Source organism: Crocuta crocuta, unplaced genomic scaffold (assembly GCF_008692635.1).
Source record: "Crocuta crocuta isolate KB4526 unplaced genomic scaffold, BGI_CrCroc_1.0 scaffold322, whole genome shotgun sequence".
Taxonomy (NCBI): Eukaryota; Metazoa; Chordata; class Mammalia; order Carnivora; family Hyaenidae; genus Crocuta; species Crocuta crocuta.
In genome coordinates, this window is record NW_027532592.1 from 5,070,485 (window position 1) to 5,214,663 (window position 144,179).

General features: G+C 38.5%; 3 protein-coding genes and 1 long non-coding RNA gene across 7 annotated transcripts in view; 2 read left to right on the forward strand and 2 right to left on the reverse strand.

The window, feature by feature from the left end:
• The first annotated feature begins 4,442 nt into the window (after nt 1–4,442).
• FIRRM (FIGNL1 interacting regulator of recombination and mitosis) lies at nt 4,443–39,857 on the forward strand. Its single transcript, XM_077779843.1, has 20 exons — nt 4,443–4,583; nt 6,050–6,215; nt 7,859–7,943; nt 10,667–10,805; nt 13,776–13,856; nt 15,305–15,369; nt 17,637–17,785; nt 18,038–18,167; nt 19,893–20,079; nt 20,810–20,892; nt 21,244–21,295; nt 22,696–22,785; nt 27,884–28,069; nt 29,854–29,976; nt 31,052–31,147; nt 32,751–32,864; nt 34,950–35,054; nt 36,116–36,196; nt 37,299–37,415; nt 39,245–39,857. Exons 1-20 carry the CDS (start codon nt 4,446–4,448, stop codon nt 39,467–39,469), a joined length of 2,412 nt encoding a protein of 803 aa, XP_077635969.1. The 5' UTR covers nt 4,443–4,445; the 3' UTR covers nt 39,470–39,857.
• A 263-nt stretch (nt 39,858–40,120) lies between these two features.
• Nucleotides 40,121–87,936, reverse strand: SCYL3 (SCY1 like pseudokinase 3). Of its 2 annotated transcripts, none has more exons than XM_077779845.1 (13): nt 87,808–87,936; nt 82,872–83,086; nt 76,034–76,219; nt 74,100–74,213; nt 72,131–72,187; nt 70,654–70,756; nt 69,316–69,427; nt 66,880–66,957; nt 64,988–65,127; nt 63,022–63,206; nt 45,706–45,877; nt 40,753–41,444; nt 40,121–40,238 (listed from the first exon to the last, which is right to left on the reverse strand). In XM_077779845.1, the coding sequence occupies exons 2-13, from the start codon at nt 83,034–83,036 to the stop codon at nt 40,179–40,181; spliced, it is 2,064 nt and encodes a 687-aa protein (XP_077635971.1). In that variant the 5' UTR covers nt 83,037–83,086; nt 87,808–87,936; the 3' UTR covers nt 40,121–40,178. The 2 variants fall into 2 exon arrangements, with proteins under 2 accessions (XP_077635971.1, XP_077635970.1); XM_077779844.1 differs by lacking the exon at nt 87,808–87,936 and adding an exon at nt 87,140–87,155.
• Nucleotides 87,785–89,904, forward strand: LOC144244514 (uncharacterized). Its single transcript, XR_013338968.1, has 2 exons — nt 87,785–88,329; nt 89,024–89,904. It is a non-coding gene; the product is annotated as an uncharacterized LOC144244514 (long non-coding RNA).
• Nucleotides 89,905–97,059: 7,155 nt separating this feature from the next.
• The window catches only part of KIFAP3 (kinesin associated protein 3), a 160,376-nt gene continuing 113,256 nt past the window's right edge, over nt 97,060–144,179 (reverse strand). For 2 of the 3 annotated variants that reach the window (XM_077779883.1, XM_077779884.1), the window contains exons 17-20: nt 143,699–143,784; nt 130,006–130,195; nt 124,067–124,166; nt 97,060–97,524 (exon numbers count right to left, since the gene is read on the reverse strand). In XM_077779883.1, the coding sequence (XP_077636009.1) occupies nt 97,416–97,524; nt 124,067–124,166; nt 130,006–130,195; nt 143,699–143,784 (485 nt within the window). In that variant the 3' untranslated portion in view covers nt 97,060–97,415. Of the gene's footprint in view, nt 97,525–101,846; nt 101,925–108,785; nt 108,949–124,066; nt 124,167–130,005; nt 130,196–143,698; nt 143,785–144,179 lie in introns of those variants that run through there. The other variant, XR_013338972.1, reaches the window with a different exon arrangement.

Sequence of the window (144,179 nt, forward strand, 5' to 3'; positions counted from 1 at the left end):
CTGTTCTTCCTTCAATTTTCAGTACTTTTCAGCAAATGAAAGTTGTTTTTAATCTATAGTCCCATCACCCATACCTAATTATTTTCATGTTTTGCATTTTACATTATTATTTTCCAGTGTTTACCTGCATGTCCAGGTAATCCTAACTTATGGTTAATTTTGGAAGAGGCTAGAACTTTCTGACCTTTGCTGAAATTTTTCCATAAAACAGATTCAACCCTACTGAGCTAAAATGAGTTAGAGAGCGCTTGGGGTGGGGGGTGGGGGCTCAGTTAGTTGAGCATCTGACTCTTGGTTTCAGCTCAGGTCATGATCTCGTGGTTTGTGAATTTGAGCCCCACGTCAGGCTCTGCGCTGACAGTGCCTGCTTGGATTCTCTGTCTCCCTCTCTCTCTGTCCCTCCCCTGCTTGCTCTCTTTCAAAACAAATAGATTAAAGAAAGATTTAAAATGAGTTATGCCTCATTTTGATTGCAGCTGTAAAATTCATATACGCCAAGTAAGATGTCAGAAGGATCCATTCTGGTATTAGTGTGATGGGATTATAGTTTATTCCTTTTTCTTGCTGACACATTCTTTAATTTTTATTATGCAGTGAAACATTTCTGACGATTCTTGATGGTAGACAAGTGTACAGTTTACGATTACTGTTAACTTTTATAATGAACATAGGATAATTTTTGGTCACATATTTTGTAAGCATCTGCTATGTGCTAAAGAATCTCAGTCTGATAAGATTGGTAAGACAGGTCCATAATAATGTGAAAAGAAGATAGAAGGTGTTGAGTGGCTTTAGACAGGTGTAAATAAAGTACTGGAGAGGTGCTCAGGAGGAAGAAACTTCTTTCCTGTGTTGGAAACCAGAAACCCCTGGATTATAATAGTACTGTTCCTCATCTGTCAAAAGTATGTTGACTACACATAGTTGGAAAAGACAGTTTTATCCCTGAGCAATTTTGAAAATATTTCCTTGGGTATTTTCATTATATTATAGTTTGTTTACCTGATAACATTACATTTTTAAAAGCAAAGGTAAGCCAGTAGTTTGAGTCTAATTTCAGTTTCTTACTGATCATTGTTTAAACTTCAAGATTGTTTAGATTGATCTTAGTAGTGAGTATTCTATTACTGTGATACAGCATCTTCCTTAATATTTTACTCTATGTATCAGCATTCTGAGAGTTGGATCGAGCATATTCGTAAGTAAAATCATCTTGTTTGATTTACCTTGATGTCATTAAGGTCTGGGTCCTATATATCTCTAACAATTTTAGATTCCCTTCAAATGTATTCTTGTAGTGCTTACAGCCTCTGTAAATTTCAGTTACTTAAAATGACCAAATTCCTTCCAATTATTTAAATTCTTTTTGGGTGGATACCAAATCTGTTGGTAATGCACATATAAGCACATTGTAAAATTTAAGTGTTAGTTGTTACACTGGTTAGACTTACACAAAACATAATTTGCAGTCTGCTTTCAGGGTGACTTTCTCATCTTCTTCTCTGTTCTTCATCTTAACTTGGCTTATTTACTTATTTAGTTGGGAGAAGGAATGAATAACTTCACAGTTTACTCATAAATTTTGAGTTTATTTACATTTCACTTGGTTGTGGAATATTTATAATTTTCAATCTGTGTTGTCTGTTGGGTTTAAGTTTTTTAAGTAATAATTATTTTTTATCCTGAATGTAAGAGCTCTACATATTCATTGTAGAAAATTTGAAACGTACAGAAAAACGGAAAAGATAATGGAACACCCATTAATTTGAAATGATTAATAAGATTTTGGCATAGAACATTCTCATCTTGATTCTGTATATTCTTCCCAGGCTATCTGTTATTCATGTTTATATGTATTAGGGTTAGAATTATAATATTTGGGAAACTTTTCACCTACCCTTAAAGTATTGTGAATTTTTTTATGGTTTTAAATGATCTCTAATAATAGTTTTGTTTTATCTATTTATTTATTATAATTTAATGATAGCAAATCCCATTCAGAAGATGTACCCACATCTATTAAGTGGTCCTCAATGACTGGATATACAGGTTTTTATTTTCCTGAGTTTTTGTTTCTGTTTTATTATTTCGATACTTAATAGTTTCCTACATAGAATGTGACATTCTGAAACTGTACAGAGTTCCAGGTTAGTACATATTCTTGGATTTGGGGAAGGGGCAGTGATCTTTGTTGGCTGATATGACTTAGTTTTCTTACAATTATGTTACTGTTTTGCTTTATAGAAATTCTAAAAATTATTGTGGAAATGTTTTTACCTCATATGAACCACCTGACTTTGGAACAGACTTTCTTCTCACAAGTGTTGCCAAAGGTATAGTACTATTATTATTTTAATCAATGTTTACATGTTATAAAGGCTATTTAAATCGAGTCTCAGTTTTAGATAATTTATTCTTAACTGTGGTTCCTTTTTTCCAAATGTGTCACACATATTTAAAATACACATAAGGTAGTAAGAAATAGATTTCACGTGAGAACATGATGGTGTTAGTGTGATCATTAGGTGATAAAAAGCGATTACATTTTCAAATAGTATAGATCTTTTATTAATTGAATTTATATTATTTGTAGCTAGTTTAAATGCTCGTGTATTTGAAAGCTACTCAGTGAAAATTTGAGATGAGTGATGAAGTTAACGAAGTATCTTCTCTATAGAGTTTATTAATAATTGTTAAGTTTTATTGTCTAGAAAAATGGAGCCCAGTTTTATTAAGGAAGGCTTAGAATAACCAAGAATGAACACTAAGCTCACCATCTACATTATTACCTTTTAGATATGCATATAGTATACTTTTTCTTTGAAAAGCACAGGCAATTTTCTTTTTTTTTAAATTTAGGGAACTAAAGGTATTTTGCTGCCAAAATGAAACATTTTTTGAATGGTACCTTATCTCTTACTGGAATGAATTTCTAAATTTAGCTTTGAAGCACATTATCATCAAAATTCCTGTTATTCATATTCACTTGATTGTTCTCTATCTAAAAGTTTCTTAGAATTTGTTCTTGGTCACAGAAGAAGATCCAGCTGTTATATAGATTAAAATAACGATGTTGGATGTTAACTTGCCTTTAGGAAATAATATCCTCTTTAATTTCATTGTGTTGTTGTTATTGCAATGTTTAGGCCATTTAAACTGTTTAGAAAAATCTGAGTATTAAGATCTTAGGGTAGCTGACTTTTCACAGACAAAAACACTTAGTTCTGAGGTCATGTACCATAGTCCTAACCCAGGAATGGTATTTTGAGTTGATCAAAAAGGAGAACTGGTTAGAATACAAGTGAATAGGTAATTCAGCACAAATTCATCATCACTACCAGAAAATAAAGAAAATAACCCTTGTAAATACCCTATGAGTGTTGATTGGTTAAGACCATCAAGTTTTACTGTGTAGAGGAGTACTTACCTTTGTTAATAACCAAAAACTGAACTTTGAGTGGGTTTTTTTTTTTTTNCAGAAATGGAAAATAAACCAATTTGTCTGAGGCTTTTTTAAAGAGATTGTATTATTTGAATACTTTATATATATATGTATATAAACATATTTTTACTTTAGTAAGTACAGTTGGTAAGCTAGATCATATCCCATGGCTATTAGTAGTGAAAATTGTGTTTTATTTTTTTAACTTTTAAAATGTCTTTCCGTTTCTTGTGTTTTCTGTTACTCCTGTTTATAATGTGCTTTGTTTTCACAGACTACAAGTATGTCAAATATATTAGAAAGGGTATCAAGGAAGAGCTTAAAGAGTGTAAGAATTTTTATGCTGATATTAATTAGCGATATATCCTTTGTGTAGTGGTCCAATGCTGGAATTAAATTTATAGAATTAAAGATATGAATGCAAAAAATTTTTTTGAATTTTTTAATAGTTTCATGATGAGTAAACATCAAACTTGTATAAGATGACAAATAAGATCACATGCCCTACCTGTAATTTCAGAGTATATATGGAGGACACCTGTCATATGCTTGGATGTGTGGGTTAGGTTCCAACTTATTTATTTATTTATTTATTTTTTTAATGTTTTATTTATTTCTAGGAGAGAGAGAGAGAGACAGCGTGAGCAGGGGAGGGTCAGAGAGAGAGGGAGTCACAGACTGAAACAGGCTCCAGGCCCTGAGCTGGCAGTCAGCACAGAGCCCGACGCGGGGCTCGAACCCACGAACTGCGAGATCATGACCTAAGCGAAAGTCGGACGCTTAACCGACTAAGCCACCCAGGCGCCCCTAACTTTTTTTTTTTTTAACCAAATGGCTAGCCAGTTGTCCCAGTATTCATAGACTGAAGTTCAGCAAAAGGAGGAGCAGAGTGTTCATTGTGTTCACTGCTGTATTCCTAGTACCCAACATATTGTCTGATACCTTTATATGTTTGTGCACAAAAACATACTGTGAATGAAACCTCTTTCCATATTTCCAGACAATGGTGCAGCTCTTAGCAGCTCTTACAGGATGTGTTCAGCATGTTTGTGCCACACAGGAGTCCATCATTCTAGATAATATTCATAGTCTTCCTTCCTCAGTCCTACATGTAATCAAAAGTACATTTGTACATTGTAAGGTGAGTAATGAGTCTAAGTATACTTTAAATGGCCTAGAATCCACAGGCAAAAGGGCTAAGGAAAACAGTGTTTGTAAATAGGATTTTACATGTTAGCCTATATTATTGGGATAAACTCCATAGAACAAAGAACCACGAACAGACACACTTCATTTTATTGCACTTTGCTGATAGTGTGTGTTTTCGCAAATTGAAGGCTTGTGATGACCCTATGTCCAGCAAGTCTGTTGGTACCATTTTTCTAACATTTGCTTGCTTCGTGTCTCTGTGTCACATTCTGGTAATTTTTGCAATATTATTACAAATGTTTTCATTATATATGTTGATGTGTGATTAGTGATTATGACTTGCTGAAAGCTCAGATGATGGTTGGCATTTTTTAGTGATAAATATATATATTTTAAAAATATTTTTATTTATTTCTAGGAGAGAGAGAGAGACNTTTTTAGACATAATGCTATTGCACACTTAATAGACTAGAATGTAGTGTAAACATAACTTTTATATCCACTGGGAAACCAAAAACTCATTTTATTGCAGTGGTCTGGAATTGAACCTGCAATATTTCTGAAATATGCCTGTATGTAAATATTTGTTTCAAAATAAGTGGTTATAAGGAAGTGAGATTAAAAATTGGCTTTTGTGCTTTTATGTTTGTTGTTTTATTCTATTTCCTTACTATAAAGAAAGAATAGATGCAGATTTGTGTTGAATCACAGGAATCCTGAAATTATACTGTCATGGCATTGGTGGATTAGATGAATTCCTTAATGATTGGGTACCTAATAAAGGACACCAGCCCTTTTTCAGTCCATCACTACATTCCTCAGGCAGCTTTAAAGCACAAAAGCTGGCCTAGGATTTGTGGGTTTCCGACAGTTTTGATACTGGTATCGTTGGGTGAATATTGGTAACATTGGGTGAATAAAAATCACTAGTTTAACTAATGCTTCTATTTGGTGACAGGGTGCTAAAAGTCTGCATCTGACTGAATGTCGTGTATCTCCCTTTTATTATTATTTTTTTATTTGCAAGGTCTTGGAAATCAGAAATCCTATTTTAGGGGTACCTGGTGGCTCAGTTGGTTCAGTGTCCAACATCAGCTCAGATCATGATCTCGCGGTCCATGAGTTTGAGCCCTGCGTTGGGGTCTGTGCTGACGGCTCAGAGCTTGAAGTCTGCTTCAGATTCTGTGTCTCCCTCTCTCTCTGCCCCTCCTCTGCTTGCACTCCCTCAAAAGTGAATAAATGTTTAGAAAAAAAAAAAAGAAATCCTATTTTATACATGTCTGTATCTCATGAAGCACACTATTTATAATGGATGGTCACTAAACATTTGTTTAATGAATAAATGTATGATTCAATAAAAAGCACTAAAATTATGAGCTGTGATAAAATGCATTAAAGTAAATTTGGCTCTTGAGCTTTTTATGATTTGCTGTTTCTTTTATTTTTATTTGTGATCAGGATAGTGAATCTGTCTATTCTGGGCATTTACACCTAGTTTCAGACCTTCTCCAGGCTCTTTTCAAGGAGGCCTATTCTCTTCAAAAGCAGCTAATGGAACTACTGGATATGGTTTGCATGGACCCTTTATTAGATGAAAATGATGATATTTTGAATATGGTGATAGGTAAGTGAAGAAAACTTCCTACTTACTATATGATATATATTGACTATACTGTATATCCATTCAGTTATTGAACCTAATTTGTTTCAAATGATTCATGGTGTCTTATTCATAAAAAAAGCTAAATACTACCAGATAAGTGTTTAATCTTCTAACTTTTAGAACTTATAAGATTGGTATGTGATGCCTTAACATAGATTTGTACATTTTGTCAGTGTTTGCCATACATGATTTTTCCACAGCGAGTAACAAAGTTGTACAACGTTATACCTTCTAACGTAGTTTAGATTTTGAGGCAGTAGCTTTTAGAGTTTTTAAAGCATTAACTCCGTAGGAAATGAAGTTTGCATTTCTTCCCAGAACACCTCTAGTTACATAAGTATGTGTATGTTTGTAAATATGTATGTGTGCACATTATTTATTATACGTAAAATAATTCCTGTTTTACGTGTTTCATTTACAAAATTTTTTAAAAATGTTTTATTTATTTCTGAGAGAGAGAGACAGCGTGAGCAGGGGAGGGTCAGAGAGAGAGGTAGACACAGAATCTGAAACAGGCTCCAGGCTCTGAGCTGTCAGCACAGAGCCTGACGCGGGCTCGAACCGATGAACTGTGAGATCATGACCTGAGCTGAAGTTGGACGCTTAACCGACTGAGCCACCCAGGCGTCCCTACATGTTTCATTTTTAAAGAATTGCTGATTGCTACCTCATAATTCTGTCACTAACCCAGAGTTTGAAAAACAGTAATATAAGGGCAAAGATTGCATGTATAGCTTCAATATAAAGATAAGTTGGTTTTGTGCAGTATATCAGAAGGACCTCTTGGTCTATAACAGACCGCCCCCAAATGTAGTGGATTAAAGCAGCTACTGCTTTATTTATTCACGGTTCTGTGAGTCAAGAGTTTAGGCTGAGTTCAGCTGGGACAGCTTTCTTTGCTCCATGTAGCGCACCTGGCTCACCTGTGTTTTTGTGGTCAGAGACCTCACACACATCTGACTTTTGGCAGAGGTGGAAGTACCGTGCCATCATCTAGGAGGACAGCCCAGGCTTGGTCATCAAGAGGGAACAAGCCCCAGTGTGCAAGCATTTTTTGTCTTTGCTGTCCTTATAGTTATTTTCCTATTGAACAAAGCAAGTCACGTGGCTAGGCCCCAGATCAGTGTAGAAAGAAACTGCCCAAGAGTGTTTCCTTCCCAGAAAGGGAAGTCACTGGCCATTTTTACAAATAAAATGCAAGAGTAGAAGCTTTCCTTAAATACTGTGCAGATTTGCTTTCCTTCTTCCCTGTTTGGTGTTCTTTCCTTTGCAGCTTATTTTGTCATTTTGGATTAAAATACCTAGAGAATATTTCAATTATAATAGGGCACAACTTTTATTCCACTGAACATTTTAGTTTTATTGAGATTATTTCGTTTTATTTAGGTAGGTATAAAGGTCAAAAATTAATTTTCCATAATTTATAAAAACCATAAATTAGATGTGTGATACTTATTTTTATAAGTATTTTGAAACAGGTTTTTCTAACTGCATTACCTAATTTAAAAATGTCAGAATTGTTCAGTGGATGCATTTAAATATAGGAGAAACTCACCCTATATGACATTTGAATGTCCTAAGAGTTCTGTTATCTTTTTTTGTAGTTATTCATTCATTGTTGGATATCTGCTCTGTTATTTCCAGTATGGACCATGCATTTCATGCTAATACTTGGAAATTTATAATTAAGTAAGTTTTCTTTGCTTTTACTTTTTGTAATATATTTTCCATATCCCAAATCTTAATTATTCATAAATTTTTTTAGATTGCATTTTAAAACATTTTTGTATGAGTATGTATAAATAATGTTTACTGACACAGCTGTCTGATAATTCACATATTGTACATGCAGCTCCCAAACCAAACTGGACTTCTCTGTTCTGCTGCTTCTAAAATTAAAAAAATATTTAGACTTTGTTACTAGTACTTATGAAATAATGGGCCATGGGCCTTAACCACTTGACTACTGCTACTGTTATTTAACCCATCAAGTGTTTTATTTCCAGGCTTAGATAAATAGTCTTTTTTTTTTTTTTTTAATTTTTTTTTTTATTTATTTCTAGGACAGAGAGAGAGAGAGACAGCGCGAGTAGGGGAGGGNCGATGTGGGGCTCGAACCCACGAACCGTGAGATCATGACCTAAGTGAAAGTCGGACACTTAACCAACTAAGCCACCCAGGCGCCCCTTAGATAAATAGTCTTAATAAGAGCTAAATATAATTCCTTTGTTATATGCCTTTGATTTGTTGATGTTTAATTCCACTTATAAAGTAATTTTAGGGGGTGCCTGGGTGGCTCAGTCGGTTAAGCATCTGACATCAGCTCAGGTCATCGTCTTGCGGTTCATGGGTTCGAGCCCTGCATCAGGCTCTGTGCTGACAGCTCAGAGCCTGGAGCCTGTCTTCGGATTCTGTATCTCCCTCTCTCTCTGATCCTCCCCTGCTCACGCTGTCTCTCTCTGATTCAAAAAAAAAAATAAAAAACATAAACAATTTTTTTTTAAATGTTTTATTTATTTCTAGGAGAGAGAGAGAGACAGCGTGAGCAGGGGAGGGTCAGAGAGAGAGGGAGTCACAGACTGAAATAGGCTCCAGGCTCTGAGCTGGCAGTCAGCACAGAGCCCGATGCGGGGCTCAAACCCACGAACCGCGAGATCATGACCTAAGCAAAAGTCGGACGCTTAACCGACTAAGCCACCCAGGCGCCCCAACATAAACAATTTTTAAAAGTAATTTTAGTTAGAGTGTTACGAAGGGTTACCAGGGAGAGTACCCATCAGATTCTCGGGGGATGGAGGCGGAGGGGGGTGGCGGAGGAGATAGAATTGAGATGTAAAAGTGGCTAAGAATCTCTACTTTATACACATGCATAAAACATGAAACGTCATTGTAGAATTTTTAGGTCTTGGATGCTTCTCTTGTACCACCAGGAGGTTACTGATTTGCCAACAATTAAAGGTACAGTGGTTAAAGTGTCAACCCAGAGCCATACTGCCTGTGTTTGAATCCATTCTGAAATCATTTCCTCTTCCTGAACACTTGGGCACCATAGTTAACTTCTCTGAGCCTTACTTTGCTCATATGAAAATGGGAGTAATAACAATAGCACCTTCTTGGTGGGTTTACAGTGAGAATTAATTTGAGTTTATTGATACGAAATGCTTACAACTCTGCATGACACATAGTGAGTGCCCAGTGAATTACCACATCACCATCATTATCATCAAATATTTTCTGCTCTTGTACCCTTCCAGTTCATTTGCTAGCCAGTGTTTGGTGTGATCTTTTGAAAATGTAAATTTGATATCATATGTTTGCACGTATAGGAGGATTAGGAGGAAATTGACGGAGGAACAAGGGGGAGAAGAAGGGCAGAAATGGTGGGGGAAAGGGAGAGAAGCAAACCATGAGAGACTCTTGAATGCTGACAAAAACTGAGGACTGATGGATGTGGGGGGAGGGGGGATGGGCATGGAGGAGGACACTTGTGGGGATGAGCACTGAGTGTTATGTGGAAACTAACTTGACAATAAACTATTAAAAAAAAAAAAAGAAAATGTAAATTTGATCATGTCACTCTACTGCTTTAAATCCATCCCATTTTACTAAGAGATAGAACTTAATCCTCTCTGGCCTCTGCCTTCTTCACCAGCTCATTTCTGCTGCTCTCTCTCTGCTCTTAGTCCCTCATAACAAACTCTCCCATCCCAAGGCCTCCTCATACCCTTCCTTCTGCCTGGGATGCTCCTCTCCCATACTGCACACCTAGCTGACTCCTGCTTATCTTTTATTTAGTTTATTGTCAAGTTGGTTTCCATATAACACCCAGTGCTCATCCCCACAAGTGCCCTCCTCCATGCCCATCACCCCCCTAAACCNATTTCTCTACGTTGATTTTGTATCCTACAACTTTGCTGAATTAATGGACCAGTTCTAGTAGGCTTCTGGTTGATTCCTGCTTATCTTTCAGTTCTTGGCTTAAGTGTTACATCCTTATGATAGCTTTGATATTCTCCTCCTAAGAATAAGTTATTTCAGGTCTCTGTTGTAGCACCCTGACTTCTCTATCTAAGGATTTATCACCACTGTAATTACTCTTGAAATTATGTAATGTCCTGTCTTTTGTTAGACCAGAAGTTCCATGTGCCTCCATTTACTTCTCCACTCCCAGAGCCTCGCAGAATACCTGGAACATTAGTTAGAGTTCAATTAACATTTTATAAGGAGCCATAAAAAATTATCCACTTACTAAGCTAACACAACAGCTTCAGAGGTAGCATCAGCACATCTTAATTATGCCATGTCTAACATATATGATCCATTGTGATTTTTACATGTTACTTCAAGTCCTATTTCTTTTGTCCTATGTTACTTGATGTATAACTTGTGATTGTTTCTTTTTACTCATTTAGGCAGAGCCTTAAGCACCAGTCGGTTATAAAGAATCAGCTGAAACACAAAGTTATAATTACCAGCTTGTGTGATGACATCCTTTTCTCCTTCCATTCGTGTTTACAGTTAGCTGAGCAGATGACGCAGTCAGATGCACAGGTAAAATGCAGTCTAACAGCACATTGAGCAGTAGCTCTTTTCCTTTGGCAGTTACTAAATCTCATTTGAATCTATGGATCAGTTTACCTTAAGGATTTTCATTTATTTTGTTTTTGTTTTTTTCAATCTAGGATTATTTACAGCCCATGATTACTTTTTGCCTCAAACGTTGCATTAGACTCCTGCCTGCTCTTTTCCCTCTAGAGACTAATCGTTCCCTTTATACATAATGACGGGTTGGTTGAGGCACTCTCCTCAGAATCCTTTCTTTCTTTTCTTCCCTAGGACAAAAACCTAACTCCTTAGTCCTATATTTATTTAAGGTTATCTTGATACAGTCACAGTCGGCCTTTTCTTCACCAATCCATTGCAACCTACAATGATGTGATATATAACTTTCCTGTGCGTATGTGTGTTTTAGTGTTCTCAAATTGATGTGTGCTTACATTTATTTTGATTTCAGAAAGTTACAGCGTTGAATGGGCATCCCATTCATGAAACATACTGTACTCTAAAAATTTGTAATAAGCTTATTGGGAATCATAGTTCATTTTCCTAAAACGATTTTATACATAGTGCCTGTTGTTCTCAGACTAGCCCTTTAAATTTTATTTAACTCATAATGACCCTAAATTATAGGATTGATAGTAGTCAGGACCTAACAGTTCTGTGTAATAATTTCAGTGGGAAAATGAGTTAAGTATTTCTTCCCTAAAGTGACCGTAACCTCCTTTCCTGTTGTAGCCTTGCTAACTGATACAGGCATTTCCTTTGTACTTATGTTGTTTCCTGCACAACCTTCAGACAGGTGGGCGTGTGAGGATTCATCCCTTTCCTTTGCACTGGTTGCAGTTCCTGGGGCAGAAATGATCTGGGTAGACAGACCCTAGGGGAGGGATGGACGTTTGAAAAGGAGTTCTGAGGTTGGGAAGAAAGAACTGAGGAGTGGCTTTAGGAGGGGGCTGACCTTTTCCTTCTTGCTTCTCTTTCTCTTAACCATTCTCCCCTTACATCTGCTTTCCCCTTTTCTTTTCTGTCCTTCCTTCTGTCCTTCTAGTGCCCTTGCCAGTTCCCCTCACCTTTCTCTGAGGAGGAGACATTTGGTTGGGTGTCCTGTGTCAGTGGCAGGAAGGTTGTTCTCTTCTCCACCTTTAATCCTCAGCCCCTACCTCCTCTTTTCCCAGTCTCCTACTTGATTAACTTGACCCCACAGATTCTACAGCTAGTGCTGGGAAAGTAAGATGAGGCAGAGATTCCAGGACAGGGGAGAGACCGGGAAAGCCTGAGCAGCAGTATAGTGAAAGAGAAAAGTCCTGAGTTATTTTGGTGTTGAGTTGTAGAAGTTCTTTATGTATTTTAGATATTAACCACTTATTGGTAATATCACTTGCAACTATCTTCTCCCATTCAGTAGGTTGCTTTTCATTTTGTTGATAATAAACATGTACTTTTATATCTATAGCCCAGCGTTTACCTTTATTGTGTGCTGCATGTAGTATTTTTGTTTATTTAAAGAAAGGATGCTCAGTATTTTGAAACACTGAAAATGACCTTCCTTGCTTATATTTTCACCCCTTCTTTGTGACATTGGGATGCAAACTTTTTGATTTAATCTATTCAGTAAATCAAGATGAGATAAGCAGTTGTGCACTTCTGAAAATGTCTAAGTAAAAGCTCTAGATTTAATTAGTATGCTTAGTAATGAAGGAAAACTAGATCCTTCAACCAAACCTGCACAATTTCCCCTTGAATGAGAAAGAAAAACTGAAAGTAGGCAAACGTAATAAGTAGTGTGTTACTGGCCATTCATTTCATAAGCATTTCCAGAGTGCTTATTCTGTGTAAGTTAGACTTTCTGCCTTCAAGAATTTATAGTCTAAGTCGGGAGAAAAATAAATAGTTAATTATAGAATAGTGTTCTCTTTGGAGAACTGTGTGTTGGCTCATGGGACTAAAGGTAGGAACCCGATCATGAAGTCAGGGAAGATTTCTTGCTATATAACATCAAAGGTTAACATTTCTTTTTATTTTTTAATGTTTATTTTGAGAGAGAGAGAGAGCAAGTTGGGATGAGGGGCAGAGAGAAAGGGGGAGAGAATCCCAAGCAGGCTCCACACTCAGTGTTGGGGGGGGTGAGGGGGAGAGAGATGGAGATGGAGAATCTTAAGCAGGCTCCATACTCATCGTGGAGCCTGGCAACGGGGCTCCATCCAACGACTCTGGGATCATGACCTGAACCGAAACTGAGAGTTGGACACTCAACTGACTGAGCTGCACAGACACCCCTATGCAAGCTAGTATTTCTATAGGATCTATTTCTAGAAGTGGAACTGCTACTGTGTCAAGGAAATTCAACACTTTAGCTTTTAATAATAACGCAAAGACTGTATTTTATGCTCCCATGAATGGTAAAACAAAGTGCGTATTATCCCACTTCTTCAGCAACTTTGGGATATTATCAGTCTTTTTCATATTTGCTAGTAGCCCTCCCCCTTTGCCTTTAAAAGATATGTAATAAGTTGTAAATTGAATTTTTTCAGTATTAGTTTATTGGCAACTTGTATTTTCTTCGAACTGACAAGAGAAGTCTTTTACCTGTTTTCTTATATCATTCTTTTATTGTTTTGAGACTTTTTTTCTTTTGATCATCTGTTGCTCTCCATATCGCAAAGAATAATAAGTTATTTAAATTTCTTTTACTTTCAGATCAACCAGGAATGATCTATTATAAATTAAAATTTTTTGCTATTATAAATTAAAATTTATTTTCAATAGAGTTTAATTTTTTGAAGTATCTCTATCATTTAATGTTTATGTTGTTCCTAACAATTCAGAGAAAAATTATATTTACTTGGAAAATGTTTATGCTCTCTTTAAGAAATCTTAGAAAAGATGGTCTCATTTACTAGTTTAGCTAATTTCTTATTCTTTTCTTATTTACTATGCTTCTTTTTTCCTTTTTTGGAACAGGATAATGCTGACTATAGATTATTTCAAAAAACACTCAAATTGTGTCGTTTCTTTGCCAACTCCCTTTTGCACTATACTAAGGTAAGGCTTATTTTTTTTAATGTGTAAATGTGAAATCTACAATAAATTACAAATTGTCCTGTTTTTATCATTCCTACCCAAAAAAACCAATCTGTTGAAGTTATTTTGTGAAGAATATTTTTATAGGTTTTTAAAAAATATTGTTATTAAATGTTGAGTACCTGTTATATTAAGTTGCTACCATTATCATGTTATTATTTTTATTCAGTTATCTAGAAAAGTTATTTCTTTAAGCATAAATGCTAATAAAATTATTTCTATAAACACAAGTCAATTTTCAGAAGATAATTCAATTTGGCTTTAAATATTGTTTATAAATAACTTCATTTCTAAATTTTTAAATTATTAAATTTGAACTGTTTAAAGCTGTATAATAATTTTAAGATGACTTGCATATTTGGGAGTCCTCAGGATAGCAGTGATAGTTGAAGATATTTGGATCGAGTAGGTAAGTTATCAAGGCAGATTATTTGGAGAGAAGAATAAAGAATGCTTATAGCACCCGGTCCAGGAATCTTCACTAATAATAAATACTGGTGATTAAAAAAAAAACAAAACCTGTTATCCATGTTGAATTTGTCTTTAACTTTGTCTTCCTCTCTTTGGAGGAAAAGATGAGGGTCTTCAGTGACTTGATTATAGTTGGGGCTCCACGGCAGGCACCCGGACCACCAGCGCGTCGCCCTCCTGTTGGGTGCGCTGCGCTGCCCGAGCTGGTCCTCTGGGCATGTGCCACTTCCTGGTTGGCTGCTCGAGCGCTGGGTTCCCTGCAGCTGGCAGGCTGTGCACTAAAGTGGCAGGAGCCCGTGGTGGGACAGCCCTGGTACCAATGGCACTTGATGGGTTGTTACCATCTGGTAATTTGCTTGGTGTGTAGGAGGCAAAATTACACCTAATCATGCCATTTTTAATCATTTCTTTTCTATTGAGAATTTTTAATTTTTAAAAATTAATCATCAGCCTTTTTCTTTATCCTATGATATACCAGGAAGTATTTATTTTACTTCCTGAGAGGTAGCCTAGCCATAGTGGGGCCATCACAACTGGACTTGAATCCTAGCCATGCCGGTTTTTAGCTGTGTGACTTGATCAAGTTACTTGATACTTTAGCTTTAACTTTCTGTTCTGTGAAATGGGGATAATGATATATCATAAGATTTTTGAGAAGACTGAATTAAAGTGATATACACAAAGTCACTTGCTACATGTCTTCTGAGCACTTAGTAGGTTCTCAGTAAGTGATCGCTGCTAATTGTGGTTGTAGTGAATGTCTTAATGGTAAGTCAGGTGCTTATTAGCCTCATCCTCCTTGTCCTTATGCAAGACTGTTTTTTTTTCTTTAATGCAGCACATCCAGGATTTTATTTTACTTTGCATGTCTTTGTGAGGGGATATGTATTAGAAAAGCACAGTGCATACAGAGAATGAATAGCATTGTTTTATTTTAGGAATTTCTTCCTTTACTCTCTGATTCTTGCTGTACATTGCACCAGCTTTACCTTCAGATACACAGGTAAGAGTGCTCTGTGATCATAAAAATGTAACTGTCATTTGAACCATGCAGAGGTCAAGCATATGCCATTTAAAAGAAAACATTCAGTAAATTTTTAACTGCTTGCTTAAAATAATTGGATGTGGACACTTTTAAAGAATATATTCCGTGTGAGTTTTACTTTTAACCAGTACCTTATCCATACCCGAGTGATGGATAATTGGTATGGTGATAAATACTAAAGGCAAAAAAACAAAAACAAAACCCCAAAATCTGTTTATACATGGATATATTGTTTTTCATCTTTGTAAATTTTTATTTTAACTTCTGTGAGATTTAAGAGGAGTTAACTCCATCTGAGGGAAAACACTGAATTATAGAAAAGTATCTTAATTTAGATAGGGGCTCAGTGATGTGTGAAAGTGACAGAACCTCTGAGGAGCCCTCAGTTTGACACTACAATACTCTGTCATCTTGTTTGTCCCACCATCCTCTCTAGTCTCCTGGACAGCTTTTTCATACGTCTCCCTTGAATTCCCCACGTCTCAGACACTTCCTCCCCACTCCCCGTTGCCAGGTACCATCCTCACTGCATATGTCACTGAGAAGGCATGGCTTCTTGCGCATGGCCCGTGTGGCTGCTGTCCCCGTGCGTGAGTGTCCAGCCTGCCTGAAGCTGGCCTCTGCATGCTGGTCCCCCGCACTCAAGTGCTCAGGGACCTCTCTCTAGCAGCTGTTGCCTTCCTCCTTGCATCACCAGTCTTCCCTCCTACTAGGTCTTTCTCATCCGGATACCAGCACACTGTTACTTTCCCCGTGGCTGTCATCGTTAGAATACAGAACAACACCTCTCAGCTCCACAGCCCCCTCCAAATACCTTCCCATTTCTCTGCCTTGTTTACAGCAAAAGTCTCAGGAGTTGTCTGTCTATACCACTGTCTCTACTTTTTTTCTTGAGGATGTTCTAGTCAGGCTGTCCGTGCCACCACTTTACCAGAACAGCTCTTGTCGAGCTCTTCAGTGATGTCCATGTTGCTACCTATGGTGGTCAGCTTTAAGCCTCCTCTTATGTAACCTGTCTGCAGTACTCGACCCTTCCTTTTGCACTTCCTTCCATTGGGTTCTAGGCTACCTCTCCCTCTTGTTCTCTTCTAACCTCACTGGCTGCTCCTTCTCAGCAGGTCCTTTTCTCCCCAGCTTCAGCCGGTGTACCTGAGTGGCTAGTCCTCAGGCCTCTTCTCTCCCTGTGGTCATTTCATCTCAAGATACTAAATTTGTCATCCCCTTTACTGTCTAACTGCCATTCAGGGCATCTACACTTAAATTCACCCAAACTGATTCCTACCCATTCCATCTCTACCCCCCACAAGATCAGCTTCCCTTGTAGCTTCCTCATTTCAGTTTAAATGGCAACTTTGTTCTTCAAACTGATGAGGCCAAAAAACCTTGTCATCTCTGACACTTTTCCTTGTTTTCATATCCACATCTCACTCAATAGCAAATTGTCAGTATCAACTTCATTATAACTAGATATATTCAGTATGTGTTCAGTACGTATGTATACAGAACCCAGCCATTTCTCACCACCAGAACTGCTCACATCTGACGCCACCCATTATTGTTTCTTCCCTGGGTTTCCACAGAGAGCATCCCACCCACTGTCTGCCTCCTCCCTTGCCTCTCTCTAGTCTGTCGTCCACACCGTAGTCAAAGTGAGTGATAAGACATAAAGGAGATCATGACACTTCTCTGTATAAACCTTCCAATGATTAACATTTGTTATATTATGGATTTACTTGCTTGCTTGTTTGCTAACTGCCCTCCTTCATTAGCATAGGAACTTTGTAAAGGCAGTGATCTTGTACATTCAGTTTACCATTGTATTACCTGCTCCTGGAACAGTGCATGGCATGTATACACAGGCATGTAATAAACAGTTTTCACATAAATCAATTTAATAATACACCATTTGATTGAAAAGCAAGTACTTGCTTTGATGCTTAGTAGCTATAGTTCAAGTCTGTGGAGTTTCACTATTTGTTTTTTATTTATATATGTCTTTTACGTTACTTATAATTTAATCCTCACAGCCACTCTGCATCAGCACCACAAATGAAGAAACTGAGGTTCAGGGAGGTCAAATGAATGAACCAAACAGGCAACTAATAATTAACAGATTGTTGCTTTTTCCATCACACTACAGAGGCCTCAAATGTTTGCAGTACTTATGTCTACCTAAAATTAGAAGAGACCTATTAATGAATGAATTGTTTTCCCTGCCTTTCCAGCAAGTTTCCTCCAAGCCTGTATGCTGCCAAGATTTCTAAAGCCCAGCAGGAGGAAGTAGTGGGGACTTTCCTGGTTACACTGGATCCACTCATCAGCCAGCTTCTCACCTTCCAGCCTTTTGTGCAGGCGGTTTTGGACAGTCAATTAGGTAAGCTTCAAAACAGATTTAATTTTAAACCCTTTAATAACTATGATGTTAGAGATAGGGTTATTTCTCTTACATAATCAATCATCCCTTTTAAAAATTTTGTTTAAAATTCCTTGTTTTTTTAAATGAAAAATACATTCCAACAGTTCTGCCTCTAACTTCTTTATGCATCGCAATCAGATTCTGTTGAAATTTTGTAAGGTGTATTTTTACCAATTTGTTGTAACTTAATGTGTTTTTATTATGTGTGAGAGCTGCCATGCGAACTGCAGTTCCCACAGTGCCTCCTGCTGGTTGTTGTCATGGACAAGCTGCCCTCTCAGCCCGAGGATGTGCAGGCCCTGTGGTGCACGGAACGCCAGCTCCTGGGAGCGAAGCCCAGGTAGCTGACACGGTGGTGGTTACATTCAGTCACTGCAGATGGTTCCGAATGTTCTGTTGTTTGGAATGATATTGAAATTAAGATCTTCTAGTTAATAATTCTTGTGTAGACCTCATATATATTGCTACTTATAAATCTAGATTCAAAATATATAAATCTGGGATGCCTGGGTGGCTCATTCAGTTGAGCGTCCGACTTTGGCTCAGGTCATGATCTCACAGTTCGTGGGTTCAAGCCCCATGTCGGGCTCTGTGCTGACTGCCAGCTCAGAGCCTGGAGCCTGCTTCGGATTCAGTGTCTCCCTCTCTCTCTGACCCTCTCCTGCTTACGCTGTCTCTCTCTCTCTCTCTCAGAAATAAATAAAAACATTAAAAATATAAATCTGTAACAGATGCTAAACATATTTTCAGTGCTTTAGAAGATTATGCCTAATACTCAGTGTTATAAATGTTGAGTGTAATAGGCAGATGTGTTTACTAACATTTAAAACTGAGCTCTGATAAACAGAATGCTAGGTGCCCGCAAGTTCTCTCCTGGGAGATTTCACTCGTTTTTATCTTCCTTGCCACTGCCAGGCGGTAGTCTCCTACTCCACGTGTTATACCTACTGTATGTCCACCCTCTTCTCTAGCCTGTGCCATGTGCCACCTACCAGGTTCGTCCACCTGAAGCTCAATTGTGAACCTTCTGTTCTCAAAAACAAGCGTGATGGCAGAACTGCTCAGCTTTGCATCTAAAATCCATCCGAGTCTGCCTCCATCACCCATTTTTGCTGCTCATCCTGTCGCTTGCTCTGGTCATACTGGTCACTCACACCTGCCTTTCCTCATGCTTTGTCTTCTCTACCTGTTTACATTTTGCCATTTCTAATTTGTTATTTAAATCCTCTATGAAGATGTCTTAAGCCATTTCAATCTTAAAATGACCCCTCTCTCTTTTTATTTTAATGTTTGTTTATTTTTGAGAGAGCGAGAGACAGAGTGTGAGTGAGGAAGGGGCAGAGAGAGAGACACACACACACAGAATCTGAAGCAGGCTCGAAGATCTGGGCTCAAACTCATGAACTGTGAGATCATGACCTGAGCCTAAGTTAGACACTTAATTGACTGAGCTATCCAGATGCTCCAAAATGACTCCTCTCTTATACATATTTTCTATTTTATATAGAGTATCTAATATATATTTAAATTTAAGGTTCCTTGGTAAATTTTGTCTGTGAGTTTGTATAGTTCAATACTATGATAAACACTTGATTTAAAAAAAAGGAAAAAAAGGTACAGAAAATTCTTCTCCATTAAGAAGTTTGTCAAACAATGATTAAAAATTTTTTTTTTTTTAATGTTTTATTTATTTCTAGGAGAGAGAGAGAGACAGCGTGAGCAGGGGAGGGTCAGAGAGAGAGGGAGTCACAGGCTGAAACCGGCTCCAGGCTCCGAGCTGGCAGCCAGCACAGGGCCCGACGCGGGGCTCGAACCTACGAACCGCGAGATCATGACCTAAGCGAAAGTCAGACGCTTAACCGACTAAGCCACCCAGGCGCCCCTGTCAAACAATGATTATATTTTATTTTTATGGTTACATATTCACACATATTGGAAACTGTTGATATATACCTCTTGAGACATTTTGCTTTGCTAAAAGAACCCCCCCATGTTATTATATTATTATTATATCTGCTAATTATTAAAATGTTAATAATGTTCCGTGTTCTCAATATCCCTGCAGGGTATCTCTGCTCAAAGCCATTTTCTACAGTTTTGAGCAGTGTTCTGGTGAACTCTCTCTCCCTGTTCATCTACAAGGAGTAAAGAGTAAAGGGCAAGCGGAGGTTGCTGTCACCTTGTATCAGCATGTTTGTGTTCATTTGTGCACATTTGTCGCTTCCTTTCATCCCTCACTGTTTCCTGGACTGGTAAGTTTGCTATCTGCTGGGCTAAATTGAGACCACACTTCTACTTTCTTTTCACTGAAGTTTTGATTTATATACAGAAGACAGGAATAGTTATGTATATTCTTTTCAAATGTCATTCTCTGAGTTTGCACATTTCACCCTATAATTCAGTTGTGTCTTAGGAAATGGTAATCCTGGAGTCCTGTAATATTCAGATGTAGTGGTCAGCCAGAACATTTTAGGTGGCAAGATATGGAAAGATCAAGTGAAAAGGGGAAAAATGTTTGGATTTTACCTAATTCAGTTCCATAAAGAGAAGAAGAAGCAAATAGCAGATTGTAGTACCAAGTCTGTAGATCTTAGGCAAAATGTTGATTTTCTTTAATGGAATTAAATTAGAAAAGATTTTGACAATTGTGGGGAAGAAATTCTTAGAATTTACATAGGGATCAGTATTCTTTAAGATGTTTTACAGAGGTTAATATCTAGCACTAGAATCTTTGTGGATCCTAATGATTGAGTAACCACATTTAAAATCACTTTTGAGTCTCCATAGCTCAGTATAATGCTTAGTATACAGTAAGTGGTCAGGAAATGTTGAGGGAATGATATTTTAGGTTCTTTCAGATACTAGAGAGTTGAGCCTTCCCATTGAGTTTCTGTTATTTAGATTGTGATGGTGTTTTGTTGTTTTATTTTGGGAAATGTAATGCTAATAATAATTTATCATGAACTTTCTGTTTTTCATTAGGATGTTGCTCTGTTGAATGCTGTGCTTAGTGCTAATCTGATCACCTCTTTGTTAGCTATGGATGTATGGTGCTTCCTTTCCCGGTACAGTGTACTTTTTTGGTTTTTGTATTGATGTATAGTAGTAACTGAGAGAAAATGATGTTCTAATGTAAGTTTGAAGAAAAATTCTGTCTCAATAACCCTTTACTGGCTCCCTGAAATGGTTTGGTTTCGTATCCTAGCATTAAATTAGGAACTAGGTTCCCTTTTTCGTTTCTGGGGTTCAAGCTGATAGGTACCTGTTGCTTAGGTAGTTTTGTATATCGTGATGTTCCTTGACCATGGATAAAATTGCAGTTTAGAATACTTAGTGCTTTTCAGAAGTTCATCTCATTGCTTTTTTGAATAATTGGATAAATTATTTCATAAAGACTGTTTTCTCTTAAATCACAGATATGGGACTGCTGAACTCTGTGCACACCATGTCACCATAGTGGCGCATCTGGTGAGGAGAATTACAAGGCCTAAAACATGCAGTTTTTTAAGGATATGATAATCTTAAAGAATGTGAATATCAAAAGGAGAAATAGTTTGGTTGCTAAATTGTTTTGACAGTTTCTTTGCTGTGCTTTAATTTTGATATTATTGAGAAAGATGTACCAGAAACAGTGTAAAACTGGGGAAATTGTCTCATATTTTCAAAATCTTACAGAATTTCATTAATTGTACTGGGGAACAAAGACTAGGTTAACTGAGAATAAATTTAAAATTGGATGCAAAGTAGAAAATAAAAAGGTGGTAATATTGCTTACTGAGAGTTCTTTTTTCTTTCTCCCTTGAATATGACTTAGACAAGGTGCCTCTTAATTTTATTGTCTCTCAGAATGATTTGAGAGGAACTGATGTGACAGGGATTTATGCCTTTTGGGAAAGAAATCATGCTTTGTGAGTGGATATAAAGAGAAAATGATGTAGTGATGATTTAACCTTGTCAGTGTTGATCTTTTCTGTTTCCAGGTTTTGAGATGTTTGATATATTCCATATGATATGGTCATGACTTGTTTTTGTTTTCAGGTTTTTGTCCCTGGCATGTGATAAAGATCTTATGTGGGTCCATGTGTCTTTCATTTCTTAGTAGCTATTATGTCATATATTTCTTAGTTTACGGTTGAAAGATGTTGTAGATGAAATGCAGTGAGATGTCTGATGACCTGGACAGCTGGTCTGCATGTCTCCATGGCTAGCGGTCCGGAGTGCTTACCCACTTCCGAATCCTTAACACATCTTGCATAAGACAGAGCCAAAGTAATTTTTATGTTATACGTATTATTTTTCAAATAAAATAAAAGCTCTCCTAGTATATTATGATAGGAATTGGTTGCCAGAAAATGGAGCTTATAAAATCTTTTAATGGAGCTTCTATCTTAGAGTTATATTTACCCCTGCACTGTTGTGCTTTAGATCTTACAAACTTCCATGAATTGTCTTTGAGTAGAAGATTGACATACAAAGTTATCATCAAAATAGTGATATGAAATAGAAATCCCAAAGGGTTGGTTTTATTTTTCTTTATTTTTCCTTCAGATTTTTGTGTATATTCTAGTTAGTTAGCATATGGTGTAATACTGTTTTTAGGAATAGAATTTAGTGATTCATCACTTACATATAACACCCAGTGATCAACACCAAAGAGTTTCTTTTTAAATACAATGTCAAAATCCTTTTCTCATAAAAATAATCTAGGTTAATGGAAGAAAAACAACTTATTTAAGAAAAGCTCTAAATAAAAAATCTGAATTATTTATAATCTTATTTTCCAAAAGAGCTGCTGTTAATATTTTGGCATATGACAGCTTGTAAAAGCTATGATTTTAAGTCGACTCTCCTCTTCTGTCTTTTCCCAGATAAAATCTTGTACTGGAGAATGTTACCAGCTCACCAACCTGTCAATACTATTAAGGCGACTCTTCTTCTTCATGGCCCCAACCCAGCAGGCAAGGATATCATCTTAGTCACTGTCTTTGGGTAGCTGCTGAGAATTGGATTTCAGACTCTCTGAAAGCTTCCCATTGCCCCATTTATTGTACATTTAAATGTTGACGTAATCTGAGTATAAATTTTTAATGTATTGATTGTTTTGTTTATTGCTTTTAGATAGGTTTAGACTTTGATGTTGTAAAAGAAAAATCAGAGCCACACAGTATGGTTAGTGATAAAATGGATAAAAGTGGATTGTTGCTATAAGGGGAAAGAGGTGTCAGTGTAGAACTGGGCTCGAGTCTGAATATAGCACAGACTGGTAGGGATTCACATTCAGGGAGCAAGGTGTCGGTCAATGGGTGAAAACTACTAGGTGGAAGTGGTGGTTCTTGCTTAAGTGACTGGGTAAGATTCTTGCTAAACACAGACCAAGGTGATCAAATAGCAAGACTGAGGATGCTTTCTAAGTGGACTTAGCAGAATTCTTGCTAAAACAGGATGCTGCAAGCCCAGGGATGGACACAATTCCAGACGGAAGACAAGTTGAGAAGGGGCATGGAAGAAGAACCAGACTTCAGTTTGGTCAGGACAGAGTCTTTGTCACTGTCTTTGCTGCAAGTTACAGACAGTCATTGTCTTCCTGAAGTATATCTTTCCCCTTGTTTCTCAGACATTTAAGATACTTGACATGAGAAGGTTCTGTATGCCCTTCCCCTTAGACCTATTGTGAAGACCTAGAATATCATTTATGCCCTTAATGGTGTCTCTTATTTTTTACAGTAAATAAGTTGAACTTTTTGGGAAAATGCAAAGTACGATGAACCTTAGTTGTTTGCTCTTGTGAGGGAAAACTAGCTCTGCCATGATAAAGGAGACTCTCCAGTTATGGAAACCTGTGTAGGCCAGTGCAGTCCCTTGGACTGGTCACTTTGCAGCTGTTTCAGGAGCTGCTTTAGGAGCTTTTTTAAAAATATAGGCTCCTGGACCTTCTCCTGTGAATGGTGTGGGTGCAGAGTAGAGGCAGTGCAGCGAGGCCCAGTCATTTGTGTTGTTATTGCTGTTGGAATTTGTACGTGATTCTGACACGGATACAAGCTTGGGAACCAGTAGGTTAGTGAAGGGGGTTTGAATCCTGTCTAGCTGTGACCTTGGGCACAGCATCCTTTCCAAACCTCTTTCCCTGTCTGTAGAATGGCAGATATGTGTTAATCCTTTTTGAAAAATTTTGTAAGGAGCCAGATGTAATATATGCAAAACACTTAGCATAGTGCCATGCTTAGAAGGGTGCTCAATAAATATTGTTAGTCGTTTCTGAATAGAGTATTTGCCCCAAGCGTATTCTGCTTTCCTGCCCGAGAGAAGTTGGCTAGGCACCAGAGGAGCCCTTCCGACCTCCTCGCCATCTTCCTTGCAGGTGGTGCCGAGGCCGAAAGTGCACCGGGCCCACCTGCTGGCCTTTTAGGAGACACGTAAGCATTGCTGTTTTCCCTGTCGGAACCCCGGGAGAGTCATCTGTTCCAAGTCCCTTCGGATTTTAGTCCCTGTATTCCCCTCTCAGGGGTCTTTTCCTCGGTTTCTGGTACACTGTTCTTCATAGAGGCCCCATGAACTGGGAAGCCCTTCCTGAGGGTCCTTTTAACCTCAGTTTTCCCATTTGTTAAATGGGAATAATAAAATTATCCTTTTCCTAGGGTTGTTGTGAAATTTTAACTTGTAGAATAATTCCACTCAGGACGAATGATCTCTAAGTGAGGTCTAGAAACATGGTTGTAAGTGAACTCTAGTTAGTGTTTAGATATTTCTTAGATACTCCTCAATTTTGTAAGTTTTTCCAAATAATTGAGGCTATCAGATTTGGAAGTTATGGATATTTGAATACTTACTCTTAACTTTTTCCTTCAATTATCAAATACTGGTTTCCTGGTCAGATTACCGTGCTTAAATTTAAAGGGATGTGTCTGAATTTGAATTCTTGTCTGAGAGTCCGTGGGAGTTAGTTAATCCTAAAACTGAGGTACTAACCTTCTCTAGACATAGCTGGGACTTGAAATGAGGAATGTAAGCTTCTCCAAAGGATCATTTAGCAAGTGTTCCTTCTGCCAGGCTCTGCTCTTTCTCCTTTCCCCCCCATGATGTGATCCCTCCTCCTGAGGGAAGAAGGGCGGGAATGGGCCTTCGCTGAGATGGATGGGGCTGCATTCTGGACACTCCATTTCTTGGAGTTCCCGCATCAGCCTGTGGTGGGGTACTTTGGGGTGTGTTCATTCTGCACACGAGTAAACAGTAGTTCAGGGAGACTCACTGTGACAGACAGCAGGGCGGGGGGCGGGGCTCCACGCCACGTTTGTCTGACTCCTCCCAAAAGCTGTGCTTCCCTCGCTCCCGGCTCGTCCCCCAGCTCTTCTCTGGGCAGCTGCTCTGGGGCTTCTTGTTTCCTGGCTGCCAGGCTGCCTCCTTGTTCCTATAGCTATGAAATCTGCTTTCCTTGTTGAGGTGTGTAGAGCTTGCTCATGAATTTTAAATAGTGTTTTGTTTAAAAAAAAAAACAACCTGGAAACCGCTGTGCTATGTCACAGTACCGGAAAGAACATATAATCTAGTAGAAACTACAATTTATTAAAGTGAAAGGTGCTACAAAAAGAGTACCAAAAGTGGCACAAATCAGGTTTTGTTAGGTGTTCATAGCTTAGAAGATCACTTGTGGGGGGTGGGGGGTAGGGGGAAGCACAGAGGAGAATAGGGGAAGCTGTTGGAGATGGAGACATTTGTGATACAGGCTAAAGGATGGGGGGAGGAGGGGCAGCTGGGGCAGGGGTGAAGGCGGGAGAGCATGTGCTGGGGAAAAGGAGAGATAAGCAGCAAAGCTGGAAATAATTACTTGTTTGCATGCAGGATGTTCTCTTTTTAAAAGGTGAAATAAAAACCCAGATTCTCTATCAGTGATGCAGCATTAACATAATTGAAAATAGTTAATCCCAGTACAGTGATGTTTTACTTTAAAAAAAAAAAAAAAGTGTGGCAATAATTTGGGGGGAACTACCAGTAAAAAGAAGATTAAAATGGGTTTCTGTTTCAATATAGAGAGTAATAATTGATATCCAGTTTCTTTCAGTGTGAAACTGTTAATATTTCCGTTTTGTAGAAACAAGCAAAAGTACAAGGTTACTGAGAAGAAAAGATTTAGCATACCTGGTTTAAGTATGCTGATAGTTGTGCTGCCATTTTTATGTAAAATAAAAAGTACTGTCAAAAGAAAAAAAGTACAAAAAGTATTTGAGCCCACTGTTGTATTTTTCCTCTTTCCTCAATTTTAATAAGGGAAGTCCTAAGTCTCTACAAATTATTCACTTCTGTCTCACTAATTATGAACTGTTATTAGCACTGGCAGTTTTAAATATATTTTTTTAAGTTTTATTTATTTATTTTGGGAAAGAGAGTGCGTGGGGGAGGAGCAGAGAAAGGGGGAGAGAGAGAGAAAACCAAGCAGGTTCCACACTGTCAGTGCTCAAACCCATGAACCAGGAGATCATGACCTGAGCTGAAATCAGGAGTTAGACACTTAACCAGCTGAGTCACCCCAGTGCCCCTAAATATTTAAAATTGTATTGAGACCAGGGTTTTCAAACTCAGAATAGTAAATAAATCACTTTCTCTGTAACAAAATTTGTCAGCATCTACCCTTTTATGTTGTCCAGGGCTTTCTTATTTATGATTTCCATTTGGGGAAGGGAATTAGTTCATTCACTCATTGGATTTTATTATAAAGTAAGGTCATGTTCGATGTTTATCAGTTGGCACAATTCTCTTGGCTCTCTTGGTGCAGTTTGGTGTCATGAATAAAGCCACTTATTATAATAGACACATAGCTCATCAGAGGATGAATTTTTCTGGCTTTATCAGCTATCCCAGAAGATAACCACACAATTTCTCTCTTGTTTTGATAGCTAAATATTATCTGCAGACAAAATCCAAATATAAATATAACATATAATGTAAGGGAATTACTCTGTAAAATTTAATATGGTTTTTTTTAACATAGAAAGTTTTCATTCAAGTAGATTTGAGATCTTAAAAACTGAATTATTTTTCTTAAAAAATTATACTCCTAGGTTATACTTTAGAAACTCATTGCACATTATTTTTGATGTTTTTCCACCAGAAACTTGTATTTTAACTTTTTCTTTTTGAAGATTTGTGTTCTGTTTTTAGCTACTCTGCTGATGCTTCATTTTTAACAAACCAATGCTATTTTTCTGTTAACTTGGCAAAGTCTTTGAATTATTTCAGTGGGAGAATGGATTTGCTAGGCACATGGCTTTGAACTGGTGGCTTGCATTTGTGAAACAAATTCCATGTGTCCTCTGAGAGCCAGCTAGCCCAGTGGAAAATTGAACCGATGACCTTTGGTTCTTTTTGTAGGTCCTCTGTTCTAGTCAGCTGGAATAACAATAAGCCGCCAAGGTTGGCCGAATTGGTCTTTTGGCGTACCTTGGAATATTACTGTTGTTTTTTTTTAATTGTTTTTAATGTCTTTGTTTTATTTTGAGAGACAGAGACAGCAAGCGGGGGAGGGGCAGAGAGAGAGGGAGACATAGAATCTGAAGCAGGCTCCAGGCTCTGAACTGCCAACACAGAGCCTGACATGGGCTCGAACCCACGGACTGTGAGATCATGACCTGAGCCGAAGTCGGACGCTTAAGTGACTTAGCCACCCAGGTGCCCCAATTACTTCTGACTTAACTGAACAAGGTCATGAGCACACATGTTCTTAGGAAAATAATAGACTTACTGGGTAGGATAATATATGTGCTGCTGAGGCCAGCACTTACTGAATAGGATAACATAGCTATCTGACTTATAATAAAATGTATTATTTTTAACATCTCTCAGTGTCTTCATATCATGTTCCACTTAAGTGGTGTTTTGCATTTGCAAACAAATGCAGCAACAGCAAATATAATAATGAATGTTCATGTAGGTTACCTTGGTCTGGTCCTTGTGATATTACTACTCAGTTAAAAACTTTTTAAAATTATAAAACACGGAGCCAGTTCTCAGCTTTTTTGCATCCATTCATCAGATCATCTTATGTTACTCTTCAATTTATTTCAGGTGGAATTTATCCAGGAATTTTCCCCAAAAGAAGCAGAAAATCTGTCTCTGTGGCAATATATTTCCTTCCAGGCATTACCTGCCGAGCTTAGGAAACAGACTGCACAAGAGGTCATCAGAGTAGGCATTGGACAGTGTAAGGAGTGGCTAAGCAATAGTCGAACTTTGGGAGAACTTGAGTCTCTGGTAAGAAAAGAATTTTGATTGGTTTGATTCATTTGGTAGCTGTTTATTGAGCACTATTGAAGATACTAGTGATGTGTTAGGTACTAGTGATGGGTTGTTAATGAGAAGGATGCAGTCTCTCCCCTCAGGTTAGAAACTAGCAAGCTTTTCAGATTCTACATTGTAAAGGGGTCTGTGAGAAACTTACTATTATCTTGATGTAAATTATATTGGGGGCCGAGGTTCAAGACACATTGGCCCAAGATGCAACTCAGTATAAAAATATTTTATCTGCAGTATTTTTGCTGACACATCATCAGATTAGGCAGACATTCTTCTGACAAAATGCAACCCTCATTTTATACACACCAATTCTGAGTCTTTATGTAGCTTTCTATTGTTCTCTCTTAAAATAATGAAATGTAAAAGAAATTAATCTATAAGAAGAAATACATGATTTTTAAAAATTGACTGAAAAATTGACTACTACATGTGATTTAGTTGTCCAGTTTAGTATCATTTCCTCCTTTGTTCATTCATTCATCCAGCAAACATATTTTGAACGTTCTTATGTGCCAAGCACTGTTCTAGGCTTTGGGGATAGATCAGGGAACAAAACAAAAATTCCTCTTCTCATGAACTAACGTTCTAGCTCAGCTGTGGACAGTAAAATAGGTAATAAATATATATGTAAATGTATATTTACATTTGGGATCAGTTTGGGATAAGTAGAAATCAAGCAGGGATGGGGACTGGGCATTCAAGGGATTAGGGGACTATTTGCAATTTTAAATTATGAGGTCAGGGTTTTCTCAAGGCTTCGATCTCCACACAGTGTAAATGTTCTGACACTGTTATATTCATGGCGCTTGGTGATAATTATCAGGATAATTTAAAACATATACATATATTCAAAGGAAATACAAGTTTTATTTGCATTTATTTTGAGAAAAATTTGAAATACACAGGAGTAGCTTAGATTGTTCAGGTTTTGCATTTATTGTGCACTGATTTTTGTAGTTAAAAATAGAAAGTCTTTTGTATTAGGTAAAATAATGCACCGGTTTTCTAAAATTGAATATATCTTTGCCCTGATCAAAACTTTTATTTCAGCAGGTTAGTTTACATGCTTATTTGTAGAAGGAAATAGGTAAATCTTCACTAAAAAGCTGTGTGGTAATCCTTCAAACTTAAGCGTTGTTGAAGTATAATGGATTAAAGATGTTGTTACTAATCATTGTGTGCTCAGTCCACTACACTCCTGGCGAGTCAGAGACTGAGATTCCAGATATAGATAAGAGTGAATCCATAAAAGATAGTTTTAGTTTCAAATTCTAGATAGTGGACTTCTCAAGTATTGTATTTACTTATTGAATGCAGAGTGTTGCTGAGGAGTTTTAAAGATTAATTATGAAACCACAACAATACAAATCTAGTAATGTTAAAAGATTTCTGGGTACATCTTGTGAAAAAAATAGTATTTTTAGTTGATGAATATTATAAAATTAGCTTGGTTACACTGATAGTCTATATCATTATATTAAAATACAGTACTCTTTCTATTTTGATATTAAATTTTAACCTAAAAGGAAAAATATGTAGAAAATGAAGTAGATATTTCTATATATAAGGAAAATTATTTTAAATAAAATGTATTAATGAAGTAGGTGAAAAGATGGCATTGGGTCTTAGAATATAAATTTGACACTGGGTTTTATGCAGAGTTATGTTAGTCATAACCTCTGGGGCCTCAGCTCCCTTAGACTGGGATCTAACTCAGTTCTTTCCCTCTGTCTTCCCTGTAGAACACACAGCTCTCTGCTTTGCTTGCTGTATGTAACTCTGCTAGTGAAGCTCTGGATACTGCACAGCAGACTGCAGTTATAGAGATTGGGAGTCAGCTTTGGGCGTTTTTAAACGCTAAACTGGTAAGGAAAGCAGCTGATCGTTTCCTTGAAGAACAAATAAAATATTGAAAAAAGAGAATAGCACCTAAATTTTCCTGTTGAGTGAAATGTATGTAACTTCTTTAGGTGCTTGTGGCACTTGCAATTAGAACTTAAAATACCTATTTGTGCTCTGTCAACCAGTTCTTTTTGAGTGTGACAGGATTCCATTAGTAAAACTAGAGTCCAGTAGAGTGACCATGACCATCTAACTATTTTCATGACCATTTGGACTAAAAAAAAAATCAAACTCTTCTTGTATTTTTCTCTTCCCTGTTGGGTTAGTATAGCCTGTTTCTGTGAAATCTTTAGGGCAGTGGAGAGTGACCTGGAGTAAAGGCGGCAGGGATGAGTGGATGGCTCTGGCTGTGTCGGGTTCTTATTCCCAGCGATGGCGGAGGCCGGGTGATGGTCAGGCTAGGATTGGGATCGGTGCCCCACAGATTATTGTGGTTTACACATGACATTTAGTTTAAAAATATAAGCATGACATTTGTTTTCTTTGGGTGAGTAGTGCCAGCCACTGGAAGCTCAAGGCACCTTCACACTTTTGGTAAATAATAGAAATGGTTTTGCAGATGATGTTTTATCATTAAAGTTTACGTATGATTAAATTTACCTTCTGTAGTATTTTAACTTCAGGAAGTGCATTCCCCTGGTCCTCACAACTCAGTCAGTAAATACTCACTGAGGATGTCTCTCCTGGTGATACAGCTTACCGTATCATGATACAAACAACAGTTACGGAGAAGAGGAATGGAATTTTTAAGAACATAAAGGCATATGCAGGTTTTTCAGTGGCAAGCAAAAGCAATTAGATCTCCATCTGAATTCAATTCCTGGTCATGTGATCTTGAGCAAATTATTTAACCTCTCTGCTCCTTTTTCTTAATTATTAGTAAATTGAGGGTAATAAGAGCTACTTCATAGAGTTATAAGGTGTATGTGAGGTAGTAGCAAGCATATTGCTTGGTGTATAATAAATGCTCATCTAAAAGGTGGTTATTTTCATGTAATTGAAAATTTTCACCATAATTATTTTGTGCTTTTATTTAAGGTAACAGGTCAACCTTATGTTCAGCAGACACTTAGCCTTTTACTGTCACTGTTGGGATTTTTTGTTCAAACTCTAGATCCTCATCTGATAAGTCAGGTAAGAACAGTGAACAAATTGATACTTTGCTGAGGAAATTGTTGAACTGGTATGACTTAAAATAGCTTCTAGAAAACCATCCTTTTTAGCAATTTGTTGCTCAGTTTGCTTCTTACCCCTTTCCTGTTGAACTGAATGTAAATGTCACAAATTTTCTTTTACTCGTCCAGTAGACCATGGTTAGGATACAGGGCTGTTGATTTCAGCCTGTATCTGTTCTTCTTTATCTTCCTGATATCAAATAGTCCAAACTTTAACTGCCCTAGAGCATCCCTGAGGCCAGGAGGCATAGTTCATGTGTGAACTCTGTGTGCATGCCATGTTCAAAAGTATTTCAGCAGCTGTGGGAATGCGGACTGTAACCAATGTGGAATTAAAGATAATCTTCATGGTTTCTTTGAAAAAAATGATTTTGAAGTAAAGGACTACTGAATTTTCTCTCTGGCCCCCAGCTTGCATGGCTGGGGCAGGCAGAATGAGGTCACTGTTGGGGTGATCCTTTTGATGTTGCCTAGATGTAGCCTGCTTTTGGACTGTCTAAGCTGATACAGAGAGGAAAAGGCAAAAGGCCTTCGTCTTCTCTGAAATGACTTAGAGGCTTTGGAATTAGTCCATCCTGGACAGAACTGATCCCCTAATAAAGAGCTGGCTTAAGTTAATAGGTACGTTAAGAAATAAACAGTTGTGAGTTAAAACTAATTATTCCTGTTTAGGAGGAGGATGGAAAAAATAATACCCTGTCACAGGACCGTATATGCTGGAAAGCAGAACTATTAACGCTTGGTTTTAGTAGCCTGGTTAGGGATTGTGCACATTCACAACTGAGTTTTAACAAATATGTACTAATTAGCTGTAGTTTTAAATTACGATAATGTGTGTAACATGGATTAACAAAATTACACAGAATGAGAATACAGTAAGATCATTGACTCAGACTTTGTGGATTCTGAAGGTTTTTATAGTCTTTTGAAAAATCAAATATGGATAATTTTGATAGAATTGTGTTCACGTGAAAAAACCCAAATAACTAAAGTTCTAAAATTTCAACATAAGTAAATTGTTCATTTAGGTGTTACTTCTTTTATAGGACACTTTATCTCTGTGTTCCTTTAAATTAGGGGCTGGCAAACTATGGCTTCCTGGCGAGGTTCTCTCCTGTTATAGGACAAGAGCTAAGGATGATTTTTACATTGTTAAAGGTTTGCAAAATAAAAACTAAAAAATAAAAAACAAAGAATATGCAGCAGGGAACATATTACCTACAAAGCCTACAAAAAAGCCTACGTACAAAAAAATACTTTTACCACTTGGCCCTTCATAGAAAGTTTGCCAATCCCTGCTTTAAATAATGAAGTTGCCTCACTAGAATTTAAAATACAGAACAACTTTTTTTCTTACAGCAGTTGGTAGGATGAATCCTGTAATAATTGGGTCAGCCATTTGTTTGTTTTATTCAAATTGCACTTGTGAATTTGTAGAGTGTTCAGCTGTTCTGGGTTTTGTTGTGTTTTCCCTCCTACACACCCATCAAAATTTTACTCATCAGGCCTCTACAAACTATTTGTTTTCATTTATAACTGTTCTTTGGTCTTTGCCACTTTAGGTAGTAACCTTGCAGAGCTCACTGCTTAAATTAGAGCCTCCTGACCATGTTTGTTTGGCAGTGCTTGATTTTGTATCTTCTCTGGGAAAATGTTTTATACCTCAAGGTCTCCAGGTAATACTCTTCACTCTTTTGTCCCCCCAAATTCCTTTAATTCTTTTGTTCATAAAATCTCTGTCAGAATTACTAAAATCTTCAGGCTTCTGATTTCTGTCTGAAATTCTGTGGACTGTTGACAGTGAAAGTTGCGGGGGGGAATGTATTTTGTGAAGAGAGGGTGACTTTGTCAGAATGGAACTCATTTTAAGTTTTTTTCTTTTTAAAAAAACATATTTTGACATGCAGATTACTTAGAGTTGGCAGTAGTCTGAGAGCTTCGTTCCAGTGGAGCTTTAGCACACGATGCCCCCGAGGAAGGAAGACATTTATGTCTAATAGGGAACAGTATATAATGAGGAATTTGGGTAATTTATCAAAGCTATATATACTCTCCATTTTATATCCGTGAAAAAGAACTTGTTTTTTAACATACTATTTTTGAAAATGTTGCCAAGTACATATAATTGACAAATGGATATTTACTTATAAATTACACTGAACAGGCCTGGCAATACACTACTTAATTTCCAAATACAGCTCACAGCGAAAGATTATCCTCCTAAACTGAATTTTGCCTTCCTTATTACTGTGGTCAATCTGGATAGTTGGCTTTTTTCTTTTTCACCTCCATGGGAGAGATTATAAAAAGCTCACTGATGAGAACCTTGTCATGTAATTAGAGCAAAAATATGATGGATGTTATCTCAATAGCTACTAAAATCTTTAAAATGAAAACATTTAACTGGCTAGTTTCTAAAGGACTCTTATTTGGTCATAGGTAAATGATATCATAGTGTTTTCATCATACAAGGTTATGTTTCATGAGAGAAATGTAGATGTTGACAGCTTCTTTTAAACTCTGGACAAAAGTATACAAAGGTGCTTGCATTTGAGCTGTCTTCTTTTTAGCCTAAAATAAATTCCGAAACACTGTTTCATTCATGCATAGCTGTGGACCCTGATGGGCCCAGACCCTGTAGAACAAATGATTTTATTAGCAGAAGTTATATATTCCCCAGAGCGAAGGCCTGAAAAATTTGGTGGATTCATCAGCATATAAGAACCTTTAAAGCCAGGAGATGAGATTTTTTTTTTAATTCTTTTTTTTGGTTTAATGTTTATATTTTTTGAGAGAGGAGAGAGAGACAGAGCATGAGCACGGGAGGGGCCGAGAGAGGAGACACAGAATCCGAAGCAGGCTCCAGGCTCTGAGCTGTCAGCACAGAACCCGACGCAGGACTCGAACTCACAAGCTGTGAGATCATGACCTGAGCCAAAGTTGGACTTTTTAACTGACTGAGCCATCCAGGTACCCCTGGGATTTTATTCAAGAAAAAAATTGCTGAGTTTTGCTGTGTGTCAGGTGCTGTTTTAATCACTGGGGATTCATTAATGAACCATACTAATAAATATGTACCCTCAGCCTGTTGGAAGGCAATTAAGAAGGAGTGATGTAGCATATGAAATATTGTAGGTGCTCTGGAGAGAAAGCAAGGATAGGGAAGAGAGAATGTATGTGGGGGTACATTTTTAACTGGGTTATTGTCAATGGCATCCTCACCGAAGTGAGCTGTGAATAAAATCTTGAAGCTGAGAGAGCAAGCCATGCAGGTATCTGGGGGAAGCGTCCTGCAGGCAGGGGAAATAGTCAAGCCTGATCCTTCTTGAGAGCATGTCTGATATATTGAGGGAAGCCAGTAGAGCTAACACACGGGTAGTGGGGCTTTCATTGTAAGGACTTTGACTTTTACTCTGAAGGAAAGGAGAAGCTCTTGGAAGCATTTGAGCAAAAGAGTGACAAGACCTAATGCAGATTAATATGTACTCACTGGGACAGAATTATGGAAACCTCACAACCTTAAGAATAATGAACGTTGGAGCACCTGGATGGCGCAGTTGATTTCGGCTCAGGTCATGATCTCACAGCTTGGTGATTTCACGGTTTATCGAGCTCCGTGCTGACGGTCAGGAGCCTGCTTGGGATTCTCTCTCCACCCTCCCTGCCCTTCCCCTGCTCGCTCACTCATGTTCTCTCTCAAAATAATGAATGTACTCTATTGAGATTTTCCTCTATTTAATAATATTTGGTTCTCTTTTTAGGACAAAATTCTGCCCAACCTGTCTTCTATTTTTACCTCACTGCTAGCTGACAGGAATTGGATACTAGAACAACATACCTTAGAGGCATTTACTCAGTTTGCCGAGGTAATTATAAGACCAGCCTATCACAGTGACCTCCAAAACAGTTTAGTATTTGTGGTATTCCAAAACATTCCAGAAACATTGATCTACTTTTGATCTTAGTCATTAAAATTTTCTACTGGAGGAGATACTGCTAACGATCTATTTTGCAGGATCTAAAAATGAAGCATAGAGAAATAAAGGGACTTTCCTAAGGTCAGGGGCAGTAACCAACAGAACCGAGCATTCAGACCAGGTCTGCTAACTCGGACACTGTCATCCAGACAGTATTTTCAGTTTGAAATGAGTAACACATTTCATCTCAAATTTTTGTAGGAGTTAGGGAGACGAACACAGACCTGTGAGCTCAGGTCCATGGAGAAGGTGAGCCTGCTGCTCTCTTGCCTGTCACTGTACAGTCAAGCCTGGGCCCAGAGATGGGGCAGAGGTGACTGACGCTCACAGTGCTGTGCTTGTGCAGAACCTGCATTGTCCTGAGGTGCCCTGAAAGGACTGTGAGCTGACGGCCTTCTGAGTGTCCTCTGACAGTTTTCTTTTAAAATGTATTACTGATGGACACTTAGGCTCTTTCCATGAATGGATCAAGAAGATGTGGTTTACCTATACGATGGAATACTACATGGCAATGAGAAAGAATGAAATCTGGCCATGGGTAGCAACATGGATGGAACTTGAGGGTGTTATGCTGAGTGAAATAAGTCAGGCAGAGGACAGATACCATATATTTGCATGTATAGGAGGATTAGGAGGAACTTAATGGAAGACCGTGGGGGAGGAGAAGGGGAAAAATACTTGGGGAGAGGGAGGAAGGCAAACCATGAGAGACTCTTGAATACTGAGAACAAACTGAGGGCTGATGGGGGGGATGGGGTTGATGGGCATGGAGGAGGGCACTTGTTGGAATGAGCACTGGGTGTTCTGTGAAACCAACTTGACAATAAACTATGAAAGAAAAAATATAAAAAATGTATTCTTGATTAAAGTAGCTTTTGAAACTCACGTATTTGTCTTTGCTAGTTGTTGACATATTTTAAAATTGATCTCATTTATCAATCTTTTAATAGGGAACAAATCATGAAGACATAGTTCCACAGTGTCTCAGTTCTGAAGAAACCAAGAACAAAGTTGTATCCTTTCTGGAGAAGGTATTTATATAGATCAGAATAGGGTATCACATATTTCGTCATCTTTAAAAATTTTGATTGTAACCATGTTAAGTACCTTCTTAAATTGTTCATAGTGCTCAGTGCAGAGGTGACACAGGTTAAACAGGTAGGGCAGGTCGCAGACCAGGCTGAGTCACTGTGCTCACAGTGGGGATGGGGGGGCGCTGTGAGTTCAGGCAGTGAGGGGACTGAAGGGCCCTGAATGTTATCCTAGATTCATGTGGAGAACTGCCTGAGAGGCCATGTTTATCCCTCTCATTTACACAGAACTTTACATGGCTTTCCTGCACCAACAAAGACTTTGTTTTCTAAACTGTGGCATTTTTAAAGCTGTTTTTAATAATTAGAACCCCACTGTTGAGTCATTTTGGCTCCCGTGTCTATGCTCACCTTGGAACTTATATGGGGGAAGTTCTAGGGCATAAGGGGCTAATTGCAGCACTAATAGAATAGTTAAACCACAGATTTAGAAGACCAGAGAAAGTGAATTATGCTCAACTACTGATTTTTTAATACCATGCCCATTATTTAACTGGCCATATGTGGATGTTTATATGCACGTATACATATAAGTATATATACCTTATATATAAGCTGGTGAGGTATGTGTGTGTACGTTCTTGCCAGTTTTTCACCTTGTACAATGAAGGTTCAGCTTTTCTGTAGGGGGAAGGAGAACACTGGACAGTGACTTTATCCAAATTACATGAAGATGGTACATTTACAGACGAATCCAGCTTCCANTTAAGCTGGTGAGGTATGTGTGTGTACGTTGTTCTTGCCAGTTTTTCACCTTGTACAATGAAGGTTCAGCTTTTCTGTAGGGGGAAGGAGAACACTGGACAGTGACTTTATCCAAATTACATGAAGATGGTACATTTACAGACGAATCCAGCTTCCAAAACTTGCCTAGCTCACAGGCTAAGCCTGAATAGTTTGATACTAGGTGCTTGTACACACAAACACACACACCACATACACACACATACACACGCACGGCGTCTTCTCATTTTCTGAATATCACTCCATTTTCTGTCAGAGAATGCTTGGTGTTTACTTGATTTTTCACGATTTGTGGCAGACTGGGTTTGCAGATGAAACCGCGACTGCCAGGGTTGAACGTGTGAAACAGGAAAAAGTTATTTTCTGGGAACGCTTTGCTAACGTTGCTGTAGAAGCAAAGTGGTCATCTTTACAGGTATGGACTTTATAGTATGAGTCAAGCTTTAAGAGAAATTCTTACTGATAAAAGTAGAAAAAAACCTAGATGGTTCCTGTCCTATTGAATATCAAAATGTAATCAAATCAGGGTGCCTGGGTGGCTTAGTCGGTTAAGTGACCAGCTTTGGCTCAAGTCATGATCTCACAGTTCGTGGGTTTGAGCCTCACATCAGCTCTGTGCTGACAGCTCAGAGCTTGGAGCCTGCTTCAGATCCTGTGTCTCCCTTTCTCTCTGTCCCTCTCCCACTTGCACTCTCTCTCTCAAAAACAAAAATTGTAATAATCAAATCTAGAAATGTAAAATTCTGTTTTACAGTAGCTGCTCTCTTAAAAATCATATTTCCTCTTTTTGAAAGGTTATCAGTACATAGAACAGAGGTGAGACCACACAGAAACAACAAGGTTTTTTTGTTTTGTTTTTTTAAATTTTACTTACTTTGAGAGAGAACAGAGGTCACACAAGCAGGGGAGGGGCAGAGAGGGAGGGGGAGAGGGAGAATTCCTAGCAGGCTCCACACTGTCCGCACAGAGCCTCATGTGGGGTTTGAACCCATGAACCGTGAAATCATAACCTGAGCTGAAACCAAGAGTCAGATGCATAACCAACTGAGCCACCCAGGTGCCCCTACAAATAGGTTTTAAACATCATAATATCACTACTCTTTCAATAGGACTTTCAATTGTTTATAGTAACTTTTGGGAAAGTTCTGTATTTGTATCAGTGAAGCAACAAATGTAGTAGCTTCTGAACCACAGAAAACCAATGAACTGACCTTCCAAAATGCTTAGGCTAATCCCTTGCCTAATTCATCAGTCCAGCCTGATAATTTTTGGCAGTGTCTAGAAAGCATATCTACCTATAAAAAGGCAGAAATCTGATACCACTAAGGATATTCAAAATACTGTTTTGAGCACTGACGTACATGTGTATATAGAATTGCAATCCATATAAGAAATAGCACTCTGGTGAGTTTAGTTATAACTTTTATAAAGAAGCAAGTTTGTTAATAACTTGTTTTCAAGAAAGACTTTTACAGATTTTACACCTAACAGTTACATATCGGTGTAAATAAACCCTCAATAATTTATTCTGACCATGGGGCACCTGGGTGGCTCAGCCGAGTGTCTGACTCTTGATTTCGGCTCAGGTCATGAACGACCTCATGGTTCAGGAATTCAGGCCCCACATTGGGCTCCACACTGACTTACGGAGCCTGCTTGGGGTTCTCTCTTTGTCTTTCCTCTGCATGTGTGTTCTCTCTCTCTCTCTCTCTCAAAATAATTAAAACTAAAAAATTTAAGAATCATAATTTATTATGACTTTCCTTAGGAAGGCCGTGATTACAAAAGGTGTCTTGGCCCCAGTCCACACCCCAGTGCGGTGATGTCAAAAGCCTGACAGTTTCTTGAAGTGGCTTTAAAAGCTTCTGAAAGACCACAGCTCTCATTTATAAACTTCGCAGTAAAAATTAAACTGGGACCATTTAGAAAATTCATACTTGGGGCTTTTTTGTCAGGACAGATTGTAAGATATTTCCATAGATGCCTACTGGAAATTACTGGATGAGGCAGGCGTTTCTCTTGGTTTCCTTGGGCCCTAATGTTAGCGGGACTCATGGGAATTCCTTCCCATATTTTTCTAGATTGCAGGGGTGGTGGTTCCCTCTTCCCCTTGTGAATCAATGACTAAATAAAGTTTGCACATAACACTTCGTCACAGGTTTAGAACTCCAGAACGAAAGTTCTTTATCATCTTTGGGATGGGTATCGCTGCATCACTTATCACAGGTTTTTCTCATTTGCCAGCCTTGTGCAAAAAGAGCCCGTTGTGAGCTCCCTGCGGCAGACGCGTGCGAGTCAGCACTGCAGGCAGCATCAGGGGCCTTGGAGGCAGTGGAGCTGCTACTCCAGACGTCTCCTGCTCCAGACTGGCTTCCAGTGAGACTGGAGATGCTCCAAAAGAGGATGGACAGGCTAAGACGACGTGTACTCTCCGGTGGCCTCGGAACGGACTGGACCCCCTCCCACTAGGTAGCACTGAGTATCACCTTTGTCCGCCTGCTCTCTGGTTTGTAAATGAATGCATTGATGGAACTGTGCATTTCCTAACACATATAAAACAACTTTTGTAAAGTTGAATCTAGTGAAAATAGTCTTTATTGGACAGAGAACAGGTCGAGGGGGGAATATTTCTCATGAAGAACTTTGGTACAACGTGATACATGTGGAACAGTCCGGAACTGCCCAGGTCCCCACGGGGCCCCTCAGATGGTACATCTGTAAACAAATAAATAAGCTGCCTAAGGAAACCTCAGCGATCTAAAATCATTTATATACTTTAGCTAAAACTTTTTCAGTAAGTTGTATTTCATAATAAAGCTTACTCTTCTGTTAAAGAAATGGCACAAAATTAAGCTAATCAGCTTGAATTTTTGTATTTATTTTCTTTACTTCTGGAATTGTCCTGGAAAAAAATCAGTCAATTCAACCTTTCCACGGCGACTTGCTCTTCACAGAAACTGGCCTCAGGCAGATGCACACAGGCCCCTCCACAAACCAGCGTGGAGCCTCCTCACCGCCAGGGCCCGCCGCCACTCGGGGGCTCACACTTCAGTTGGCACAGACGGGAAAAACGGTGCTTTTGGGTCTTCTGGTCTGCAGAGCCCACTTTTGAGGTATTAGTTTGATTTTTTTTTTTTTTTTTTTTAAGAAATCCTTTGCCCTAAAGTTTCACCTGTTGTCACCAGTTATGATCTTCCCAGTTCAGCTCCCCTTCGTCTCCCCAGCCTTCGGCCTCTCCCTGTAGCGAGATAAAGCAAACCAAGGGCAGCCTGCTGAAACCAGTCATTTCTGAATTCAAAGGAGCCTGACGCTTGCCTTTTGATGCCAGAATAGATTTCCTCGTGCTAAACTCGCCTACTTACTGTGACAGGAAGCTGAAGGGAGGAGGATTACTTTGGTTCCAGAATTACAAAACCGCAGCATTGTAAAGATAACTAACTTCCCAAGGACCGTATCGATCGAAAATCAATCTGATGACATCCTGTTCTTGGCTTAATCCCTCTCTAAATAAGTTATCCTGGTAATAACCAGTGGCCCATTAAACACTTAACTAAGCATGGGACATTCTTCTGGGGAAGGAAAGATCTCATGTGTAGGAACTGAGCGTCTCCTCCTCTTAAGCAGCTGTGTGCATTAGTCTCTTCCCTCACTGGGAAAACAGCAGGTTTGTTATAAATGAGACCAGGCAACCCGTATGTACAAGGGCACCCTTACACTAGCAGCACCTAGCAGCACGATTTACTAATCCTCACCTCGGTAAGTTCTGCTGCAGCGAATTTTGAGGAAAACTGCATCACTGATGAGACGTCATCCTTGCTGGAAACCATCATTTCTGTCCTCAGTTCAGGCAAAATGAGAATAGCAGCTGAAGGCTTAATTTCTGGGATCATATCTGCAAACCAGTCCAACTCTGGATCTTGTACCGGCTTCTTTTTTACTTGAATGGTAAACTCCTCTCCTAAACCCAGTTCTGATGGAGCCTTAAGGCGTCTTTCTTGTGACACTTTTGGTGGCTTGGTTTGGTCTGGGTCATCCCCACTTGGTGCAAGACCTGTCTTCTGGTGCAGGCAGGGTTTCAAAGGCTTGGACTCTTCAGTGAGTGAAAACAAGGCAGGAGTGGCCTCATGTCCCCCTGCGGTCCCAGGCCTCACAGTGGGGACTCCTCCTGCATCTGTTTCAGTATCTAAGCTGCTGGGCTCAAAGTCAACCCATGCCACATCCTCCGCGTTCAAGTTAGAGAGCGGGGACGTGGAGGCATCGTGAGGTTCTGCAGGACAAATCTGTATGCTGACAGCTTTGTTTTCAGGCTCCTCTGGCTCGCTCCAGTCAGGCCACTCCTCGGACTTTTTAGAACTTGATGGGAAGTTTTCACTATCTCCTGAGGTATTTTTCACATTGGAGAGTCCATTCATGTGAAATTTAATAGGCTGAGAATATTGATCACCTGTGGGGATATGTACAAAAATTATCCTCATAAAATGTTAGGAGTAAGCAATATATTTAGGAAAAGGTTAACACACACACACACAGTATGGCTTTCATTTCTTAGAAATATCCAGGTTACTAAATTGTAGCTACAAGAGAATCCCCGCAGAACATGACAAAGATGTAAGTTACTCAAATGCCTAAACTGAACTTTGAAGGCAGCACACCAGGCAGCAACTGGAGCATCTGATCCTTTCCCAAATATTGAAGCATGTTTACTGATATGATTGTCTATAAACAGAGAAATGTTCTAAGCCAGGCAGCGTCACCCCCAAACAGTGGTGTGTGCTCAACTGGACATACCCTCATTTTAAACAGATTTCCTTAAATGTGGGCAAGGCTGTGGAGTCTTGTGCAGTGTGGCTGGACGCGACTCCTGACACTTCCCGATTTAACCACATGACTCTCTCTCGTGGCAAACCTACTGCCATCTAACAAAACTGTCCTCCCAGGATACAATTTGGAAAATGCACCAAAGTCACATCAGTGACTGACATGTCCGCCAGCTCTCCTCACCAGTCACAAAGAAATGGTAAGTATGTGCCCTGTAGTCCAGGAAAAGCAATGAGACCCCAGCTGACTACAAAGTCCTAAGTGATAAGAGAAATCAGCCTCATTATTTCCAAAGTGCCTTTAATTTTCAGAATTTAAAACTTCATACTCAGGAAAACATTCACCCAAACAGTGGAAAAGCTACTGTAAGGGTACTGTAGCAATCTCTCTGTATATGCTTCTTGCTGCTGGGCATGTCGCCAGAAAAGAAACATTTAGGGACTGTGGGGGGGTGGGGGGGGACGGTTCTCCAAGACTGGTGCATCTGACTCTGCTGGCTATAGACGAAGTGTGTGGGACAATCTGAAGATACATAAAAACTCCCCAAATAAAAGGGATAATAAATTGCTTCTTGCTCTAACAGGGGAGGTGAGCAACAGTTAAGGGAAATGGATATATTTAACACAGATAACAGAGATGTTGTATACAGGGAGAGCATCTTCAAATATCTGCAGAAACACCTGCTGCAGAAGGGATGGCCTGTCCTCTGGGTGTTTATGGGCGGGCTAAGTATGTGGTGGTAAGGGACTCGAAAGGATTCACGCACTGGCTGAGAAGCTGGATTAGACAGAACCTTTAGGACCTAATTACAAAACCATAATTGATTCTAAGAATAAAAGTCTAAAAGTACAAGCACACCAATGTGAATGTGCTTGATGCTACAAAACTATACAGTTAAAATTGTTAAATTTTATGCTATAGAATTAACTTCCAACTGGGAAAAAAACGGTTTCAAGAAAATGTTGTCGTTAACAGTTTACCTGAAAGTTCATACTCCAAAGTGGACACTGGTCAAAAGGATTCTAGCACAATTTTTGGCTTAGTACTTCCGTTTTCTAGGAGGGTCTGGGGTAAGTCACCACTCTGAGGCTTGCCCAGCCCCACAGGGTCTGACCTCTACAAGCCCAGCACCTTCTTGCTTGCTTCTGCCACCACCCTCCCTGCGAGGGCCTACCAGGGTCTCCTGCCCAGTGTCCCCTTCTCCAGTTCTCTTTCCTTTTCATAAACCTCACTAGTATCCCATATTCTTAAGTCTGACCATATAGCAAACTGCAAAGGAATAGAAGGAGAAAGAAAAAGTCGGGGGTGCCCCATGTGTACGTGCCCTTCCCCAGCATTCCCCCATGTCTTTCAGAAGAAGGTCCACTCTTTTACCTATAAACTTGAAATGCAGGAAACAATGAAAAGAAATGCAGGCTGCCTCCAGGGCTCAGCAGCCATCTTGGATGAAGAGCTTAACTAATTTGGAAGTCACTAGGATTAGACCTTGAACTATCTCAGAAAGTTTTCAGAAAAATCTATTTAATAAAAGTTCAACTGTTACTTCTGATTTGGTGCCTTTTTGGTTTCTAAGATTATAGGTCAACAGTAAATAAAATGTCCAGGACTAGGAAAGTGCATCTAATAAAACAGATTTGAGTGGGGACTCTTGCTAACTCAACATGCAACAAAGTTGCCCTTCAGAGACTGACGCCCCCACCCTTATCTCAAAACTGTGTGTACCCTCCCTCCCCCAACAAATTCCTCTGCTACGAATTATAAATAAATCTCTCATTTGCTGTTTGGTGTACTCTGCTAACACACACACACACACACACACACACAAACTGGTAACACAAAGACTCCATTCACTCGATATAGTATGAACATATCCTGGTCAGAGGGAGCAGCTTCATCTTCACCCTCTTCAAGCTCCTGACTGACCATGATTTCATTAGCACCAAGAAAAGTAAGACCTGTCGAAACTTCAGGAAGCCAGCGTTGCTTTAAAAATTCTCCTGGAACCATAATGAGATACCACCTCACACCTGTCAAAATGGCAAAAATTAACAACTCAGGGAAACAACAGATGCTGGCAAGAATGTGGAGAAAGGGGAAACCCTCCTGCCCCACTGGTGGGAATGCAAACTGGTGCAGCCGTTCTGGAAAACAGTGTGGAATTTCCTCAAAAAATTAAAAGTAGGACTTTTATTTTGTATGTATGACCCAGCAATTATACTACTAGGTAATTTATCCAAAGGAAACAAAACTGCTGATTTGAAGGGGCATGTGCATCCCAATGTTTATATAAGCAGCATTATCGACAACAGTCAAAATATGGAAAAAGCCCAAATGTCCACTGCCTGATGAAAGCATCAAGAAGATGTGGTACGGGGCACCGGGGTGGCTCAGTCGCTTAAGCGTCCCACTTCGGCTCAGGTCATGATCTCATGGTTCGTGGGTTTGAGCCCCGCGTCAGGCTCTGTGCTGACAGCTCAGAGCCCGGAGCCTGTTTCAAATTCTGTATCTCCCTCTCTCTCTGATCCTCCCCTGCTCATGCTCGCTCGCTCTCTCGCTCGCTTGCTCTCTCTCTCTCTCAGAAAAAAATAAAAAGAAAAAAGAACTAGAGTATATTATGCTAAGTGAAATATGTCAGAGAAAGACAAATATATGATTCCACTTGTGGAATTTAAGAATCAAAACAGATGAACATAGCGGAAGGGAAGGAAAAATAAAAACAGAGGGAGACACACCGTAAGAGATTTTAAATATAGAGAACTGAGAGTTGCTGATGGGGTGTTGGGTGGTGAGATGAGGTACATGGGTGATGGGCATTAGGGAGCGGACTTGCTGGGATCACTGGGTGTTATATATAAGTGATGAATCATTAAATTCTAATCCTGAAATCATTATTACACTATAGGTTAACTAACTTGGATTTAAATTAAAAAATAAACTTGAAAATATAAAATAATTTTCCTGGCATGAGAATTAGAGAAAAGTCTATCTCAGAGTTCTTTTCTACTGTAACTGTTTCCATGCTATCTAATTCACTATCCATGAGAACTGAATCAGAGATTCACGTTTTCTAACGAGGTCACCATCCTATTTGGGGTTATACCAAGGAACAAAGGAGCAATGACATTGATATAACATTTTTATTCTTGACTTTTTACATTCTATAAAAACCAGCAATTATTGCTATGTGCCAATGGGAATATACCAGAAATAAGGATTTTTTAAAAGTACTTAATTTACCTAAGAGGTCATCAAAATCAAAAGAACTTAAACATCTAGTGTTGTCAAGAGCTGCTACAACCGTTTTAGAAGCTGACAGACAGTATCCATTAAAATTTTAAATATATTCTTTGATCCAGTAAGTCTACTTCTGGGACTTTATCCTCTAGCCATAAAAGGCAAACTACATAAAGTTACAGGTACAAGGATATCTACTGCAGCAATGTAGTGGTTAAAAATCCAGAAATGAAAGCAATATCCATCAATAGGGAAATCATTAAATGAATTATATTCAATAAAATATTAGGCAAAACTGTCAAAAAAAGGTGACATTTCTGTGTACTGACCTGGAGGCCAGTCCCTGAAAAGACACTACACGAAAAAAACAATTTTCTCATTGTTTTGTTTAAAAATCCTCTTTATGGGTGTGTGTGTGTATATACACAGACATCTGTGTATCTTTGTGGGCCTAAAAAAAGGGAAGAAAACATTTCCACTAAACTATTAAAATTGACTACCCTGTACACCCGGAAGGAATTGGGAGAGGGAAAGTACACTTTCTTTAGTTGTCTGTACCATCACACTGACGACAACCTACCTGCACTATTTGTATAATGTTAAAAATCTCATTAAAACAACAATAAAAAGCTATACCTTTTAATCATTCTTACCTTCTGGGGAAAGATCCACCATTTTTGTAAAGCTTGGGGCAGTACGTTTGAAGATTTTGGTTCTTTCACCTCCCACAACCACCTCTGGTCCAAGTAAAGACACCAGCACTGCTAGGCTATGAAGAGTAATTGCCACAATGGAATCACTCGTATCACGGAGGCCCAGTAACACCTAGGAGTAAATCAGGTAATAAGTGTTCACAACCACATTGCCTGTCTTTTTTTCCCCATAAACAAGCAGCTGGGCTGCAATCAGACTGGTTGTTCAGATGATTTCATTTCTTACATACATGTTCTAAGTCAGCGGTTCTCAACTACTGGTGGTCAAGGACCAGTAGTTTCCCCACCCAATCACAGACTGATACACTGTTAAAAACAATAAAAGCAAAAATAAATATATTGGAAATAACATAAAATTACTGTGTTAAACTGCTATAAAAGGTTCCAGACTTGCCTGTCAGTTCCCACCCCAGGACCAAAGGCAGCTGAGTGCTCTGGAGATCTATACCCCTTTAAGATGGCAGCACCCAGTATTCCCAGGAGGCCTCCCAGCAAATACCAACCAGCCCTGACCCTGCTTAGTGTCAGATCAGCTAAGACAGAGTGTTCAGGGTAGTATTGCTGTAGAGGATTTTCCAAATTCTTGGGAGAATCTAAATACTCCAATCAAAAGACACCAAGTCTTTTGGTTAGGACAAGAGCCCATAACTGTGGCAGAGGGGCTAACTGCAGACATCTAGACTAATCGCTGGCCCTACTCACTGACAAGTAGGATGAACTCAGAATTTCAGCAAAGAGATGAAAAATATAAAAAAAGAACCAGTCAGAGATAAAGAATTCAATAGCTGAAATAAAAATACACTAGAAGTAATTAACAGCCATTAGTGGAGGCAGAAGAATGGATCAGTGATCTGGAAGACAAAATTATGGAAAGCACCCAAACTGAACTGCAAAAAGAAAAAAAACTTTAAATGAGAATAAAGGAATTCAGTGATATCATCAAGCATAATGACACTGACATTACAGGGATTCCAGAGAGGAGAAAAGGAAGCAGAAAACTTATCTGAAGAAGTAAATAGCTGAAGACATCCCTAATCTGGGGAAGGAAACAGACATTTAGGTCCAACCAGCAAAGAGAACCCCTAAAAAGATTAACCCAAGGAGGTCTACACCAAGACACATAATAATTAAAATGGCAAAAAGTAGCAATCAAGAGAATTTTAAAAGCAGCAAAAGTAAACAGTTACATATAAGTAAAATCCCATAAGGCTGTCAAGCTGATTTTTTAGGAGAAACTTTGCAGACTGTAAAGGGCTGAAAGGAAAAAAATCTGTTGCCAAGAATGATCTACCCTACAATTATCTTTCAGAGCATAAGGAGAGATAAAGAGTTTTCCAGAAAAAAGTTAAAAGAGATCATCACTACTAAACCAGCCTTATAAGAAATGTTAAAAGGAATTCTTTGAATGGAAAGAGTCAGGAGTAAGAATATTATGAAAGGAAAAAATTTCACAGGTTAAAGCAAACATATAGTAAAGACAGTAAATTAATGATTTATAGAGACAATATGGAGGTTAAAACACAAAAGTAGCACAAACCAACTATATCCACAAAAAATCAGCCAAGGAATACACACAATAAAAGATGTAAAATATGACTTCATATACACCAAAGTTTGAGGGGAGGCGTAAAAATTAAGTTCAAATATCTTCTGAAAAAGCACTGAAGTGACTATCAATATAGACTGCTATACACTTAAGATTTTATATATAAACCTAATGGCAATCACAAATCAAACACCTGTGATACACAAAAAGTAAGAGAAAGGAGAAAACCATCAAACCACAACAAAAGAGAGCAAGAGAAGGAAGGAACTGAGGAGAACTACAAAAATAACCAAAAAACAATTTTAAAAATGGCAGTAAGTACACAGCTATCAATAATTACTTTAAATATAAATGGATAAAATGCTCCAATAAAAGGCCCAGGATGACTGAATGTATAAAAAAACAAGACCCATCCATATGCTACCTATAAGAGACTCACTCAGACCTAGAGCCACATACAAACCAAAAGGGAAGGGACTGGAAAAGATATTCCATGCAAATGGAAGTGAAAAAAAGACGAGGTAGCAATACTTTATATCAGACAAAATAGACTTTAAAACAAGACTGTAGCAGAAGACAAAGGGCATTGTCTATGCACCCAACATAGGAGCACCTAAATACACCAGGCAAATATTAATAAACATAGAGAAATTGATAGTAACAGTAATTGTAGGTGACTTAAACACCCTACCTACATTAATGAATAAGTCAGGCATAAAATCAACAAGGAAACACACATTAGACAGATGGGCCTAACAGATACATAGAGAACATTCCATCCAAAGCCAGCAGAATAGATTTATTTCAAGAGCACATGGAACATTTTCCAGGGTAGATAACATGTTAAGCTACGAAGCAAGTCTCAATAAATTTAAGAAGACTGGAATCATATTAAGCACCTTTTCTAACCACAATGGTATAAAACTAGAAATCAATTGAAGAAAACTGCAACATTCATAAATACAGAGAGGTTAAATGACATGCCAATACATGTTGCCATAGAGATTAAACTGAACAACCAATGGGTCAAAGAAGAAATCAAAGGAGAAAATAAAAAACTTTATGAGATAAATGAAAATGGAAAAAGAACATACCAGAATATGTGGGAAGCAGCAAAAGCAGTTCTAAGAGGAGAATTCACTGTGATAAATACCTACCTCAGGAAACAAACAAAAAACCCTCAAACATTAACTTTATACCTCAAAGAATAAAGGAATAAATAAAATAGAAACTAAAAAGACAACAGAAAACAAAACAAAACTAAGAGCTGGTTCTTTGAAAAGATGAACAATATTGACAAACCTTTAGCTAGATACATCAAGAAAAAAGGAGGACTCAAAATCAGAAATCAGAGATATATATTACAACTGATACCACAGAAATACAATGGATTATAAAACACTACTATGAACAATTACATGCCAACAAATTAGACAAACCAGAAGAAATGGATACATTCCTACAAACATACAACCTACTAAGACTGAATCATAAAGGAACAAAATCCAAACTGGCTGACTACTAGTAAGGAGATAAAATAATCTAGGAACTCTCAATGAACTAAGTCCAGGACCAGATGGTTTCACTAGTGAATCACACCAAACATTCAAAGAAGAATTAATACCAGTCCTCAAACTGCTCCAAAAATTGGAGAGGAGAGGACTCCTTTTATAAGGCCAGCATTACCTGTTATCAAAACCAAAGACACTATTAAAAAAATTACAAGTCAATATCCATGATAAGCACTGATGCAAAATTCTTCAAAAAATATCAGCAAACTGAATTCAGCAATACATTAAAAGGATCATACATCAGGATCAAGTGAGATTTATTCCAGAGATGTAGGGATGGTTCAACTTTTGCAAATCAGTATAACCACATTAACACAATGAAGGATGATAATCATACAATCATCTCACCAGATGCAGTGAAAGCATTTGGCAAAATTCAACATATATGATACAAATTCTCCACAAAGTGGCTACATAGAGAAGATACCTCCACATATTAAAGGCCACCAATGACAGCCCACAGCTAATAATCATACTCAACAATGAAAAGTTGAAAGCTTTTCCTCTAAGATGAGGAACAGTACAATGATGTCACCATTTTTTATTTCACAAAGTACTAGAAATCCTAGCCATGACAATTAAGCAAGAGAAAAGAAAAGAAAGGCATTCAAATCACAAAATAATAAGTAAAAACTGTCACTATTTGTAGCTGACATATATACATGACAACATATATACACATATAGTCAAACTCTAAAGATACTATCAAAACACTGCTGGAATAAACAAATTCAGTAAAGTTACAGCATACAAAATTAATATGCAGAAATCTGTTACATTTCCATACACTAATAACAAACTATCAGAAAGATAAATTAAGAAAACAATCCCATTTACAGTTTCATCAAGAAGAAAAATTAATACCTAGGAATAAATTTAATTAAGGATGTAGAAGACCTGTACCCTGAAAATTGCAAGTATTTAATGAAAGAAACTGAACACACAAATAAATGGAAAGATATTCTGTGGTCATGGATTAGAATAAACAATACTGTTAAAATTCTCATATTACCCAAAGCAATCCATAGATTCAGTGCAATCCTCATCAAAATACCAATGACGTTTTTACAGAATTAGATGAAATAATCCTAAGATTTCTATGGAACCATCAAAGACCTCGAATAGCCAAAGCGATCTTGAAAAAGAAGAACAAGGGGCACCTGGGTAGTTCAGTCGGTTAAGTGTCCGACTTCGGCTCAGGTCATGATCTCACGGTTCATGGGTTCGAGCCCCATGTTGGGCTCTGTGCTGACAGCTAGGTCAGAGCCTGGAGCCTGTTTCAGATTCTGTATCTCCCTCTCTCTCTGACCCTCCCCTGCTCATGCTATCTCTCCCTCTCTCATAAATAAATAAAACATTAAAATTTTTTTTAAATTAAAAAAAAAGAAAAAGAAGAACAAAGCTGGAGGTATCATACTCCGTGATTTCAAAGTATATTATACAAAATGGTAGTAATACAGTACAGTATTTGCATAAATCAGACAAATACATTGGTAGAACAGAATCAAGAACCCAGAAATAAACCCACACAATGCAAATCAAAGACACAATGAGATATCACCTTAAATCTGTTAGAATGGTTAAAACCAAAGATAAGAAATAATGAGACAAGAGATAATAGCAAGGGTGTGGAAAAAAAGGAACCCTCATGCACTGCTTGTGAGAATGTAAACTGGTGCAGGTACGGTGGAAAACTGTACGGAAGTGCCTGAAAAAATTAAAAATAGAAATACCATATGATCCAATAATCCCACTACTGGATATTTACCCAAAGAAAATGAAAACATTAATTTGAAAAGATATATACATACCTACGTTTATTGCAACATTATTTACAACAGCCAAGATATGGAAGCAACCTAAGTGTCCATCAACAGACAAATGGTAAGAAAGATACAGTGTATACACACAATGCAATACAACTCAGCCATAACAAAAAAGGAGGTCATGCCATTTGAGACGACACGGATGGACTAGAAGATGTTACGCTAAGTGAAGTAAGTCAGACTAAGAACACAGCTACCATATGATTCCACTAATGAGTGGAATCTAACAAACAAACACAGAAATGAATAAACAAACAAAACAAAAAGCAGAATCAGACGTGTAAATTACAGAGAAGAAACTGATGGTTTTGGATGAAGGGGAACAAGGTTGCACAAACTGGGTGAAGGGGAGAGGGAGGCACACAGGAGTTTCGAAAGGAGTAAGTCACAGGGATAAAAGGCACAGCATGAGGAGTGTGGTCAATGATACTGTGTGTAACAGTGATGCATCAGGGCACACGAGATCTCACCTCACACCTCTTAGAATGGCAAGTATCAAGTGTTGGTGAGGATGTGAAGAAAATGAAATCTTTGTGCACTGTTAGAGGAAATGTAAAACAACAGGGAGGCTCCTCAGTAAGTTAAAAAAGAATTACCATAAAATCCAGAAATACCATTTCTGAGTATTTATCCAAAGAAAACAAAAACATTAACTTATACTTAATTTGCACATTACACACTCTCATATTCACTGCAGCATTATTTACAACAACCAAGATATGGAAACTTAAGTGTCCATCAATGGATGAAGGAATAAAGAAGATGTGATTTTAAACACACACACACACACACACACACACACACACGAATATCATCGAGCCATATAAAAAATGAAATCTTGCCATCTGCAGCAACATGGATGGACTTTGAGGGCATTATGCTAAGTGAAATAAGTCCAAGAGAGACAAATACCATATGATCTTACTTATATGTGGAATCTAAAAAAAATTTTTAAATAAAAACAGGGGCACCTGGCTAGCTCAGTGGGTAGAGTTTGCGACTCTTGATCTCAAGGTCATGAGTTCAAGTCCCACGCTGGGTGGAGAGGCTTATGTTAAAAAGCAAACAAACAAAAAAACCCAAAAACTCTAAAAGGGGTACCTGGCTGGCTCAGTCAGTGGAGCAAGTGACTCTTTATCTTGAGATTGTAGATATGAGCTACATATCTACAGTGTGTGGAGGTTACTTTAAAAAAAATTCAGTCTTTAAAACAGCAACAATAACAACAAAAACAAACTCATAGAACAGTCTGGTGGCGCCAGAGGTGGGAAACAGGATGGTGAGGAGGGAGAAAAATGGATAAAGAGGTCAAAAGATACAAATTTCCAGTCATAAACAAGAAAGTCAAGGGGAATGTAACAGACAGCATGGTGACTGCAGCTAGTAATACCGTACTGCATAAAGTTGCTAAGAACATAAAAGTTCTCATCACAAGGAAAAAGAATTTTGTGAACTATGTACGGTAACAGGTAGTAACAAGACTTGCTGTGGCGATCATTTCACAACATATACAAACACTGAATCATTACGTTGTTCACCAGAAACTAATATAATGCTACATGTCAATTATATCTCAATTTAAAAAAACGTTTTCAGTGTTAATTCTCATGTGCACTCACGTCATGGCAGAACCATAACCTCGGTTCACGGACTGGCATTGTCCCGCAGAACACACTGGGCACCACTCATCTCGGCCCCGGATGCTCACGATCCCAGCCCTGCCTGCTTCCCAGATTTGTACGCACACAAGGATAGGACTTCGAAAACTATCTTTCTAGCTCATGTATACACCTGTCCCAAATGGAGCCAATTATGATCCTTTCCCAGCATAACCGGAATGGAGAAAACTTAGTTACTTCTGCGGATGCTAAAATGAGGACACTGAACTTGGAAGCTATGAGGACAACCGTGTTGGGCCATGTGTACATCAAACAATGAAAGCTGATCTTCAGAGTCAAAAGTGGGAGAAGATGCAAAGAGAAAGGAAAGGATTGAGGACCACATGGCTGAGCCCCAGCTGCACCTGATTTCTATGTAAAGTAGTTTTTGCTTTACCTCGTTTAAGTAGGTTTCAATTATTTAAGACAGTCACAGGCAGATCTCAGGAGAAGATTTACTCTGAACTGGCAAAGACATGTATGGGGAAGAAGGCATGCAGGGCCTTTGCACCAGCTGGATATACAGCCAGGGACTGGCCTGCTTGGTGGCGGCAGGCAGGGCATCTTGGGTACCAGGAATCCTGATCCCAGCTCCTCTAGGAGTTCTCAATATGACTTGACCAATCGCCTAATTTTTCTGCTCTAATTTCCTCATTTATCTAAGATCAAGATTTCCACCAAGACTAAGATCCAAATCTAACAAACCAGCCATGTTCTCAGAACAAAGCTGTACAAATAACATGTTTCTTTCACAAATGATGAGAATTCCATCAACTAGGGAAATCATATAACACACCACTGAGACACAAACGAAGTCATCCTCTCTCATAAGCAGCTGGGTCCTGCCCTTCTGCCCTTTATATGTCCGTCTCCCATAACCACTGCCGCCACATGTCCCCCAGACGTTGCCATCTCTTAGCTGGACTCGTCTAATAGCCTCCCTACGTCATCTCCCTTCCTTTAGTCCATCTTCCACACTGCTACCAGAGTCAACTTTCTAGCACATAAAAATCGGCCAAGTTATTCCCCTACAGAGGAAGGAGCTCCAGTGAGAGCCTTCATGGTCTTTCACGCACTGAATCGCAGCTCAGGGCCAGCTCTGAGACACAGGAGGACTCCTCTCAGAGGGAAAATGCTTCGTCCCTTGTCTACACGTTCAGAGACAACTACAGTAGGGTAACAGTTACTGCTGCAAATGTAAACACAAAGCGCTATGCTGTGCTCGTTTGGCCCTAAAGCCAACCAGCCCCCCGTGGTCCCCCAGGATCCATGCCCTATGCAATCCCACACTTAATGAAACTCAATGGACTTCAGTGACTCACTTGAACCAGGAGGATGCAACGGAAGTCACAGCCCATTCCTAACCCATGCCTCCAGAAGGCTGCTCTGGCACATCCCTGCTGGAGATGGGATGAAGGTGAGTAGAGGCCCTGAGACATTCCGAGCTAAGCCCAGCCAACCCCTTCAAGGTGCCAAGGGACCATTTTGCTGCTTCAGTCCCAGGGGGCCCCAGGGGACTTCTCATCAGCTGACAACATGTGGAGCAACAGAATTCCCAAACTGAGCTCAGTCAATCCAAAGAATTCTGAGAAAAAAATGATGCTTGGGGCACGTGGGTGGCTCATGCGATTTCAGCTCAGGTCATGATCACTGGTCCAGGAGTTCCAGCCCCACGTCAGACTGTGCTGACAGCTTGGAGCCTAGGGCCTGCTTCATGTTCTGTGTGTGTGGCTCTCTCTCTGCCTTTCCTCTGCTCATGCTCTGTCTCTCTCTCTCTCTCAAAAATGAATAAACGTTAAAAAAATTTTTTAATAAAAAAATGTTTTAAGGCACTAAGTTTTGGGATGGTTGCACAGCAACAGGTGACAAACACCTATCTTTCCCTCCTACCAGCTCCTTGAAAGCAAGATGTATAATATACCTTTATGGCCCCAGGACCTATGCACAAGATCTGACATAAAATCAGGCCTTACAGGGGCACCTGGGTGGCTCAGTCAGTTAAGCCTCTGACTTTAGCTCAGGTCATAATCTCGTGGTTTGGGAGGTCAAGCNTCAGATTCTGTGTCTCCCACTCTCTCTCTCTGCCCTCCCTCCCTTGCTTGCACTCTCTCTCTCTCTCTCTCTGTCTCTCAAATAAATAAAAACATTTAAAAACTTAAAAAACCAGGCCTTACAAATAATTTGTAAATAAATTAATCTCACAGGAAAACAAATTATTTGAAAGATACCACATGGCTGACAAAATCTTTTAAAAACTCAGACTGAGGGGAGGGGCCAAGATGGCAGAACAGCATGAAAGTGCAGCCAGATCAACACTAAACCATCTTGCACACCTAGAAAACTGGTTTGAGGATTAACACAACAATCTGCACGACCTGAAACACAGAACCCAGCAGTATGTGGCATGGAGAGGTGAACTGGGGGAGAGAGAAGCCACAGAGGGCAGGAAGGTGTTTCTGCTTGCAGAGAGAGGATGGAGACGGGGTGCAGGGGAAGGGGAATACAGGAAAGCATCCCCACTCACCCACCGAAAGCAGCTGGAGAGAAAAGGAAGAGTACACAAGGGACTGAACAAAAAAAGGGAGAAAGGAGAAAGGAGAGGGTACAAATTCTATTAAGACTCCATAAATAGGGGGCGTGCAGAGTCTGAAACTCCACAGCTCGATACCTGGCAGTGCTCTGGTGGGAAGGTCGAATCCCCAGGAGCAGAGAGTGAGGTCCACGGGCTCCGAGGGCCACTTGGGGAGAGGCGGATCCCCTGCTGGGAGGACAGTCGGTAGAGGCTGTGCAGCCTTCCCTCAGGCCAAGGTCCCAGTGGACCCTGGAGATCAAGCACATCTGCTGGTGCTAGAACAAGGACATTAAGGGGGAAGCCTGGCGCCAGATGTGTGTTGTGATTTACTATAATTCCTGAAACAATGCTGCTACATGATTGTGTGAACTTTTTCTGGGGTGCAGTCAATGGGCACTGGCAGCAGCATGGTCTTGCAAACATTCCTGGGGTTGGGTGGACACCCCGCCATTGCTTGGTGAGACTGTCCTCCAGAGGGTCAGAATGGATCAAAGCCGTAGTCCCTCAGAAGTGAAGGGTTGGGAAACACAGCTGCATCTGAGATAAAACTCAGGAGGGAGGTGCCACCTGGCTGCCCGATGTCTTGGTCACAGAGTATAAAAGTGGGGAGTGGATGAAGCCAGAGACTAAGGAGGGATGGTTGATTGCGGGTTGGGGAGAGCACAGAGTTCTGACACTAGAGACTGCGTAGCTGGGTGACGCCGCATCTGCCCCACACCAATAAACCCCAGTAAGCTAAGCAGCGCCATCTAGTGGAGAATGGAGCACTACACTAAGCTCTGCCCAACTGGGCCAACCTCACTCCTGAGGACCACCACAAGTCTCTCTGCTTGCTTAGTGTATGGACTACAAAGTGTTTCAGAGTTTGACTTCTAGGGGAAACCAATGTAATTTCAATCATGTTTCAGTCTGTTCGCTGATCCATATATTCAATTTTTTTCTTATTCTTGAATACAGAAAGAAAAAAATGTTTATTTTTCATTTTTATTAAAATGACTTTTAGTTTTTTTCTACTATATTTTTTATTTTTGGTAATTTTTTAAAATTCTATTTTACTTCCATCATTTCATTTTAGTCTATTTTATTCATTTTTTCAAATTTTCAAACATGTACCTTTTTTCTTTTTTCCTTTTCTTATTTTTATATTTTTCCTCTAATCTACCAAGCTCTTTTCAACAACCAGATCAAAACACACCTAGGATCTAGCATCCTTTATTTGATTTTTTTGTGTTGTTTTAAGTTTTTAAATTTTTATTTATGTATTTTTGCTTTATTAATTCTTTTCCTTTCTTCAAAATGATGAAAGAAAGAAATTCACCCCAAAAGAAAGAACAGGAAGAAATGATAGCCAGGGACTTAAGATACAAGATACAGATACAAGCAAGATGTCTGAACCAGAATTTAGAATCATAATAATAAGAATACTAGCTGGGGTTGAAAACAGATTAGAATCCCTTTCTGCAGAGATAAAAGAAGTAAAAGCAAGTCAGGATGAAATTTAAAAAATGATAAAACTGAGCTGCAATCTCAGGTGGATGCCACAGTCGCAAGGATGGATGAAACAGAGCAGTGGATCAGCAGCATAGAGAACAAACTCATGGAAAACAGTGAAGCAGGAAAAAAGAGGGAGACTAAGGCAAAAGAGCATGAATAAAGAATTAGAGAACTCAGTGACTCATTAAAAGGAAATAGCAACAGAATCATAGGGGTCTCAGAAGATGAAGCGAGAGAAAAATGGGTAGAAGGTTTATGTGAACAAATCATAGTGGAAAACTTTCCTAACCGGAGGAACAGACACCGACATCAAAATCCAGAAAACATAGGGGATTCCCATTAGATTCAACAAAAGCCAACCATAAACAAGGCATATCATAGTCAAATTCACAAAATACTCAGGCAAGGAAAGAATCATGAAAGCAACAAGGAAAAAAAAAAGTCCTTAACCTACAAGGGAAGACAGATCAGGTTTGCAGCAGACCTGTCCACACAAACTTGGCAGGCCAGAAAGAAGTAGCAGGATATATTCAATGTGCTGAACGGGAAAAATATGCAGCCAAGAATTCTTTATCCAGGAAGGCTGTCATTCAAAACAGAAGAAGAGATAAAAAGTTTCCCAAAGAAAAATTAATGGAGTTTGTGACCACTAAACCAGCCCTATTAGAAATTCTGAGGGGGACTCGCTGAAGGAAAAAAAGACCAACACAAACAAACAAACAAACAAACAAACAAGACCAAAAGCAACAAAGACTAGAAAGGACCACAGAACACCACCAGAAACTCCAACTCTACAGGCAACATAATGGCAAGAAATTCATATCTTTCAGTACTCACTCGAAACATCAATGGAATAAATGCTCTAATCAAAAGACATAGGGTAACAGAATGGATAAGAAAACAAAATCCAGGGGCACCTGGGTGGCTCAGTCAGTTGAGCGTCTGACTTCAGCTCAGGTCATAATCTCACAGTTTGTGGGTTTGAGCCCCGCATCAGGCTCTGTGCTGACAGCTTAGTTCAGAGCCTGGAGTCTGTTTCAGATACTGTGTCTCCTTCTCTCTCCGACCCTCCCCTGCTCACATTCTCTCTATTCATTTAATAAATAAAACATTAAAAAAAAAAAGAAAACAAGATCCATCTATATGCTGTTTACAAGAGACCCATTTTAGACCTCAAGACACCTTCAGACCAAAAGTAAGGGGATGGAGAACCATCTATTATACTAATAGTCATCAAAAGAAAGCTGGAGTAGCCATATTTATAGCAGACAATCTAGGCTTTAAAATAAAGACTGTGACAAGAGATGAAGAAGGTCATTATATTATAATTGAGGGGTCTATCCCCCAAGAAATCTAATGATTGTAAATATTTATGCTCCAAATGTGGAACATCCAAATTTATAACTCAATCACAAACACAAAGAAACTCATTGATAATAATACCATAATAGTAGAGGACTTCAACACTCCACTTACAGCAATAGATAGATCATCTAAACAGAAACTAACAAGGAAACAATGGTTTTGAATGACACACTGGACCGAATGGACTTAACAGATATATTCAGAACATTTCATCCTAAAGCAATGGAATATACATTCTTCTCCAGTGCACATGGAACATTCTCCAGAATAGATCACATACTGGAACACAAATCAGCCCTCAACAAGTACAAAAAAGACTGATATCATACCATGCATATTTTCAGACCACATGCTATGAAACTCAAAATCAACCACAAGAAAAAATGTGGAAAGATAACAAGTACTTGAAGACTAAAGAACATCCTACTGAAGAATGAATGGGCTAACCAAGAAGTTAAAGAGGAGATGAAAAAGTACATGGAAGCCAATGAAAAAGATAACACCATAGCCCAAAACGTATGGGACGCAGCAAAGGCAGTCATAAGAGGGAAGTACATAGCAATCCAGTCCTTCCTAAAGAAGGAAGAAAGGTCTCAGATATATGACCTAGCCTTACACCTTAAAGAGCTGGAAAAAGAACAGCAAATAAAACCCAAAACGAGCAGAAGACAGGAAATAATAAAGATTAGAGCAGAAATCAGTGTTATCAAAACAAAAAAACAACAAAAAAAAACAATAAAACAAAACAAAACAAAACAAAACACCCTGTAGAACAGATCAATGAAACCAGAAGCTGGTTCTCTCTCTCTTTTTTCTTTTTAAATTTTAACATTTATTTATTTACTTATTTTATTTTATATTAAAACAATTTTTAATGTTTTTATTCATTTCTGAGAGAGAGAGAGAGACAGCGTGAGCAGGGGAGGGTCAGAGAGGGAGACACAGAATCCAAAGCAGACTCTAGGCTCTGAGCTAGCTGTCAGCACAGAGCCCGACACGGGGCTCGAACCCATGAACCGTGAGATCATGACCTGCGCCAGAGTCAGACTCTCAACCGACTGAGCCACCCAGGCCCCCCGACATTTATTTATTTTTTGAGAGACAGAGATGGAGCGTGATCAGGACAGGGGCAGAGAGAGAGGAAGACACAGAATCTGAAGCTTTCTGTGCTGAAAGCTCAGAGCCAGACATGGGGCTCCAACTCATGAACCATGAAATCATGACCTGAGCTGCAGTTTGATGCTTAACCAACTGGGCCACACAAGCGCCCCTGAAGCTGATTCTTTGAAAGAATTAACAAAATTGATAAGCTCCTAGCCAGTTTGGTCAAAAAGAAAAAGGATCCAAATAAATAAAATCAAGAATGAAGGAGAAGAAATCACAATTCGGCAGAAATACAAAAAGTATTAAAAGAATATTATGAGCAATTATACACCAATAAAATAGGCAATCTGTAAGAAATCAAATTCATAAAAATATATAAACTACCAAAATTGAAACAGGAAGAAATAGAAAATTTGAAAAGACCTATAACCAGTAAAGAAATACAATTAGTAATCAAAAATCTCCCAAAAAACAAGAGTCCAGGGCCAGATGGCTTTCCAGGGGAACTCTACCAAACATTTAAAGAAGAGTTAACACCTATTCTCTTGCAGCTGTTCCAAAAAAAAATGGAAATGAAAGGAACTTCCAAACTCTTTCTATGAAGCCAGCATTACTTTGATTCCAAAACCAGACAAAGACTCTACTAAAACGGAGAACTACAGACCTATAGAATTACATTTCCTAATGAATATGGATGCCAAACTCCTCAACAAGATACTAGCCAACCAGATCCAATAATACATTAAAAGAATTATTCACCACGACCAAGTGGGATATATTCCTGGGATGCAGGGCTGGTTCCATATCCACAAAATAATCAATGTGATATATCATATCAATAGAAGAAAGGACAAGAACCACATGATCCTCTCAACAGACGCAGAGAAAGCATTTGACAAAATATAGCATTCTTTCTTGATAAAACCCTCAAGAAAGTAGGGATAGAAGGATCATACCTCAAGATCTTAAAGCCATATATGAAAGACCCATCGCTAATATCATCCTCAGTGGAGAAAAACTGAGAGCTTTCCCCCTAAGGTCAGGAACAAGACATGGATGGTCACTCTCACCACCGTTATTCAACATATATCGGAAGTCTTAGCCTCAGCTATCAGACAACACAAAGAAATAAAAGGCATCCAAATTGGCCAGGACAAAATCAAACTTTTACTCTTCATAGATGACATGATACTCTATGTGGAAAACCCAAAAGATTCCACCAAAAAACTGCTAGAACTGATCCATGAATTCAAGAAAGTCACAGGACATAAAATCAATGCACAGAAATCGGTTGCATTCCTATACACTAACAATGAAGCAACAGAAAGAGAAATCAAGGAATCAATGCCATTTACAACTGCACCAAAAACCATAAAATACCTAGGAATAAATCTCACCAAAGAGGTGAAAAATCTATACACTGAAAACTATAGAAGGCTTATGAAAGAAATTGAAGAAGACACAAAAAATGGAAACATATTCCATGCTCTTGGATGGAAAGAACAAGTATTATTAAAATGTCAATACTACCCAAAGCAATCTACATATTCAATACAATCCATATCAAAATAATACCGGCATTTTTCACAGAGCTAGAACAAACAATCCTAAAATTGTATGGAACCAGAAAAGACCCTGAATAGCCAAAGCAACCTTGAAAACCAATGCTCGAGGCATCACGATCCCAGACTTCAAGATGTATTACAAAGCTGTAATCATCAAGACAGTACGATACTGGCACAAAAACAGACACTCAGATCAATGGAACAGAATAGAGAACCCAGAAATGGACCTACAAACGTATGGCCAATTAATCTTTGACAAAGCAGGAAAGAATATCCAATGGAATAAAGACAGTCTCTCCAGCAAACAGTGCTGGGAAAACTGGACAGCGACATGCAGAAAAATGAACCTGAACCCCTTTCTTACACCATACACAAAAAGAAACTCAAAATGAATGAAGGACCTAAAAGTAAAACAGGAAGCCATCAAAATCCTAGAGAAGAAAGCAGGCAAAAACCTCTTTGATCTTGGCCTTAGCAACTTCTTACTCAACACGTCTCCAGAGGCAAGGGAAACAAAAGCAAAAATGAACTATTGGGACCTCATCAAAATAAAAACCTTCTGCACAGCAAAGGAAAACTATCAGCAAAACTAAGAGGCAACCAATGGAATGGGAGAAGATATTTGCAAGTAACATATCAGATAAAGGGTTAGTATCCAAAATCTATTAAACTTATCAAACTCAGCACCCAAAAAACAAACAATCCAGTGATGAAATGGGCAGAGACATGAATAGACATTAGTCCAAAGAAGACATCCCAATGGTCAACTGACACATGAAAAACTGCTCAAAATCACTCATCATCAGGAAAATGCAAATCAAAACCACAATGAGATACCACCTCACACCTGTCAGAATGGGTAACATAAACAACTCAGGCAACAGCAGATGTTGGCAAGGATACAGAGAAAGAGGGTCTCTTTTGCACTGCTGGTGGGAATGCACACTGGTGCAGCCACTCAAAAACGTATGGAGGTTCCTCAAAAAATTAAAAATAAAACTACCCTATGACCCAGCAATTGCACTACTAGGTGTTTATCCAAGGGATACAGGTGTGCTGTTTTGAAGGGGCAATGTTTATAGCAGCACTATTGACAACAGCCAAAGTATGGAAAGAGCTCAAATGTCCATTGACAGATGAATAGATAAAGAAGCTGTGAGTACTACATACAATGGAGTGTTATTTGGTGATCAAAAAGAATGCAGTCTTGCCATTTGCAACTACGTGGATGGAACTGGAGGGTATTATGTTAAGCGAAATTAGTCAGTCAGACAAATATCATATGACTTCACTCACATGAGGACTTTAAGATACAAAACAGATGAACATAAGGGAAGGGAAGCAAAAATAATATAAAAACAGGGAGGGGGACAAAACATAAGAGACCCTTAAATATAGAGAACAGAAGGTTTGGAGGAGTTGTGGGAAGGGGGATGGGCTAAATGGGTGAGGGGCATTAAGGAATCTACTTCTGAAATCACTGTTGCACTATATGCTAACTAATTTGGATGTAAATTAAAAATAAGTAAGTAAATGAATGAATGAATGAATGCATACTGAGTGGAATATTGTCTCCTAAAATTTCACAGCGACTCAGAATGTGACCTTCAAATGAGGTCACACTGGATTAGAGTGGCCCTAGGTCCCATGCAGCGGACTGGCATGACACAATTATGAGGCAAGACTCACAAGGACACCAGGAGCCACCGGAAAGCTGGGAAGAAGGTGCGGAGGGCTCCTCCACAGACCCCCTACGGAGAGCCTCCAGAGAGAGTGTGATTGGCTGACTCCTTGAGTTCAGGCTTCTGGCATCCAAAACCAGGAGAGAATTTCTACCGCTTTAAGCCATGCAGTTTGTGATCATCTGTTATGTCTGTGGCAAACTGACATAAACCGAAGCCCCCTGAGTGGGTGACTCATTACCAGGTTCCCCAGTGGCTGATAAACATTCTGAAAACCACTGATATGAATAATCTCATCTTCCTCCTGGTTATAATTTATTTGTAGTATTTAATTATGGACATGTATAGTTTCTGTCACAAACATCCACAAAGGATTCTTGTTCCTCTTCCCCAAGGAATTACGCCTGGGTGGCTCAGTTAAGTGTCTGACTCTTGATCTCAGCTCAGGTCATGATCTCACAGTTCGTGAGTTCAAACCCCAAATCAGGCTTTGCACTGATGGTGCACAGCCTGCTTAGGATTCTCTCTCCCTCTCTCTCTGCCCCTTCCCTGCTTGTGCTCTCTCTCAAAATTAAAAAGAAAAAAAAAAAAAAAAGAATTAGCAAACAGAATTACAGGTTTTCCCAGGTTAAGACCAAACACCTTAGTTTAATCTATTAGCCTACATGAATGATATGGAAACTCAGTCTGAATTGCAGCCCTTTGCATTCCAGGAGCTTTTCAACCTGACTTGCTGCCTCAAGACCCCCTAACTTATTATCTCAATGCTGCAAACCCTCCCCCGCCTTTCAGTCCCCAAATTAGCAGCGCCCGCTCCAGCCACCCCCTTGTGGCTGTCCTCTGGATGGCCTGGGCCCATCAGCCGCCTCTGACCTGTGGAAGGATGACTTTCTTCAGCTGCTCCTGAGTGAAGTGCTCCACGTAGGCCTCGAGGTGAGACAGCAGAACCATCCGCACGTGCTCCTCATGCACCTCAAACAGCTGGAGCAGCACAGGGATCACCCGCGACCTGAACAGGGCCGGTGACAGCAGGCAAGGCGCTTCTCCCCTCGCGCTGTCTACCCGGCGACCAGAGGTGGTTCCGCATGAGAAAGCAAAAGGTCATTTCGGCGAAAGGAGCATGAAGGGTAAGTTAGAAACTGAGCCCAGACCTTCACACACATTCTAAGAGCTCTTCTAAATTCTTAAGACCCAAAGCAAAGGAAACCTTTCTGGTTGACCCAAATTACTCAAGGCTCAATGATCTTAAATCATTGAGGCCTTGTGAAATAGTGTATCACGCTGAATCTGCAACAAAGAAAGCTTATATTTAAATAGACTCCTGAACCAGTAACTTTTTATATGCTTGTGTTTAATCAACGAAGAATTTCATATACTAGGTTAGTTCAATAACTTGTTATAATTTCATGTGCAAAACCAGGAGGTGTTAAATGTCACAATGGGATTTGACGCTGGGTGGTCCTCTCTTCCTGCTACTTACGGTAGTGGTGGTCAGGGATCCCCGTCACAATCATTTGGGGACCTTTATACACACACACACACACACGTATTATATATATGTATTACGTGTGTGTGTGTGTGTGTGTGTGTGTGTGTATAGTCCTGCCCTGGCTATCACACTATCAGTAGATCAACTATACAGGCAAATCTTTAAAAAGCTCCCCAGGTGATTCAGAAGCACACCCCCATCTAACATCTACTGAGTAAAGGGATGACAGAGCTGGAAAGAAAAATTCAGGGATTGTCCAATCAGCAATGTACACCTGAAACTATGTAACCTGTGTCAGCTACACTTCAACTGAAACAACAACAATAAAAACCTTTAGGCAATAACGAAGGATGTAAGGAAATTCTATGTTGTAAAATAGTTACCCATGATGCTGCTTTGTTGGATTGAGATCTTTTTAAGAAAATAAATTCTCTAACCTGGTATGTTACTATTTATATATTTATCAAGTTACAGAGTATCAGAATAATAAGCTTAATTTTACATTCAGAAAAAAACTGAAGCTCCAGGTAGGAAAGTGATCTCCTTGCTTTTCAGTCTTTCCACTGAAAATACAAAATAAATGGGTTGCTCTTGGGAAGTCAGGAGGCACAGGCCTAGGGGAGCCTGGGTGGCTCAGTTGGTTGAATGTCTACCTCTTGATTTTTAGCTCAGGTCATGATCATAGGGTCATGGATGGAGCCCTGTTCTGTACTGAGCATGAAGCCAGCTTAAGATTCTCTCTCTCCCTCGCCCCCTTCCCCACTCACACTGTCTAAAAAAAAATTAAAGGGGTACCTGGGTGGCTTAGCTGGTTAAGCTTCTGACTTCAGCACAGGTCATGATCTCACAGTTTGTGAGTTTAAACCCCACACTGGGCTCTCTGCTGTCAGCACAGAGCCTGCCTCGGATGCTCTATTCCCCTCTCTCTCTGTCCCTCCCCACTTGTATGTGTGCTTTCTCAAAAATAAACATTAAAAAAATAAATTAAGAAATAAAGAAGGCTCAGGCCTAACTGCAAATGCAAAAGTCCCGTGAAGACATATATGACTTATCTGAAAACTTCACACGCATTACACACTCTAATCCTACATGTTTATGTGTGTATATGTTTGTGTATGGTTTTTCCAATATGCCATCTTCTATAACAAATCTGACTCTCTAAGATGATCTTCCTTATTTACCCTGTGGGCTCTCGTACCCAAGTTTGAGTCCAAATAATCACTTCAGGGACTGATAATTGATTTTAGAGCCATAATCTAACTACACCATGCAGTAATCTCAGTCTGCTCAAATAAGGACTGAAAATGCCCGAACTCCTTAATTACTAATAATCCTTTGAAAAAAACTCACCTTTCTTGGGGCCAAGCAGATGAGGAAGAAAACTCTTCACAGCTACCGGCTCTGCAAACACCAACTGGTTAAGTAGAAGAGGCACCAACCGTGAGGCTATTAACTCCTCAGACAAGCAGCTGACTCTGTCCAGCAGGAATCTGAGGGGAAAGAAAAGCCTGGGAAGCCAGCTGTGCCACTGTATCCACTTCCTTGTCCAGTGTAGACACACGCAGCCCTCCCCAACTTCTGTCAGGGGGAGGCACCGGGAGATGTGGCCAGAGAAGGTGAACGGTCAGCACAGGGGATGTAAGAAAAATGCAGGGGGCACGAGACAAGGCCAGCAGCATGCACGCAAGGTCCCATCCACGCTATGGAAGATGCAGGATGTTAGATTATCTGAAGTTTCCACAGTAAACAAAATTCAGGCTTTTCTTACTAACTGTCACACGTGTCAAAGCGTTCTGTCAAGAGCACATGGGTACGAAGGGTGACAGTGGGAACCGCCCACTGCACAGACCCCTGAACAGACAGTCCTGCCCCTGCTGCGTGGAGAGGCCACTGTGAACAAACAGGGCCCCGCCCCCCCGGCCCCCGTGCTCATTCCGCCGCCTCTTACAGACGGCCGCCCCCACACAGCTGTCACCCCAGCATCCCGGCCCCTTCCAGACTCCCAGCAGGGCTCTCCTCCTCTGCAAGCCCAGGTCCTCCTGGCCCACAAATGTGCTCACAGCTCTTCTGCCCTCAAAAAACTCCTTCCTGACTCCATCCCCTTCTTCAGCTACTCTCTGTTCTCTCTTCTCCAACCTTTCCAGGAGGTCTTCCCCAGAGTCTTCTTTCTCATCTCATCTCAGTCCACTGCGACCGGGCTCCCACCCCCTCAAACAGCTCCTCAGACGGGGTGCTCTCCGGATGCCTAACTGAACTGTCATCCTCTGACCTTCCAGAACTTTACTCTGCCAGGAACATCAGCCTTTCCAGCTTTCCCGGAGCTTCCTCCAACCACTGCTGCTCTCATTCCTTAGCCACCCACCTTACAAGGCCAGGGTTAGTTTGGGTGCACCGTCCTACCCATGCTATCGCTTTCTCTGGGAAACTCACCAATGCAGGCCAGTGCAATACTCACCTCTGGCTCATGGGCTGCACGCGTCTCATGTGGGCTTCAAGCCCTCTGGTCAAAGGCCCGTGCACCTATCTGTCTATAGTCCCACGGCCCCTTCAGGCCGACACCCTGAATGCCCAGCTCCTCACATTCCCTACGCATGAGGCCCCTCCTCAGGTATTCCCTAGCGCTCTGGGTGATGACAGCTACAGTCTTGCCAGTGTTATAAGTGGTGCTTATCTGTGTCTTCCTCCTTGTACCATCGCTGCCTCACTTCAGGCCTCCACAGTCTACCAACTGATCTAAGTCCCAGAAAAAATAAATCTGTGCCTTCCATGGCAACACAGCGAGCCGTCCCCGGGGAGATTTGGCCATTTCACAGCCCATGTCCACTGCTTACAGACAGTGTCAATGCTCCTCACGGCCCCGTCCGAGGGTGTCCACCTCTCACATGTTGTGGTCTTAGAACCTGCAGGCAGGCAGGGCTGCAGGACTCACCTGCTGCCTGTTGTTCTGTGTACGAGACACGCATGTGGGGCCCCTGGGCCTTCATGTGCATTCCCTTCTCCCTGCAATACCGCTTCTCTAACTGCCTCCGCCCTCGACCTCTGGGTTGCTGGGACGCCCCCGATGCAAACCCGGTCACTGTTTAAGGACTATCCATCCCAAGGCCCAGCGGAAAGTCTGACATGCAGGAAACGTTCAAAAAACTGTCCAAGAAAGTAAATGTTGGACATCTCTCTGAAGATTAGTGACTACACAGGCTTAACCCAAGTTACTGAATGTTAAGGCCTTTACTCTCTGGACTTACTTGAAGAATTCAGTTTTTTCCTCTTCACTCTTCAATGTTAAACTTTTCAAGAAATTCACAACTTCTAGAAAATCATTCCTAAATGGCAAAAAGAAAAAAAAAACATGCAGGACAACAAATTAGAGAAGGTGTGTTCAATACTGAAGCCATAACCACAGGTCACGCTATACAAATATTCAAGGAAACATTCTCCTCTGCCAATTTGAAGACCCCATTAGAACTAGGGGCACCTGGGTGGTTCAGTCAGTTAAGCATCTGATTCTTGATTTCTGCTCAGGGTCACAATCTCATGGTTTGTGAGATCGAGCCCCGTATCGGGCTCTGTGCTGGCAGCCCAGAGCCGACTTGGGATTTTCTCTCCTTCACTGCCCCTCCCCACTGCGTGAACACTCTCTCTCCAAACAAATAAATAAACAGTAAAAAAGATAACTCTTAAAAAAAGAAGATTCTATTATAACTAAGTTGCTCATGAGACAAATACTATGAACAAGCCCATGGAGCACCCAGCATTTTAACAGCAAACAGATGTGTGAAGAGGATTCAGGCTTCAGCACACACGGTGTGCACACAGACGCCCACCACCTCGGCGGTTTTCATAACCAACATCATGGGAACTCGTGTTGCCACAGGACATGGTGAGCAGAGCCATCCTGGCAGAAATGGGGCCAATGTAGTGAAGTACTTCAAAACAGCCGCTGCCCCTCAATCCACTCCGCTGAGGTGAGAGCCGTGCAAGGGGCTGGGAAATAGGCATGTCTGGTGCCAGTCATGGGAGTCTCCCCATTTCTCCTGCCGGAAGCGGTGCGTCATCTCCTCAGTCAGGTAGGGAGGAGAGTCGGGGGCTGCGGCCCACATGGGGGGTAGTGTGGCTCATGTCCTCGAGTCCTGTGGGATGAGGCTGCCAGGCCGGGGGCCGACGCTTCATCATGCAGCCCCACCACACGGCCAGCCACTCAGGGCTCCACATCTTACACTTACACGCCTTTCCCTCTGGCTTTAATAGCAGAAACAAAGCACAAATGTCACAACGGAAGTCTAATCAGCTTGGTTCAGCTGCCTCAGCAAGGGATGCCCGCCTGGGTTCCCCTTATGTCTCCCCCTGGGCGGCTCCTCACACGCAACCATCAGATTTCAGGAAGGGGGAGGTGTGTGTCTTGCTTTGTGTTCCGGCTTTCTCTCCTGTCTCTGTTTAAAACACAGTTTTGAGGGGGGCACCTGGATAGCTTGGTTGGTTAAGCGCCTGACTTCGGCTCAGGTCATGATCTCACGGTTCATGGGTCTGATCCCTGCATCAGGTTCTGTGCTGTCTGTGCAGAGCCCACTTTGGATCCTCTGTCCCCCTCTCTCGGTCTCTCTCCCACTTGCATGTGCGTTCTCTCCCCTCTCTCAAAAATAAACATTAAAAAAAAAAATAAAAAAAGGACAATTCTTACTAAAGAACTCTTTATTACATAGTGGAGAGAATCTATTTGCTATAAAGGATTCTTTGTAGAGACTTTGTATCAAGGTAAATAAGATATTGCCATGAATCATTCAAAAAGACAGAGAAATACGTTGGTTAAAAGACTCTGTTAATGGGAAAGGTTTTGAACGGTTTCTTTGAAACAAAAATGACCAATAAAATCCTAATAATTGTAGTGAAACTACCCCTCTGTCCCATTTAGTAACACGGACCCTAGTCCCATGGCCCTGGGAGTTCACCCCCTCGAAGGAGAACACTGGCCTTCCCTTCGTTCTGCTGGTCTGCGGCTATCTGACCACAGACACATAAGGATCTTTACTTTCAAAAGGACATAACTTCAATTTTGCTACTAGAAGTTGCGAATGTGAAATTAACCCGTGCAGAAGTTCTGCGGTCATGGAAATGAGGAAAAGGAGGACACATAGTTAAAACTAACCTCAAAGAGAGGCTCAAAACCATCTCTGAATCCAGTGACAGTATTAACATTATATTGTGCCCCTCCCTCTAAATCAACTTCGGTGCTTTTCCATCACGTATTACTAAACAAAGACGACAATCTTCTGCCTGAAGAAAAATGAGCTCCTTCCCCCCCACCTCCCATCAAGAAAACATTTCAACAACAACAAACTCCTAGAACGCAATGGCAGCAGAAAGGAGAGGCCATGTTTATTAAGTCTCTAGATTACCTGACAAGTGCCACCCACTGGACACAGCCTGGCTTCCTCACTGTTATAGTTCCTAAAGGATCTGGCTTTAACTTCTAGACCCACGAGTTCACCACAGTTAAAAGATTTCTAGAACTTCCTGTGATAAGAACCTAAGACACAACCCACTTTCAACCCCTATCCTTCCATGTGGACATGACTTGACCTTTCCTAGGCCAACAGAAGGGATTGTGTGATCCGGGCCCCCAAGCCCCACCACCGGGACGCGGCACCCGCGAGCGGCCGGGGAGGCCCGCCGGGTGCCCTCACCTGAAGAAGTCATGGGACAGTAAGGTGTGGAGCGGCGGCCGACATGTGGGAATGGGACTCAGCAGGGTTGAGTGCAAGGTCTGTTGGAAGCTGGAGATAACGTCCGCTGAAACTGAAATCCAGAGGTACAGTTAGTTTCCAAGCTTCTCCCTCCTTTCAGGACCTCTATAGCTGGAGACTGACGAGGGCAAAAACCAACCTGTAAAAAGCCCAAACAAACAAAGCCCTGGCTGTTGCTAAACAGCTTCCAGCTCACCTGAAGCCACACTCCTTGGCAGGTGTGGAAAATTCATCTGCCAACACATCGGCCCCACCCCCACGAGCCTCACCTCTGTGCCCTCATTTCCCAACGGCTGGTGTAACTCGGCTCGGGCCTAATGGAGATTTAATGAGTGACTGATTGGAGGGTCTTATCAACCAGGGTTCCTCACCCACAGAACAAGAAAAGTTATCTGAATGACTGTATTTTCTATTTTCGACAGGATGGTACATAATTACCACCATCCTAGACACAGGGGAGTAGTGAGTTCATTCCCCACAGGGCATGCCTTATGGCCTTATGGGTTTAATTCTCAAGTATTTAGGCTGAGACAATTTAGAGCTAGCAGCTGAATGGTACTGTTAACTTCAGAATGCTGCAGAAGCTGATAAAAGAAGCTGCGTTAGAAGTGCACAAAGCTTCGGTAAAGTGTGACCCAGGCCAGTAAGGGGCCTAACGAAGCATGTACCCCCAGCCCCGTTAACGGGTAGACAAGTGAAGGCCTGGGGTGGCTGCAGAATGAAGCAGGCTGCCAGGCACGCCACCAGAGAACTCGACAGAGAGGAGAAACCAATGTACTCAGGAGCCTGGGCTCTCTGAGGCAACAAAAGAAAAAAGGTAATGAGTAAATTACATTAAGAAGAAAAAACTCAAAAGGACTTTGAAAGAATAAAGATAAGGAAATGTTAAGCTTGATTTAGATTATATAAAAAGTGTCAATTCCTCCTCAGTTCTTCAGATTATTACATATAAATCAATAACAGCATTCATTTACTTGGCTGACTCAATAAGGAATAGAATCTTTAGACTTATAAGTACCAATACCAATTAATCAGATAATAACAAGTGATATAAACAAAGTAGAAAGTGGTTCCTACTTAAAATTCTTTTAATGATGCAAAGGAAAGAAATCAAAGCTTCTTTCCTCAGTGCTGTCAAGATCTGCTGCAAACAAGCTATCTGGTAAGCAACAGGTTCCTTACTATGGTCAAAGACCGTGGTCCTCTGAATCCACACAGAACAGGCTGTGAATGGCCTTCCTACTTATTCTGTGGATGTAGCAGTGTAACTCCACTCACCCTGTTTACTTAAGATTCTGAGCAAACTTTCCACCAATGTCCCAAATGAAAAGGCATCCCGGGCATGTCCGTGTGACTCTGGCAGAGTTGTGAATTCTGAGGACTAAAAGCAGTAAAGATCATTAAACCTAGAGAACATGCCTTATAAACCTGATCTAAATTTTCTCTAAAGCACTCTCTCCCATTTTTGCATTTATTATACCTAAAGCCAACTATACAGTACCACACACTCACAGGCTCTTAAAGCCATGAGGGAATGCAATTTATTAAAGATTTAAAAACATCAAACAAGGGCAAAAAGAGAAAAAGAGCCTAAATATGATATATGCCTGTGGCTTTCAAAAGTATTTTGACTGCAACCCACATTTTAGAAATTATTATTACTGGGGCACCTGGGTGGCTCAGTTGGTGAAGCGTCCGACTTTGGCTCAGGTCATGATCTCACAGTTCGTGGGTTCTGGCCCTGCGTCGGGCTCTGTGCTGACTGCCAGCTCAGAGCCTGGAGCCTGTTTCAGTCTGTGACTCCCTCTCTCTCTGACCCTCCCCTGCTCACACTGCCTCTCTCTCTCTCAGAAATAAATAAAACATTTTAAAAAATTAGAAATTATTATTGTTGTTAGTGGTGGTAGTATACACGCACACACACACAAATACACATAATGGAAACTAAAATTTCATAAAACAATACTCAGCCTTACTGATATTTTCTATTTTATTCCCCCCCCCCTCAATTGTCAGGACCAGTAACCTGATTTAAAACTCACAAATCAGTCTGAAAAACACTAGTACATACACAAAGTACCAATCTGGAACAACTTGATTTATTTCAAGTCTTAGGTCTTTTTTCAAGTTTATAGTTGGATTGGCATTTCCTGTAAAGCACATTAAATACTGTCTTTGGGGGATTGCAGTGTGTTTACAGTAACTGTGAGAACAAATTTAGAGGGAGCTACTGCCTTCGCATTTCCTGGTAAATATAATCTTTCTTCACCAGCAGCCAGTGGTGAAGGTAAGAAACAAAAACAGAACTGAAAGGTTCATCAACCTAGGGGAGAAATGTGTAGATGGACCTTTGTCAGAAAAGATCATTAACGTCAATAAGCACTCTTGCATGCGCCCTGGAGCCCTAATGACCGATGGGTGCTCAGGGTGAGGCACAGGGAAGGCGAGGGCTGCTGCCCCCCCAGCTTGTAGGGCTTCCAGCAAAGTACGAAGACTGTGAAATGAGGATGAAGCACCAACCCTGCTCACACTGAGGTATTTACTGGTGACACAGGGGTCTGTACTACCCAAAAATGTATGCAGACTGTCCAGAAAAAGGCTCCCTGCTGTGGTGATAAGATTAAGCTCAGAAGCCATCATGGCCAAAGGAATTACAAGGCACCCACAATTTAGCCAAGAAAGAGGGAAACAGACAAAAGTTCTTTTCAGTTTCATACAAAGAAGCCGTCGTTACAGCTGCAGTATATCGCCTTACCATCTCTTCAGGAGGGATAGATGCTGGGTCTCTTACTGACTGAATACTCCTCAGAAACTAGACAGAGAAATAAATTAGGGAAAATAATTCATACACAAGTTTGGTGAACCAATCTTTCACACTAAAGTTACACAAGCAACCAGCAATGCAAAAAGTAGCAATGAAGCCTTCAAACCAATGCCACATTAAATACATAAACTTAAAATCTTGCTACTTAAACAATGTGAATACAGTACATGGCACAGCGCAAGGCTCAGTAGAAGATACCTGTTAAGTTCCCTTTCCTGTCCCCTGCAGCTGGTTAAAGCACCCTCTGCTGTTCAGAGGCGCCTCTGCATCTGCTTTCCTTACATTGATAATTAGGAAACTTCTTTGGCATCCTGCAGAGTTATTAACAAGTAGAAGGCTTTTCTAGCATAGAACAAATCTATCAATAATCTTCCTGCTGAATCAGGTCAATTTTAGGGCTTGCTGCCACGTGCGATATAAAAGTTGAGGACCTTATGAACTATAGAGAGAACATCCACAAACAAGTACTTTCATTCACGGATTCAAAGAGTATTTTTCAAGCACTTCTATGTCCTAAACACGACTCAGGGCACTAGGAGTACAAAAGGAATATGATACATTCCCTGCCGCCGGCCAGGTGCTCACAACCTAGAACGGAAACTAAGAAGTGCTGTGACATGTGCTCAGTGTAGAAGCACAGGAGAGACTAATTCCGTTGGGCAGGGAATACTGGGGGTGGGGGGTGGGGGAAGGTTCACAGACAGACTGAGCTGGAACACAGACTTCAGCTTCATCCTACATGCTGCAGAGAGCCTATGAGAAGAAAGCATCCCAAAGACAGAAAGGCACACAAAGGAAGAAGGGGGTGAAAGGCACCACCCGGCCTACAGCACAGCTGAGTGGGGTGAGCCAGAGTGGAGCCCAGTGACTGTAAGTGTAGGTCAAGTTGAAGGCAGGCTCGGGAAGAGACGTGAAGGGCCTTATATACCATGGTAAAGAATTGTGAAGAGAAACCAAAGAATGAATTACATGCTGTTACACTAATGAGATGTAAGGTAAGTTCTGAGACAAAAGGGACCAACTGGGGCAGACGTCATCAGAGGAACACCTCTGGGGGGGACGGGGGAAGTAGCATTTGGCCTCAGCGAGAGCCCATGACGGTGCACATACAACAAGGCCCCCTTGTGGCGGCCCCACAAGAGAACAGAGGGAACTGGACTGGGTCAGTACGCCAGGGGGCCAGCCCTGCAGGAGGGCTGTCATCATGGGGTTGGGGTTGTTGTTGTTGTTGTTGTTTTTAAGAAAGAGCAAGTCTAGTGGCAATGTGCAAAATGATGGAAACAAGAAACAAAACAGAATAGAAAGGTTCATCAACCTAGGAGGGCAATTTGTAGAACCCGGTCAGACAAAGCCATTCAGAGGTACTGGGTGCAGCAGCCACACAGCCCATAAGAAGAGTTAAGGTGCACATGTCCTAACTCCGGCTGTTAGACCACAGTGGGGGCCTTCAGATGACCTGGACAGTTGTAAATGAACTTTTCTTGACTACCTCATGCGTGCCACGCACTATTCCGGGTGGAGATGTAAAAATAAGTAAGAGAGACTCTCACACCCTCAAGAAGCTCAAACACAGGTAAAGAAATCAGACGCACAAAGGTAATTTCAGTATTAAACATTAAGTGGTGTAATTAAATAGAGGGTATTACAAGAATATAAGGGAGGAGCATTTAATTACAAATCAATCTGACCAAGCCATTTTACTCCCCAATCTCGAGTTCCTCAGCTACAAAACGAGGAGACAAGAATAAATGAAGCCTCTGAGGAATAAACTCCTACAGTTCTGTGACTATGGCATTGACAAAAAAGTCGAGTCTCCAAAGCTAGGATGACCGAGGCACGAACCACCCACTACAATGCTATCACGTTCCCTGTAACACAGAGGGCCTGTCCCCCGCCTTACCTCAGGTGTGGCCTGAGGAACTTTGCAGACGGTCTCCATTCCCCCCAGTTTCCAGTGGCCGTCCTCACTCACAAACACAGATGACAGGCAGACATTGTTGTGGGTCAGGTGTCCCTGGAAGAAAAGAACAGGAAGAGGCTGCCCCTAGAATTTGTGAAGCTGAAGTTTTAAAGAACTAGATGCTGACCACCCAGAGAAGGTATGGCAACTCCGCCCCCCTGTGGCACAATAAACGAAGTACAACTCTAAGGAGTGACAAACTGAGTAAGTCTGTGTCTGCGTACACATTACGAGGTTAGAGGAAAGGAAAAATGCGATGGAGAGGCTTCTGTTCTCTCCCCTGCCCGGTGAAGCAGGCTAATGAACTAGAGGCATGACAGCCGGGACACAGATTCTGCACATCCCACTTCCACACCCAGCAGGAGAGACGGCACCCCACACACACAGGTACGAGTCGTTACGGCCTGGGTCACTTGTCTCCAGCCCTTAAAGATAAAGTTCATCTTTGCACCCACAGGCTGTTGTACTAATTTTCTCCTCTAAATTCTTTCTCGCCTACATTCTAATGCGAACCCAGATCCATTTCACCTGAAATCTTGTCAGGAGGCATTCAACAATTCTGCCTGAAGAAGAGGAAAATGGAATGGTAAGGGCCACCAGGAATATCCCCCCGAGCACGGAAGTGACGGAATTGAGGACTATAAAACACAGTACAGGCAAATAAGTAAGAAGGAAGAAGAAGACAATGAGAACAGAATTCAAGTACGTGTGTGTTTTTAACCCCAAGCTGGAAATCATTTCAGTCGACCGTGCATTTTAAATATCCTACTCGCCAGGGCAAGTGTGTACATATTTTGATATGAAACATTCCAAGATACATATACATTTTAGAGGAAGGTTCAGAATAGCATGGATGGTATATTTTTGCATTTGAGAAATAAGGGAGACTAGGCTAGTAGGAACGTTTGCTTTAGGTGCACACAGAGCATGTCCGAACGACTGGGCTCATCACCATCACCGCGGTCGCTTCTGGAGGGAAGTAGGGCCCTGGACTCTGGGTGGGGGGCTTGCTCCTCCCTCTACGTGCTCACACGCTGTCCAAGCTTTCCACCACATGCACACACTTTTTCCAACAAAGAAAAGATTCCTCCACATGAAGCATGAACAATTTTTCTTTATATGCACCTTAGACAAGCTTTTAGGAGACAATAAATCCAAAGTGATATTTGGAATCTGTCTCCCATTAACAGGATAAGTTAACAAAAAAACAAACATACACTGAGATGAATCATATGCAAATGTTTCTAACCTGTGACTGGTCATTTTAATCTGGGAGGATGGCCACAGGCTTTCATAGTTCAGAATGCAAATTCCATTAAGAAATAGCTCTGTAACACCGTCCAGAAACAGACCAGAAGTAAACAGAGGAAGTACCCTTACCCCTGTGACAGTGAACCTGACCACAGTGTGAAGAGGCTGGCTCTCAGGGACATCACCTACTCAAAGGAGAAGGAATGTAAAACTGCCTCTTTCGAAGACATGGTCATTTCTTTCTTCAAAATCTAACATGGAACAAAACCCCTAGAAACAAATTGGAATTCGGCCCACAGCAGCATTATGTTAAGGCTTTATCCCTTTCTTAAGAAATGGAATACAACTGCTGCTATTTTTAGGTAAAGGCTTACCCCAAACTGGAGGGAGACCATCGTCAAGTGAATAAAGGCCTATGAAACACTGCCCAGGGTCAGAGGCCACAAACGATCCGTCTGTGGCACTGCCATGCCTTCCAATGTGTGCGTTTCCCTTGGGAAGCTTTTGAGTCAGAACAGTGCCTTATGCTTTCCACATATCCCATAACTACAGCATCAGCACACACACCAACACCCCCAGCCTGTACCAAAGTATGCGAGGCGCACTACGTGCGGGCTGCTTACTCTGTCGTGAAGGAAGACAAGGGCCAGCAATATGTCATAGATGCCAGCACAGACTTCCGCAGAAGACAGCACTTCCAAAGCCACTTCCAGAGGCTGCACTCGCTCAGTGACAAGATGAATCCCATCCGCCTCCACGGTGCAAGATAAAAATCTCAGCAGGCAAGGGTGGCGAAGTGTCTTCAAATGCTTTCAAAATACAAACAGAAGGGGTGATGAGGTTAATGACTCAAGACCAGATTACTGGCAGTTTCATGTACGGCAGGGTAAAAGTCAGAAACTGTATCCTTTGCATTCAAGGTCCTTTCCAGCTCCCTACCTTCCTCATCTTCCCCCGAAATTTCAAGTAAGGTGAAGACACATCTATGAGCTGTTGTGACTTTACCAATGTTTAAATCACTCTACAGAGAACTGCAGTTCCCTGAGGGCAGTGTGGGCCCCCCAGGAGCCCAGGCCTCCTGAAGATCACTCCTATTGACTCTGAACCAGGTGCCCAAAATAGTGACCGGAGACCTTAACAAAGCACTCAGGTTCTGAAGCCGGGTCAAAATGAGGAGAAGAGACAGCGTGGGGATACATGTCCTGGGTGAGGGATGTCCTTTCTCACAGCTGTGCACCAATGGCGATGGCGGGCCCCGCGCGCACAGCAGTGTAGCAAACGTGGCTAAAACTCCGACAGAGACCCTGCCACCTTTCTGGCCAGAAGAATGACAGGGAGGAACTGAGGCCAGCCTGAGTCTGAGGACATCCCAGAGGGGAAAGGACCGGAGAAGAAGATGCTCGGAGTATCTGTCTACCTACACAGGTCTCAGACTAACTCCTGAACCCACACAGACAGAGCAGACCCACACCAGCACAGCAAAGTTTTGAGAAATGACCGCGGTTTGAAGCAGCACACACAGGAAGAGTGGGCGGAGAGTAGTTAGAAAACTTGAAGCCTGAACCTAAGCGGATTGACTGCCTGCAGTCAAAACATCGAAACATCAAAAATGGAAAACATTAACAATCTCCCAAGGATTAAAACAGAAACAAGAGTCTATGCGACAGGACATTCAAAATGTCCAGTATTCAATCCAAAATGTTCTCACTTAACAGACAAACAAAACAAAAACAAAAAAGTGAAAAGACAAGCAACAAATATCGACCCCAAGATGAACCAGGTATTAGAATTATCACAAAGAATTTAAAACAGCTTAACTATTATATTATAACCATTCTCCCCTAGAGGTAAAGGAAAACAATTAGGAAATAAATAGAAAGAAGTTCTCAGCAGAGAAAGAACTTTTATTTAAAATAAGTAGAAGTTTATTATTATTTTTTTATATTTGTTTACTTTTGAGAGAGAAAAAGAACACAAGCAGGGGAGGGGCAGAGAGAGAAGGGGACAGAGAATCCAAAGCAGGCTCTGTGTGGACAGCCTGACGCGGGGCTCAAACTCACAAACCGTGAGATCATGACCTGAGCTGGAGTTGGACACTTAACTGACTGAGCCACCCAGGTGCCCCAAAATAAGTGGAAGTTTTAGAAAGGAAAAATAAAATATTAGAAACTAATTCAATGAACAGACTCAACAACAGAATGCAGATGGTCGAGGCAAGAGCCCACAAACCTAGCTGTGTTAACAACCTGAAGAACAAACAGAAAAAGTTTTAAAAAATTTTTAATGTTTATTTTTCTATTTTTGAGAGAGAAACAGAGCATGAACAGGGGAGGGGCAGAGAGAGAGACACTGAATCTGAAGCCGGTTCCAGGNTAAAAAATGTAATGAACTTTCCAAATTCAGCCTAATACTAAAGTTACAGATTTCAAAAGTTCAATAAACGTCAAACAGGAAAAATCAAAGAAAGCCACATTTATACACATTGTCATCAAACTGGTGAAAATCAGATAACTAAAAAACCTTCGGAGGCAGCTCTTAGAGAGAAAAGCCCGTGCAATCCGCTGGACACTGAGGAAGGCTTGTAAACCAATCATCGCACAGGAAGGAGGCCGACAGAAGATTCACTTGGAGAAAAACCCTGAATATAACGTTGGGTTTCATTTTCACAATTAAACACTCTGAATGGAATATTCCAAAATACCTTCTTGGAAGAATATGAGCTCGCATGAGAGTCTGTAACACAGCACTGGTTCAAGGTTTCTATCAGTCACTTCAAACTAGCCTATTAGGTGAAACCACAGGAGAATCATCTGAGGAAATGAATTCGTCCAGTTTCTTTTCCTCTCTTATAATGATCCCAAACTTTGACACCTCTAGGAATAGCTTCAGTAGGATTTTTTGTTTGGTTTTAAGAAGAAAGCTGTTATCCTCCAGAGGTCACTCTAATAAAAATTAAGAAAACTCTTGGGATGTCTGGGTGGCTCAGTCAGTTAAGCATCAACTCTTCATTTTAGCTCAGGTCATGATCGCGCCATTTGCGGGTTCGAGTCCCACACTGGGCTCTGAGCTGACAATGCAGAGCCTGCTCGGGATTCTCTCTCTCTCAAAAATAAATAAATAGATAATAAAAACTAAAAAAAAAAAAGAAAAAGAAAATGTTTTAGGTAGCAAATAAGAATTACTAATCTGTATGTATGCCTTTAATATAATCCATTCATATGCATATAAATACAGTAAATACCCAGAAGAGCCAAGAGCCATGCTAGCGAGCTGGCTCAATGCCTGAGCACAAGTGGATGGAACTTCTTGCACGGGTCTTTTAAGCTATGGTTTTGAGTAAAATTATGCAACCTCTTTCATATTTTTTCATTTTAAGAATCACCTCAAGTAATTTGCAAACCCAAAATGAAACACTTGACTTTGTACTTCTGCCTGTTCGGGAAAAATTATTCATGAAGCTCTTATTTCCTAGGACTCTAATTATTTTCCTTTGGTAGTATGTACCTTCTTTTATGCTTCTAGTACTCAGGGCAGACTAGTAAGTCAGAAGACATACTACCAGGCTGAGCACTGGCATTAAATACAGTCAGTAAATTTCACCTGATTAATAAATGAAATAATAAATTACATTCTGCGCTTTTTGTTTTCAACCCTACATTCCCAGCAAAATTCTTGGTCCAAAGTGTCTGGCTTGTTTAATAAAGGCAGAAAGGAGTAACTGATAGTATGATTCTGAACAAGGCACTTAACCGAGCAAGAACATCATGTGTCTCCCCCACTTCAGCACACACAATATTTTGCATAAATTATGCATACAGATTCACAGGAAGTCAGCAATTACAAATCAAATAGAAACATTTTTTGACTCAAGCTCCAAAGAACAGAGGGAGCGACGAGATGTACCTGCTAAGATTTTCTCAGTAAGCATTAACCAAAGAGAGTAATGACTCTTTGGTGGTGGAGAGGGCGGCTTTGTGGAAGGAGTGTCGAAAGTATCTGTCCCTGAGTCACCACAACCTTGTTCCACCTGTGTTCTGCTCCAGGTGAATACTCTCAGAAAGAAGAACCTGAGTAACCTTTATCGTTAAATATGAGCAGCACTGGCTAATCTGTCAATATCCGTACTTATCCAGACCCGCACAGAAATGTTAGGTGTGAGAGTCAAGTTGTGAATATAAACTTTCTACTTTTCAGGAACGGGTTAGGACTGAGTATCCAGAGAATTAATTAATTCAAGCCTTAGCGGCTTAACTTGTCATTACTGTAAGTTCTCCCTCTGGTTCTCTATTTCACTTTGAGAACTACACAAGATAGTAGTTATTAGCTCAAATCCACCTGCAAGTTTTTAGACAGGAAGCCAGCCACAGTTTCACCCAGTTAAAGAAACATCATCACCAAGATGCCTAAACTAGAGAGCAAGAAATACTCTTCCTTCTTCCACGGAGATGCAAATCTGAGACAAAGACGTAAGGACACTCTGTCTTTGAATGTCCAGGAGCTAGAGGTTAGATGAGAAACTAGGAATGAAATGCAGGAAGGGAAAGGGGTAAAGAATCCTGTGTTGGAAAGTCTGCGCCTGAGGTGCTGCTGGAGTAGCCAAGCGGAGATATTCCATCAGGCAGGTGGGAATGTGGATCTGGAGCTCAGCCCAGAGGGTTCAGCAGATACTGCATTGGGGGCGGAAGGCCAGATGTAAGCACCAGGGGAGAAAGGACGAGAACCTGAAGTCTGAAAATTGTTTTGGGGTGGGGGGAAAGGGGCCTGCGCCATCTGGAGGTGCACCTGAGGGATGGGGGTACTTCTGAAGTTCTTCTGAATGGATCATGATCAGGAGCCTCATAAGAGAATCAGCTCTTGATTATGAAGGAAACATTTTTTCAAAAGCTGAAAATGTAGGACAGCTGATTTATTAGAATAACAGTTTTAAATGACACAGAAAAGGGTGAAGAGGGAGAGGAACAGAAAGAGCAAGTCGGTATATAAGGACGAGCAGTGAAGCATTCCCCAAGTGGAAGGCAAGCGATATTCTCTTCTATTTCTTCCTCATGACCATGCATTGTGCATTCTCAAATATGTTGACCAACCCTTTCAGAAAGCGGCCTGAGTCATGGAGAAGAGCATAATGTCTCCCAAGGCATGTGCACAGCATCCGCACACGCATTCCTAGAGTCAGTGTGACTGCTGTGTGGTATGAAGAGAGTTGTTCATGAGCTTGTCCTTACCATGAGGCCCCCCCTAAGCACTGGGATTAGAGCAAGCCACAGGAACCACACTCTGATTTATGAGCTATCATTCCTTACTATTCATCAGAAATGAGTCCTTAACCACCAGTAAGAAAATTATACTATTATAGCTAATGGATTCAAGATAAAATGATAGGATCTGATGGACTTGAGGAATTTCTAGTATTATTTTGTAGCCAAAGGTTATACCATATTTCATCTTATTCACTGCACTGTGCCTGTAGTTTTTTATTTATAATACTAGAGGAACACTACACTTATGACCTGACAATATTTGCAAGGAAAACTCTGTCCATCTGCTTGAAGTGGTCATCAAACCACCAAAGGTGGTACTGGGAGCCTGAACTCTAGAGAAAGTGAGGTGAGCTGGCCACATTTAGTATTTCAGGAATCTAGGAAAATCAAGGTCCCAATGCAACATGATACATGTTTTCAAGAACTGTGACCTTAACTGAAACTCCCTGGGGCACCTGGGTGGCTCAGTCGGTTGAGTGTGTGACTTTGGCTCAGGTCATGATCTCACGGTTCGTGAGATCAAGCCCCACATGGGGCTCTCTGCTGTCAGCACAGAGCCTGCTTCAGATCCTCTGTTCCCCTCTCTCTCTTTGCTCCTCCCTGCTTGTCCATGTGGTCTCTCTCAAAAATAAATAAGCAAAACAGTGTTAAAAAATCTTATGAACTTATTTAAAAAAACCAACTAAGGAAGTTGATAAATCTCTAGTACTTCACTAGAAACAGTGATCCTATTTTTTACTTGAAAAACATGCTACGTTATGAAATGAAAATGACAAGAAGTATGTCAGATATTAACTGCATATAAGAATAGAACAGTGAGGCAAGGCATTTTATCTTTTGCAAAAATTACAATAAAAAAAGTATTAACAGGGCACCTGGGTGGCTCAGTTGGTTGCGTGTCTCACTCTTGATTTCAGCTAAGGTCATGATCTCGCAGTTCGTGGGTTCAAGCTCCACGTCAGGTTCTAGGCTGACAGTGTGGAGCCTGTCTGGGATCCTCTCTCACCCTCTCTCTTCTCTGCCTCTTCTCCACTCATGCACACTTGTGCTCTCTCTCTCTCAAAATAAAATAAATAAACTTAAAAAAAAATAAAGACACTTAGGGATGTTTTATTGAATTCTATTTATACTCCGAGGTACAATCACATTTTCTTCTAAGAGGCCGAGAGAGGGGGTGGGGGGGGCGCAGTGCACAAGCACCTGCTAATGCACTGGTCCCCTTCCAGGAGCAGCATCTGGAAGGTGTGAGCCAGGAGCAACTTCTCCCTGAAGAGGAAACTGAAGCCTCTAAAAGTCAATGATGTGACTAAGGTCCCTCAGTAAGAACCAGAACCCAGGCCACCATTCTTTCTGGGGCGTCCTGCTCAACATTCTTTCTGGGGACATGACAATACTGTGGGAAAAGAAAAAATAGTACCTGCAGTTTCTAAAATATTTTATTTTAGGCCCATCATCCATACACTAATGGTGAGCACAACATAAGGTATAGAGAAGGTGAATCGGTATGTTGTCCACCTGAAACTAACACTGTGTGTCAACTATATTCAAATTTAAAAGCAAAAATTAAAAAGTCAAAAATTTAAAAGTAAAATACGTAAAATACACAAAAATAAATAAAATTCACAAATTAAATAATATGCTTCCTAAAATGTCAATACGTACAGATTTTTGCTAAGCGACACTAACTCCACCTTATATTAGCCCTGGAAAATTACCTTCCGAACCTTCTCACTGAAACAATACGATGAAAGCTACGGCCCTGGGTTTTATGAAGCTGCTTTGGCTCTGCTCATGGTACTTGATCGTGTCACAGGGAGTTGGAGATTTTCCCATGAGGGAAGGACAACCACGTTCTTTTTTTTTTTAATTAAGAAAGATTTTTAATGTTAATTTTGTATAGAGAGACCGCGCCCGCGAGTGCGTGAGTGGGGGAGGGGCAGACAGGGAGGGAGACACGGAATCGTGGCAGGATCCAGGCTGCAGGCTGTCCACACAGAGCCCGGCGAGGCGCTGAACAGCAACTGCGGGGATCCTGACCTGAGCCCAAGTCTGACGCTCAACCGACTGAGCCCCCCAGGGGCGCGGGGACAACCACCATAAAAGCACGATTAATTAGGATCTCCCTCANCCCATTTCGTATTCTGTAACAGGAGCCAAGTCAGTAAAAACCCCCGAAGGAGACGGGCGGCGCCCACGCGGGTACCTTGGCGGCCTTGTGCACGCGGTCCTCGTTCTCCCTCCGGTACACGAAGACCGAGGCGCGCCGGCCATCCTGCAGCACGGCCGGGTGCACGGCCAGGCCGGCCGGCAGGGCGCGCGCGGGCTCCGTCAGCGCGTAGCTCTTCAGGGCGCTGCTCTCCGAGCCCATGCCTTCCGCCTGCAGGCGGCGCCGCGGCTCCTCCGCGAAGGCCCGCACAGCTGGGGGAGAAAGGCAAACACCTTCACCCGCAAACCCGCGCCTGCGACCCCGCCGCTCCCACGCGCCCGGCCCTCCAGGCCCCATCGACAGGCCCCCACGACAAAAACGGTAAGTGCTCCCCAAGTCACCGGGGGTGCTTTTCAAGGAACAACTGAGGGCTCTGGGGAAGATGCGGCGGCCCCCTAGACCCCCTCGCGCGCGTACACACACACACACACACACACACACACACACACACACATTCTGGGGACTGTCACAGCGCCAGGTGATCCAAACCAGAATAAGATCACCCGTGCTCCTAACCTGCTCACATATCCTGCCTCACAGGAGAGCGCTGTAAACCCCTTATTCAACGAGAAAACTGCTGTGTGTCTACAATAACTTATAATTACAAAGTGTACCAAACAGACTGGAGCGTATTTCTATCAATGATGAAAAACATGTTAACAAATGGAGAGTTCATGCAGGCCGAGCAAAGTGCCCGGAGCACCAGGAGAACAGTGCGGAAGACACCCCTCGCTGAACACAAATGATAATAAACATAAAAAAGAGGGCGCCTGGGTGGCCCAGTCAGTTGAATGTGGAACTCTTGCTGTCCGGCTAAGGTCATGATCTCAGGGTTTGTGGGTTCTAGCCTCACATCAGGGTCAGCACTTATAGTGTGGGGCCTGCTTGAGGTTCTCTCTCTCCCTCACTCTCTGCCCCTGTCTTTCTCTCAAAATAAATGAAATAAATAGACAAAAAAAAAAAAGAAAGAAAGAAAGAAAGAAGAAAAGAAAGAGCGAACTCCCATTGCTCTTCAAAGTCATGGCTAAGTAAAAAGGGGAAAGTGCAAAACTGTATCATCCCAGATGCTAAAAACAAAAAACAAAACAAAACAAAAAACCCACCTAGAGGGGAACGCCTACAAAACGCAAATTACTCTGTAATGATAGAAAACAGCTCAGTGGTTGCCTGGGTTACAAGCCCAGTAACAGGGACCAGGGGAGGGGAAAGGACTGCCAAGGGATGTAAGGAGACTTTTGGGGGAATAGATATATTCATTAACTTGCTTATGGTGAAAGGTAATACTACATACCAAAACTTACAGAATTGTATGCTTTAAATATGTTCAGTTTACTGTACATCAATTATACCTCACTGAAGTTATTTTATTTAAAAAAAATTAATGTTTATTTATTTTTGAGAAAGACACAGTGTAAGTGGGGGAGGGTCAGAGAGAGAGGGAGACACAGAATCCGAAGCAGGCTCCAGGCTCTGAGCTGTCAGCACAGAGCCCGACATGGGGCTCGAATCTACGAACTGTGAGATCATGACCTGAGCTGAAGTTGGCCACTTAGCCAGGAGGCCGTATAGTTGTTTTAAAAAGAAACACTTTATTTCTAGGTGTGTATCTATGAATGTATCTATATACAGATACATACATAAACAGATAGACCTGAAAAAATGCTCAAGTATTAACAGAGATTTGCTGTTGGTGTTGGATCACGAATAAGTCACAGACAGACATATGCCTGCACTTCCCAAACCTTCTACACTGAGCACACACCTTTCTTTACAATGGGGATACATTCCCATGGCTACAGCAGGCACTGCAGAGCGGCCCCCACAGTACTGGGGTGGGGGTGGGGGCAGCAGAGGCCCTGCTGCATGTAAGGCACCTGCTGACAGGGCCGTCACTCTGCAGGGAGCGGCCCTCACAAGGTCCCAGCCAGGACTGCCAGATTGGCCCGTTTATCAGAAGGATCCAAGAGCCTGAATATTTATATGGAAGTGTCCGTATTTTTCAGTTCTGGCTCGAATGTACTTAAACCTGTACCGGCCAAATAACACACGTTGGAAAAATCTGTGGCAGTCAGTCTGCAGTTCTGGCTTTACCATAATGTAAAAAATAAAACATAAAAAAGAGTTCTGACTCTGGTGACATGGCCAAAAAATCTATGGAGACCTTTAAAATTTTCAGTTTAAAAACTGCACCCTTTGAACAGACAGACACCCAACAACCATTACAACCAGATCCTCCACTTGGATTTTTTTCCACTTGAGCGAAGTTCCACACAACCCTGTGTGTTACCAAAGTATGAGGGGCTGAAGACACATGCCTAAAACAGAGAATTCCAAGTGCCTACAGACCCACATGTATCGTTACATAAAGAACGTGGACAAAGCTAAAACTATCTAAACTTGAAATTGTTCAAAAATCCAAGAATACATCTGAGGATAAGTAGTAAGTCATCTTCGTTACAAATCCACTGCGCCCCTCCCTACTCTGCAGTGGAGCTTAAGAACAGCAGGGGGGAAACAGTATTAAAAGTGCCGAGTATCCGAACTATGTGTAATGTTCACCTTTCTACTGGGACTACAGGTAAAGTTAGTGTCTACGTGGGCTCATGGAGAAAAGCAGCTCCCGTTAACTCCCCTGTTGTGGAGCTGGGATGGTACCTGTGACAATCTGCACCCCCCTCCCCCCCAACTGCTGAGCAGTGAAGGTCATGTTCAGTAGTTAGATCTCACCCCTCTCCTCTCGGGCACAGTTAATGGGTCAGTGAATTCACACATTAGCCTTGTCTAGGACCCGTGGCCCAGAGGAAGAGTTAAAATGACCAGGTCTTTAGCTGTCTCAGGAATCTGAAGGCACAAGAGACATTTCTATTAGCTGAAGGTAAAAGGGTGCCATGAGGTGGAGTCAGGGCTGCAGAGAGCCAAAGCCCCGAAGAGGCAGCAACTTGGCAAGCACAGGGGAAGGCAGCTAGCAGAAGGAAGAGCAAACACTGGGAGCAGGTTACTCAGATTTACAGGGGCGCGTTACCACCCTCCATCTTGAGGCTTCTGGAAGCCCAGCTGCGAACGCACTTCCTGCGAACAGCCACACTGACAGCCTTACACCCGGGGCTGGCGTGAGATACACCAGGGGTAGCTTGAGTGGCCCATGGTGTCTAGCACCAGCTGCCATTTCATTAGCAGAAACTGCCTACGTCTCTAGAACTCCTCTGTCTGAAAAACCAGTCAGATTAGAGGGATTAGTCAGAGCAGTGTTACTCTGAAGAGTGTGGAGCTGAGGCCAGTCTAACTTCCTTTTCTCCTAGCCGCAAAATACAGCTTTCCAAAGTCAACACGAGGAACTGCAGAAGAATGAAAATCCTCTTGGCAGAAAAGCACGGCGTCTGTGTAGTTTTAGTATTAGCCCTCAGAGGAGATAAGACAGTCACCAGGACTCAGGCGCAGTGCTCTGGCTGACTGAATGGCACTCAGCAGACGCACAACAAGGAACATTTGGTTTACTTAGTCATTTCTTGATAGCAAAATATGTCCTTGTGAGAACACTGGGCCTGAAACCATCTAGAGTTAGGAAAGCTTTAAGAGTTGGTCATTTTTCTTAGCAGTGGCTCTATTGGGTCTAAGACCCCAAGAAATACAACTTAAAAAAAAAAAAAGAAATGGGGGTGCCTGGGGGACTCAGACGGTTAAGCCGCCGACTTGTGGTTTCAGCTCAGGTCATGATCTCATGGTTTGTGGGACCAAGCCCTGTGTCAGGCTCTGTGCTAACAGCACGGGGCCTGTGTGGGATTCTCTCTCTCCCCCTCTCTCTGCCCCTCCCTTGTTCGCACTCTCTCTCAAAATCAATAAACATTAAAAAAAAAAAAAAAGAAAAGAAAAGAGAGAAAAGAGAGTAAGAAAAGAAAGGATTGCCTTTCTTGGGACAAAGACGCCATTTTACTGTTTTGAAAGCATGATTATCGTTGACAGAAGTCTTCCCATGCCAGAACTGCAATGCTCACAGTTACTATTACTGTGTAATAGCAGGATCACAGCCTAAGTCCAGTGCAAACTTTATTAGGTGACAACAAAAAGATGTGCTGTTGACTGCTTTCAACTCAAGAAGTCACAAGAAAAAAAAAGTTACAAGGCAGAAAAGGATAGTCTAATACTGTGCCATTAGCATGGATATTTTGCAGAATTACCACCCCCAATCTCTAGAATACAGTGTCGGGTCGGCAGTATCTGACTTGAGTATGCATCAAGGTCTTCTCTTTAAAAATGGGCTCACCTACCTTCCTCCACCCTTTTGCTTCCTTGGGCAGCACATCACATTTCTGGGCCACCTGTGGAGTATGCAGGCGCTGGTCTAGGTCACCGGGAAACTCACACTAAGAAATCCATGTCATCTCTCTCTCCCCGTCTATTCTTCCTCAGCAATTAATCGAGATGATCTTGGTTCTAGCTCTCTTAGCTTGGAGGTTCCAAATAATGGCTTGCACGGTGAGTTCTAAGGACACCCTATACTGATTGATACTTTGTTATCTGGTGCTAGTATTACTCGGGCTCTGTGCTCTGATCTGTTTCAAGTACACATTCCCTGTAATGAACTCAGCCCAGCATTGCTAGCTGACCCGCAATACATAAAGAAGCCTTTATGGACCAAAAGAAGTAAGTATGACTTCGGCTAGGATTTGAGATGTTACGTGGGTATGCACACAGGTCCTTAAAAACAGCAGTAATAGGGATTCCAGAATTAAGGACCCGACTCGTATTCACGTGGTTTCCTCAACACGTTCTTCCGAGAAATGTTTCATCTTTATTCTAAACAAAAAGCAGTATGCAACGGCAGAGCCGGCTGGGCCTCCGGGAGCCCGGCACTCGTCTTGGAGCAGGAACGCAGGCGACCCCCGGCTCCCACGGCTCCCGCAGCGCCCCCTGNACACCAACCACCCTCGCCTACCCTCTGAGGTTGTGGCCAGTACACCCACAAATCTTCGGGGGGTATGCGCCCTCCAACACCATAGAGACGGGCCCGGAAACCGGACAGAACGCCAGCCTTCAGCCCTCCGACGCCACCACTGAGGCGAACGAACCCGGAACCGAGACAGAGAGGTGGCACAGGTGACGCTCAGGCCGGCGCCATCTTGAGTGTGGGCGCCGTTGCCTGTCGGTACTTCGCTCTTTGCTCTCAGCGGCCTGGTTGGCCTGTGGAGATCTTTCCTCTCTTGGCGTTTGAGCTGAGCTCGCGAGTTTGTCTTGATTTTAATTTTTAGGCCTTAGCCGTGCGGTTTTAATTTGATGCCCGCCCGAATCCAAAATGGCCGCCGTCGCCTCTAACAAGCAGAAAAGGGGCTGGGAGCGGAAAAGAAGTATGGAAATTGCCCCGGACTTTTAGGAGAGTGACGTCACTCACCCCCGCAGCCGTGATTGGTTGCGTTGCGTGGGCGGAAGTCGTGAGGAACTGCTGCTGAAGCTGGCGGAGGTGATGATGGTTTTGGCTTCAGCGTTTGAGACGGGAAGTTTGAAGTTAGGCTTAATTCAGCGTACATTGAATTTAATCATATTAATTGTACCTATTAATGATAATGGTTTCTACTTAATAGGATTCTGTGTGTTTCCCTGTTCTCATCTGTATGATCGCCGTAGTAGCAGTCATTACCACTGTGCCTAATGCTCTACACCCTCGCAGTTGACAGCTGACCTCAATAATTTGATCATCCCAAACTTTTAGTTTCTTTCTGGCAGCTGAAAAGTTTCTGATAGCTGAAACGGTTTACACCACAATTTCTTCTTGAGGTTGAATGAAAGTAAACAGGCCCAAATTTGCTCCTTATTCCGACGTGTATTAAACAAATGTTTATTGGGAAGTAGGCACGTATAGTATTTAATCTGCTGGATAAGCTTGACAAAGACTGAGCTCTCTATTCTGGATCAGCACTGTCCTGTAAAAACTGAGGTCAAGCCACATACTAACTTTTCTAGTAGCCGCATTAAACCCTACTGTTTTTGTTGTTTTTTTTTTTTACTAAAGAAAAAAATGAGGTGAAGTTAATTTTAATATATTTTAATACAATATATCTAGAAGATTGTCACTTAAATATGCATTCAATATAAAAAATTAGTGTATTATTGTACATTTTTGTACTGTCTTCAAAACTGATATGTATATTTTACAGTTTGGACTCATCATATTTTAATGCTCAGTAGTCACCTGTGCGCAGTGATCAGCGTATTGGAGAACACAGCCCTGGGCACTGTGACCACCACCTTGCGCTAGGAAGTTGAAAAGCAGAAGTGCAGAGCTCCAGAAGCAGGATTCGTTTGTCTGCGTAGTCACCATCTGGCAGCCAGAAATCTTACAGACCGGTGGTAGAGCCAGCACCATTAGGGATGCAGCCTCCAATGGCATCAACAAAGGCTGAGGGCGCCTTGAATTTTTAGACCCTGTTCATCCAGATGTGGAGAGCATTTTCTAAAATATTTTAAACAATTCACCTAACTTGCATCCTTTTGAGAGCCCATTTCTAGTATTCATCATGGTAATTAATAAGTTGTTACTTTTGCCAGTAAATACTCACTTCTGACACTCGTTATGATAATTAGCAAAACGTCCAGTGCCATCAGAGATCCAATTGGCTAAAGGATCTGTAGCTCCATCCCTGGAATGTGGCCTTTCTGGTATGATTCCAGCCAGCTACCTCTGGAGTGTGGCTTCCTGATTACTAAGAACGCTGCGTCTAGGGCATAGCTTCAGCCAATTAACCCACGCAGAATATTCCACTGTCAATGCTGAAATAATTTAAAGTCAGCAACAGACATCATGACATGCATGCTTTAAGGAATATTGGCATCACTTTGTAAACTGTAAACACTATACAAATGTTGTACCACCTCATGTTACACACTCATATTTATTCCACAAATGTTTAACATTTTCTGTGTCATGTACTATGCTGTACATGCTGTACTATGCTGACTGCTAAGAAGGAAGAAGACACAATCATTGCAAAAAAGTGAGTTCAGGGAGCCCAAAGAAAACTTTTTTTTTCTTTTTAAATGATTGAGGATGTGGCTTAATGCTAGTAACGTTATCTTAGTTTTGCAAAGTTCCCTGTCCCACCATCAACATGTAAGTTTCAAGCTACTGTTGTGTGAGGCTAGGTAATGAGCTAAATGACTCTATACTTCCCTGATTCCTCTAAGGCTTTCCTGACATTTGCTCCTTGTTTACTTACTCAATACAGCAAGTACCTTATTTTTTTTTAATGTTTTATTTATTTACTTTTGAGAGAGAGAGAGAGAGACAGAGAGCACACAAGTGGGACAGAGCGGAGAGAGAGAGAGAGAGAGGAAGACACAGAATCAGAAGCAGGCACCAGGATGTGGGGCTTGCACCCACAAACCATGACATCATGACTTGAGCTGAAGCTGATGCTGAACTTACTGAGCCAGGCAGGTGTCTCAACCAAATACTTTATAAATGTTCATGGTGTACCAGCCTCTGCTCTCAAGACTGAGGAGACATTGGGAAACAAAATAAGATTAATTCCCTGTTCTCACAGGCCTCAAATTTTAGGGGGTTAACAGGTAAGGGGAGAAATAGACACTAAGCATATAAATGAACAAAGGTTAGTTTTCACAATGATTAAGTAAGTTCTATTAAAAAATAAAACAAGGGGTTGAGGAGGCAGGATTCTATTCTGCCCTTCAAGATTCTTCCAGCTCTACTAAGGATTAAACTGACATGAAACAGATTAACAGGAGAAAATCAAACAAAAGTTTAATAACATGTATACCTCCTCTACACGTGGGAAAGACCCAAGAAAACAGTAACTCACCAAAATGGCCAAAGCCATCACCTTAAATCCATCTCCAGCTAAAGACAGTAGGGTTTGGGGGTGGGGGGGGAGACATTTATGGAAGGTTGCCAGGAAAAGTCCAGTAAACAAGGATAAGTTAGTGGGTAGATTTAAATCCATTCCTTCTCCACTGATAACAGTTTCTAGAGATTTAGGGTCATCCCTCTTTCATGAACGGAGATTTCCTTTCTACAGGTAAATATCTCTTACAAAAGGGTAATTTATTGTTTGTTTATTAAATATACTTTTGAGAAAGGGAGAGAGAATATGCAAGTGAGGGAGAGACAGAGGGGGAGAGAGAATCCCAAGTAGGCCCTGCACTGTCAACATTAGAGCCCGATGTGGGGCTTGAATACACGAACTGTGAGATCATGACCTGAGCTGAAACTAAGAGTCGGACCTTTAACTGACTGAGCCACCCAGGCGCTCCACAAAAGGGTAATTTCTACTCAGTTTTCAGACCTTTTCCTGTGTCTGTGGTTCCTTAGAAATAACCAGTTTAGAATAATCAAATATGCCAAAAGAGGTGTATCTTGGAGTTTAATTCATTTAAGCCATGTATCAACACCATTTTACACCTGAGGAAACTGATGCAGATAGAAGCTATGACAGAGTAGGCAGTTAGCTAGATATGAGCAAGGAATGGGACTTATCATTTTATCATTAAAAAGATAAAAATCAAGAAATTGCCAACCATCCCCAGAGCATAAAGAGCTGGAAAAGACCCCGGCATATGCATGCATTCTCTCCTATGACCTGCCACTCTACAGTAACCTATAGCTTCATTCTAATATATTTACATTGTAGTTTTGATACTTCCTGGGGAAGATGGCTGCCATGACACTTCTGACAAGGGCCATATAGGACTAAAACTCCCCCTCTTGACAGGGTATAAGGAATCCCTTAGATGATTGGACGCATACCCAGCACTGGAAATAAATGAACTCTGAAAGTTAAGCTAACTGAAAAGCAACACTTCCTTAGCCAGCCCTCCTGGGATCTAGGCCTTGATGGGCAGCTCCACGTCCACCTGGTGCAAGCTGTAATATTCATGCTCTGTGGGGTTTGACTTCACAGTCACACACTAGCTCAGTGCTCATTACACAGCAGACTTGAGACACTGGTAAATTGTCGGTTAGGAGAAAAAAGAGCTGACTCATAAGAGATATTTATTCTGCTTTTAAGTAGCAGTTACCAACCTCCAGATCATTTACTTCAATTCTCCAAGCTACCAACCTAGCAAGATTAGGAGGTTTTGGGAGAGAAAAGGAGTAGAGGAGGTGATGTACATGTTAAACATTTCTTCTCACAGTTAATGAACTGCAGGGTTTCTATATTGAGAGGTCATGATCAAATACAAATTATTTTTTATAGTGGAAAGTCCTATATATTGGACCTCTGGCAAAGAAAATCTTTCTAAAAGCTTTCAGAGATCATGATTTGTAGTAACTGATAATTTTGCTGAGAGATGAGTTTAAATTATCTGCACTTCAGATGGGTATGTTGTTCTCCATTGCTCTTCATGTAGCTTATAATGCTCTTGGATTCATAATCATCTTATCTATGGAAAATACTCGTGGCGGTGATAGATGTGAAGAGAAAGTGAAGAGGGTTAAAGAAGTCCTAGCACTTGTGATTTGGAGGATTTCTATAGGCCTTTGGATATATCCCTGATAGAAGCAATTGCTGCATCACAAATCATCACAAAGTTAGTACTTAAAACACCATGTATTTTGCTCACAACTTTGCAGGGGTTTGGGCAAGGCATGACAGGGCAGCTCATCTTGGCTCGTGTGGCCTTATATGGGGCGGCTTGAGGGCTGGGGGCTGGAATCATCTGAAGTTCATTCACCTCTGGTGGTTGACTGGTTGTCTGCTGGGACCTCAGCTGTAGCCACCTACTGAAGCCCATATACGTGGCCTCCTTGTGGCTTGGCCGTCTCACATCATGGCAGCTGGCTTCAAGAATGAGCATCCCAAGAAAATGAGGCAGAATTGAAAGTATTTTTATGACTTAGCCTTTATGACTTCTGTTTAACTCTATTGGTTGAAACAGTTTAAAAAAAAAAAGGCCCACCTAGGTTCAAGGGGAAGGGACATAGATTCCATCACTAAATGGAGAAGTATCAGTATCAGTTTGTAAGATGAGCATGTGTGATGGAATATATGGGGGTGGGCATCTTTTGAAAATACAACCTGCCACATCAGCCCCAAACTCTGAAACTTCAAACAGTGACTTATCATTTGTCACAAAGAGTCAACTTTCTGCAGTTGGCTAGGTAGTTCTTTTTTGGGTCTTGCTCAAATTCACAAGATTGCATTTTGGTGAGATGTCACCTGAGAGAGGGAGTGTACTCAGCTGAGACAGCAGGGCTTCTCTGCCCCAGTTTTTCACAGTAGGGTGGTCTCAGGGAGCTATCCTCAAGGGCAAAGGCAGAAGCTGCAAGACTTCTTGAGGTGTAGGCCTTGGACCCATAACATCGTTTCTGCCACATTTTGTTGGCAAAGCAAGATATGAGGTGAGACCAAATTTAAGATGTGCTAAAACACAGTCTGTCTCATGATGAGAAGAGCCGAAGAATATCGCGACCATCTTTTTCAATCAATACACATTGCCTTCTGGCCCCAATTATTGACATTCTGTTCCCATGCAAAATATGCTCACCTCTTCCCTCCAAAGTCTCATATCATTATGGCATTAGGCTCCGGCTTGTAGTGTAAGATACCATTATAAAATTATATTCAGGTGAGGATGAGGCTTCTTGGGTATGGTTCCTCTTGATTGAGAGACTTGCAAAATGAAAGAAGTTATCTGCCACCTCCCCTGTCCATTCCCACCCAACACACAAAGGTGGGATAGATACAGGATAATCACCAAGGATACTTGCATTCCAAAAGGGGCCCGATGGGAAGTTATTGTTCATTGCAAATTTGAAATCTTGCTAGGCACACCTGCAACTTGTAAAGTGCCTTTTGGGGTCAGAGGATGTTCTTTCATTAGGGCCACTTAATGTCAAAAGTCTGAGGGCAGTCTATTTCTTGGAAGGCATTTTGTCTTTCTCTTCAGGACTCTTATGGAAATTTTAATTCATTTTCTCAAGAATTTTTTCCAGAATATATCAAGATAGATGTCACACCCATTTTTTAAAATGATTCATGGGGCGCCTGGGTGGCTTAGTCGGTTAAGCGTCTGACTTTCGCTTAGGTCATGATCTCGCGGTTCGTGGGTTCGAGCCCTGCATCGGGCTCTGTGCTGACTGCCAGCTCGGAGCCTGTTTCAGTCTGTGACTCCTTCTCTCTCTGACCCTCCCCTGCTCACGCTGTCTCTCTCTCTGTCTCTCTCCTAGAAATAAAAAAATAAAACATTAAAAAAAAATAAAAAATAAAATAAAATGATTCATATGTTGTAGGGAAAAATCCTTTTTAGCTCAGGGATGTTTTCTTCTCTTTTTGGTTATTGTTCCTATTCCCTTTTATTATTTTTTTAAAAATAGTTTTGAGAGAGAGAGAGAGAGACTGAGCATGAGTAGGGAAGGGGCAGAGAGAGAAAGGAAGACACAGAATCCAAAGCAGATTCCAAGCTCTGAGCTGTCAGCATAGAGCCCAACGCAGGGCTTGAACCCACAGACTGTGAGATCATGACCTAAGCTGAAGTCAGATGCTTAACTGACTGAGCCCCCCAGGCACCCTGTTCCAATATTTTTTTAAAAGGACTCTTTTATTGGAAAACCAACCAGCCAAATGTTGGTGCTCTGATTTTTACCTTCTATATTATTCATACCTAATCTACGTTCTTCTCCTCTGCTTTCTCAGAGAGCTTTTAGAATTTTTCTATTACTGATTTTTTTTCCAGTATAATTAATTCGATTCTTTAATGACTATTTCAGGCAAGTCTTTATCCCTTCAATTTAGTAGACTTTCAAGAACCTGGCTGGAATGTTTATGTGGGATTTTTTATATTTGAGGACATACCAGTATTTTCTACATTCCCTTTAAACTAGCAAAAACAGAAAACTAGCGAAGACACAAAAGAACCCAACAACTCACCTCACTGAAAACCTCAATGTGTCCTCAAAAAATTTGGGAAGACTTGCCAATAATCAAGACAGTTGGGTGGATTTAGGGGAAAAAAAAAACCCCTCCAGGAAACACTTGGAAAAAAGTAGGAAGATCAGTTTTTCTCTTATTCTGTTTCATAACTGAAAACCAGGAGGCTAGGAAAAGCTAATCTTGTTACAAGAAACAAAGACTCTAAAGGCAGCCCTTCCACTGTGTTGAAGAAAAACCATTCTTTTCTGTGGGACCTGACAGTCAGCTCTGATCAGAGCTGTAAGTAGTAATTGTACCAAGTTATTTTGTGTGATGGACCCCGTCTATCATTTCTGAAGCTTCTAAAAGTCATGGCAAAATTTATAGCTTTCAGTTCTCTTGTGCTGTGCAGAACTAAACACTAGGTACTTATTCCACATATGGAAGGCAATAGGAAAGGGTAGAGAGTGTCTTCTTCCTCAAGTCCTGACTGGACATGGTGGCTCTCCCATGGGGAAGGCAGCACTGATCTTATGATGACCAACACAGATGCAGCTGTTGGGGGACAGGAGGAGGAAACAGAACATGAGGAACCTATTCCTGGCCCTACGGACCTTAGGGAACTCTCAGAAACAACAAAAAACTCATGAGAATTAATTTCCAGCTATACACCGAGGCCTAAAGCCATGGCAATTTAGTCATTAAAGTAAATGTGACTTTAATTTGTAGTCAAAATTTAGTGAGGCCAGGATATTTGACTTACATATAAATGGTATTTCTAAAAATGCCCACGGCCAAATTCTTTGGTTCTCTGAAGTATGTAAGAATTTTAGATATTCTTCCATATTCCTTTAGTAAAATGTTCCTTCATAAATAATGTAAAGATAAACCAGCCCATGCCTGAGTGGAGAGTTCACGATTTCTAAATTTGTGAAGTCTTGAAAGAATGCAAAAAATACACAGAGTGTGTGCATGTGCATGTAAACCTCAGTGAGCACAGCCCTGGAAATGTTAGGAATTGCTGGTGACGTTCTTCCTGAATCAATGTACAATAGTAGGTGGGCAGTTACGCACTAGAATGTTTGGTTTATCTTACTATTAATGCCATTTATTATATACATCGTGTGTGCGTGTATATATATATATATATATACTTTGTAGGTATGATAAATAATGTTTAATATTGAGCTTAGTAGATTGGAAACATGGAAACAGGGCAGGTACTGACCAAATATATAAGCTTGGTCAGGTCTTTTCATGTCTCCTGGCCAGTTTTTTCACCTGAAACAGTATGACAGGGTTTTGCCTCAAAGATCCTTATCAGCTTTAATACTGTGTGTTTAAGATGGAAACTAAGACAAATAAATGTATGCTTTTAGAAAGAACAATTAGGTTGTTGAGGTCAAAGGCGCAAATCATATCTTGAGACTCACATATTCCCTAAGAGCATATATACTTCTTATACATAGCAGGTAATTAAGAAAATCTGTTTATGATATTTAACATTTTATGTGTTTGATTTCTCAAATACAAAGACTGAGTTATTTAAAAGACCCTTTCTAGTTCTATTATTCTACTTAAAACATAAATCAAGCCAAATAAATAGTGTAGCAGATCAGTGAGATTTTCAATTCAAGGACAGGAGTCTTATCTTTGATCTATATATTCCTTTCAAGGCCTCATATAATTCCTTCCATAGAGGCACTCAAGCAAATGTCTCTAGATTACAGTTATTCATTTTGCTTTGTTTTTCACGTAAATCTCCAACACTGTAACATGAGTCACTTTCAAAACTCATTATTGATTATAATGTCTATTTCTAACTACCTAAATCTTAGAAAGACAAGTACACAAATGGGAAATGGGTGAGAAAAATATTCTGTTCCTTAATTTTCCTCAGTGGGACTTAAAGCTTTTCCATACTTTAGATTCCATGAGTAATAAGATTTAAAAGCCGAATATGAATCTAGTTTCATGTGCACTAACAGATGTCTCAGCTTTTCAACCTTAAAATCAGAAAGGCAAGAATTCAAATTGCTGAAGAGACTCTGTGCATACATAACATAACCTGTGGCACACATTCCACTGGAAAATTGAAAACTCCTAATTAACTTCGGGAAGCAACCCTGAAAAGGCAGATTGGAATGGAACAATGAGGTGACATTTTTTTTTTACAAACTTTAAAGTAGTGCACATCACATGAAACACTTAAGAGTTTACAAGGGGGAAAAAAGGGCAGGGAAAAAAGAAAATTCATATGCACCCTATATAAGCATGAAACTCTTAATGAAACACATTAAATAGAAACACATGACTTTTGCTAATTCATTTGTACTTTATCCTTTTTAATAGAAATTAAATTAGTCACTTCATGTACATAATGTAGTGTTTGTTTTCCAGTCTAGTTGTTCTTCAGCTTTTTCTTTTGCTTCTCTTTGAATAACACGGGCAATGTTATTCAGCATCAAGAGGTGGTTTGATGAGTGAACAGTGTCAAACATCAACAGGACTTAACAGAGGACAGAGGGGTCAGAGTTAATTTGTAGCTACCAGCATGGAAAAAATAAAAAGAAACACAGACCCACAATAATATCAACATGCATTATTAGCCAAGATTCAAAGTTAGCCCAACCCCCACAGATTTCTTCTAAGCTCAGAGTACACACGGAAAGGGGTGACTTTATCGAGTTCCAAAGCCGTAGTAGTAAGGTTCATCAGGGCGGAATCCATACGCGGTGGCTGGCCGTCCGAGAAGGCCAACTGGTTGGCCAAAGCCATCCATTCCAAGGCTGAAAAGAGAAAAAGGAATGATAAGTTGTATTTTTCATCACACACCAACAATGTCAGGCCAAGGGGCGGCGGGGAACTTTCCACCTCCAAGATTTTCTTCCTAGCACCAGAAGAGATTAATGTGGCTATCATTAAGCATTTTTCTTCTTCATATATACATACATGTTATGTATATATATACATACATGTTATATATATAATATATATTAATTTTACTAAATTAATACAGCCACAAAAGTGTGTATAACAAATATTTCTAACAGTGTGTGTTAAAAATGTTGGAAACCTCTGTCATCAGGTACTATTCAAGACAAAGAGGAGGACAGAGCAGAAAAGTTTTAATAAATTACATTCATATATGGCTTTTATGCCAGAATATGAAAAGATTTTATGTGCTAGCATTATCAGTAATACACTGCTAGGGAACAACACCACAAAAACTAGTAAAATGAGTTTTGTTATTTATAATAAGATATTTTCATATAGGATTGTTAACCATATGCATGCATTTTGAGTTTTAGCAGTAAAATGCTCACTCAGGGTCAAATCATACTATAAGCCTATGACTAGAACAAGACACAGAATTTTACAACATTTGAGTTAGTCAGATTTGATCTGCAAATCCTTCTCTGACTCCTCAAGTAAAAAAAATCTTACATTTCTTTTAAATTACAACAGATAATTATAAATTTTGTTTCAGTTTACTTTATAGAAATAATCAAAGCCTAAAGATGACCTTCAGCGTTATGATGACATTTGATGCGTGGATAAACTTTATCACTTTAAAAATTATTCTTTCATCTATTAGTAAATTTAAAAGAAAATCTGTTCTCCAGAGCACTTTTTAAGGATCAGAGAATTATCCAACACTTAGCCAAATTACAAGCTACTTATTTAGCCAGACACAGATGGCAGGTAGAGCATGCTCATGCACAGCTCATGCAGTGAATGCTTCTGAGCTTGTATGCAATCAAAGGAAAACAATTTATAATATAGAAACATAAACTTTGAAAAAAATAATATATTTAAATGATTTAAGATTATTTGAGGAGGATACTAGGTGGAAACATACTTAATCAGTGAAATCTCAGTACGATTAAAAAATACATTCATGTAGGCACTACCTTGCTCTCAAAACTCAAAACGAGGTTAGGTTAAAATACAACTGAAATAACTATTAAAATGTTAAAGGCTTTAAATAATTTGAGTGTGTATGTGCACGCATGCGTATCCATGTTCGTACTGAGGTAGGACTAAATAAATATAAAGAACCATAACACATATAAGGCATATTATTCAGGGAAACAGAATTTCTGAGATACAAGTTTTAGGTTAGCATTTGTAAGTGAATGATCCTGAAGAAAATGAACTTTTTGGGCTCCTTCTAAATATGTGTCTATGATGCCTGAAATTTGGTTGAAATTTTTAAGTCTGAATTTTATTTTGAAATGGCAAAATAGAAGCACATCCTTCCTGGGAAAGATCTCCTGGTGTCCTGGGAAGAAAGATTAATTTTATGATGAGGGCGCCTGGGTGGCTCAGTCGGTTAAGCGTCTGACTTCGGCTTAGGTCATGATCTCACAGTTCGTGGGTTCGAGCCCCACAGCAGGCTCTGTGCTGACAGCTCAGAGCCTGGAGCCTGCTTCAGATTCTGTATCTCCCTCCCTCTCTGACCCTCCCCTGCTCAGGCTGTCTCTCTCCCTCAAAAATAAATTAAAAATGTTAAAAAATTAAAAAAAATTAATTCTATCATGTAGGAAAACATTGCTCTAGAGGTAGCTTTAAAGATGTTACAGAAATTAATGCAGTTTATGAACTCAGATACACCTGCATCAGTTTAAAGTGAGAGGAAAAGTTGGCCATTGACTTTTTTTTTCTCCTGAAGCACTAAGGCTAACAAATACGTATCCAGACAACTCTCAATTACGTAAACGCTGACGTATAGCTTATGCATTTCAACTCCTTCCTTTTTCATCTTTCTACTTATCTCCTGCCTTCAGACACTGCTTACATTTTTTAGCATCTCTTCTGGGGCCTAATAGCAGGAGACTTAGGTTGAGCTCTAGTTAATTTTATCTTTGTTTCTCAATCAAACCTAGAGGCTTCCAAGGGCTTAGAAACACAAGGCACAGGTTAGATCAGTAAAGAAATACGCAAAGACACCTTAAAGACAGAACATCTCACAGAGGAACTCATAGCAATATTACTGTACTTTTATCTAAAAGAAGAGAATCCTCAGAAGGGAGACTGGCAGCCATGTTGGCACAGAACAAGCTGCTCCCCAGAGGCAATGTTGGTACCAACCCAAGAAATTCCTTGGGGGTGACCTATAACACTATTGGGAATATCTGACTTTTTGGCAAGCTTGTCTTCATTGAGGAAGGGACCTTAAAAAAGGTTATGAGAGCCTGAGGTCATTATAGATGCAAACCACAAAACTGTCTTTTATTTCTGTGACCAGTAGGCGAGCTTCTGATCATTGTATTCCCATGTGGCCTGACAAGACGATAAAGAATACGCTTAGACATTATCCAATCTGCCTCATGTGAATTGACAAATGGACGTTCAGATTTTGTTTTTTTAATTCTCAGTCACATTGTTGGTAAGGATTTGCACACCAAGTCAAGTTAAAGTGAGATCCAAACCTGAACACCGGGGAGTTCCAGTTTCTGAGCCTGCAAGTTTCCTGAAATAAAGTTCAATTATTTATGTGGTCAGCAGTTCACCCCAGGACATTTGTGTGTTCTGGCTAAATTGTTTGAACTTCCACAGATATGTTATTTGGGGAAAAAATTTAGGGAGAAAAATCGGAAACTCTTAAAATGAGTTTTTCTGTAATTATCCATCACATATCACAGACAAACTTGCTGTTTAAAGAAAAGAATATCTGAAACATTATGGCCAGTTTGAATGGTCCTTTGACATAAGTCCTAGGTCCTTTTTGTACTGTGAAAGAGCAGCTATATCTACACAAGATCTACTGAATAAAATTCACTCTGGAACAGAAAAGCCTGATTCTCTAATCTCTTATTTGGTTCTAATATAGAGGGGACACTGGACTTTTCAGGATGCTAACACCTGAAGCTAGATATGCTTCTGGGACATGTGGACACTTGCTGCACTTTCTCCCTTGGAATAAAGATATATAGTCTTGTTATTTTTGAATGGGGTTCAAAACCAGGAGTGCCTAATCCTGAGTTTCCTTTAAACAGGAGCAGATAGATTCTTTATGTGAGTGTGTCTAGAAGGAGACAGAGATGTGAACATAAAAGGGAAGTGTGGCAGCAAAACTTGTGCTTTCCTGTTCCACGAAGGACCCAGAGTACACAGTAACGAGGCATTTGCATGCCCTCCCTAGGGATCCTGAGGACCCAGAGAAACTAAGCTGTGACACAGTGCACCTGCTCTTGCCCTGTGTGACTCTTCTCCTTCAGATGAGAGTCTGTATATTTGACCGTTTATATTGGAATTTAATCTAACAGTGCACATGTTTCCATGTGTACATACTTTCTTCCGGGCCCTCCTAACCTACATAAAATGCTGTGTGTCCTCTAGATCAGAATATGCCACCACTAGACCACTAATTTTTTTTTAAATAGGACTGTGTAGTGTCATGTAATCATTATCCTCAATGTCTAGATATTATTTTTTTGGACCTTTAAATTAGAAAAATAATGAAATGCAATCTCTTCTTAAAAATTTATTATTTCTAGTTCAAAGAAAAATGGTTACTGTGTGTTGTGAAAAGACAACTAGGAAAGGTAAGGGCCCCCCAAATCCATCTACTACTAAGTTTTCTGTTTCAAGAACAATGATTTGGAGGTGCCTAGAAAGGAAAATGACAAATTCTTTGTAAGTAAGAAATTGCATTTAAAATTCAACAACAAATATAAATCACATCAGGATTTTATTTTTACATGAACATTTAGAAATCTAATTAGCATTCAGCAAGCAGGAGATGGAATTTGCTCTAATATTTACAAGGCTTCAAACAAATTTTTAACAGCATTCATTATATTTCCAAACCTGCGATGATTCAGAGAAGGGAAAAAGGGGAATCAAGGCATGACAAGTGGCCCTTCACATGCAGCACATGACAAGGGGACCAGCAGCCAGTAAAGAATCGTAAGCACTCTGGGGCTCTACTTAGACTTCTGTGCCAGGGTTGACATTCCCGTAGGGAGGGAAGAAAATCACCTACCTCTAGCTGTTTGTGAGGCTTAATTAGTGCATATTTGTAAAGCACTTTGAAATCCTTGGATGAAAAGTGCTGCATAAGTGAAAAGTATTATCATTATTTTATTAAAGTTCGATGAAAGCAACACAAGTCTTTATCTTCTTTGAAATTCCCAAGTCAGCAAAAGGAATGCAGAGCAAATGATGAAAATATTAGAGGATGCTACAAAAATAAAATAAAAAGTAAGTTCAAGCCAAGTTCCTTTTTCACAGGTCCACAGAATCTTTGGCTTGGAAACCTTTTTAGAAATAAGCTAGACTACGCTTCCATTCACAGCATCCTTAAAAGGGTCTAATGAATTCTTTGCAGAACACCTCCAGGAATGGGAGTATTCACAAGGCAGTTCCTTCCATTTACGGACCCATCAAACTGTTAGAAAGTCCTATATCACAACCTGTAATCTGGTTGTATTAGTTTTAGAATTACCCTCTGGAACCACAAAAGAAATTTAATTCTTCTTTAATATGGTTACTTCACAACTCTTATCTACTCAATCCTCATGACATGGTCTCTCAAATCTTTACCATCTGATTTGCTCTCTAAAATAACTTTTGAGGACTGCCAGCGTGGCTCAATCGGTCAACTCCAACTTGGGCTCAGGTCACGATCTCGTGGTTTGTGGGTTTGAGCCCCGCATCGGGCTCTCTGCTGACAGCTGTGTCTTCCTCTCTCTGCTCTTCCCTTGCTCGCTGTCTCTGTCTGTCTCTCTCAAAAATAAACATAAATTTAAAAAAATGGTACCATTTCTCTTTTGAAATAGGTGTTTTAGTTATACTTTTACCATTTGGGAACTGAGAATGAAAAGAAAGAATATCAAAACTGGCTGAAGTTTTAGAGGTTATAGTTCATTGGAATGAAACAATTTTACCATGGGAGTATGCTTCATCAAATAACTAAGAGGCTGTAGTTGAATACCATGTAGATCTATGTAGATGAATACCACAGGCTGTAGAAATAGCTTGCCTTTGTATTCAGTAGGAAGAACTAGACCATTCTGGCAGAAGAGAACATATTTTCCTTGAAATTCTCATATATAGTAACAAGAGAAGTATAGACTGAATGAGATAAAGCCTATAAAATTGCACCTAACATTAAATGTGTGATTAAATCAAGATCTAAATGCTTGTAATTTACAAACCAACCACTAGATGGAGAGCTTGTCTTATCACTGAGTCTCATTTACTTTCACAAGGTTTTTAAGCAAGTTTTATCAAATTTGACCTTCTCATCATATTTAACATTGAATGTGGTTTCCATTGCATTTATCATATAGTCAATGTCCTCATTTTTATAAATGTGAAATAATTTAGAGCTAAATAGGAATTTCATTCATATGCAAAAAAGTTGTGACGGGGGCGGCGGTCTATGAAAATGAGAGAAGATGCTGATGGTCTTGGACACTGGAAAATGTAATGTACATGAATGTTAAGTACTACTACTATAAGGGCAGTTTCTAAAATTGTCACTGAACCTGTCAAAAGCATCTTGTCTAATTTATATGCAATAAATGCATATTTTAGGTTGCTAAAAGAACTGTTACTGATTGAACTTGAGCCTTTGTATTATTGAGGTGAGCACAATTAAGCAGTCTTCTGATGAACTTTACCAATATATATCAAGGTTAGCTGTCATTTCCCATTTAGTTTTTTATTCTTAATCTTTTAGATGCATAAGTATCAATTTTCCTTTTATTCTGATAAAAATGGCTAATGACTCTTAAAGAATATTTTACTGAAATTGAACCAAGTAATTTTTTCCCCAAAATCAAAGGAAAATGATAGGAGTAGTGGGGGGTTGTACCTCAAGTACTCATCTGGAATTTATTTTTAAAAAATTTTTAAAAAGACATCTGTCAGTTCTAAGGGGAAAACATACCACCTTGGGGACAGATCCTTTCAATTTAGTTACTATACTAAGATGCTTCAGATAAAAACTAATTTGTAGTAATGATGGAAGAAGCATGTGTAAAATAGTCACTGATTTGTTCCAAATGGTAAAGAAATTCCATTTTCCTGATGCTCCTCTAATTTCATTTAATTCGCACTTCTCTTATGCTTAATCTGCTGTTTAACCCATCTCCAGAACCTATTTTAATAATTGTATTTTTTACTTGGAGATGTTATAGTTGGCACATCTTCATTATTATGCCATTGCATTAATTTTCAAAATGTGTATTTTAAAAATGTTATAGTCTTCTATTAGCTTTAGTTCCTGGGCATGCTAACCCTCTTTCTTACTGTTATGCTTGACAATTCTCCTTTGTGACAATACTTTCTTCATGAGCTTTGCAATTTTTTTTATTGTGTTCCACTTCAAGTTTCCTTTATTTATTCATTTATTTTTGCCTGTTAGTCCCTGAACTTGAAAATATTACTAGAGAGGTTCTGTATTTGTTTTTAATATATCAAGGCTCCAGGGGATTCCACTGTCCTGAAAACAATTTTAATGGTAATTTCTTGATTTGGGAGTTCACTAAATTAGATGGATAGTATAAATTCTGAACCCGTGTATGCACATGGAGAAAGCTTGTGATTTCTCTTTCTCATGGATAACTATCCTCCTAACCTAGGGCCTTGGGGCAGAAGGTTAAGCTTTGGCCATTTCTCTAGAATGGTGAATTAAAATCATCTAGTCTTTTTTTCAAATGATGAGAAAAAGGCAGCCCATTGAAGTTCCCAGGCCTTAATCAGGAATTCAGTTCCATTTTCCTATATTATATACCCTATGCCTCATTCAGACATTATTCTTGTGTGTGGTTTTTATGTGTATGTGTCCTATCTTTGTGAATTTGGCTATGGATTATACATTTTTGTTAACATTTTATCCACCTTTTTTATATCTATATGGGGGTGCCTTCTGAGTCAGCTCAGTCTGCCATCTTGCTGGAAGTCCCTTCCACTTTACTCATTATCTGTTCTGCACACTCAAGAAAAGAAATTATCAACATTGTATTCCTGTGACTCAGAATTGGCTTGCTTGAAGAGAACAATGACTTGAAAGAAATAACTGGAACTATGAGAAGATATTTTCTTTTTCCTTATTTGTAGCAATTTAACAGAAAAAAAATACTCTCGTAGGCTCCTAATGGTAGCTGTCAAATGTGATTACCAACCTGAAGTGCATATTTACTCAAACCTATAATGGTCTCAAACCTTTTATAATAATCTTTTAATAATTAAAAGATGCCATTCTAGTCATCTTTAACTTTTATTTCTTCAATTAAGTGCAAGGGCTTCTTGAAATTGTCAGTTCTATACTATCAAGCAATGCCTCATTTCCAAATGTTCAGGGAGCCTACTGAGCTGCTTAAGTAACCCCGAGGTCAATAAACTGAGTCATTAGCACCTCCTTTGAATAATTGTTTGTCTGTTACTGGTTCAACATTTATATAATCTGTCATAATACCTTGGTTTTTTAAGGTACAAAAATTACTGCGGTAGGCTTAAAGTAGTGAATATAACATAAGCAGCAATGTTTTCGCAGTGATGGTTTAACCATACTGTCTGGTACTGAGTGAGTTAAAGCCTGAACACCACAGCTAATTACTATGTAATGCTAACCTTAGTTGCTGGTTCATTTTGAGACTCTTTAAAATATGAACTGTGTATTTTACCCCTATGCACTCTCTTAATGATTTGTTTTTTTAGACTGAAATCACTTCCAGCCATCAGTTATACTCTTGGTCTCTACATATGCACTTCTCCAAGCACAAATATTTCTTTTTCCTATTGGTCTGCCAGCCCTGTCAGAGCAAATTTCACTTTAAACTCAATGCTATGATACTTAAAACCTCTTGGATTACTCAGGCTGCTAGTGTGATCTATGACCTTCCAAGAATGACAGCTGAACTTTCCAATTTGCTTATACTGCTTGGGGAACTAGAAAGCACATGCCAAATAGGAAAATGTTTCTGATGTTGAACAGAGAGAAGTTCTTGTTGGAGGTGAGAGCAGGAGACTATTAAGTACTGAAAAATACTAATAAGAAATGAAAAGAAACTAAACATGCTGCAAAGTCTAAGACCTTGAGCATAATTCAAAAGTTAATGCTAGTACTCAAAACTTTTTAGTCCAGTAAAAATATGAATAATGACCTTCGGTTACTGTAAGTTAAGCAGCACCCAGAATCTTAAAGTGATAATGCACTATCAAAATGAACAAGTTCAAGATATGGAATAGAATCTACAATTATCATGAGTGCTGTGCTCATGGGCTATATAAACCCCCATCTTTCTTTACGAAACAGACAGAAATCTGACATGTGGATACAATCAGAGTAAACAGGGCTATCTAATGTGCATGCTACAGATCACTCATAAATGAAAAATTAATGTTAAGCTTTTGTTAAAATCTTGTCTCCAAAATCCTTAAATAAATAATACAGTTTGGGGATATTTTGATATACTTTAAAACTTTTCACTTTCTTTTACTACCTTACATAAGAGGTTGATGAGTGTTATAAAAAAAAAAACAATCTCAAAAATCTTATCAAGTGTAAGAAGCTTCATGTAGAGTTTCCAATTTATGCCATATTCCACTTACTTGTTCATCTCAGTAATTTTTAGGGTAATAAAAATCAAATGGTGGTTGACAGGTAAAGACTTTTTTTGCACCTAAAATCAAACCAAGTGACATTTTTCTAAAATTGAGGGCATAAGTATGGATAATAGAAACTATGTTTAAACAAATTAAAGTGCGTATTTTTATTATTTTATTTTTTTAAATGTTTATTTTTGAGAGAGAGCGAGAGAGCACAAACAGGGGAGGGGGCAGAGAGAGAGAAGGAGATACAGAATCTGTAAGCAGGCTCCAGGCAGAGCCCAACACAGGGCTTGAACTCACGAACCATGAGACTGTGATCTGAGCCGAAGTCAGATGCTCAACCGACTGAGCCACCCAGTACCCAAAAGTGCATTGTTTTAAATAGCTAAGCATGGAAGTATGAAAATTTGATCCAGACTAAGTTTATAATATTAAATATACAACAAAAGGCATTGCCTTACATTGTGATATTTTAAAATATCTATGTTGGACAGTGTTACATAAATACTTTCAGCCACTAATTTAGTAATCACTATAGGTCAGATAAATATTTCATAGTTATTTAGTGTCCTCTAGAGCATTTAAAATCTCAGTGTACTATATAATAGACCAACATTGCATTTAGCACTAAAAGAACAGTTACTAAAGTAAATCTCTACTCTTAGAATTTATAAGCTCTCTTGTCCTTGAGAATACATTTGTTGTCGTGGGTCTGTAAAAAAACTAAACAAAAACAAAAAAATCCAAAATCATTTTCTGCTTATGTCTAAAGCTAATTATGACTGTCAAGATATGGACCGATTTAAATCACTCTGTTCAACCAGAGTGTAGTGTTCTGATGATAAAGCCAGGTATTTCTATACCATCTTCACAGAATGGGGCCAGCAGGCTTTGAGCCCACACTGCACTGATACCAAGCAAATTCAGTGTAGACTGGAATGTATATGATTCTAACAATTACTTTTCTGACTTTGTACCCTATTGCCATATTTTAAATTAAAGTTATTTTCAAAGCAACATAAGAAAACATACTTTTTTTATCACTGATGTACATGGGCATTTTTATCCCTTAAGAAATGGAAAGTATGTTTATTAGCAAAACTAACTTAAGTGTGAACTTATCAATAACTCCTGAATTTTATTAAAGTTAGTGGGGTGCAATGACCTCAAACCCTGAATATCTGGGTATGCTTTCTGCTTCTACTGATATAACTTGTTTCTGCCTATATTTGTAACTGTCATGATTTCTCCTTGTAAAATAAGAATAATGGCTAGCCCTTTTAACATCTGCCTTGAGATTATTATACTTCCAAGTCTCTTATAAGAACAGTACGGAGATTATATATTTGGTGTTGTTATTGTTATGACATATGAAAATGATAGAGCCTTTCCTAAAAATACTTATGAAATTCTGGCTCCTGCCATATAATCTAGACAGTTAGGAGATACTCGATCATATCTGGCATGCTTCTTACACATGCTTTCCGTTTGCTTTTATAGAGCTGTTACATAATTCATAGAGATTTATGCCTATACATAGGCAACTAATTGTTATTGCACTAAAATAATGCCATGGCCAATCATACCTTCCTTTTACCATAGTGAGACGAGACTGCTTGTATAAATAAGGTTATTCAAGCAAAACCCTTCAGAGTCTGTATCATGATTGATGCAAATGATACAACACATGTTGGGATAGAAATACCAGGAACGTGTCTCTACCTTATTTTATATTCAGTGAGTTTATTTTGAAAGTAGTAAATCAAGGGTAAGGTTTTTAGTTATTCCACAAAAATCATCACTTCCCAAACTGCACACATTTCTGTACTCAGGTTTACTGCTCTCTGAAAAGGGCATGGGTCATGGACGTGTCTAGGATAGGGTATTTTCATTCTGTGATGTTCGCTATCTTGGGGCTGTGCCAACCTGACAATCTGGGACTTATAAGCAAAGCTGGGCAACTATGAGGAGAAATCTTCAGGGAGATGGTAATGCACTGACTGTACATTTTTGAGATTACAGGCAGTATAGGGTTTTAGGCAGTATTTCAAAGTAGCATATAGGTATAGCTATATTAGGGTTTTCAAGTATGCAGAACAAGGAAAGATTACAAATTGATTTATTTAAAATGACTATGGTGCCCACTTGCTGATGGCAAACAGTACCGCCACCCCAAGACTTTAGGGGAAAAAGGCAAAATAGCAACAATTTACAAGAAATTGTAATAGTTTCTTTTTCCCCCAGTGTATACAGAGAACAAGTTAAATTACAATAGTCCAATATTTATAAAGTCCTTAAAACCCAGAGAACTTAAAAAAAAAACTTTTTGACACTTTAAAGAATTTGTTTTTTTTAACTACTTCAAAAAAGATCTTAGCATGAAGCCTGAACACCCATGTAAATATAATTTTATGGGGTTTCTTGTATCAATTTGAAAAGATGTAAGTTTTAGGTTACAGTTGCAACTTAAAAATTTACTTGCCTAACTATGTTCATAGAAGCCTCCTCCCATCCTTTCACATTTGAGGGGCTCTAATTAGCCACTTGATAATGTCCACACAATCCTGGATTCTTTTTTAAGACTGTACTGCCTTTTAATTTCTGACAGGCCAATATGAAGGTGCTTTGTTTTTAGCTGGAAAAACCTGAAATGGAAAGAATTTCTGAAAAAATGGGATGTATCAATTCTAGATAAAGCTAAACAAAGAAAATAGGCTTAATTGATATTACTTGAAATAGAACATATGAAAATATGTTCACAAAAGAGACGATATTCAGGAAATCAATTATCCTCCTGTTTATAAGTCTATTCAAAGAACTAATTATTTTATAGTTAACTTAATTAAAGGGAGTAAGAAGTAATTTGTTGACTGTGCCTCTCTAATCTGAAATGAGACTAGAAATGTACAACTTTTACATAAAAACCAACATAGACATACACAGATTTTACACTCACTAACAATTAACCGTTAAATAGATGTATACACTTTGGAAAATTACCAATCATTCTTCTCAAATATAAAAACAAAGTAACATTTGAAAATTGATTTTATTACAGGGGCGCCTGGGTGGCTCAGTCAGTTAAGTGTCCGACTTCAGCTCAGGTCATGATCTCACAGTTCATGAGTTTGAGCCCCGTGCTAGGCTCTGTGCTTATACCTCAGAGCCTGGAGCCTGCTTTGGATTCTTTGTCTCCCTCTCTCTCTGCCCCTCCCCTCCTTGTGTTCTGTCTCTCTCTCTCAAAAATAAATAAACATTTAAAAAATTTTAAAAAGGAAAATTGATTATATTACAGACTCTCCCACTTGTCTCTCTGAAGTAGGTCTGAGTTGTATTTAATTGCTAGAGGCATTAAGCAGTTAGAAGATTACTAAGTGGTCTCGGCTACTACTGAAAGACTGCATGTTGACCTAAAATTCTTACACGATTATAATCCATAGGATTATAGTCCATAATTAATCCCTTTAATTCCAGACATCTCTTCCATTTCCAAACAACTACCAATGGAAGTTTATTGCCTTTTTTTTTTAATGAGAAAAGCTGAAACAAATCATTTGTAATCTACAACTCTTTCAATTAAAAGTTTTGAGAATTCATCAATAGCTATAATATCAGTGTTAAAAGAAGTTCAAAGACTAAAATAAAATGTAGGGTCATGTATTCCCTTGGGTATTGCTATCTGCCTGTCTATCTACCTACCCACCTACCTGCTATGAAGAGGAAAGGTTTCTACTCAGTAAACTGTTGCCCATGAGATAGGTGGCATCAGAAATCAATATTCACATCAAAGTCTTTGACACAGTGCCTCTCCTCAAATCACACAATTATTTAAAGTATTTTTTGTAGGACACTGATGTGTTGTAAAGAGGCATTGTTTATTACAAAACCACTAGAAGCTGCTCTCTGGATGAGTCTTTCCAAAGTGCTTACTGTCCTAATGAAGTAACTAAATTCTAGGGAATTATCAGACCATCAAAGTATAATGTTTTATTAAGCAGCCTGTGTAATTCAAGGGGTCGTATTTCAGTAATAATGTGATTCTTTGTCAAGTACTGCACTGCTTAGCTTAAAATGCAAAAAAAATTATGAAATCTATCACTCTATTTTATCTAAGAAAATTCATCACAGTATCTTTAACATTTAAAAGAACTTTTATGGGGCGCCTGGGTGGCTTAGTCGGTTAAGTGTCCGACTTTCGCTTAGGTCATGATCTCGCAGTTTGTGGGTTCGAGCCCCGCGTCGGGCTCTGTGCTGACTGCCAGCTCAGAGCCTGGAGCCTGTTTCAGTCTGTGACTCCCTCTCTCTCTGACCCTCCCCTGCTCACGCTGTCTCTCTCTCTCTCTCTCTCCTAGAAATAAATAAAACATTAAAAAATTTTTTCCCATATAGCATAGGTTCCTATCCCAAATTTTATAATACAAGCACATAATACTATATATATCTTGATTGCATATTTAATAAATACTATACATTGCACATTTGAAAGAATACTGAAAAAGATTAAATAGAAAATTAAGATACTGTAATAAAACAATTTAACACTGAAAGTGAAATACAGCATGGGAAATGGAGTAAGACATATATGTGTTTAGAAGAATGGCACTGACCCTTATAACTCATTTAGTAAGCAAATAAGTACCGAGAAGCTAGTTGTGTGTGCCAGGCACTGTAGATGCTATTTTGAATACAAATGTCTAAGTTTTTGGTCTTCTGGAGACTGGATTCTTGTGGAAGGAGGGAGATGAACAAGGGTACAACAGAATAGATGATTAGGGGGCTAAAACTGACAGTAACTATAGGATCGGGGAGAAGGTGCTGCTTTGATAGTTTCATTGGAAAAAGAATCTTTGAGGAAGTAGTATATGAGGAAAAGGGAGGAATCAAGAAAGACTCCAAAGTCTATGCCTTGACCTACTGAATGATGGTGACATTCACTGAGATGGAAGATTAAGGGAGGGACCTATTTGCATGTAGGAAATCAAAACTTGTTTGATCTTATTAAACATTCAATCAGGTATTTTAAACAGTGACAGGAATGGTGGGTGCTCAGAGGAGAGGTCTCGGATAAAAATATAAGCTTACAGATCATTATTGAAGGCCATGGAATTTGGATAAAATCCTTTAGGCAGGGGATGTAGGTAGAAGAGAGAGCCCTTCAAAAGGGTGTTAGAGAACAGGACCGAAGCTCTGAAGTAACCAGTGTTTAAAGGTGAAAGGGAGGAGAAATACCTGGCAGAAAACACTGGGAAAGAATGACAGCTGTGCCGAACATTGCCAAGTTAATGACGAGAAAGGTCCACTAGATTTGGCAACATGAAGATTAACTCATGATTTCAACTAGACTGGAGAAACTGGAGAGTATATGGGAGTCTTTTGAGGAGTATTCTATGAAGGAAAGTGAGACATGAGCAGTAGTTAAAATGGGATGTGGGACCAAAGAGGATTTAATGAGGGGGATTCCAGGTTATGTCTGTATGCTGAAAAGAATGATCCAGTAGAAGGGAAAATAATGATGACATGAAAGAAGTCTTTGAGAAGGCAAGAAGGGATGGAGTTGAGAGCAAAATAAACTGACTGGACTTTGAATAAAAGAACATTTCCTTCATTCTAGAAGAAGGGAAGAAAGAAAGATTGGTAAAAGTAAGAGAAGAGATTAGGTGGTGGAATGATAACCTGTGGGCAAGTTCCTTAACTTGATAAGCTTTTGTTTCCTTAATAATAAGGTCTTCTCTGAGCTGTTAAGATTAAATTAGATAAGGAATGTAATAAACAGCAATTAGCATATTGCCTGGAACTCAGCAAATATATTTCAGTACATACCATCAGTATTAATCAACACATCTGACTGTAGATAGATGCAAAATCATTTTAGAGAATAACTTTCCAAATAATACAATTAGAATAAAGATTAAGTCTCTGTGGTACTGAAGCCTGCATTGTTTCTATTCCTTTCCAGTAATTTCATTTAAAACTGGACTTGACTGTTCATGTTACAGAAACACTTTTGTGAGTGGCTTCACTTGTTTAGATTTTTATTTTTATTTTATTAAAAAAACTGTTTTAAGTTTATTCATTTGCTTTGAGAGAGAAAGCATGAGTGGATGAGGGACAGAGAGAAAGGGAGAGAGAGAATCCCAAGCAGGTTCTGAACTGTCAATGCAGAGCTCAATGTCAGGCTCAAACCCAGGAATCAATCACAAGATCATGACCTGAGCCAAAAATCAAGAGTTGGACACTTCAACCAATGGACCTACCCAGGCCCCCCTAGATTTTTTTAAAGAACAACAAAAATTTTTTAAAAAGTTTATTTTGTGCAGAAATTTTCTGTGGACTTTCAAATCCAGAATTTTGGGGGGCTTATGGACTAATGGTCTGATGCAGATTTAAAGTTGTAGAAAAACAAAACAAAAAAAACAACTATAGAACAGCCTTATGCACAGTCTAAAATTTTGTTTTAGCCTCAATCATTTCTTTCACATGCAAACTATGATGTTACAGAGAAAGTACACCTAGAAAGGCTTATTTGAAAACATAATAATTCTAAGAGAAGTAAAATTTTAAAGTTCAACATTTCTACATTATATGTAACACCTGCTGAAAAGGCCTCGGGCAGTAAGGTGCCCCTTTTAAAATTTTCAAACCACTACTTTCCAACCCTCCTTTCTTACTAGGCTATCTAACAACTAGTACTGTCCCAAAAGTGGGTCCTCTCTCAGTTTTATCAGATGTGACTTTACCGCCTCCAATTTAGAAATATTCTGAGTTTCAATACACTTTTAGTCATTGTTTTTATGATAGTTATGTAAATCAATGAATGGATGTTACACACTATTGATTTATCCTAACATTTTGATTTTTATGAGACTAGAAATACCTTGTCCTGTGAAAGCAGATGGCTATAACAGTAACTGTGACTTCAATGGTGAGAAACGAAAAGCAGCTTTCTTTCTTTTATATTTAATAATATATAGAAATATGATCTGTATAAATATATAATATTAATAAAGTATTATATAAAAATGGCTATCATCTAAAATGGCCTCTAAGTGTGAATTTCTTGACCTATAAGTTCCAGTTGCCAACTACAAAATAAGACAGAAGATTAAAGGTGTGAGTGAAATAAATTTAACAACATAAACTGATCAAAAAATGCCTCAATTGAGAGATTTCACTGTAGCCAAAAATGAAAATTAAAAAAAGATTTTATTGTACTTCAGTATGAAGATGTATATATTTAATAATGTACAAGATTCAGCTTGCTTTATGTGTTTTTTAAATTTGCATTAGTTTATTCAACAGATATTTATATATCACCACACCAGTATGTGTCAGGACCCATTTGATGAGATGGTTTGTTCGATGCTTATAACAATGTTATTTTTACTTTAAGAAAGCTCTTATAATGTAGAGATCAAACTTTTTGAAATCCTTTAAATTCCATTAAATACTATAGACGCAAAAGTAATGTATGCAATCAAAAGTAAAAAATAATATTCTGCTTATTAATAAACTCATTAAGTACAAATATATGTTGAAACAGAACATACAACATAATCAAAGTAATAATAAACCAGCTTATTTTATCTGAGGAGAAAAGAAGGCTTGGTCTTTCAAAAGCATTAAAGAAAACCCAATTTGAATCCCAACGGTGGTACACATGCATGTACACCCACCTCTTCATCCCTCCTCCCCAACACACGCACACCTTTCTCTTCTTAGTTTATTAAACATTCTAAATCTTTCTCCCAGGTTTGGCTTTGCAACCACTTACTTGATAAAGTAGGTCACTTAAAAAGGAAGAAAGCCCAATAAAATGAATTACAAAGACAACAAGATTAAATTGATTGCACTGTTTTCATACATTGTAGCTAAATTTTGCAAATACGCAGTTGGCTGTGGTTTGGCATTTAACAGCATGCGATCAGTAAGGAGGAGGAAATTTTATTCTCATTAACTGTTGCAGATTTACTGCAGTGAAAAAGGGCTATGTAACCCGAGATGTGACAGTACAGAAAGATCAAAGCCATGGACTGGAAACTAAATAAACCCTCTGGCTACTTCCTGCAAGGAAAATTCACTTTGGCAATGTAAAACAGAGCCCAGTTAAAAACTACTCTCAGTTTTATGAGCTGTCATAGCAGCTCAAGTGGTTTGGACTGGCTCAGTTTAGAACATTATATTTCCTTGTTTTTGTCTTAGATACTTCTGTAAGCAGTTTTATAGACCTTTTCTTTTAAAAAAAAAACATAATAACTAAAAATTTTTTTTAAAAAAGGGCAACTCTTTTCTTCTCGTTGAAACTGAGAAGGTAACCACTCAACTTATTAAAGCAGGCAGGTCTTAATTTGCACATTCTTTTCTCATTTATTACAGTTTAATATTTTGCACTTAGATTTATTTGGCAATTATAAATATACTTTAATAATTCATCTGCAATCTATACAATTCCTATTCAAAATAAGTGCAAATCAGTTTACAGAACCCATATGGCTCATATCTGAGGGGTGAACTATTTGTAATAGCACATCTGGAAGGACTATGGGCAATATGGAAAATATGGGAACTAATTAATATTATACTTAAAAACCTATAGGCTCTAGATTTCATGTTTTTTAAAACAAATAAGAAAAAATATTTGGTTTAGCATTTCTAACATAAGGATTTTTTTTAAACAATTGTTCATAAATACTTAAATTACATGGTTAGTTCAATCAAAACACAGATGGGTTACAATAAATCAACTTTAAATTAGAGAATATCTCTGAGTTTAAGAGTAAACTCCGTATCACCAACTCCAGATTTACAGGAAATAAAAGACATGATGTGTTTTCCTCTCTTTTATTTTTTGGAGGGAGTGGTGCTGTTTACCAAACAAATTGCTTACAGTTTTGTTATTCTCATTAGAATGTCAATAAGCAAGGCTTTATAATGGCAATTTACATCCTATTCCCTTAAAAAAAATTTCTTTTTTTTTTTTTTTAAATAAGAGCATTGTTCACAGGTCAAATATGTCATAAAAGCAGTCATCTTTGCTTATGGACTTTCTATTTTCTTTCCATTTAAATTTACAACTAATTTTTATATATTTGTATAGTCAATGAAATACAATTAATACATATAAAAATGTATAAACTTTAACACTAGATAATCATTCTTAAAAGGTGGTGATATAATTAACTTCCCGGTCATGACTGGATTAACTTCCATGTCATTTCTTCTAGTACAAAGCTACACCATAATTGATGTGTTAACATTTTTATAGGATCTAGTCATAGTCCGATTACTTTTTTTATTTATAGACTCAGTTATGCTGAATTTCTTCTAAATAAAAGTCCTAATAAAATGACAGTAAATTTCATTTTCATTGGGAGCATCTTTGGACTTTATATATAACTAACACGTATGCCTCCCAACACTCTGCTCAGATCACCAGACTGAAAATTACCACAAACTTAACGAGGGCAGTTTTGTTGCCAACTTCTTCTCTTGCTTCTAAATTTCCAAAGGAAAGTAAATCACTTAAAATATTTTTGCAAGTCAGGAGTATAATTTCTCTAGGATAAAACATCTTCCCAAGTTTCCAGGATTCTAAGCCTTGAATTTTGACTTGTATTTCTTTATTTCAGTAAAGTTTACAATTTGCTAATGCTGATGTGTGATAATCTAATAAAAATCTGGCCTTAAAAATTATAGGCCCAATTTACTAATAAAACCTAATTCAATTCTCCTTGGGAAATGCAAATCATTAGTGTGCAAGCAGCAGAGTTAAGCCTTTGTTTAAGGCTAGGAAGACTGGTGTCTCTATAAAATGTCTAAACAAAGAAGACAGTTAAGACTAACACATGAGGATTCATACATAGGTATAAAACAACAGCATCATGTATATAAACATTTACATTGGGTAATTAGCTAAAGAAATGATTTGCATAAGCTATTATTAACCCTTATAGACAGATTATTTTACTCATTTAATTCTCATTTTTTATATGATTAGATTCTGTGGAGAACTTTTGTTTTTATTTTTCTTTATTCTGTGGAGAACTTAATGAACTAATAAGTATTTAAGAGAATTTAACAGTACTGAACTAATTACTTAATGCATTAATACATTTTTAGCAACTTGCCTCCAAGCAATCTGAAGCACCAATTTGCAACAAATCATGTCAAATGTATTAAAGCAAAGTAGGTAAACAATGTTGTGCTGCACCTATCTTATTCTGAATTTTAATAACATTTATGCTAAGACACTATAAAGCACAGTTCACTGTTAGACTAATAAATCTGCCGGCCTTTTGGAGGCCATAGTGGTGTAATAGTAAAGTCTTCACTATTTTGGACTAGTCCCTTAACAATCTCTAAATCTTCATTTCTCTTTTGTTAAAAAAGAGACAATACTACTCTTTCCCTTATCTACCTCACACACTATTGATGATCAAATGAAATACATGATACAAATAAGTGCAAGTTATTAGTTTTTGTACACGCTGATTTACACCAAAAAAAAAAAAGGCTTTAACATTTTTCTTTGAAACTTTAAAAGGCTTCTAAGACATGTCACCTCCTGAAATAAGAAAATATACTGGCAGAATGGCTATGTATTTAAAAAGCAATTTAATGTAATACGAATTATGTTACAGCAAGTCTCATAGTGTAAAATTACTTATTTGCACTGATTTAACGTTCCCATCAGAACTGTTACAAAGCTATTGCTACTTATTCTCCTGTTTTCACCATTCCACAAGCTAAAGAGTAAAATGTCATTACCTTAGATATAATTTTACCTGTCACATGGTGTTATTTCTCATAAATGGTTTTATTCACTTTAAGAAATTTCACCATACATTTCAGTTTGGTTAATATTGATGAAAGAAGGAAGAACTTAAAATCACTAGGTATAGCACTGATTACTAATCTTGAAGTAAATGTTTACATATATGAAAAACAATGCTATTTGGGTAACCTAATACATTGTAATAAAGATTTGCACAGATCTAGATATTTTTAGACCAAACAATATACCTTGAAACAAAGCAACTTTTAAAAGTAAATACAATATTGTTACCCAACCCCACTGGCTTCTATAAAGAAGTTCTACTCTAAGTGTTTTAATCATGATTTAACATAATTGCATTTAAACTGAGAAGCAACTCTTGCAAATATCTCAAACTAGATACAGTTAGGAATAAATATTAGGGACCTATGCAAACATGTATGCCAAGAACAAAGAGTCGATAAAAGGTATAACAGTGTCTTGTATATACCTTGTATATACAGTAAATTTTTGTTTTTTAATATTATATATTCTTTAATAGGCTTGTCTTAAAATGAAAATATGTTTACATATTGCAATTAAATCAATGAATCTATTGTCATAATCTACTGTCATGCTTTTTTTACCCATTTTGACCTTCATATTTATGCTCTTAAATCAGAACACTGGAGTATTATAATCTAATATGTGGACAAAATCATGTGGCACAAAAGCAGGTGCTAAAAGTAACATTTACTCCACAATTAGATAGGTGTACACTAGTCACTAAACTCAGTGCATTAATTTTCTTTGACACACACTTACTTTAAAATTTTTTTTTTAACGTTTGAGAGAGAGAGAGAGAGAGAGAGAATCTGAGCTAACACCACAGAGCCTGACACGGGGCTTGAACCCATAAACCACGAGATCATGACTTGAGCCAAAGTTGGACGCTTAACTGACAGCCACCCAGGCACCCCAATCACTTATTTTTTTTCATAGTTCATTTATCTAGTGGTTTATTTCTAATTAATTCATAAGGATAAATTGTTAGAAATGAAATTACAGAGTTAAAGGAAGTGAACAATGTAAGGATCTTGTTCTTGATTACCAAATGTATTCCACAAAGGTTTTATCCATTTAAATTCCCACAGAGGAGAGGTGTATCAGAGTACTTCTTTGCTCCTATGTGTGGGAATTAGTATTAAAAAAATGTTTTGGCAATGGATAGGTGAAAATGGAATTTGGTTGCTTCATTTTATAACCACTGTATCTCGAAAAAAAATTACTAAAGTCAGGAGTTTTTTTTTAAAGGTTTCTCATAAATGTTCTCCTCTGGGCAAAATTAATAGGAAAATAAATTAATAAATAATAAGCTATAATTTTTAAAGTTTTTTTTTTAATGGTTATTTATTTTTGAGAGAGAGACAGAGCACAAGCAGGGGAAAAGTGGAGGCAAAGGGAGCCACAGATTCTGAAGCAGGCTCCAAGGCTGTCAGCACATAGCCCAATGCAGGGCTCAAAATCACGAACCGTGAGATCATGACCTGAGCCAAAGTTGGAAGCCCAGCCAACTGAGCCACCCAGGCGCCCCAAGCTATAATAATTTTTGATAAAAAATTAATAACACACTAAACAAGGCAGTATTTTAGTTAACAATTATCTTTAAAAGATTTCATAAGTATATACCAATGTATTTAGTCCCTAAAATACTGCTGAACAATGGCTGGTCTCAAGGTCTACCACAGGAACTATTTCTAGGAGGTTCTTTTCATTTTCTTTTGATCCTTCCATATACTTTCTATACTACTTACTCAGTAATGAAGGTCGCTAAAACTTTATTAGAATGGGAGAGTTTGGATTACATTTAAAATTGATATCAATTTTATAGGCATATTTACATTCCTCTCAATAGAAATTTCTGACTAGCCAAATTAAGCGTTGTAACAAAGACAATAATTTTGATTTCTCCTTTGAATAACTGCTTTGAAATAATCTCATGATATTCAGTTCTAAGAGTAATATGTAATTCTGTGAACACTATACCATGACTTTTAGATTGAGAATATGTAATTTTGAGGTTTTTTCAAATGAAAACACTGACTGAATACCTAAGCATACTGGCCTTATAGCTAAAGAGATTAGCCTAATTTTTACACGTAGAGTCCTTGTCTCAGAAAAAAATTATACATTTAAAACTGTGGAAAAAAGATCTTTTTTTATATATATGAAGAAAATAATTTTCAGTTCAATTCAGGAGGATTTTAAAAGTGCAACTGCGATTTCGATTGTGATTTAATGTTTGAAAAAAATAAATCAGAACAGAATAAAAATGTGCATGTATAATATATAATACATAAAATAAACAGAATAGTTAATGTCAAAGTATTCAAAGAAAAAGAGGCAGGCTACATAAACTATGCACAGAAAATGAAAGTGTGAGAATCAGATGGCTCAGATAATGTCTTTGACTCCAGTGAAATGGTCAGTCAATGACATCATTGTGCCAACCACAAAGAACTCCAGGCCCTCTGAAAAATATTTTTCAAAGCCCCAAGGAAACCTAAGCAGTCTCTGCAATTTTTTTTCCAGTTTATGAAAATTGGATTCCTATAAAAGAAAAATGGACCATTTTTACTGCAACAAAAACTGATTTGTAAAAGCTGGAAGCAGTTTAAAAATACTCAACATGAGGTTCTTGTTAGTCTTGAAAAGTAAGAGTTATAATAAAAAAACGGTCCAAAAATATGGTACGGATAGATTGTATAGAAGGGGGGAAAAGAGCTAGTCCTACTCTTATTATTTTTAATTAGCTTCAATAGCAAGTCCTGCTTTACTTTTTAACACCAGTTCAGGGNATAGCTAATGCCTGAGAGCCCTAATGTATTTTGCATCACCTCTAAATGTCGGGAGATTCTGGCGCCAAAGGGTTCAAACTGATAGTGACACCTATCTAAAATCCCGGATTTGCTGTCCAACTGTCAGTATCTATTTTATCAAACATCCAGTCTCCCTTGTAGAACAGGATAGATGAGCTTAACAATTTTCACTGTTTCCAATTAAACTGCCTTGCTATATTACAAAAACGTAGGCATTCAGGTTAAGAAGGATCCCCTGACTTGGATTTTAAGAAAAATACCAATTTGAATGGTTTAAACAATTCTCTAAATCTGGCTCAGTGTCCCCTTTTTAACAGATTTGTCCTATTACTAAACTTTGTCACTTTAGGAATAAAGTGAAGAATTTTTCTTTGAACAATTAAAAAATAAAAACTTTGTATCATACAAATTAGAAACTTATCCTTTGCCTTTCAGGAACCTGGGATCATGTGCTTTACTTGAACCCACTGAAACGAACACATAAAACCAAAAGGTCTGAGAAGCCAGGGACAGCAGCTGAAGAGTAGGCCACTTGCACTGTCCTTTTGCTTCATGTTCTCAAATCATTAAAAGCAATGATAAAGATAAAAATTCACATTTTTTATATTAATTGTTAGAGAATTCTTCCAGGGGCACTTGGGGGGCTCAGGTGGGTAAGCATCTGACTCATGATTTTGGCTCAGGTCATGATCTCACAGTTCAAGCCCCACACTGGGCTCTTTGCTGACAGCATGGAGCCTGCTTGGGATTCTCTCTCTCCCTCTTCTCTGCCCTCTTCTGCTCTCTCGCTTTCTCTTAAAATAAATAAATAAACTTAAAAAACTGTCAACTTACCTTCTTCCAGGTAACTTGACAGTGCTTATTTATCAAACACATGTGATAAAGAACAAGGAAAGAATTTGTAAATAATCTGGACAATTTCCCTGATTTAAAGGGAAAAAACCCCTCTAAATAGGTAACATTTCCTTTTTTTAGAAGTATTTAAGGAATCAGCTTTTCAATATTCAGAAATCAATCAAGACATTACACTTTCATAGTGAACCCAAATTCATCGTGTTACCCGTTTAGTCGGCATATTCTCAAGACGCTTTCCATGGCAATGAAGGAGTCCAGGGGCCTCTGCTAACATTTTCCAAAAAAAATTCCTATTTTTAAAAAAATACTCCTATTTTGTTCAAGTAAAAAGTTTCAAAACTAGTATTGTAAGTCAATGTTATTTGATCTATAGGCTTTAAATTTACCTATTGGATATCAGAAGCCGAAAGTAGCCATTAGTTTAAAATTTCACATCTGGGACATTAAGCAGCAAAATTATCATGCCAAAATATGTGAATAATTATGTAGCAGTTTAAAATACTTAAATCTCGGCAGAATTAAAAAGTAAGCCAAAGTTAAGATCCATGGTTTGTTACTATCAAAGAAGAGCCTAAAAATCTTACTAAAAGAGAATACTAGCCAACCAAAGATGATTGAATAAAACAATTCCAGAGTAGGTCAATAAAACAAAAAGCAACTATGAGTATTTGGCTATATTCTGTACTTTCTCTGTATCTCAACTGATACAATTGAGTCCATTTTTATGTGATCTATTGCCTATAAAAAACTGTGGAAATTCACAGTAAATTATTTCTTCTGGAAATAAAAAGAGAAAATGATACAGTTATGTGATTTAAGGCCAGAACAATTACAAAAGACAAGAGATGAAAGACTTAACTTTCTCAGGGAAGTTCTTTTTACAGGTCAAACAATTCTCAAATCAAAATGATTATAATAAATGTGTATTTCACTCTTTTGATTTGAAAAAACAGTCTACAGTAAGTTTTGTTAGCTAATCCTTTAAGCCAACATTACTGTGATGTGTCTTTTACGATGTAAAAGAAGCTACCTAAATATTTTTGCCCTTGAGAAGGAACTGAAGGTACAAAGGTAAGAGGATTCCCCAAAGTCACTTTTTAAAAAAGTTACTAACAGAACTGAGGAATAAAATTCTGAAATCTTTGGACAGTGTATAATTTATTCATTGGATGCCACCATCTCTCAAAATATTTTTATTGTTTTATAAAATGACCATTTTGAAAACCAGAAATGAGAATCTTTGCTGAATTCATCACAGAAGTTCAGTTTTGAATGCTCAATTTTAATGAAAGTGTTCAGGTTCTTAATCAAATAATTATATAAAAAACTGAAAGCAAGTCTTTCTGAAATTAGTAATATATGATTAATATCTGTGTGCTTTCTTTAGATTGGCAGTATCTTCAGGAAGTACCAAAATAATGTTTTTGTTCATAGTGAACAAAATAGTGAAACAAATATGTGCCACGGTGAAACAAATATGGCAGCATAATTAATCTTGTAATGCTATCGGCAAAAATCTTCAATATAAATAATTAGGATTATATACCTAAATCATTTCTTCCTTTTCCAATTATGTTTCAGAAAACATTTTTACAGTGAATTGTCACATGATGGAGTAAGTAGTTACAATGATTAAACAGAGCCTCTACTGAAATAATTATAGCTAATATAGACAGAAACATCAGAAGCAATCAAAAGCCATATGCTTTCTGATGTTTAATCATGTTTAACTTTTATGTCCTAAGGCAAGGAGTTTCTTACCATGACAATCCAGTCACCAATGAAACTATTTCTGAAGTGTTATTATTTATTTAAAATCCACTACAGAATACTGAACTGTATAATTCTGTATCACATTTCATGTAATACTCCTATGTTTCTCCCCCATGCTTTGAAACTTCGGGTCACAACCATCAATGGACTATGAAATCACATAGTAGGTTACAATCTGCATTTCAAAAATGAAATAGAAGAGGATCAAACAGAACTCCTTCTTACTACCATTCAAAATTTTGTTTTACTTACAGGCATAGGTATATATATGTATATAAACAAATATATATGTATGTGTGTGTATATATTATATGTATATACATACGAACAAATCTGTATGCATGCACTAAGTTGCAATATAAAATGTATTGCTTAATTTGAGTTGTGGTTAAAAGAAAACACACTTAACAGTCACTACAGTATGTGTGTTTTTTTTCCAAATTAGGCATCATGTTCTTTAAATGCTTTGGAGACATACAGACCGGAGTTCAAATTTTTTTCTCTACCACCCTACTTGTGAGAGTTGGTTATTAAAGCTAAAATAATATTATTAGAGCCTTGATTTCTTCATTTGTAAAATGGTGATAATAATGCTTGCTTTAAAACGTTTCTGTGCAGGTTAAAATAAATATGATGAATATTCATAAAATAGATTACACACAGTAGATGATCAATATTACTTGCAGTAATAATTACTGGATTAAAATGGCTTATTATAAGTGATCATTAAAAATTATAACATATTGGTCACAACTGCATTCTTTCATGTAAAAAAACACATTAAACACATCCTTCAAAGAGAAAATAATTTATATTAATGAAAAGTAGAATTTTAGAAGAGGAAATTAAATCAATAATTTTAAAGAATAAGACCCCAACCATTCATCAAACCAGTATAATGTGAAATTTCAACAATCAAACTAAATTAAAATATTGCATCTCTAAGAATGATATGAAAGAGAAAATACTGTACACACTTTCTGATAAAATTTTAAAAATCTATGACACCAGTAATGAAGTAGGATATCTGCTACAGGAATCTTCATTATAACTGTAAAACAGTGCTGCCATGCCATGTTTTTTAAAAATATTTTATTTGAATCTATGCAGGGAAGAGCAGTCTTTAATCAGCTTTTAAAGTGATGTCTGAATAATTATTAAAATACTTGTACTGCGTTCTTGTGTTTTACTGGCTTTGGGAAGCACTTAGGAAACAATCTTGAGTTCATTAATTTGGAAATAGTGCTGTCTATTTTATGGACAGCCTGTATTTTCCAAAGTGATGAAGCATTTTTATTTTCAGATCTGCCATCTCCATTTTTTAAATATAGAATATGTGACTTCATAAGTTAATTTAAAACAAAACAAGCATGTTCTTGCAAATACTGAGGACTTTTTCCTCTTTAATAAAAAAAGATAGAGAAATGGGGAGTGAAGAGACAGACTTCTAGCCTTTCAAATAAAGGGAAATACCATATGTTAGATTTTTCTTGGATGACTATTTACCTGCCAGGAAATGAATGCTGCCCGACTACATCTCCATTTTGAAGGTGATAATCATTGAAGAAATCTGGACTTATGGCTCCTTCAGAGGCAATTAATCCATCTAGAAAGAAGGAAAATTGGTAACTATATTTGTAGGAAATAAGAAGGAAACTATTCTATCAAGCAACAAAATATAAAATAATCTATATATTTAATCTGGAAGAGAAATGTTAGTACGATATGCTGCTCTCTCTGGGAATACAAGAAGACCACACATACTTAAGTGCTCCCAACAACACAGCACAACAACTGAACATTTCTTGAGCATCTACTATGTGGTAGTACAATACTAGCACGGAGATAAATAAGACCTCTCTGCCTTCAAGGGACTTAATAGTCTTTGGAGAAAAAAGAAAAAGATAAGGAGTGACGTAAGGTAGTATGGGGCAGTAAGGATGGTCCAGGCTAAGGAAACAGAATGAGTAAAGACAAGGAGACATTAAATAGCATGGTGTCAGGGGCACCGGGGTGGCTTGGTCGGTTAAGTTCTTGATTTTGGCCCAGGTCATGATCTCAGGGTTCATGAGTTTGAGCTCAAGCCCTGCATCAGGTTCTGCACTGGCAGTGTGGAGCTTGCTTGGGATTCTCTCTTTCTCCCTTCTCTCTGCCCTTCCCCTCTCACTCTCAAACTTTTTTTTTTTTAAAGAAGTAAAATTGTTTTTTGTATAATGATCTTGGGTCTACAACCTTACTGAACTCATTCATTAGTTTTAGTAGTTTTTCAGTTGTTAGTTTTTGAGTTCTTCTTCTTTGCTTATAAAGTGCTTCTTTTCCTATATCTAAGTCTTTATTAATACTTCTTGCTGATTTTAGAGTGATGCCACTTTCTTATTTGCTCTAGTCTAAGAAACAAGATAACTTACTATTGACAGAATGATGAATAAGTTAAGAATAAGAAAAGAATTTGAGGAAAAAAGTTTTAAGTGATGGCATCAGGGTTTTCCTAGGCATAGAACAAATATATTTCAGTATATGGCTTTTTAATAATTATTTAGAAAGCTCTCAGGCTTTTTAAAGTTTCCTTTTCTGGAAGTATTCTGGGTTGTTAAATGACCTATAGATAAACATTGGCTGGGTCATACTTAGAACACTGTTTAGAAAGCTGGTACACAGTAAACAAACTTATTTAAGTCACCAGATGACCATTTTACACCTACCATTTGCATAATAACACTTTGCTAGGTTTTGTGGGAAATATAAAACATTGCAATTTCTGTTTTTAAGAATTTTAGATTAAGTGAAATCTAAGACAAAGACTTAAGATGCAATTAAATAACACATTTCATTAATAAATGATATACAACAGGAATGAATGTATGTACTGAATGAGTGCTGAAGGCTGAGGAAGCTAAAGAGAGATTACTGTGTTCTGTACAGGTTAGAAAATCTTACTTGAACAGAAGGGAGGAAGCAATGTAACTGACTTGAGTCTTGAAAGATAGGTAGCAATTAAATGACAAAATCTGTTTGAAGAGTAAAGTTATTACAAATCAAGTGAACGGCGGAATTAGGTAATAGTGTTGGTAAAATAAGTGAGGAGATTTGTACTTCCATATGACTCCTGTCCTACTTATTTGTTACATATACCTATTTGTTACGTATCATAAACTAAAGATTTGTATTATTATATAGTTGTTGAATTGCTAATGAATTATCTTTGGTATTTCTCTTATTACTTTAGTAAATTTTAAATGCTTAAGAGGTAGCTTGAAAGTATCTAATATTTAGTCCAGTTTTTATGTTCTCTAAATGTTAATAAATCAAGACCAGTTAAACACAAAAAAGTTATAAAAAACGAAATTATGGGAAATGCCAGGACACAACAGATTGAGTTAAGTAGTTAAAAAAGACAATTTTATCTGAATCAAAGACTTTGTAGGAGCATGGCTAAAATTAACAAGGTTAAGATCACAAAAATCAACAAATTCCTGTTAAATTAAAACCAAATAATTGAAGATCAAGGTTTAAGAAATCTGCCAATTTCAGAGGAACATAGCTAAGTAAAATGCCAAGACAAAATACATATCACACTTTGAAAATGAATACAAAGATATTCATCATGCCAGTAGAGTAAAAGATTCTAACAGTCAAAAAATGAATACAACTAAATAATAAGATACCGAAATTATATTTTCAAAGTTTATACTACATGACCTAATAAAGTAAGCCAGATTAAGAAGAAGAAATTAAATGAAAAACTGTTGTCAATTTCTCAACATCTTCATTTTGATCCAGAGCTCCCACTGTCTTCAAAGGGAAAATGAGTAGCCAAGGGATAAATGGAATACAGGAGACTACAAACTGGGATCTCATCAAATAGAGATCAAACTAAAAATGTCTGAGTTTAAAGATTCAGTCAGCAATTTTATAAACCCAGAATACAATAAGGATAATATAATAACCATGATATTATATAAGTAAGAAAGAGTAAACTTATATCTCTGAAATTAATTTCTAATAATCCTAGGGCACAGCAATTCAGTAAACTATAGCTTCTATTGTGCCCTTTAATGCCTTGACAAAATTTAGGCAGTTCTGATTATTTGGGCAGCCTTTCTTTACTCGAATGAGGAATAAAAGTTAAATTACACCTTAAATTAAAAAAATCCTCAGGGCACCTGGGTGGCTCAGTCATTTAAGCGTCTGACTTCAGCTCAGGTCATGATCTCACAGTTTGTGGGTTTGAGCCCCGCGTTGGGCTCTGTGCTGACAGCTCGCTCAGAGCCTGGAGCCTGCTTCAGATTCTGTATCTCCCTCTCTCACTGACCCTCCCCTGCTCATGCTGGCTCTCTCTCTCTCTCTCTCTCTCAGAAATAAATAAAACATAAAAAAAAAATCCTCAACTCAAACACCTCAACTTCTTTGGAATTACTCTATTTGTTTCTCAGCATTCTGCATCCAAAATTAATTATATTATAGAAATAATAAAAAGGAATCATATGTTCTTGTCTACAAAGTCCAGATAAATCTAAGAGTGCCCTTCGAAAGCTCCTACTATAACCTTGATTCAAAGATAGCACTAAGGAATCAAAGAATTTCATGTAGCATTTAAACTACCAGAGAACAAACAGAAGACAGAGATGATAAACACCAGAGCACTTTGTAAGCTGTAGAGCAGTATACACATTTAGGTTATTAAATTATATGAAACCTTTTAGACCACAGTTATACAACACACCTTTCTGAAGTTCTCCTAGTAATGATGATAATTATGACTATGAGTAAACTGGAGTATGTACTGAAACAAAGATGAGATCAAAGGAAATTTATTGTTAGCACAGATAATTTATGAACTTTCTGATTTTTGAGAGGCAGTTAAAAAACTGGCTTATAGACATGGTGAATAAAGGTAAAATATACAAAACTTCAATATCTTCTTATATATTGTTACTAAAATAAACTTTATTTTTTAAAGTCAAGAGAAAACACAATATTGGGCTCCTTAGTGAACTAGCCAAAAATGAAACTGTGTATGGGAGAAAATAGGTATCAGTAATGAAGAGAATGAGAAAAAGAAATGACTAAAATAGATAAATCATAACTTATTGGGCTATACCTGATAAGAGATATCACCGAAACTATGAAAATAGTTTACATAAACTATTATTATAAAACTATGGCTTTAAAATAATCCCGAGATAGAAACAAAGTACTGTCAGCTTCATATTCCAGAAATATATCCACATATTAAATGCTAAGAATAAGATTCAGCAAACTGATGAACAGCAACAACAACAAAACAGTAAAAAGCCATTTAGAAATATGTAGTAGCAATTCAGCTTTATAAATTATACTTCCTCTGTGGGTAAACTTGCTTACAGCAAAAAGCAGCATTTTCATGATTCAAAGGAAATTACTCAAGTGATTACAATCACAATACTTTTAGACTCTAAGGGAAAAAAATACTGTAACTAAAGGAGATACTAGATTCCTATTCTCATATGACTTCAATAAGATCCTTGTGAAAAATAAAAGCAAGAGAGAAACACATATTTTGACATACTTAACTGTCTGAAAATATAGAGGGCAATACTAATGACTAGGAAGAAGCAAATGCTATTTCATTTTAAAGTAAAAGATAAAACCCAGGGAATCAGGAGCCATTTAGCCTAACCTCTGTGGCTGAAAAGCTACTAAGTCTGCTTTTATCAGAAACTGCCTATAGTTTCATGGATAACAAAGACTTAAATAAGATGGCTCATTCAAATGAATCTGCAGTTTTATAAATTTACCTGATGATACAACCACACCCAAAAAAAACTAGTTCATTTAGTGGAACTAGTCCTGGAAAATGAATGAGGTAAAATAATAGACTAAAATAATATAGATGCTTGATATGAGATCTTTATCTTTAAACTCACAGCAATGTAATCTCCATTATCAAAGGTCTACCATATCATCAGGCTACAGGGATCAAAAAAAACAACCATGAGGATATCTAATGATAATATTCCACTCCTCATATGCTTAAATTTATTTATTTTTCTATCAGCTGTGGCTGTTTCTAAACTTTGATATATAATATATATCCCACAAAAGCATAGGTTGTACATTTTAATTATAAAATACCTCAGAAAAATGTTTCTGATTTTCATTTTAAGAGGTTAATGTAAATGAATCAATTTTGGGAATGTGGTATAATTTTCTAGAAATTTGTCCTGGAAGTTTTAATAGTATTAAAAGAAAGCTGAACACTGAGGTGGCTGAAAGTTTTATTCAGTTTTGAAACTAGTAATTGATTCCCACTGAAAACTAGCTATCAATCTTCAAAGCAAGAAACCTGATTCCAAAAAATTCTGATTCCTTTTAACAAAAAAATTTATATCATATATATTTTACATCATTTCACTTCATGAATATCTGAATATGTAAGGCACAGCTGCTTGCTATTACTGAACTAAGACATTCTGGTTGGCTAAAATTAATGATCTACTCCATCTGGTTTAAAACACAAAGCAGTATTTCATAACTACTGTAAAGTTCAGTTAGGAAGAAATTCATTTAACTTTTAAAGTGAATTATCAATTTTCCAAGCTTCTAGTATCTATATCAAATATAAAAATAATAGTTTGTGGGCAATTTGCACAAAACTATAAAAACAAAGCAGGGGGAAAAAGTAAGCCAAGAATTCAGACATAATTACTTTGATGCTTTTTATATCCAACCTGCTACAGATCTTAATTAGAAATCCTTTCTTCCTCTCCTCAACTAAATGACTTCAATGAAGTAATATTAATATTGGCAGCAGTGCAACATTTTAAAAACCAGAATATGCAAAAGCTTACCAGTCTTTGTGCCAAACTCCCCCTTGGGAAAAGGCAGTGTAGCAGAATCAACAAAGTTATAATATATACATGATTTCTGTAAAAATTAAATTTCACCCTGAAAACACTAGCAGAGTTCAAAGGAAAAAACTATTGCTGTAAAGTGTCTACATCTTCCCAACCAAGTAGAGATTATTAGTTCAAAGCTAAAGCAAATCCTTGGCAAAATTAGACTGTGAACATGATATATGTTAGAAAACAAAACATAAATTAGTTAAGTTACGTATTTAAATAAATGCAGGAGAAAAATGAATATTACATTTTCAAACAGAGGTCAGAAATCTTGAGGATGTCATTTTAAATTATGCATTCTAGACAGCAATAAACTAAGAGTAATGGTTTTCCTGGGTACAACCTTTTTCATGGAGAGCACATCAAAGACTAACTTGGAAAAAAATAATGGTGAGTTAATAGGTTTCTATGGTGTTATGGATGCTACTTCTGAAGTCAATAGGTGACGTCTATTTATATACTATAAGAAGTGCTTCCAAAGCTTGGGAATGAGCAAGGTTGGTAGACCAAAATTCCTATTTATAGCACACAAACTGTTTCATTTTGCTTTGGTTACTCTCTTACCTGAGTTATAGAAAAGGTCAGGTCTTTCGAGAATATCTCCTTCATGGATATACGGCTCAATTCGATCATCACCATACAAGTACTGCTCACTCTCGTCCATCTGACGGCTCTCTACCATCTCCAGCCACTGAGAATTATGCCAGCGAAACTTTTCACTCTGAATTTTCTTAGCCCATTCTTCATCATATTCCTATTGAAAACAAATAGTGAAGTATTATTATTACGTAAGCTTATAAAGTTACTCCCTTGGGCCTCAGATAATAGGTTATAATAACAATTTGGAGATTCTTCATTTGGATCTGAGGAAACATTAAAAATATCTATTCAGTATTTTATACAATAATCAATAAAACCAATTACAGACATATTTTAAAGGCATTTGTTTGAATTACCAATTGCGAATGGCAATGGCAAAAACTGGAAAAGTTTAAACTTCATGAATTCTCTATTACTAGAATTCAGGTAAGCAATCAGACTCCAGATCCCAAGGAAATTTGTGGCAGTAGTTACTTGTGGCACTAATGATAGGTGGTTAAGCATCAAAATGCTATCTTTCACTCTTTTTTTAGATAACACTTCTTAATAGGAAAAAAAAAAGGCACTTTAAAGGAATGTTTCCAAACTACTGAAATGGTTTGCCATGGAAAACAAATAACAGAGTTTAGTTTAATTTTGTTTCAACCACAAAATAATATCATCTTATTTAGTCATAATTATTTCTTTAAATGTCTGTCTCCTCCTCTGATCATGAACTACTGAGGAGCAAGACTGGTTTCTTCAATACTCTATCTATAATACTTGTTCACAGAGAACCTCCTTGGTGAACATTTCTGAAGAACATATAGGTAAGTTATTATTAGCTACAGCTGAATCTATCTAGCTCACTACTTTTGCCAAAGATTGTGGTTATTCTGACTAGTGTATTCACTTAACAATTAATGGACAGTACCACTGACAGTATAGATTTTTTTAAAAAAAGATTTCAGATATTTCTTGTCATTATAACTCTAGGGTCTTAGTTTTAAATTCCTCTGTCACATCTTTAACACTTTTGTTTATAGTTATCTAAAAGAGTTGGAAAGGTGCCAGGCAATAGTATTGTCCTCCTATTAATAGTCAAGATGACCATGATAATTAACAAGTGGACCAAATACACATCTTTTGTTAAATAATGAGCAATTTTCTTTAAAAGCTGAGGCTCAAGTAAAAAGTTGTCATCATAGGGGTGCCTGGGTGGCTCGATTGGTTAAGTGTCCAACTTCGGCTCAGGTCATGATCTCACGGTTTGTGGGTTAGAGCCCTGTGTTGGGCTCTGTGCTGACAGCCAGCTCAAAGCCTGGAGTCTGTTTCAGATTCTGTGTCTCCCTCTCTCTCTGACCCTCCCCTGCTCATGCTGTCTCTCTCAGAAATAAATAAAACATTAAAATTTTTTTTTAAAAAATTGTCATCATAGAAGGAATTTCTGGGATACAACAAGTCTAAAATTTTCTAATGTAATTCTTATCTTGTTAAAATTTTACTTGTTAAATTTGAAAAGTTTAATATTATCAACAATATATTAATAGTGTCAGCTGTCAGACTGTTTGTTCTATATTGTACATCTTTGAAACTATAATAGATGTTCCTTTTCGACTAAAGTAGAAGTAGCCTTTTTTTTGGCTATGATACTGCTACTGGCAATCTGCCACCTAATTATTAAGCCTTAAGTTGTTTTCATGTTTATTTATCTATTTTGAGAGAGAGCAAGTGAGCAAGTGTGAGTTGGGGAGGGCAGAGAGGGAGAGAGAGAATCCAAAGCATTCTCTGAACTGTCACTGTCAGCACAGAGCCCAATGTGGAGCTGGATCCCATGAACCATGAGAGCATGACTCAAGGTGAAATCAAGAGTCGGAAGATTAATCGACTGAGCCATAAAGGTGCCCTACCTAAGCTTTCTTTTTTGATAGTTAAATATTAACATTCCTAACATAATTATTTAGGGGCATCTTGGTGGCTCAGTCGGTTAAGCATCCGACTTCAACTCAGATCATGATCTCATGGTTCATGGGTTCAAGCCCCATGTTGGGCTCTGCGCTGACAGCTAGCTCAGAGTATGGAGCCGGTCTCAGATTCTGTATCTCCCTCTCTTTCTGACCCTCCCCTGCTCATGCTGTCTCTTTCTCTCTCAGAAATAAATAAAACATTTAAAAAAATTTAAAATTTAATTGTATGAAAGAGCAATTATAAACATTATTGTATTTCACTTTAAAAATAAACATTTATTAATCCAATTGTTGTAATTTCAATATTTAAATCACTGAAATTTTACTCCAAGTTAAATCTACAATTTTAACCTATATTTGAAATTGACAACTTAGATATAAATAATAAATCCTAAATCCAAATGCCTTCTTGTTGGTATCCTTACAGTGAGATCATATTTTATCATATAAATATGATAATTTATACAATCATTATTGCTGATCACACATAAGTTCTTCTGATAAAATGAGATAATACATGTAAAGCATTTATAAAACCTGTATTGAAAACATTTAATGTTAGCTATTATTGTTAGTTAATTGAAGTAGGCACATTAATTGAAGTATCTAACAAACTGAATCAGGTACTATATTAGGTGCTATTATTGTCTGTTTACAAATGAGAAAACAAGCTTCAGAACACTGAATTAACTTGATCAAGTGCACATAGCTAGTTGTGGCTATTACAGTTTTGTAAACCTTGGGCTAGCAAAGTGGAAAAGACAGAGGGTAAATGAGTATTTGTCAGGGTCACTGTAGAATGGATTCTTCAGTAATGAGAATATAATAAATGAACTCCAAGGTCAACTTTCAGCTCTAAGATTCTATGAATGTGTTGAGCTGTTGACTAAGCTGTGATATGAGACGAACATGCTCTGGTCTGGTTAAGTATATTACATAACACATATTCTCAATCAGGTCTCTCTGATCTGGCTGCACATGCGAGGATATTAGGGAAAGACGGACTTGAAAAAATAATGGCACAGTGATGTTGTTACAAGCAGTTTCACTGGCTACAAATTTCAGTAGGGTTTCCTAAAATTAGAGCAGTGTGATTAGCTTTAAAATAATTTAGTTCAAATGCTAAATATAATTTTGAACCTCTTTAAAATTCATGACTTTGCAAATATACTTTTTGGTTCCCTCTGTGACACAGTGAATGTATTAGCTGCAAAGTTGGCTGAAAAAATATATTACTATGATATAAGTGGCTAGATGATTTAAGAACAATGATCACATATACTTACAGAAGCAAAGGGTCCATTAAGGTAAAAAATTTAATGCATAAACAAAAAGTTAAATGGTATTTTGGGGAAGAAAATCTCCACACTAACTGGCTTTTTTCTAAAAGATAAGTTAGTTATAGACCATCAAAACTCTCAGAATATGCTGTATAATACCAGAAATCCTATTAAATCTACATTAAATACTGGAGCTAATTTGATAGGTATGGTTTCTTTTGTGAGTACTAGCTTGTTTCACTTGGCAAGAGGTATGCAACTAACTTTATTTTTTAAAAATATTCAATGTTTATTTATTTTTGAGAGAGGGAAACAGAGCATGAGTGAGGGAGGGGCAGAGAGATAGGGAGACAGAATCTGAAGCAGGCTCCAGGCTCTGAACTGTCAGCATAGAGCCTGACACAGGGCTTGAACTCATGAACCAAGAGATCATAACCTGAGCCGAAGTCAAAGCTTAACCGACTGAGCCACTCAGGTGCCCCGAAACCAACTTTATTTTGATAGAAAGATGTTAAATCTGATTATTCGAATGAAGAAGTGTTCAAGAAAGATGGCAGAAAGGCATATGTCTTGATTATTTTAATTTAGGTTCAGGCTTAGGGATTCCTAGTGTAAGAAGAGGAGATAAATCCTAGTCAAGTGCTCAAAATATATTAAAATATGGGGTCTATTTCACGGAGAGTAAAAATTGCCTCTTACGAATTTTTGTGAAAAGGTATAAAAATAAATAGAATTTAAAAAGTAAATTACATATCCATAAAATGTATTTAGCCTAGTAAGTAATGCTCTGCACAAGGAAAAAAAAATCGTGCTTATTCTAGGCATTACTGTCTGACATGCTCAACAAGATTTCACTATTCTAACAAAAGTACAGTAATAAATGTAGAAAGATGCTGTTTTCTTCACAAATACCCTGCAAACTTAAGCCTTATCACCTTTCAAGTTGATAGCAATGTTCTCACTAATGAACCTACACATACAAGGCTTAGTTTCTAAAAAAAACCACTTATCCCCAGACTATCTATCCATCTGACAGAAGTCCAAACACACAAACCAAAATTATCCATAAGCATCCACAGCTAACTTCTGACATGAACGTTTGATTTCTTAGTGTCTTTGGGAAGCTGATTTTTCAAGGCAGTGAGTTAGCACAGACCTAGCACTAAATGTGATTAGACTACCTTTATGCTAAACTGAATTCCTTTAAAGTTTTCCCCCTTCTTTCTTTGGTCACTTTAAGAGTGGATAAACTCATAGAACCAAAGCACATCTTAACATTATAATGCTCAAGGGTATAGCAGCAATGATGCGGACTATACTGTCATTTTATTAAAAATAAAAAGTTTTAAGTATTTTTGTTCCGCAAAATCATAGGTTTGGTTTTCTATGACTAAAATATGATAATGTGCACATTATCATTTATAGGATCACAATGAAAACACTATCTCTGTCTTCTTAGTTCTTCAGAAAACAACAGTTTCTCCCTCAGTAAATAAGACACAAAATATGTTATTCTATGCCAAGCTGTGTAATCATTAGGATATACAAAACTATGCTTTGCAGATGATCCAATGATTACAGCTTCCTACTATGGTGAATCCACTGCAATGACAAGAGGACTTTTCATGAGGTAACCTTAAGATTTAGTAAGTATATGCGGTGGCTTTCTGTCATAGATCATGGCAAAGAAAATGGCAAAAACCCTTGACCAAACAGTATCAAGCCTTTAAAATCTTCAGCAGTTATAGCATAACTTTTTGAAAATATTTATAACCATAAAACTATTTCATTATTGGAAGCTGAACATTATAGAAAAAACCCCTATACCTTTACTTAGCCACAATCCTAATACTGTATATACACTATCAGCTTTCAATGACTTTCTTAATTCCAATATTAATAGCTAACTTCAGCAAATATTTTAAATGTATTTTTAAAACTTAGAAACTAAGTATGAGACATTATAATTTGTTGTACTTGTGCCATAAAAGTTTGCTCTAGTTTGTGATAATATAGCCTTAGGTATTTGAATGCTTAACAAATAGAGCATCTTGGAATGAAGCATGTTATAAGGAACACAATATTTGTTTAAATAATTGATTTCTCCTTTTCCTTAGTAATCAACATTAGTGAAAATGAGATAGTACTATTTCACTATACAATGCTGGTTTTGATTTTTATGTTTCTGAAACATTGATTTTTAAGTTCCAGATCACTTTCTTTTCCTCCCTCCATCACTTATCTGTCTATATCTTTCTTTCTTTCTATCTATCTATCTATCTATCTATCTATCTATCTATCTATCTATCTATCTATCTATCATCTATTTATTTATTTTGAGAGAGACAGAGACAGTGTGAGCAGTGGAGGGGCAGAGAGAATCCCAGGCAGGCTGTGTACTATTAGCACAAAGCCTGACAAGGGGATCATATCCACAAAACCACGAAGTCATGACCTGAGCTGAAATCAAGAGTTGGATGCTTAACTGACTAAGCCACCCAGACAGGAGCCCCTATGTTCCAGACTTCTTAAAAATCAAATATTTTAGCTTATGGCTGTTGACTGTCTATTTAGTACTAAATTAATAGGCCTGGACAGTGGTCCCAAGAGTTTTAGATTTCGGGAAAGTTTCAAAAACAAATTTTGGGGACGGATGTTATATGTAAATCAACTACTACCTATTACTGACTTAGAGAAGAAAGACTATTTTAAGACTATAAATGTAGGAAAGACAATCTCGAAATGAAGATTTACTTTTCCAAGACAAAACACGTTAACAACCGCACACCTGTACACTTCCCCAGCGCTAATGTTGCTCTCTGTGTGCCCCTCCCTTGACCTCCTCTCACTATTTTTTTTATTCCTGTCTCTCCCATTTTAGTGAAAACCAGTAAAAGCTTTATCATGCTCCAATGGAGCAGCACTTAGGTATCCTCAATGAGTAGAGTTTAACAGCCATGGCAAAGCCAGTTTCTTTGTGTCTCAGAGTATGAATTTATACGAATTAATGGTATTATAGTATGATATAAAACAAAGAATGGTGGATTAGGAGTTAGGAGACTTGGGTTCTATTTTTAACTCTGATACTAACAGAAATATGCAAACTTCTAAAGGTATTTTAATATCTTTTTGTCTCAGATTCTTCATTTCTAAAAGGAAACAAATCTAGGTAAGATTTACTGAAGTTCTAATATTCTATAAACAAAAAATGTATGAAAATATCATTATTTCATAAAGCTTTTGAAATAATTATCCCCCCAAACTGAAGAATACTGGTAGTCTAAGGAGTTTATTTTTAAAAATTAAATATTAACTCTAAATGAATATCCAGTGTCAAACATTTAATAAATTCAACATATATCAATTAAAATCTATTCTCCCTAACCCCTCTCCCCCAAATCTCCTTTCCTCTTAATTATCCCTCCCCCCATTGCCAGGAAATAACTGAGAATTCAGGGATGTCATTGCTCAACCACAGCCAAGATACATCATAAAATTTTATCAAGCTGTTGTGGAAATTCACCACCAGGAAAATAGTTATTTTTTCTTAATACCTCTTTTCAAAAAAAGGGTACCCTGATAGCCTTGCTTTGAGACTTGAGTTTGTCTTCTATTTAAAGGTACACATGCTTTTTTATTTTCTTCTCTTCTCAGCTCCTGACATGATCTTAAGCACTCAGTTTCCATAAAAACTAAGTGTCACGAAAGACTTATGGTTTGATTTTAAATGGAATGTGCCATCCTTTTTGAAGTCCTACATCATTTTGTTTACTACTTAACCATAGAAACATTGTGAAGCCTTAACCAGCCTATTATCAGAGCCTGTTCACTATCAGGAAAACTCTTTGTAACTGGCTTCCGTCACACCTTGTATTTGATTAACACACTATAGGATAACATAGAGCTACATAGATCTGCTTTGTGTTCTAACATAGCTGATGGAAAACAGATTTTCCTTTCTCCTTTAATGTGACAGCCCCCTAATTGAGAATGTAATATGGTTTATTTAATACACTTCTTCATACTAAATTAAAGCAGATCTAGAGTAATTTAGTTGCTCATTAAGGTGAAGGTAATAGCTGCTAAACAGATGCCTTTTATATTGTAAAAAATACTTATCCCAATGATATGTATAAGATAAGTAAATATAGATATACACATAATTAAACATACATACGTAACAGAGCTGTTGACTTTTAGGCACATACTACCTACTTCTTAAAAGTACTATCCCAAGTTTTGTCCTTTAGTCTTGGCTATGACATATTCTAACCAGACCTCAAATATAATGATTTCTTCGACCTCTGTTTAAAAGTGCTGGGGAGGCTCATCTGTGCAATATCATTTCAAATATCATGTCCAGTCAGGCCACAAAGTTAAAGATAGAACTAAATGAAATTTATTTAAGCAAGAAATCATGATTTTTATCTTTTGTACTATGCTTGGGTTCTTTTGAATCCAATATTGCCAATTAAAACAAAACCACAATAAACATTCATTCATTCATAGACATATGATCACATTCATATCATATATATATATTCTATATTCTAATGAGCTAGAAAAATATCCTAAATTTCTGCCTTTCAGGTTTATACAATATAAAAGTGAACTCCAAAAGAGGGCTAACCACACTTACCTCACTAAACCCAATTTGATTATATAGAATTGAGAAATAAAAACACTACTTATAAATCTGAGCAATGAAAATTGGTTCTAAAACTATAAAACAAGCAAGAACCAACTTCACCTGTTCTGGAAAGAACACCTCACTAGTTTTCTGTCAACAACTCACTTAAAATGTGCCCATACCCAACCTGTAAGTCAATTAAAACTGACTGCTGTCTACCCATTTTACCCAGACCCCACACATTCTCTGCTTTTGAAAGCTTATCCCAAAATAAGCTGAGTTCTAACCAGGTTCTAATGTTAATCCTAATCTAATCCTATGAAAGTTTCTCTAACTGTCCTTTCCAAGATGTTGTAAGACATCTTTTTAAACTGCTTTCCCTTGCTGGCAAAATTAATAAGCTTCTGTAAGACACAGGCTTGCCTGGTAATTTTTGTGGGGACCATACCAACTGATGTCTTAGAGTTTATATGTGAACCTACAATGTTTATCTTATTTCAAAACACCAGTCTTTAATAATTATTAAATTCATTAATATTTTATATATTACTTTTATACATTAATTATATTTAATAATATAATTTTGACTATCTGGAAATAAAGATAGCACCTAGTTTTTCAAGTTTAAAATACCAAAAGTAGGTATTAATTCCAGGTTATTACAATATACACAATCTGGCCATGATCACAGACTTACTTTATAAAAGAGAAAGAGATGTCATTCAAAATCTCAGTGACACAAACATGTGCTAGTATCAGATCACATGGGCCTGTGGCTGGTCAGAAAGACACCAGACATTAATCCTTTACCAGAGAACCTAGGGGCATCCCTTTTCCCATAAACACCTTGTAGATACAGTGTACCATTAGTGCAGTACATCTATTGATAGGGCCATATAGTAGTTCCATCCATGGTTCACCTCTAGATGACAGCACCCTGTATTCTCTAGAGTCTAGGATGTAAACTTTTATATTCTAGGGACTTCGAGTTGGTGAGTTTTGTATTCCTAGTGCCTTAGTGTTTTGATAGAGTATGTCCTTAATAAACATGTATTAAATGTTTTACAACCCAGTAATGTCAGGGGAGGAATTTTTTTTTTTTACCAAATGGGGAAGAATTTATGAGGTTCTCAAATACTTCATGCAAGGCTAAGGAAGTACTGAAGGATAAAAATCTAATTGGGTTTTTAGAAGCTCTCTATACATAGAGGGTTCTGCTCTTTCCTTCAGGATTCCCAAGGTTTGGAAGAGAAGAGACAACAATCCACTGCCATATATCTATCCTCTTGGAAGACTAAGAAGCTAGGCTCCTCTCCTTGTTTCCATATGCCTCACTGCATCTACTTCAATCCCCGCCTCCCATAGCTACATGTAAGGCCTAGTCAGACAGGTGACAACTTGCTGATGAGGCCATAGAGACTATATCACCAAACATAAAAGCCTCCAGGGTACAAAGAGTACTACCACCACACATTTATTTCAGTTCACCAACTGCAAGGGCTTGGGCCCAAATTCATTAAACAAATCATCACTAATGTAACATTTCCATAATTTGGGGGGACAAGTTCTTTACCGCAGAAGGCATATTTCTCTAAGCACTACGAGGTATCTAACTTTTCTTATTATTCCCCATTGTTCTGAGTAAAAATGAAGTTTGTTTTCTTAAAGATAAATTGCCTTAAGCTACAAATACGCTCATTTTCTTTCTTCTTCTTTTTTGATTTATTATTATTATAGAACATAGCCATGCTGAGAATCCTAGGGTATCAAAGCCTAGTGGTGAAAAGAATCTTAAGAGATCATCTATTCCCATTCAAGGCAGGTTTCTAACTCTTTCAGAAAGTTGGTTATGTAGTTACTACTAATGCTTACTGGACAGAGGCTTCACATTCTCCCTTGACAGCTTATTTCTAGTGTTTCATCATCCTTGCTGTGTCTAATCAAAGTTTCTCCTGTTTTGAATTAAGTCAATTTCCTCTTGTTTTACTCTTGAAAAAGATTCAGGACAAGCAAATAGCACCCTGAGTCATGATCAGTAATAGAGTCTGAGCTCAAAGAACCAGACTGGCAGCTATGTCCCAAGTGAACCTGAGAAGCTGTCATTTTACTGAGGCATTTAAAAAGCCCACTCCTCAAATTTCTCCCAAATAAGGAGGCCTAGCAATGTAGGAGTGTAACTCTGGTCTGAGGTTAGCTGATAAATTGAGTCCAAATTAAAAAAAGTCGCCACAGATTCAGAATGTGGGTAATTTAACAGATGAGGCACTTCTACACTATAAGAGGCAGATTCCTGTTTCCCACACTGTCTTAATCAAGGCTTTTCAGTTAATTACCCTGTTTAGAATTGCTGTGACATGCAGTTTTAAAATGCCAAATTCGGCCATTTTGTAGAATAATCTTAAAGTATAAATAGTAATATGTCTGGCCAAAATACATACTCCAAATAATTTTCCATAGTTAAAACCCAAACAGTGAACGGATTATTTTCCAATATCATTAAAAAATTTTAAATGAACAGAAAATAACATATAATTAACTGTACCAAGGAAAGAAAATGTTGGTCTATATATTTAATCAACATATAAACTTCTCAGGGTGCCTGGGTGGCTCAGTCAGTTAGGTATCTGGCTCTTGATTTTGGCTGAGGTCATGATCTCACGTTCGTGAGTTTGACCCCGTGTCGGGTTCTGTGCTGACAGCCAGAGCCTGTTTGGGATTCTCTGTCTCCCTCTCTCTACTCCTCCCCCATGTGTACATGCAGGCACACATGCTTTCCCTTAAAAGTAAATAAACATTAAAAAAAACTAACTTCTCAACTAGGTTGAGGTTTGGTCTAGTTTGAACTAAACACAGAGTGACCTTCATGTGGTAGATACTTCATATATATATTCTCTGACCCTAACAATAATTTGCTAATCCTCACAAGTGTCACAGTAAATTGAATCTTCAAAAAGTTATAAAATGTCTGAGATTATTCAGCAAGTGAAAGAACTAGAATTAGTTGCATTCTAGATGCAATACTCTATTAGACCAAGTTGTCATATCATAGAGGCTGAAGTTGAATATAAGATCAGAATCCCTACCCAACTGAGAAGGTGAGAAAAAGTTCTGAGAAACAGTGCAGTTCCTTACTATCAAGTGAAAACTAAACCAGGGCCTAGACACTTATAAGTGTATATAGCAGCAGCAATGTGAAGAAACATTCTTCCAGCAGAACGGGGGGCATTTCCAGCCCTTTTATCGGCTGTATTAGACTACTTCTTTTCATCTAAGAAGCACAGCTGTGAATATGATGAAGTTGGATAGCACAGCAGGACTTTTAAATCCTATCATTCACACACAAGTATCTTTAAATATTCTGTTTAATAAGCTTATTATTTCTAAATATCTTTTCAGACTAAAGTTTCCCAATGTGTGAAATGAAACAGCCCAAAATTACTTGGCATCATATCAAGTACTTACTTTGTTAAATCTCATGTAGAGAGTCATAGAGCGATTAGGTGAACCTTCAGGTTACTTGTTCTAATTTTTATTATACTAAGTCAAGTGATCAGACAGCATCTTAGTGAGCTAGCTAATTTGTCACCAGTTTCATTTTATTGATTATTCTTCTTTAGAGGACTTATCAATGAGGTTCTTTGTAAATAGAATAACCTAAAATAATTCTCCTTGTGATTTTACATTTTTAACTCTGACTAGGATTTACAAATTCCTTTAAGGACAGTAAGATCAACAAAGTAAAATGAAGGTTAAAAATGTTCATTGGATTTAGAAAAATGAAGGTGAAGTGACTTTAGTGAGCACCGTATCAGTGTGACAAAGGAGGCAGAAGCCAGAATTGGGAAAGGTTGAAAGGTGGATAAGGGGAAGTGAAGAAATAAAGGAAGTAATATGTAGACTTTTTTTTCCTTCAAAACATTGGTTCTAGAGAGATATAGAGCTAGGACAGCCATTTAGAATAGAAAAGAAAGTAGACACAGGGTGGGAAAAATTCTTGTTTAAGATGAGAGACTTTACACTAAATTCTATTCCTGAAATCATTATTACACTTAATGTTATTAATTAACTTGGATTTAAATTAAAAAAAAAAAAAAAGATGAGAGACTTTAGCCCAGAGTTTAGAAACTGGGAATAGATTTTTTTTATATTTATATTTTATACCAAATATTTTTATAATAAGACTGAGCTGGCATTTTGGAACTATCACAAATTTACATTCTATACCAAATATGCCTAAATGTAAATCTAAACATTACTGCCTTCCATCTACTTTTCTCAAATAAGTAGACAATTTTAAAAGTATGCTAAATGCAATCTATAACAAACTGATATCTCTTTCCTTTCTTCATTGCTTAAGATAAGATAATCACAAATAAAACTTGAGGAGATTTTTTGTTAGACTATACACTTTATACACAACACTGACATTAGTGATCTACTAGAAAACAGTATATGCACCATGAAATTTTTCTCTAGGAATAATAAATATTTTCTATTCATAAACCCTGTGACCAGAGGTCTACAGGTATGAAACATCTTACTGGGGCAAGGATTTAATATGCAAAATTTCCTTATTTTAATTTAAAGATCAAGCTAAAAATGTCAACATACTCATTTAGTTTTAAGTCAGTAATGATATACTCAGTCCAATCCAAAAAGTAGATGACATCAAATAAGATGAATTTCTGAAATAAAATGCAGGAAATTGACATGGAAGTACCTGATAGTGATTGTCTGATTTCATAACGAAATCACTAGCACAAAAACCAACTTACAGAACTTTTAATAAAGTTGTTAACTGATTCTTTAAAATGTTATTCTGAGGGGCGCCAGCATGGCTCAGTTGGTTAAACATGCGACTCTTGATCTCGGCTCAGGCCATGATCTCAAGGTTCATGAGACTAAGCCCTGCACTGGTCTCTGTGCTGACTGTGGAGCCTGCTTGGGATTTTCTTTCTCCCCGCCCCGTCCCTCCCTGCTTCCATGCGTTCTCTGTCTCTCTTTCTCTCTCTCTCAAAATAAATAAATAAACAAGAAAAATGTTATTCTGATCATTTAAAATGCTTAAGTTAAACTTTGAAAACTACTGACTAGGGTATATTCAAGAAACTTGTTAGTGGGGGAGCCAAAATAGAAGGTATAAATCCAGTTCAAAGCAGGAAGCAAGCAAGTTGTGTATGCCATAGGTAAAAAACATTTAAAGTAATCTAGTGTATGGCACATCCCAGGTGCAAGGCCCAAGTCCAGGCAGGAGACTATGGTGGGCAGCAGAAGCAGGATTTCTGAAAAAAGTCTGTCCAGAGAGCAAGTTTCTAATCCAGGACTCCATTATACATCCTCACAAAACTTCTAAAGGCATGAATAACATGATTTTTGTTATGTTTCTTCATTCCAAAGCAATTGACAAAACAAATGTACACATATGACAAAAATCAAAGCACTGAAAAAAATAACTGGTATAACATTTGACTTATTAAAAAAGTTTAATGGTCAAACTGCAAAATTGACTGTTGAATTTTGGTAGAAATTCTCATCAAACCCGTGCTCCAATTTGTTTTTCCCTGAAAAACAAATGATTCTGAGAGACATGTAGACCTTTTCAAGGAGCCTATACTTAAAAGGTTGAAAAGCCAAAAGTCTTAATGTTTAAAACATGAATTTAATATCACTGTATTTTCAGAGATTCATCAAAATACAAATTTGCATTTATGTTAAATGCAAAGTTCTAAACAGATGTACAGAGTTGTCTTTTCTACCAAAGACTTATCATTACACTTTGCATAAGAAGAAAAATTACTTACCGCTATAATATCTAATGTATTATCACAGACCTTTCGGATTTCATTATTTTTATCATGCATTAGATCTATAAGATACGCTGGAGCCTCTGAATAAAAGTGGTTAAAGATACAAATTGCATTTGAGATTGAGGCTATTCAAGCATATTAGAAAAATCTCACATTTCTCTAAATTCAAATTGCTACCCTGAAATCTAGCTTCAAATTTTAAATTGAATCATCAATAAAAGCTGACCAGAAACATTTAATATTTCATTTGTTTAAAAGATAGAGATAATAGAAATAAGAAAGAAAAAAACACGAAATAAAAAGGGGTAAGGAAAACAGAGCTAGTAAGTCTCAGAAAGTACAAGGCCATAATTCTGAAGACATAAAAATCATGAAAATAACTGAAGAGGGAGCTCCAGAGCCACACAGCTATCTATTAAGCTTTCCTGAGCAAGCTAGCCTACTTAAAAATTCTAGAAAATTAATTTCACATAAA

Bases quoted from the DNA above. Each gene is read 5' to 3' on its own strand.
- SCYL3 (XM_077779845.1), bottom strand. From the start codon at position 83,036: ATGGGCTCGGAGAGCAGCGCCCTGAAGAGCTACGCGCTGACGGAGCCC. The intron at 72,188-74,099 runs GTAAGGCGGGGG...TTCTCTGTCTAG, and splicing joins TTCCTCAGGCCACACCTGAG to TTTCTGAGGAGTATTCAGTC. The intron at 40,239-40,752 runs GTGAGGATTAGT...ATCTCGCTACAG, and splicing joins CTGCAGCAGAACTTACCGAG to GGAGAGGCCGAAGGCTGGGG.
- FIRRM (XM_077779843.1), top strand. From the start codon at position 4,446: ATGGTGCAGCTCTTAGCAGCTCTTACAGGATGTGTTCAGCATGTTTGT. The intron at 18,168-19,892 runs GTAGCTGACACG...ATATCCCTGCAG, and splicing joins CTCCTGGGAGCGAAGCCCAG to GGTATCTCTGCTCAAAGCCA. The intron at 36,197-37,298 runs GTATTTATATAG...GATTTGTGGCAG, and splicing joins TTGTATCCTTTCTGGAGAAG to ACTGGGTTTGCAGATGAAAC.